Source organism: Camelus dromedarius, chromosome 13, assembly GCF_036321535.1.
Source record: "Camelus dromedarius isolate mCamDro1 chromosome 13, mCamDro1.pat, whole genome shotgun sequence".
Classification (NCBI taxonomy): domain Eukaryota; kingdom Metazoa; phylum Chordata; class Mammalia; order Artiodactyla; family Camelidae; genus Camelus; species Camelus dromedarius.
The window spans coordinates 70444706-70568401 of record NC_087448.1 but is presented as its reverse complement, the minus strand read 5'-3'; the positions used below and the strand labels follow the sequence as shown (position 1 = coordinate 70568401).

The 123696-nt window shown below is 43.9% G+C and overlaps 2 protein-coding genes and 1 long non-coding RNA gene across 6 annotated transcripts; 1 reads left to right on the top strand and 2 right to left on the bottom strand.

Moving 5' to 3' along the window:
- Positions 1-9237: 9237 nt before the first annotated feature.
- Positions 9238-11888, bottom strand: LOC116147103 (uncharacterized). Its single transcript, XR_010383531.1, has 3 exons — positions 11563-11888; positions 10514-10624; positions 9238-9457 (listed from the first exon to the last, which is right to left on the bottom strand). It is a non-coding gene; the product is annotated as an uncharacterized LOC116147103 (long non-coding RNA).
- Positions 11889-23030: 11142 nt separating this feature from the next.
- ZMYM2 (zinc finger MYM-type containing 2) lies at positions 23031-91635 on the top strand. 4 transcript variants are annotated; one of them, XM_010988723.3, is made up of 25 exons: positions 23031-23099; positions 43632-44124; positions 44386-44479; positions 48160-48445; positions 49810-49975; positions 50829-51041; positions 55967-56038; positions 61393-61543; positions 61999-62114; positions 64742-64858; positions 66933-67083; positions 69282-69454; positions 74906-75071; positions 75743-75777; positions 78749-78878; positions 79546-79661; positions 80636-80807; positions 81828-81953; positions 82740-82834; positions 83651-83819; positions 84041-84192; positions 88340-88454; positions 89036-89287; positions 89580-89700; positions 90976-91635. In XM_010988723.3, the coding sequence occupies exons 2-25, from the start codon at positions 43642-43644 to the stop codon at positions 91166-91168; spliced, it is 3864 nt and encodes a 1287-aa protein (XP_010987025.2). In that variant the 5' UTR covers positions 23031-23099; positions 43632-43641; the 3' UTR covers positions 91169-91635. The 4 variants fall into 4 exon arrangements, 3 of the variants coding, with proteins under 3 accessions (XP_010987025.2, XP_031321549.1, XP_031321550.1); XM_031465689.2 differs by having other exon boundaries at positions 43632-44479; XR_010383719.1 differs by lacking the exon at positions 90976-91635 and having other exon boundaries at positions 43632-44479; positions 89202-89287.
- Positions 91636-114437: 22802 nt separating this feature from the next.
- On the bottom strand, positions 114438-116767 carry GJA3 (gap junction protein alpha 3). Its single transcript, XM_010988724.3, has one exon. The coding sequence runs from the start codon at positions 116765-116767 to the stop codon at positions 115478-115480; it is 1290 nt and encodes a 429-aa protein (XP_010987026.2). The 3' UTR covers positions 114438-115477.
- Between the last annotated feature and the right edge of the window lie 6929 nt (positions 116768-123696).

The following is a 123696-nucleotide window of genomic DNA, read 5'->3' as shown; positions in this document are numbered from 1 at the left end:
ACTCCTAGAAGAAAACGTAGGGGAAAAACTTCATGGTGTTGGATTTGGCGATGGTTTCTTGGATGTGACACCAAAGGCACAAGCAACAGAGGAAAAATAGCCAAACTGGCAGGGAAAGAACTGACAGGACGAAGAGGCAACGTGCATAATGAGAGGAAGCATTGGCAAACCAGGTACCCGATACAGGGTTGACACACAGAATATACTGACTCCTCTAACACAGTGTATGCTTCACAGTTGTTAAGAGGGTAGGTCTCAGGTTAAGTGTTCTTAATGTAATAAAATAAAATTGGAAATCTCATGCAACATTGTTGGGAATGTAAAACTGCAGCCACCATGGAAAACAGCAAGAAGGATCTTCAAAAAATTTAAAATGTTACTAGCATATGACGCTGCAATCTCACTTCAGGATGTAAACACAGCAGCACTGTTCACAATAGCCAAGAGATGGAGACAACATAAAGGTCCTCCAGTGGCTGAAAGGAGAAACAGAAATATTGAACTGCACATACAGATGGTGAGACATCATTCACGTTCAGAGAAGGGAATCCTTCTCATTCTGCGGTATGGGTGACTTGACATTCTGCTCAGTGGCATAAGCACATCACAAAAGACAAACATTGCATGATTCCGAGGCGCCTAGAGTGGTCAGACCTTAGAAACAGAAAGTCGACTCGTGGTTGTCAGACCCGGGGGAGAGGGAAAAGGGAAATTTCTCAATAGACATCGTTCCAGTTTTGCAAGATGAAAAAGTTCTAGAGGTCCTTGCAGAACAGTGTTATTGACTTTTCACCACATAAAACAGAAAAAGAATCCAACTTCACTCTTTCTCACGTGGGTGTCCAGTTTTGCCATCATCACTTGTCCTCTCCCCATTGAACAGACTTGGCATCCGTCTGGAAAATCACTTGACCGTATAGGAAACTGAACCCAGCGGCATATTAAAAGGATTATACACTGTGACCAATTGTGATTTATTCCTGAAATGAAGGAAGTTCCAATATACAAAACTTGAAGACACTGTATGAACAGAACCAAGGGGAAGAAATACATGATCATCTCAAATGATGCAGGAAAAGCATCTGACAAAATTAACACCTTTGCATGACAAACACACAAAATATACTAAAAATAGAAGGTAACTATCTCAGCATAATGAAATCCATGTAGAAAAATCAACCAGCAGTGAAAAATTTAAAGTTTTTCCCCTAAGAGCAAATATAAGATGAGGAGTCTGTTTTCCCCCTGCTTTTGCTTAACACAGGATTGGAAGCTCTACCCAGAACAATTAGGCAAGAAAAAGATATAAAAGGCATTCAAATTGGTTAAAAAAAAAAAAAAAGAAGAAGAAGTAAAACAATCTCTGTTCACAGACTCTTACATGAAGTAAGCCGTAAAGATTCCATGACAGGGGCAGGGATTGAAGGGATATTAAAGCTAATTTAGTAAATTTCAAGATACAAAATTAGGACACAAAAATCAGTTGCATTTCTATACACTAACTATGAACAATCTGAAAAGAAAATTAAGAAATCAATTCTACATACAATAGCAGCAAAAATGATAAAATACTTAGGCATAAATTTAACCATGGAGGTGAAAGACATTTACACTGACAATGACAAAAACATTGCTGAAAAAATTACAGAAGATACAAACAAATGGAAAGATATCCCGTGTTCATGGATTGAAAGATGTTTTCATCTTCCAGTCTTTTCAACAAATGGTGGTGGCAAAACTGGATATTCACATGCAAAAGAATGAAATTGGATCCTTTTATACCTAACACCATATACAAAATTTGATTCCAAGAGGATCTAAGACCTAAATGTAAGAGATAAAATTAAAAATCTGTTAGAAAGAATCATAGGGCTAAATCATCATGACCTTGAATTTGGCAATGGTTTCTTTTATATAACACCAAAGACACAGGCAACAAAAGAAAATACAGAAAAATCAAACTTCATAAAAAGCTAAACTTCTGCACATCAAAGGACACCATCAACAGAGAACAGGGCAACCCACAGAGGGGAGAGAGTGTTTGCTCATCACGCTTCTGACTAAGGGTTATAATCCACAAGATAGAGAGAGCTAAAATTCAACAACAAAGAAACAGCCTAATTTAAAAATGGGTGAAGGACTTGAATAGACTTTTCTTATAGAGAAGATGTACAAGTAGCCAAAAAGCACGTGGAAGATGCTCAGCGTCACTAGTGATTAGGGAAATGCACATGAAAACCACAGTGAGATACCACGTTTCACACCTATTAAGAAAACTAGAAAATATGTGAACATTAAACATCACACTCTTTTTTTTCCCCAAACACCACACTCTTTAAGAGTCAAAGAGTCAAAGGAGTAATCACAAGGGAAATTAGAATATATATTGAGACAGGTAAAAATAAACACCCAACACACCAAAACTACAGCAAAAGCAGCCCTAGAAGGAAAATTTATAGCTATCAATGCTTACATTAAAAATGAACAAAGGTCTAACCCAGGAATCCCACTCCTGGGCATATATCCAGAAGGAACCCTACTTCAAAAAGACACCTGCACCCAATGCTCATAGCAGCACTATTTACAACAGCCAAGACATGGAAACAGCCTAAATGTCCATCCACAGATGACTGGATAAAGAAGATGTGGTATATTTATACAATGGTATACTATTCAGCCATAAAAACCGACTACATAACGCCATTTGCAGCAACTGGAGATGTTCCTGGAGAATGTCATTCTAAGCGAAGCAAGCCAGAAAGAGAAAGAAAAATACCATATGAGATCACTTATATGTGGACTCTAAAAAAGAAAAAAGAGGACATTAATGAACTCATCTACAAAACAGAAACAGACCTGCAGACGTAGTAAACAATCTTTTTGAAAAAGAATATGAAAACAAATATACGTATGTATATGCATGACTGGGATGCTGTACACCAGAAGTTGACACACTGTAACTGACTATAATTCAATTAAAAAAAATAGAAAGAAACCACATACACACACACACACACACACACAAAAGCTGAACCATGAAGAAACAGAAAACCTGATTAACCTCCTAATAGAGTGATTGACTTCAGTAATCAAAAACCTTGCAATAAGGAAAAGCCCAGGGCCAGACATCTTTACTGGTGAATTCTACCAAACAGTTAAAGAAGAGCTAAAGTTATCCGAAAGAATTGAAGGGGAGCAAACACTTCTTAATCCATTGTATGAGGCTACCACAACCTGATACCAAAGCCAGACAAAGACGCAGAAGAGAAAACTAAAGGCCAATATCCTTTATAAATATTGATGCAAAAATACCCCACACAGTACTAGCAAACTGAATTCAGATTTTAAAATTGTAAATCTTTAAAATCAATTGAAAGAATGAAAAGAAAAAAGCACTTCATTATCTCAATGATGCAGAAAAAGAATTTAACAAAATTCATCATCTCTTGATGATAGCAGTACTGAATAAAGTAAGAATAGCAGGAAACTACATCAATATAATAAGAAGCGTTTATGAAAACCCACAGCTGGCGTCACACTCAGTGGTTAAGACTCAAAACTTTCCAAAAAAAAAAAAAAAAGACTCAAAACTTTTCCTCCTCTCAAATCAGGAACAAGGCTTATAAAGCGACTCAGGAAAGTGGTAGGACACAAAATCACAATAAAACAAGATCAGTTACATTTCCATACACTAATAATGGCCCATCAAAAAGGGAAATTAAGCCACATTTACAGGTGCATCCCAACGAGCACAGTGCTAAGGAGCTAGGAATCAACCTCCCCAAGGAGACGGAGCAAGTGAAGCAACGAGCGATGAGAACTGAGTAGCGCTGCTGGGAGAAGTCAGAGAAGATACAAATAAATGGGAAGATATCCTCTGTTCAATGGAAGACTCAATATTGTTAAGATGACAACACAATCCAAAGTGACCTGCAGGCTCAATGCAATCTCCATCAAAATCCCAACAACAATTTTGCAGAAACAGAAAAATCCATCCAAAAATTCATACAGAATCTCAAGGGACCTCAAACAGCCAAAATCATGTTGGGAAAGAACAAAGCTGGAGGGTGCACACGCCTTCATTTCAAAACTCACTGTAAACTTTAGCAATTAAAACTGCAGTAGCTGCATAAAGACAGAACGTACACAAATGGAATAAAACCAGAGCCCAGAAAGAGACCCTTGCCAGTGCTGTCAAATGGTTTACAAAGCTGCCGAGACTGTCCTGGTAATATTTTAACAAAATTGTGTGACTTAAAATTCTTCCCAGGTCAGCTTTAGTGGCCAGGGAAGCCAGCAGCCAGGGCTGGTTCCCCACCTTAAGCATGATGTGCACTTTCTGATCCCCAAATGCTATCACCTCTGTGTCCCTTTTGAGACACTCCTGGTGAACGAGACGCCAGCTTACCTCACCTTGTCAGGCGTTGCAGTGTCTCTGCACAGTCATTAAAATGACCTCACGGGAGGGAATGACATCTCAGCTGTTAAGTGAAATTCCTTCTACATCAAGTTTCTTGGCCCCTGGCCCCTAAGTCACATTGCTTCCAGCCCAGCCATAAACAGTGGCTGCCAGACTGAGTTTTTCCTTCCCAGGTCCCTGGGTCAGAGGCTGGAAGATTGCTGGGCAATCTGCAGCAGTTTTCCTGACGTAGGAGATAGAGTCAGTCATCCCAGGAAGGGTGATCAAATAGTGCACAAGTCCATCTGTTCTCGAGTTCCTTTTCATCGAAATAAAAAGTGATTATCAGCAAACACCAATTAGCTGTGTGAACTGCAAGGGTCTTAACCTCTCTGTAACCCTGTTCAGCTTCTACGTCGGTCATCAGAAAACATTATGAGGAAAGTTTCAAGAGATTCTTTAAAATTCTAAGCATGATTTGTACCTGTCAGATGGAATGAGGGCCTCTCTGGCCAGCAACGGTGAAGGCTTTGAAAGTCTTAGTCTCTTCTGCGCCTTTGAGTTAGTTCTCAAAGCTCGACACGTGAAGGATGTAACACAGGACTTCTCGGTAATACTGCTCTCTAAAGAGCGAACTCTATCGTGGGGATAGACTTCTCCAGAATTAAAGGGTCATGTCACATTTAACTTTTCCTGTAGAATAACCTCATCACATGTATCTTAGAACATTTAGAGCTTTTGGTATATAAAATATTTGTCTGCTCATTTAATCATGGGTTGTACTATTAAGAAATTTATTTTTGCAAGTGAGTGATTTGCTAAGTCAGGAAGAGGCATGCGTTTTTTTCAAAAGAACAGAAAAAAATGTAAGAAGCATTGACGAATAGTCGGTCACTGAGAGAGGTTTCCCTCAGTTTCTTTCCTAGTATCTACTAATTGTTGTAATTTCATAGATTTACTAAAATACTCTAAATGAACTGGTAAATGTTCTATTAGAAAGCAAACAGTGATTCTGGATTTTGGTTTTCACAGGATACAGATTACAGATGAAGTGATTTAGAATCTGATATTCGTTCAAAGAATATTAGCATTGTCATGATTTTCTAAATGGAATGATTTTTCAACTGGGTCTTTTAATAAGCTGTTATATTTTCATTTAGTATATAGTTTCAGTAAGATGAAATATAATTAAACTTTTCAGAAAAACAACCTCCCAAAAATGAAATAATATGTTGTTACAAATGACTGTCCACTGGAAAAAAATGCACAACCTAAAAGCTGAGAATTATGTTTTATCTGGTGGACAAAATGAAGACTTAAGCTTGGGAGACAGCCTCTAGGATAGCTCTGAGGGTCTGTTCCAAAGAGGTAAGGGAGGAGCCAGGATATGTAGGAATTTCTGCAAACAAAAACAAAAAACAGGTCGTTGGTCACAGACATAGAAAATAAACTTATAGTTACCAGGAGGGAAAGGTGTAGGGGTGGAGGGATAAATTTGGAGTTGGGGATTTGCAGATACAAACTACTATATATAAAATAGATAAACAACAAGGTCCTACCATATAGTACAGGGAACTATACTCAATACCTTGTAATAACCTACAATGAAAAAGAATATGAAAAGGAACATATGTATATGTATAACTGAATCATTATGCTGTACACCAGAAATTCACACAATACTGTAAACACCACTATACTTCAATTAAAAAAAAAAGTTAGTGGAGCCAATTAAGAAGCCAAAAACCAAAAAACCCAAAACAAACAAACAGAAAAAACAGGTAGTGGAAAGATCAAAAGATTATTGTTAATTAAAGAAAATCCAGACAACTCAAATTAATGAATTTAGCACTCTTCTATGTATGGGGAGATGCGAGAGTCTGGGCTCACTGAAATCAATCCTTTGATCTGCACTTTAACTGTCCAGGGCCAGGATCCTGAGTCCCCTGGGCAGGGTGGGGCGCACCGTGCAGGAGGGGCCTCTGGGGTGCCTGAGGGCTTGGTTGGCACCACATCCTTTGTTTACTGACGTGGCAGGAGGCAATCTTTGTCCACATGACCTAAGTTAATAATCCACTTTAACAAAAGAAAAAAAATCCATTTGGGTTAGCTTTAAAAAGTTTTCTCATAAATACTTCATTTCATAGATAAAATCTAACACCCATGTGAATTTTTAAAATTTAGCCTGGGTATCTGTTTCTGTAGATTAGGGTCCTAAAGCTAGACCGCGAGATCACAGTACACGCAGATTTTAACTCTAACAGACCCTTGTATCCACCTACTAACTCGTACTCCAGCTGTTAGTGTGTGAGACTAACTTTTCTCATACTTCTTAGCAGCACTGTTGTTAATGGTTTTTTGTTGTTATTTAAGAAGCAAAAAACTGTTAAGAAATGAAAAACTGTAATTTTTGTTTCAGAATGCTTACTGCAGCTGAATTTGTGATAGTAGAAAAGTGAAAATACCCTATGCATTTATCACCATACAAATAATTAGAAATTAGGGAATATACTTGTTGTGCAATGTCTAGTTAGACGTGGAACAGAATGAGGTGGAACTACACACAGTTTCTTTCCCCCAAACTGACACAGCCCCTCCTGCACCAGGACAGGACTAAGTATTTCATGTAACCAACGCTTGTTTCCCGTTGCAGTTGCATGTGCTAAGTACTGTAATTACGCCTATCTCTAATTTTTAAATTTTTCATTAAAGTATAGTCAGTTTACAATGTTGTGTCAATTTCTGGCGTACAGCACAATGTTTGACTCATACGTATACATACATACCTTCCTTTTCATATTCTTTTTCATTATAGGTTGCTACAAAATACTGAATAGAGTTCCCTGTGCTCTACAGTAGAAACTTGCTATTTATCTATTTTATATATAGTAGTTAGTATCTGCAAATATCGAAGTCCCAATTTATCCATTCACCCCTCTCCCCCCCATAACTATGAGTTTGTTTTCTACATTATACCTGTCTTATGTTAAAACAAAATTCAACTAAGTGTATCTGGAGAGTTAATTGGTTTTATTCAACGATTCCTGAACTAGGCAGCGTTCCATCTGGTAGATAGAACGGTCCCCTAAGGAGCTGTAGAAAATGGAAGGTTTTTATAAGCAGGAGGGTGGAGCAAGGCAGTCATTAGCAAAAGAAGAGAAAGGGTTATTTTGGGCCAGGACATCATCTTTTGGGGGGAAAAGTACTGGGCAAGCGTTTTATCATGCAAATTACCTCTCCTTCCGGGGGGAGGGGCAGGAGGTGATGGAGAGGAACCAAGGGACATTACTTCACTGGTGCCAACCAGAAAATTCCACACTGGGTGATTAAGATCCCATCTCTGGAGAAGGCTGAAACTGCAGTTAGGTCCGGGATTAAACCTAGGTTTGGTATCAGGGGCCTGTGGTTCTACCCCGTTAACAGCTGTAAGAGAAGGAACGGAGGCAGTGCAGCAGAACAATACTGTAGACGGAGAAGCAGCAACTAAGAAGGAATAGGGGCACCTACTTGGGCTGATCTGGAACGTTTATAACATTGTTAATTGGAAAGCCAATGTGAGATGATAAATAACTCCATTTTCTATTTTAAGAATAGAAATGTTTATGTAAACATATCTGTGTAAGCATAGAATCAAGTATAGACTAATATTCCATTAATGGTGTGGACTTGAAAGATTTATGAGGAGGGTTCCCAATGGTGTCTTAATACCTACCTTACCTAATTTTAAAAGAGAAAAAAGAGGAAGAAGGAAGAGAAGGAAGCAGCATAGAGAAATGAAATAGACTTCATCCTTAATCGTGAGCCAAAACTGAGGACTAGATTGTGGATGAAGCAGCGTTTTTCTTCCACTGAGTGATGGAGATTATTAATCTACTCAGAACTTGGAAGCAATTCAAAGCAGTCTTTCCCTTAGCTCATTTAAACAAAATTGCTACGTTTTCTCCAGTCTTGCTGTTTACTACTTGACCTGATCTTTACTGCGTTACAGTAGTAACTACCACACCAACTTCCTCTGCATCCTCTACTTGCAATACCCACTAGCCTCCAGATTTTTTTCTGAAAACAACAAAAATTTTGTTTCTTAAGGCAATTAATTCCAAACAACTCTAACATCTTCACTCAGCTTTTCTGTAAGAGAGGCCCACTATACTATACTTCAAATGGCTTGGGGCCTTTTACTTGGTTTCAATTCGATTATTCTAGGTAGTACCAGACATTTTCTCAGTGTATTTTGGGATTAAAATGCGTATTTTTCTACCAAAATGTTTTCTACCAAAATTTATTTCCACCGCAAACTCTAGGATAGGACTATGTTAGGGAAATTCTTAAGAACTATGTAGTCGAACAAATTAGTCACCACATATTCTGCGTCTATAGTCACGCCCTGCAGGCATATAAACAGAAACCACCCGTCGCTCCTGTCCCGCCGCCGGCAGTAAGGAGAGAGCTGCAGACCACTGATCCTTCCCCTGCGTTACAGCATCCTCTTTGCTGTAGCAAATCGTGAAGCAGTTCTGGGGAAGAGGAGAGAGAAAGGGCAGGGAGCCTGGACAAAGGAAGCAGTGTTTCCACTGGACCTTCAAACAATGGTCTTCAAACTTTTTTTGCTCACATACTTTCTAGGAAGATTTTGATGAACTGTAAACCTATTTACATGTATAAAGTGACAGCTAACATAGTTCCTGTGTAGTGCAAATACAATACATACCTTAAAAATAAAAATCTTAAATCACTTTTATTAATGTATTCAATGGTGTCTAAATATTGTATGGTTTTGACAATCACCATCATTCTTTTAAAAAATACATGAAATAGAAATTCTTCAGTAGCAGGAAATTCTACATGATTCCTTTTTCACATTTGAACTTCATGTCCTTTCTACTTCCCTCATAGAATCTTACTCTGCTGTACTATTATACTTAAAAGTCTTCTATCCATCTAAAATTAAAATAAGTAAATCCACCTGAAAAATTTAAATAAAGGAGGAGGGATAGTTCAAATGGTAGAGCGCATACTTAGCATGCATGAGGTCCTGGGTTCAATCCCCAGTAGCTCCACCTAAAAAAATAAACAAATAAAAATTAAAAATAAATAAATAAACCGAATTACCTCCCCCCAAAAGTCTCTAATAGTCATCCTACCACACTACTCTGCAACAAAAATATGTAAATAAGTTAAAATTTTTAACTTAAAAATGTCTAGGCCCATAAAGCCAAGTGCTAAACATTTTTTATCAATGAAACACAAATTAATTGTTAACAAATTAATTGATTAAACCAACACAAAGAATTACACACTTCAATTCATAATTTATGAAAAGTAGAACTTTATAGTAATATCTTACTTAGTGGTATAGAAAGGAACTTTTAAATAGCTTATGAATCCTAAGATGAATATTTTTTGCTGGAATGGACCAGATTCTATTTCCCCCTCTTTCATGGATTCCCTCTCTCCTTTTTCAGCTTCAGGGATGTACATGATGAGAAAAGTGGTTAAAACAGGAGTTTTGCTTGAATGCTGTCTCTCAATTATTTTGAACTCTTTGGGAATTAGTTACTGAGAAATCTGTATTTGTTTCCTGGGGTTGCTATAAGAAAGTACTGCAAACTGGGTGGCTTAAAATAACAGATTTTTTTCTCACTTTTGGAGGCTAGAAGCCTGAAATCAAGTTGTTGGCTGAGCCAGGCTCTCTGCGAGCTCTAGGGAACGTTTCTTTGCCTCTTAAGGCATCAATCCAGTCAAATGGTTGTCTTCTTGCTGTGCGTCTTCAGGGTGTCTTTTTCCTGTGTGTGCTTGCCTTAGTGTCCAAATTTCCCCTTTGGATACAGAGACCAGACTTACTGGATCAGGGCTCACCCTCATGACCTCTTTTTAACTTTATTAAAAAGACCCTATTTCCAAAAAACCTCACGTTTAAGGTACTGGGGGTTAGGAGTTCAACATATTATTTTGGGGGAACAGAATTCAACGCATAACATCATCTACTATAAAAAATTATTTTAAAGACATATCAGCTGACATCTTAATTGGGTCTTCCTTCAATTTTGTTGGAAATAAAGAACTTAATATAAGTTGCTACCCAGTCATGAGTCGTTCATTTCCATTAAAACTTACACCAGTATTTCCAGTTGTCCTTTGATGGGCGTCATGCCTGCATTTTGATTTGAGTGAAGGGTGGGTGTGAAGGAAGAGTTGGAGCCTATGGAATTCTCAGGCAGGTCAATTCTAGGAAAGAGTACAGTTGAATTTGAGGGTCTGGAAACAGATCACTCTAAAACTTTTCTTGCCTAGTTCCCCTTGGGAAGTGGCTGTGAACCCCAGGGGTTATATACCCAAGTGTGAAGTTTTCTGACTTAAAGATGAAATAGTTCACCTTTCATCTGAGTGGAAGGCAAGTTTTCACTAGTTTGAGGAAATAGCACAGAGGCAGGGTCCCTTGGAAGTGTGCAGAATGATTGGGGGAGTGTGTAGAGTCCAGGTGCCAGGTGTGTGGGCAGTTGGAGAGGAACCAAAGTGGGTGACACTGGACTGGCAGGCAAAATTATGAAAACTGCGAAGTACTTGTGGCCACAGAAAGAACTTTGGATTTTACATCGTTTAGGAAGCCTTGGAAGACTCAGATCTTTCTTTGCTACATCTCTTTTGATGCCTATATAGAAGGACCCTTTAAAGTACAGGGACAGTAACTTAGCAATCAAAAAATTACCCTTTTCTTGGGGTAAAATATTTCAAATTAAATTAAATTTCATTTTACTTTTCATTCAGATCAACGACCCAGGGCCCTGATGTGGTTTTATTTGACACCACTTCGTCTGAATACAAACAGCCAGGAAAGAAGAAAGTCACATCCCTGTGAGGGCGGGGTGGGGTGGTGGTCGCTGGGGACCCCAACCCTCAACCCACAGCGGGAAAGGTGTGCAGCAGGGGAAGTGGCACCAAGGACGACACAGTGCATGACCCGGCGGCCAGAGGGCGGGACCCGCAGGTCTGCAGGCGCCTCAGGTTCTCAGTGGTGGGGTGCTGTGCAGGCCCCTAAGACCGGGATGACTCAGGGGAAGAAAGTGGACCCAGGAGCCTGCTTCTGTCCTTCACATCCTCTGCTTCCTTGGCCAGCATTCCTTGCTCACAGCATCTGGAGAGAGCACAGGGCAGAGGAGACCTACCGTGGCCACCAAGCAGGGGGAGAAGAGAAGAGTCCCAGAAGGGGACAGAGGGTCCTGTGGTCCACAGTGGGACGTACGGGAGGGCTCCCAGGAGAAGACGCAATCCTCCGAGTGGTCGTGGTCGCTGTAGAAGAGGTGCTGAGACAGCAGACCGCTCGCCCCCAGGCCGATTCCAAATGCAACCTTTAGGTACCAGGTCAAGTTTCCAGCCCTCAGTGAGGCTCGGACGAGGTCTTCGCCCCTCCTCGTGCCCTGGGGCTGGTCTAGAGCAGAATTCCGTCCAGACTCCCACTGGTTCCAGAGGACTGCGGCCAACCCCCCAGACAACCGACCGGGAAGGATCCTAGAGCCAGCAAAACACCCTCATCGCTTCCACTTCTCTCCGGGGGCAGGCTGGACCCGGATGCGCCGTCCTGAGGGGGCTCGCGCCCCTCACTCCCGGGGCGGCGGGGCCCGGGAGCGGCGGCTTTGGGGCGGGATGGGAGCATCCTGCACACGGGGGAGGGGGTGGGAGCGCACGGGCTCTGTCTCCCCGCCGGGGAGCGCGCAGCCCTCCCCCGGGACCCTTAAAACCACCCGCACGCGCACCGCGCTGCTGGGAGTTCGGCCGCTGTCACCACCCGGGCCGGAGCCCGGACCCTGCGCGGACCTCGTCACCCCGCATAGGGCGCAGCGCCTCCCGGGCGCAGACTCGACCCCGCACCGTGCGCAGTGGGGCGCTTCCCGAGGACTCCCTTCCCCGGGGGCTCCCTTCCCTGGGGCGGCTTCCTCCGGGCCAGGGTCTGCAGAGCCGGGGCGCGGGAAGCCGAGCCCCTCCCCACCAGCGCGCGGCGGCTGAGGCTCCGGCCCGCAGACCTCGGACCCGCTTCCCGGACTCGCGGCCCAGTCCGGCCACCACCCGCGGGCTCTTTCTGAAACGGGCTCCTTCCGCGGCAGCTGGCCGGCCCCGGGGACGCGGCTTCCCCGCAGGGCCGGCCCCGTCCCGGGCGCCCGCCTCGCTGGTCTCCTGCTGCCTCCCCTGCGTCTGCCCCCGTATGCGTGGCGGGTCTCCTCTTTCTCCGTGTCTCCCGGGGGCCCCTCGGTCCCTCTTCCGCGGACGGAGGCATCCGGACCTCTCCGCGCGCGGCCGCCGCGGGGCCTGCGGGTGGGGCTGCACGTTCGGGGCAGGGGCGCGGGGGTCCTTCTGGGAGGCGACTGGAGGCGGGTCTCCTCTGTCCGCGCAGAGGTCTTCCTGAACCTGGGCGGCCGGGCGCTTTTCATACCTGGGCGGCTTGGCAATTACACACACACACACACACACACACAACTCCCAGCTGCCCACTGCCCAGGTACATGTATACATATATAGATACATACATATATATATACACACACACGTGTATATATAGATAGGCAGCTTGAGGATTGTATAAACCTGAACAGCCACGTTAACTGAAAGGCACAAGACCTTTCAGAAAAAAACTCTTCAAGGTTACGGCTAATATTATAAAGAACTATTGTGGTATTACATGAAAATAATTAAATTAGAAAAATGAAACTTGGACAGCTTTGACATTAGTAACAAATAACAGTCATTTATTCGTATTCAGAAGCATTAATGTGTTCCTAACAACTGCTTTTCCAAGTTAGTGGTAAAAAAGTGTTCATAAGTAAAACATTCAATAATGTTTTATTTATAAAATCGTAGACTCTATTTCTTTGAAAAGTTCAGTCAATTCAAATTAGGTTTAGTTTATTATTCTATTTAGGATGCCTCCTATCAGCTGCCCTTTAAAACATTTTTTCTTGGAGGGGGGAGGGAGGTAGTCAGGTTTGTTTGCTTCTTTGGTGGAGGCGTTGAGGTTGAAGCTGGGGCTTTGTGCATGCTGAGCACACACTCCCACTGAGCCACACCTTCCCCATGCCAAGACGTGCTGCCCTTCTTGATAGATAGCCTCTATTTTTTGTGAATCTTCTCATCTTTTCTTGAACAAAATTGCCCAGATTTGCTAATACTTTAATATCAGCAAATTCTGTGTCTAAATTTTAAACTAGCTTCTAAATCTTAGAAACAACAGTGGGTGTGTGTTTTGCGCACCACACCCACCCAGCGTTGAATCCAGCCTTCTCTGCCTCCATCACTGAGGCTTCCAGCATCAGTTCCTGCTCAGACCACTCAACGGCTTCCCAAATTCTGCTCTGGCTGCTCTCTAGCCATTCTGCACAAAGTGGCCAGGGTTATTTGCATAACATTTACATCGTATTGTATCACTTTTTTGCTTAAAACCCCTGTTTCTGGCTTCTCCATGCACTAGAATAAAATTCACGCTCCTTAGCATGGCCTACAAAATCCTGCTTGAACTGCTCTTGTCACGTGCTGTGTCCTCATCTGGTGTCATTCTTCTGATGGAGTACGCACCACCCTAGTGATCTGATTTTTAGGATGGGTTTAATTCTTGCTTTTCCTGCTGTCTAGAACAATGTTTTCCCTGTCATTCCGGTGGTTGCTCGTGTGGCAGGACTCAATGCTCGTGTTTCTTGCTCAGAAAGGTCTTCCATGATCATTATCATTGGTCTCCGTCGATATTTTCTCTAAAGAAGCTCTGTTCCTTTCTGTCTTCGTGGATTCCCTGTTTGTTGGTCTTTCTAGTCTAGTCTAGGCTGTATTTCCAGTGAGGGTAGGGATTACATCTGTCTTATTCTCTGCTGTATCCCTAGCACTTAGCATAATATCTGGCATAACTTAGACACTCAATTAATATTTGTGGAATGAATGAATGCCAAAGAACTTGAAAGTTCCACACTATACTAGTAACAATGACTAATTTTTGTTACCATCCTTAAGCATTAGTTGATAAAACTTTTTGGTTTTGTTGGAGGAGGAGGTAATTATGTTTATTTCTTTATTTTTAGAGGAGGTACTGGGGATTGAACCCAGGACCTCAGGACCTCATGCATGCTAAGCATGTACTCTACCACTTGAGCCATCCCCTCCCCACTAAAACTTTTTGGTTTTATCAAGCTTGATGACTCAAGCTTTTATTACACTTCTTTTTTCTTTATTACATTTGAAGAATGATGATTGAATCCCAAATTAGTTTCTTATCAGCATAGATATGGTTTCTCAAAAGCATTTGCCACAAACTGTTTTATATCACATCACACGTGAAAAATAAGTAGGTACAGAGGGAAAGAAAAGCTCAAGTCTTTTTGTAGCTGCATAGTAGTCTTCACTGTATGTATGTCATCTCAAAATCTTTTTGCCTGTCTGACCACAGCAAAACGGAGATGACAATCCTATTCTCAATGACAGTTTCATTCTTCTAGGTGTCATCAGTTTTTTTCCTGAATTTCTTCTTCACTTCTATGCCACATAAGAAAGAAATTAGCAAGACATAGTCCTTATGGGTGATATAAATATTTTGAAAACATCCTGCGGAAAAATACTGGTATGTCAAAATGTTAACAGTGTAAGACAGTGAGATACCACTGCACACCGGTTAGAATTGGGAAAATCCAAAACACTGACCACACCAAATGCTGGTGATGATGTGGAAAACAGGAAACCTCATTCATTACCAGTGGAAATGCAAAAGTCTGCTCTGAAGACGGTTTGGCCATTTCTTATAGAACTACACATACTCATACCATAAGATCCATCAACCATGCTCCTTGGTATTTATTTAAATGGGTGGAAAACATGTCCACACAAAAATCTGAACTTGGATGTTTATAGCAGCTTTATTCATAATTGCCAAAACTTGGAGGCAACCAAGATGTGTTTCATTGGGAGAATGCATAAGTAAACTGTGGTGCATCCAGACAATGGGATATTACTCAGCACCAAAAAGAAGGGAGCTATCCAGCCAGAAAAGACATGGAGGAATGTGAAATCCTACTGCTAAGTGAAGGAAGTTAGTCTGAGAAGGCTGTATACTGTATGGTTCCAGCTATATGACATTTTGGAAAATATAAGACTATGGACACAGTGAAAAGGTCCATGATTGGCATGAGTTATGGGGCTGTGGAGTGAAATAGGAGGGGCACGGAGGATTTTTAGGGCAGTAAAATTATCCTTATGATGCTATAATGGGGGATACATGTCATTATGCATTTGTTAAGACCCATAGAATGTACCACACCAAGAGTGAACCCATGTAACCTATGGACTTTGAGTGAGTATGTTGTGTCAATGTGCGGCCATCCACTGTAACAGATGTCCCATCTTGTGGATAACGTGCTGATGGGGGAGGCTCTGCATGTGTGGGGGCAGGGGGAACATGGGAACTCTTTGTACTTTCTGCTTGATTTTGCTGTGAATCTAAAACTGCTAAACAAAAAAGTTCTGTTAAAAAAATGTTAACAAGAGTCATCTTTGGGTGCTAGAATTATATGTAATTTTTCTTCTTTTGCACTTTTCAGGTTTTCCAAGTTTTGTTGTTGTTGTTTGTTTTTTGTTTTTGTCTCAGTGTATTTATTACCTACAGAAGCAGGAAAAATGTTTTAAAAAATAAGTATGCTAACTTCAAAACTGTTAGACTTGCTTAATTTTAGTTTTTAATCTCTTAGAGATTAGCTATCTAGTATAGAAACTCAAAAAATAATAGTTGATAATGTAAGGGACCCTTAAAGTTATTTTAAATAATTATTTTCAGCTTATGATTTTATAAAAATCATAGAATCTCATTGCTGGAAAGGGCCTCCATAATCATCAAACATAATTTTCTCTTTCAAAATTCCCTTCTATTTTCCTGGCAGGACCTCTAAAGCTTAGAAGGCACTGGCCGGGCAATGCTGCCTGAGAGATAAAATGAGAAACAGGACCAGCCCTTGCACTCCAGCCCCAACCAGGTAAGGAGGAGGGTGGGGCGTTCTCTGTTAAGAACATAGTGGTAGACATATTGCATTATTTAATTTAAAAAAGCCACAGGGACTGAAAGGAGGGCAATGTTCATTAAAAATCTGGAAAAGTGAGAAGGGCTGGTGGAGGAACTGGGATCCCAAGGGGTGAGAAGACCATGTGAAGAGAGGTGTGGACATTCCTTGAAGGCCATATTTGGTACAATTCCCTCATTTTACTGAAAGAGAGACAGAGGCTCAGGAAGGCCGGGGGCCGCAGAGCTCGCAAATGGTGGTGCCAGCACTTCAGATCATCGCACTGCTTGTCCAGAGACTTGTTCATCAACTGCATTTCACTCTCATTAAATGTAAAGCGTTTTGTTAGGACGAAATAAGTATTTCATATATTTAGGATGAATGGCAACTTAAATCTCTATTTAAAATTTTTTTTATTTGCATGCTTGTTTATAAAATATTAGAATAATGTGTCAATTTCTGGTGTACAGCATAATGTTTCAGTCATACATATAGATACATATATTCATATTCATATTCTTAAGTCTCTATTTTAAAATGAGTTTTTCAACCGATAGTTCATTCCGGATTACTGTCAGTATTCAATATCATCTATTGTTTTGCTTTCTCTAGAATAGTGTTTTTCAAACCACAGTTTGTAAGCCATATAATCAATTTGGTGTGCTGGAACCAATTTTTTTAAAGGAAGAAAACAATATAGAGTAGACTTAAATAGACTAGAATAGAAAATATTAAAATCTATCTAAGGTAGTAAGTGAAATAATTCTTCTATGGAACTTTTGCTTCAGTTATGTAATTATGTGTAAATGTGGATTTGCACTAGGTCTCCATATATAATTTAAATTCTAGTGATCGTCATGGTAAAAAAAAATTAATAAGCCTTAGCCAAAACAATCAGACAAGAAAAGTAAATAAAAGGAATCCACATCAGAAAGGAAGAAGTAAAACTGTCACTGTTTGCAGATGACATGATACTATACATAGAAAATCCTAAAGATGATGCTAAAAACTGCTAGAGTTCATCAATGAATTTGGTAAAGTTTCAGGATATAAGATTAATATACAGAGAGCTGTTGCATTTCTATACACCAATAATGAATGAACTATCAGAAAGAGAAGTTAAGGAAACAGTCCCATTTACCATCACATCAGAAAAAAAAAAAAAAGAAAAAACTATCTAGGAATAAACTTACCTAAGGAGGTAAAAGACCTGTATTTGAAAAACTGTAAGACACTGATGAAAGATGTTGAAGATGACCAAGATGGAAAAATACACTGTTTTTGTGGATTGGAAAAATTAATGTCATTAAAATGGCCATACTACCCAAGGCAATCTACAGATTCAATACAATTCCTATCAAAATACCAATGGCATTTTTCACAGAATCAGAAAAATTTGTATGGAAACACAAAAGACCCCAAAATAGGCAAAATAACCTTGAGAAAGAAGAACAGAGCTGGAGGAATCACACTTCCTGACTTCAGACTATACTACAGAGCTACTGTAATCAAAACAGTATGGAACTGGCACAAAGACAGACACATAGATCAGTGGAACAGAATAGAGAGTCCAGAAATAAACTCACACACTATGAACAATTAATCTAGGACAAAGGAGGCAAGAATATACAATGGAGAAAAGACATTCTCTTCAATAAGTGGTGCTAGGAAAACTGGATGGCTATATGTTAAAGAATGAAATTAGTACATTTTCTCACATCCCCCAAAATAAACTCAAAATGGATTAAAGACCTAAATGTAAGATGGAAACCATAAAACTCCCAGAAGAAAACATAATCAGAACAGTCTTTGACATAAAAGTAGCAATAGTCTTTTGGATCTGTCTCCTAAGGCAAAGAAAACAGAAGCAAAAATAAACAAATTGGACCTAATTAAACTTAAAAGCTTTTGCACAGCAGAGGAAACCACTGACAAAATGAAAAACCTTCTGAATGGGAGAAAATATTTGCAAATGATATGTCTGTTATGGGGTTATTATCCAAACTATATAGACAGCTCATACAATTCAATATCAGAACAAAACAACCCAATCAAAAAATGCGCAGATGCCCTGAATAGACATTTTTCCAAAGAAGACATATGGATGACCAACAGGTACATGAAAAGATGCTTAACATTGCTAGCCATCAGAGAAACAAAAATCAAAACCACAATGAGCTATCATTTCACACCTGCCAGAATGGCTATCATGTGGAGAAAAGGAAACTTGTATGCTGTTGGTGGGAATGTAAACTGGTGTAGCTGCTATGGAAAACACTATGGAGGTTCCTCAAAAAATGAAAAATAGAACTATCATATGATCCAGCAATTCCACTCCTGGGTATATATCCAAAGGAAATGAAAAGATTAATTTGAAAAGATAAATACACCCCAATGTTCATAGCAACATTATTTAAAATATCCAAGATGTGGAAGCAACCTAAATGTTCATCAATAGATGAATGTTATTGATAAAGAATATGAGATATATAGGTATATACACACACAATGGAATACTACTCAGCCATAAAAATCATGAAATCTTGTCATTTGTAACAAAATGGATGGACCTGGCGCGTATCAGCTTAGTGAAAAAAGTCAGACAGAGAAAGACAAATACCACATTAATACTCATATGGAATCTAAAAAATAAAACAAACTAGTGAATATAACGAAAGAGAAACAGATTCACAGATAAAGAGCACGAATTAGTGGGGTGAGGGAAGGGGGAGGAGCAAGATGAAGTAGGGGATTAAGAGACAAACTACAAGGCATCAAATAAATAAGATACAAGGATGTATTGTACAGCACAGGGAATATAGCCAATATTTCATAACAACTATAACTGGAATATAATCTTTAAAAATTGTGAATCACTTTGTTGTGCACCTGAAACTTACATAATATTGTACATTAACTATACCTCCATGACAACAAAAAGTTCATAAGTCACTGCTCTGGAAGATTTATTTTGTGCTATGTTTAAAATGTTCTAAGATGATATGTGTAAGAGTTAAATTTTAAGAACTATGATAAGACAATCCTGAAGAGGCACCATGATGAGTTGGTTAAGGTTGTTGACTCTGGAGCCAAGAGTCCTAGGGCTGCGAGTCCCTCTCCACCACTAGGCAGCCGTGTGACCTTCGGTAAGTTTCTTAACCTTTCTTTGCCTCAATTTCTGCTTCTGTAAAAGCAGAACAAGTTACTAACTTCTTCATAGAGTTGTCAATAGGATGAGCTATCATTCACATCAAACACAGAACATTTCCTGCCACTATAAGCACCATACAAGCAGTTTATTACATAAAATTGCACAATTGGCTCGTATTTTAATTTTCAATACTTTATCTTTTCTCCACAATGGCAGAACACCATTAAGATTTTTGATTGAGGTAGTATGCTATCAACCATCACTCAGTATAAGCAAGTTAATGAAAGTCAACTCAACTAACATTCTACCTGATACCATGTAGGTAACCCAGTGAACATTTTCATGGACAAATGGATTTGAATGAATACAAAATGTGAATATTATACATTACAGTAATTATTATTTTTGTTGCTAATTAATTATAAAACAGCGATAATGTCAGATAATTAGTAGCAGTATAGAGAGCTTCTGCAAATTGAACAGCCTGCAGCAACCCAATCTATCATTTGAGTCTATGACAGAGCTTATTTGGAAGAATCTCTACTTAAGCTTTCTCACTATAAACTCAGTCAACAGAAGCGATTGCAATGGTACCTGGTAACAGAAAAGGATAGTGTATGTTTTCACGGAGTTATAACAGTGTTGCTCTGCTTTTGGTAATAGAGGACGTTTCTGTTGTGAAGGCAGTGACATCAAAAATGTCAGTGTAAAACAGTACTGTGTAACACATATAAACTCTTACATTTCATTGAAAACCGAAAAGTTTTACAGTTATTAAATAAAATGCCGAAAAGTGATACCATTTTGAGAAAGAGGGTTGAAACACATGTTGGATATCCTTCAATTGAAATAAAGAGCAGTATATTTATTGCACTTAGCCCTACGTAGAAGGATTACTTGATTTTTTTATTCATGATGAGTCTTCATTTGTAGTGAAGTACGCTGTTAGTGGTGTCTATAAAATCAGTCTTTGCTGAGACCTACATGGGTAATTAACTTCATTAAAAGCTTCGTGTTCTTCATCACCCTGTTGAACTTTACAGTGTAACATCACCCGTCTATTTACTAGTAGGCAGTCGTTTTAGATAATCGTGAAATAGGGGTCCAGCTCCTCTACCCAATTACTCCCCAACCGCACCGGCCGCAGTCCCACCGACCGCCGCCAGGGCGAGGCCGAGGCCCGGGCCTCCGCGCTCGCCTCCTGACGTGAACCCTCGGACCCCGCACCGCCGGGGGACGTGCGCCCGAGACGTAGGTGTAGACGGCGAACAAAAGAGGAGCCCGCGGCCGAGGTGGCTCCGCGGTCGGAGCTCGCCCGGCCTGGCCCGGCCCACCCGCCGCAGGGCAGGCCCGGGACCTCCGTCCGCCCAGTGGACCGGGGAGGCCGGGAGGCGGCGGCCGCGCCGAGGGGCGGACCCGGCGCGGGGCGGCCCAGCCCTTCCGACAGGCGGGCGCCCGACTCGGGGCGCCCGCAGCCGCCTCCATCTTGGCTGGCGGAGGCGGGGAGCGGCGTCTGGCCCCGGCCCCGTCGCGCCGGCCCGTCCCGGGGTGCGGGCGCCGGCGGCGGGCGCCGTCCCCGCGGCCGGGCGGCGGGGCCCAGCCCGGGCTTCCCGGGACGAGGTGGAAGGGCCCCCAGGTCCCCCCGCGGCCCCGACAAAATGGAGGACGTCGTCTCCTCCCGCAGCCATGACGGGAGTGGGGGACGCCTCCCCACGGGGCTGAGTGAGGGGAAGCGCTGCTGGCCCTCGGAGCCCTCGGGCCCTCCCCGCCGCCCGCCTGCGGGCCTCCGGGCCTCCGCTCCCGTCCCCGCCGGCCGTGCCCGCCCGCCCCTCACGGGGCTCCCAGACACTGGGCAGGGAGGGCGTTGGGGACATCGAGGCCGCGGCGCTCCTCGGGCGGCGTCGCTCGCAGCCGCTGCGGCGGCCAGGCGCCTAGGCCAGGGCAGGGGGAGGCGGCCCGGCTCAGGCCCTCGGGCTTCGTGGCCCCAAGAGTCCCCAACCCCAGGGGCCAAGCCGCGGCCGGTGCGGCGGACACGGGAGTCGGCGGCCCGACCCTGACGGGCCGGGGTGGGGGTGGGGGTAGCGGTGGCGGTGGCGGGGGTGGAATGGAGGTTCGGGGGCGTGGCCTGCGCCTGACGGACAGGGACCGGGCCCACCCCCTGGAGGGGGGTCCTGAAGGAAGGCGGACGCAGCCAATGGGCGTACCCGAAGCGGCCGTCCCTCCCTCCCCGCCCGCCAGTGAGGGCGCGGTGGGCAGGGCCTGCCGGGCCGGGCCGCGCCGCCGCGGCCGCCGCCTCCGCCTCCTCACCAGCGCTAAAGCCGGGACTGGACCGAGCGGAGTTGCGCGTGTTGCCGAAGGGGGGTGGGCCGGGGGCGGGGAGGTTCGTTCCGCGGAGCCGCAGCCAGAACCGGGTGAGGCTTGTCCCCGCTGTCTCTCCAGCTCAGGGCCGCCGACAGTGGGGGTGGCCGGGAGCGGCGCAGCCTCCGGAGGCGGAGGCGGAGGCGGAGGCGCCGGGAGGCGGAGATGGGTGAGGGCGGCCTCCGGAGCCTCCCACCGACCCAGGACGAGCGCCCCGCGGCGCGGCCGCCGTCGCCGCTGCTGCCGCGTCGGGGCCTCGGGCTGCTTGCGGCTCCGCTCATGTCCCAGGCGCCTTGGCGGGCGGCCCGCGGGCTGCGGGAGTGCGGGTGCGGCCGCGAGGGCCGGGTGAGGCGGGCGGCGGCGGCGGGGGTCGCGCGGGGCCGGCGGGGGCGGGTGCCGGCGGCGGGGGTCGCGGGTGGGGGTGGGGCGGGTGGGGGAGGGGCGCCTCTATGGGCGCTCGCGGCGGCGCTCGCACCCTCCTGGCCGCGGCGCGAGGTCCCCAAGTTTTGGGGCTAGGGCGCGGGCCCCCTGCGCCGGGTCCCCTCCTCGGCCGCCTGGCCCAGCGCGCGCGCGGTCCGGGCTCCGCACGTATTGTTTGGCTGGGTCTCTAATGGCGGACGGGGAGGCAGCGCTGCCGGTCGCCGACTGCGGGGGGGCAGGTCTCGGGCCCCCGGGCAAGTGCTCGGGGCAAATGCAAGGGGTTTCCGCCCGGCGGCGACGCGAGCCTCCCCTCGAACCCGAGTGGGCCCTGGCGCGGCGGGGTCGACGCTGGGTGGGCCTATTCGGGGGAACAGGATTCCCCGCTGGCGTCGAGGCTGCGCTCGCCCTTCCCCCTCTCCCTCCGGGAGAAAGCTTGCTGCCCTCCGCCTCCTCCCTCCAGGTTTTGCCTTTCACGTGGGTTTGGTCCCAAATAAATATTTCACGCCGTCTTGCTCCACTTCACGTAGGAGGGGGTTGTTGGTCACGGCCTGGGGGGGCAGTAATCGAAGGGCCGAACCTCCTTGACCTCTTATTCCCTTCTCTGCCTCCTCTTGGTGGAAAGGGCTTGGTTCTCCCACCTGGTTAGATGTTCTTGATCCATTTTTCATTTTTCCTCTTATCCCAGGACCAGGAATCGTCTTCAGCCCTACCTGGTACATCTTGGGCAGAAAGTGAGGAGGAAAACACCCCCATTGTGAGTCCTTGGCCCCTGATGTGCTGCTCTTCGGGGACGTTGTCAGGTTGTAGGGCCTCAGCCCGGGGACCAGCGTCTCCGTCGCTTTGCGGGAGGAGCTCCCTGGGGTGGCAGCTGCCCCCGGGCGCAGCCCGGTGATGGCTGTGAGGCAGCTGGGAGTGGGTACCGCTGTTTGCACCGCTGCAGACATCGCTCCTGCTGCAGTTCCAGCCTCAGCAACCAGACGACGGGCCCTGCAGCTGCTCACGTTACCGGGGAGGGGTGGGCGAAGGAGGGCATATGGCGGGTGCCCCCTAGAGGCCCCGAGTGGGAACGGAAGCCATTCCTTTCTAACGCTGGGTGCGACCATCTTTAACACTTTATTCCTTTGCAATGCATAATTGATTGAAGGAGTTGGGGACATAGGAAGACGTATTTAACGCTTGTGTCTGACTTAAAACACAGATTTTGTCTCGGAGTTCTCGAGTCGGTAGATCTCTTTCATGTGCTTGCCTAAGAAGGGGCATGAAATCTGCTCCTCCAGTACTTTTTAAAACCAGTATGCTGATCACACCAGTCTGCTGCTCTTGTTACTTAGCCCCCATCTTCTGTGATGCTGACCCTTCACTTTAGTTATTGAACGTGTTAGCTGGGAGTTACTGTTTAATGCTGGCATTTTGTTGGTTTTAAGGTGGTTTTGTGCCAGACAGTAAGATAAACATTGAGTCAAATTTTCCATCCATTGAAATTAGTTACAAAATATCAGTGAAGCTAGCATTCTGGACACATTGTATCTTTGGAGCCCACTGACAGTGATATTTGTAACTTGTAGATCTCTGTCAGAAGTGAGACGAGTAAAGTAGCTTATCCTTAAATATTAAGTCCCAGACGGGTCCAGAGTTACTTGATGATGCATATATGCTGACTACTGATGGTGAAGGATGGTAGGAGGATGGCTATTGGACAAACAGCATTTTAGGCAAGTGCCACGCACTTTCATGTGTTGTTTCCTTTAATGTTGGCAAATACCCTACAGGGTAATAAAAAAAAAAAAAAAAGCTGTATTGAGCCCTTACTGTATACCAGCACAGTAAACAAGTTAATTGTGGAAACTTCCAGATTTATGAAGGAGAATAGTATATTAAATCTCTGTGTAACTATCATTTACATTCTGTGATTATCAACATGTCTAAGCTAATTTTTAACATGCATTAAGTAATTTAATCCTCACCGAAACCCAGTGTTTTATTTCCTAATTTGTAGAAGATGAAACAGATGCATGGGCAGAGACCCAGGTAGTAGTAGTTGGTAAAGTAAGGGTTTGGACTTAAGCAGTTTGAAACAGGCCTGAGTTGAGCAACTGTGCTGTCCTGTTTTAAAGTATGTAATATGCTTGTTATACAAATTTAGAAAGTGAAACCGTGAAAAAAAATTGAAAGTTAGAATCTTCTTCACCTATGTTCTTTTCCAGAGGGTAAACAAATATAAAATGTTTGACTCTTACTGGGTACCTTTAAAAAAAAATAATGGCACTATAGTTACCAGTAAAAATTAAACTGCCTTTAAACTAACAGGGTTTATATGAATCAGAAATAGTATATTCTCTCTTTTCAATGTGTCTGTGTACAATTTAGAGTTTGTAATTGTTTCCTAAATTAACTTGAATAAATATAACTTTTGTAATGATTTGAAAGCTCTTTTCAGGCATTGGATCAGATAGATTGGAGCAAGGATTAGATCTTTCAACTAGAGGGGCACTGTCTATTTTATCACCACTTCTTTTCACACAAGATTTACCTTTCTCAAGTTTTTTCCTTTGTTATTAATTGTGATGTTGATGGGAGAAGGTTGATAATTGGTTATCTTTAGTTTGGGGAGGAGGACATAAAAATATATAGTCAGGACTTTCCTGTAACCTCAAGGCATGTAGACTAATGAAAGCCATGGTTCTTTCAAATACAGTTGACCCTTGAACAACATGGGTTTGAACTGTGCAGGTCCACTTGTACCTGGATTTTTTCAGTAGTAAATACACCATTACATGATCTGCAGGCGGTTGGGTCTACGGATACAGAGGAACCCAGTACAAGGAAGGACCAACTATAATAAGTTATACACGGCTTTTCAGCTGTGCAGAGCCTTGGCTCCCCTAACTTCCCAAGTGTTTGGTTGATATGGTTCTTGTTTTACTTAATGATTCAGCTCAGAATTAAAAATTAAAAACATCAGCTAATGGTGCTTTAATTTGCCAGACAGTAAGATGAAAATAACCTGACAGTTGTTAATTGAGCTTGATTATACTTAACTTTATTGTGCACTTAATGTGATTAGGTGCTTTTAGATGTACTTATGAAGTATTTTGACATTTAAAAATACTTCATATATTTATGGCACTTTCTTTAATGCATCTTTAAGAGTATATGTTCCTCCTGCCTGCCTTTTAAACAGTTCAGGGAAGGGTACAGAGTGGTTACTACTTTTCCATGTTCTACTTTTATGTAATCCAGTGGGTTGGACTTTCATTCCTCATGTGGGGAGACAACCCTGGATCACTCAGATTTCACACAGATGCTGACATATGAGTGGTACATACTTTGTGTGGGTGTGGACCCTTGACATGCCATCTTTGTACAACAATGTTCATATTCTTAAAACTGTTTATTGTATATTGCCCTTGTTTGAGGTACAAAACTGCCTAAACTTAATGCATTTGTGATGAAGTGAATCTTTACCTGTAATCAGTGCCATGGTATTACTGTGATGGGCAGAACAGGTCTGAGTGCTGGAGCTCCTTGTCAAAAGGTGTGGTTTAATTAAGAAATTTTACATTTTTATTCTTCCTAAGCATTCTTATCTGTCTGTGCCCCCATTTAACAATATTATTCATCTATTTCATATTCAACTTGTGTGTGTGTTGTTTTTTGTTTTGGACAATGCAAGGTGAGTCCAAACCCAAGTGTTTTCTCCCATTGGATTCTCTAATAGTATTTTATGTGGGGCATTTTGGAAGTTTGGAAGCAAGTACACAGATTGTTTTGACTCCATGCATTTTCCATTTTTTGATTTCAGTTGGTTAATTTTCCTCTGTTTCTGTCAAAGCATAGAACTGAACAAGATTTTTAAGCTGTTCAGATGTAAACATTCTTACGGACGGCTTCAATATGTAAGACCTATAAAGTTGTCAGAAGAGTTGCTGTTGGATAAATTCATAATTTTGAACTGTGGGGCTCTGGGTTAACAACTATGATTTATTTTTATTTTTTGTTTTACTTGTTTACCAGGAAGAAAATAGTTTTACATAGTTGGAGTTGCAAGTTTTGTATCTGCAACCTGTTTTTTTTTTTTGAACAAGTCACTTTGTAACTTTAGGTTTCTGTTATTAAAATAGTAACTAGAAGAGAATTATGAAGGCCGGCACCAAACACTTGGTAATAAGATAAGCTGGCCATCTTAAGTGTGTTAAAAGTTGGATTACAACATATTTTGAGCATATCTGCTGTTTTGTTGCGTATTTTCAAATGTATTATTTTTTTGGATCAGGTTTTATACATTTGAAGCACTTTGTAACTGCAGAATAAATTTTTGTGAACTAAGTCTAATGTAGCATTAAAATGTGTAGAAAGATTTGCAAAATCACTTGATCACGTGATTAATTTGGGATTTGTTTATTTCTATTTTATTTTTAATTTCGTAGCAGTCCATTGAAAATTAGAAGTAATAAAATTTAAGAGAAATTTAAGGTCTAAGTTAAAAGAAGAGTATGACTGGTGGGGGTTTTATTTTTATCGATTTAGTCAATGTCCCATAAGTATTAATGTTTACTACTTCAAGAAATGATTTAAGAGTAAACTTTGGATATTAGGATAAATAGGGAGTGAATATTTAATAGGCCTGGCCCAAAAATTACTTCTACATATTTTGTTATTACATGTTATCTTGTTTTCATTTATCTATCTTGCAGTTATTAAGTTATTAGAGAATTTCAGCCATTCTCTTTAGTGTCAGCAGGCTGCCAAAGATCAGATTTCTCTTCTCCAGAGGGTTCTACATTTTTTTCTCTCGTGTTCCTAGTGATTTGAAGGTTAAATTTGTTTTTGTGAATTTACAGTACTTTATCCTTAAATTGTTAAATATTTTAGTATGATTTTTGATACTGTAATTTTAAGTTAAATTTACTAGGAATAGAATTAATTGTTGCAACCTCATTAAAAATTTTGGGAAGGATCTGTTATAATTCTAGCAATAAGCTTATTTCTTTGTAACCATACATTTTGACTGAATAAGAAAAATACTTAAATTTTTAAGTAAATATTTTAAGTGAAATGATGCACAGAGATTTCAGTCAGAAGAGTTTATAAAATATGATTAATAAAATGAGACAAGTTCTTCAGTGGTTTTACTTTATAGCAATGCCATGTGTATGTTACTTTTTCCGTAGTAGCCTAGATTCCTTGTCTGGACTTAGTATTGTAAGAATTTAAGCTGAAATTATGGTTTTGTAACTTAAAAACATTAAAGACACTTTCTCTTAAAATAATGGACAAGTTTCTTAATCATTTATTTCAAAGAGACATGTCTTTTGCCCAGGAAGAGTAGTATTTCTTGTATTACTGAGCTGGACCAGACTGAAAATGTAGTTCAGGGTAGTAAGGGCACAGTGGAAATCATCTGTTCAACAGATTGTATATTGTAACACCCACTATATATCAAGTGGTCATAAAAGATGTGTTCTCTTAATGCTGGCTAGCAGTTTCTTTGGGTCCAACGATTATCAGATTAATGAGTTTTGTTTACAGTTCTATAGAAGTGAAGAAATGTTAGGGTGGAAGTGAAAATTTAGGTTAAATGAAATTTTTATCTTATCCTTTTGTTTTAGATTTATTTGTATTTGTATTTTTTTTCTTTAAAGCATGTAATTGTAAGTATTTTAGTTTAAGTATTTACTTTATCTGGCCCTAAAGTGGTATCTGAATTCTATCTTTGCTTCTATGTTTGTTTTTGAAGTAGTGAAAAATTTCCCTTTGTCTTAGTCATATAAAATCATTACTGTAAAATTAAACTTGTTTCAGCTTTACAACTTCCATTACTATGAATATTGTCTCACTTTCTATGTTTATTTTTATATGTCTGTTTTAATACTGTATCATCCTGTTTCTCACTCAAGTAAGTTTTAACTCCTGCCTCAGAAGTCATTCCATTCTGTATCTCTGAACAATTTTAGTTGTTTATCAAAGCTTGTGTTCAGGTGGGTCTTTGTCCTCTGTGACAGACTCCTGACTTCTGTTATCTTTGTCAGCTTTACTTATGTATCACATTTTCCATCCTTGATGTCCTTGCCCAGCCATTTTCATCCTATCTTTCGCCTGGACTTGTTCATTTGCCTTTCCTAACTCCTTTCACATTTAAAAAAAATTAGCACAAGTATGTGGGATAGCATCCTGTGTTCTAAGTCTGATTCTGCTGTACTTATGTGAGGCATATTCAGATTTTACTGAACTTTTGACTTTGGTGAGATCACGGAATGTGGGTGTGGTTCTAGTGGTATGTTGGACCCTTACATGGGAAGGGGACTAGTGGGACTTAATTTTGCAGTTTTTCTGCCTAAAAATCTAAATTCCGTTTTTGTTAAGTAACAAAAATGCTAGGGGATTTGCAGTGTGACATGAGTTTGTAGTCAGATAGTTTGGGGTTCAAGTCTGCCCTTCTCGTGAAGGAACTCTTGAGGTGATGAAGGTGTTTTAAAACTAGATTGTGGTGATGACTGCACAAGCGTATAAGTTTACTAAAAATCATCAGATTTCACTTAGTTTATTTTATGTAAAGTATGCTTCAGTAAAACTGTAAAAAACCAGTTTTACTCTACCATTGACCAATTTGTGATCTCTGGTAAGTCATTTAACCTCTGAGCCGTAGTTTCCTGAAAGGACAAATTAACATAGTAATGCATGAGTGCTATGAGACATGAATAAAGAACTGGCCAGGAATAGGTGCTCAGTTAAATTGGCTGCAATTTTCAGTCTGTCTTATGGACCAAACCTTGTGGGTTTGTTGCCACTGCTAGTGCAGCACACTCGCCGACTGCTCCTCTGATGGTAGAGAAGGGTGGTACCTGCCTCTTTGCTGCCTTCTCTTGGGTGCTCCTGCGTTCGCCAGCGTGCTCCAGAGCCTATGCCTTCCGCAGACTGCCTGTTCCCGTACTTTTTCACAAGAAATTCATTGATTGGCGCTCTGAACACTACACCACGTCTGTTTGAGGTCACTGGTGACTTAATTTTCAAATCTTTAGGTGTCTCTTTTTTGTCTTAATTCTGTAACGTTTGAAATTTATTATATTCCTTGAAACTCTCTTGCCTTCTGTGACTTTGAACTCAGCATGAGCTTATACTTCTGACAGTCTCCTTCACTTCCCCTCATGGACTCTCAAATATTGAGACCTTTAGTGTCCTTTCTTCCTCAGGTACTCAGCGCTCCTGTTTTGTTTCGTGCTTTGACCTCAGTCCATCGTGTTGCAAAATGGCAGTTATACTTGTAAGACAATTTCATCTCCCTCTCTCCTCCAGTCTGCAGCCAGGTGAATTTTCCATAAAGCCCAGGCTGATCACATCACTCACTTTGCAAAATCTTCAGCAATTCTTTGGCATGTGAAACAGAATACAAGCTTACAAAGTAAGCCGGGGCTTTAACACTCTTAAAAAAGAACTCAGTTAGGAAATGTATTATGTGTGATTTCTTTTAGGTAGGTTCTCAGAGTTCAGTTTGGTGAGACAATCATGTAAATGAGTAAATATAAACAACGAAGCATAATAGGCAGCATACAGAAATGAGTAGCTGTGTGGACATCAGAAAGGACAGTTCTTAGTATTTTGATTATAAAAGTAAAACATGCCCTTACAATCAAGTCTTTGTAAGTACATGGCATAGAAAATGTAAGTTCCCCTATAATCCTATTTCTTTTTTTTAACATTTTTTATTGATTTATAATCATTTTACAATGTTGTGTCAAATTCGAGTGTTCAGCACAACTTTTCAGTTATATACGTGAACATATATATATTCATTGTCACATCTTTTTCTCTGTGAGCTACCACAAGATTTTGTGTATATGTCCCTGTGCTATACAGTATAATCTTGTTTATCTATTCTACAATTTTGAAATCCTGTCTACCCCTTCCCACCCTCCGCAATGCTATTTCTTTCAATGCTTGCATTTTAAAATATATTCTTGTGATTTTTTTCCCTGCTCATTTTGCATGTGTACTATTACCAACGGTGGATATTTTTGATAATTCCTTCCCTATCTTTATGTTGCAAAAGTCTTCAGCTAATTAATGCTTGAATTCTGCTGTCGGTGTATTAGACCAGTTCACAAGTCTCAGTTCTGTGTGAATAGAGGGTTAGTGTACTCTAGTGAAAGGCACGTGGACTTCAGGTGCAAACTCTGGTTTTGCTCTCAGCCTTGGGAAAGCTGCCTGTTACACAGCATCTTTAACTCGTCTGCAAAAATGGAGTGTTAATATATTTAAGATATCTATTATATGGTACACTTCAAGGTAGTTGTGATGAGTATGGTACCAAGTACACCTTTTATGATAGTTGTTATTGTGTTGAAATTCAGAGATGAAGAAGTAGAACTCAAGTCATGAAAGGATTGAATTTTTATAAATGAAGTAGGGCTTACTGTGTGCCTCAGAGCTTTAAATACTTACTAGATAATTTTAAAAATAAAAACTACATTGAATTGTAAATGATAGAATTATTTGCTTGCTTTCTGACATTTGTCTATTAGAGGAAAGTGCAGGTTTTCCTTGGTGTATTCCATGTTCTTTCTGTATTCCTTTGATTTTTCAGATCAATCAGTAAAAACCTGAAAAACATATCTCTGGGAAAAAAATGCTGGTAAAAATTGTCATGAGTTTCCAGTCTTATGAAATAGAGGCAAGTAATTTTTCTTTACTAATAATCTGTCTTGGAGAAGTAAATTATTTACCTGAAGTCTGCCCTTTTTGATCTGTGGTCTTATTTGCTTATTGATCCAAGTGTTGTTGTTTCTTTAGGTTAGATGAGGTGTACTCTATTTAATGTTTAAAATTTGTTATAAAAAACCATCATTACACTAGGTCATAGATTTGGAATTCCAAGTGTCATAAGAATAAATGAATGTTTGTTTCCTAATTAACATATGTGGTTGAAGTTTCTTGTGGTGCCTTAGTTTTTGAACTATGTTTGGAGAAGAAAATGTGGGTTTATTTAGCTTCTTTGGTAAACGGTTGACAAATGACAGATAAAGTAACCTTTTTTTAGGGACTAAGATCAGGCCATGTTACTAATGTAGGTTATTTTTATCTTTCTCGTTTCATCTTTTGAGGAAATTACTCTAATTTCCTGTCTTATAATGGGGAAACTGAGGCTCCAGGGTGGAGTGATTATGCTTTGGCATACAGGAATGGAGGGAGGGGTAGAGCTAGGATTCAATTGGGGGAATTGGTGGGAGGCATAGCAGCAGAAAACCCACCCCAAAACCTAGAAAAGTTAATTGGTTTTTCCCTTTATTAGAGAAAAGTATTCATTCAGTAAATTTTATTGGCCAGGCACTATGTTAAGTTCAGAAGATATAGTCACAGGTAACAAGAACATAGATCTTTGCCCCACAGGGCAGTCTGTCTGGTGGGGGATAGAGATTTCAAGTCAACATAATTCCAAACTGGATAAGCACCGTAGGGGAGATAAGGATGGTGCTGTGAGAGTGTAACAAGGGAGACGCAGTTTAGACCAGGGGCGGGTGAGGGAGGTGTCTGACAGAAAGGTCTTGGGGAGCGATATGTAAACTGACTGGAAGTTTGGAGGAGAACTTTTTAGGCAGGGGAAGAGTGTACAAAGGGTCCCGAAACAAGGAGGATCTTGGGCCATTTCACAAATTAAGGGCTTAGTTGAGCAGAAGCTTAATGAGCAAGGTAGGGAAGAGTGGTGCTGAAATTGAGCCTGCCCGTGTAGGCAGGGGTCAAAGGAGGCAAGAGTCTTACAGGTTGAGGGGAAGTGCACTGGAAAGCCATGGAAGGAGCCATTGGTGTAGTCTGATTTAATTTTTAAAAACATCTTTAGATAGTCTGGGGAATATAGCAGGTGACGTCTGTAATCCAAGAGAAATGATGGTGAAATTTCTAGGGCTAGAGGGGTATCAGACAAGATGGATCAAAGTGGACAGTTTCAAGATCTATTCTGGAAGTAGGATATGAACTGGGGATGGCATGGCTGTCAGAGAGGTAAGGAGAAGAAATTAAGACTTCCCGATTTCGATTGGTGTATGTAGTAGCTAGACACACAAATGCCCCAAATGGCAAAGACTGGGCGAGGTGCAGGTGCAAAGGGAAAAATCAAGTTCAGTAACTCGATGTAGGACGAAGGCAGTTTGGGGCTTTGGAACATCTGGATTGAGATGAATTAAGACATCTAGGGCACTGAGGTATTACTGTAAATTGTGACAGTGGGTGAGATCACCAAAGAAAGTTAAAATGACTTGAAAGTACCTTGCAGTTAAATTTTGGTCCTATGGGAAAGAATACATAATTCTTCACCCCTAGAAATTCTTTGCCCTAGAGATAACCCGAATGAATTAATTGATTTACTCATTTGTTTATTAGTTCAAGGGGACTTTTGTTTAGACTGTCAGAGTCTTTGAATGGATCTTTAGTGTCTTAATTAAATGATCCCTATCAGCTTCTAAAGCCACAGAGCATTGGTTTATGTGTTGGCTATCTGATAAAAGCTGGTTAAAGAAGGATTTTGTGGCTAGACTGTAAGCAGCATGAGGTCATAATCTGTCTTATGTTCATCCGTCATTGGCCTCCTGGTTCCCTTCCTCACTTCCGCAGGGTGATTAGTACTGTCACCAGTTGAGTGTGTATTACTTTCTGTCCTTTCTGTGCACGTACTGACCTGTAAGAATAATAAAGTACATTTGTACAAGCATTTTAAAAACATGTATACTGTCTTTGTGCAGCTTGCTTTTGTCACTTACTGATGTCTTAGGTATCTCTCTGAATTGGTATGTAAAGATCTGTCTCTTTAAACTGTGTGTGATACCCCATGACATGGATTTAACAGTTTAGATATTCTACTGATGACATTTAGTCCGTTTGGAATTTTTTGTTACATATAGTGCTGCATGAAATATATGTGTAGTAGTCTCTTGGAGTTCATGTGTGTGTTCTCTGGGGGAGATTTTGGAGAATAGGAATTACTGAGTCAGTATATGTACATTATATACTGCAATAGGTAGTGCCAGATAGCCTTCCACTGGACCACTGTACTGACTGCATCCCCACGAGTTTCTCCACATTCTTGCCAACACTAGGTATTACCAAATAGGTGAAGTTTTGTCAGTTTATGTTCTTTCTAAAATATGGCTATCAATTCTTTACCATATCTGTTTTATAAATATTTATGGCATGTATAATATTTTTCTTTTCATTTTGCATATTTTTATATCTTATGGTGTTTCTTTGCTGTGTAACCTTTTTATAATGTAGTGGGAAAGATCTATTTCACTATTACAAGAAGTAGGAATAACTATGACAAATACGCAAGACTTTTATGAAGGAAATTTTATACCATACGATATATAAGAAAACCAGAATGGATTTACGTGTATCTGGATAGGAAGACTTCAATAGTGTAAAAAAATTAATTTTTTTGTCTCCAAATTAATCTTCTAAATTCAATGAAATCCTAACCAAATCCCAGAGTAGATACATGTAGTATCAATTTTTTTTTATGTAGTATCAAATTTAAAATGTAAAAAAGGGTAAATGAAGAAAGACTCTTCTTCCCCTGACCTGTCCACACAGCTCTCTTGGCTGGAAGCAAACCGCTGCTGTCGCTTTCCTGGATGTTTAGAGCTATTCTGTGCATGTGTGTGCGTGCACAGTGCGTGTGTTTACCCACTGTTATGTACCTTGTCTGTACTTAATTTGTTTGTACGTACTTATACAAGAGGTGGTTCATATTAGTATGCAGGTGCATTTGGAGCTGCTTCATTGTTTCCAGGACTGCCTAGTGTTTTACTTACGTCTATATCATCATTCATTTTATCAGTTGTCTTTTGAGAGACATTAAGGATGTTTCAGTCTTTTAACTTTACAATGAATATTCTACATTTTGTTCTTAAAAACATGAGATAATAGAGCTGTAGGAAGAATGCCTAGAAGTGGAATTGCTTGGTCAAGGATTTTTTGAGTTGCCTTCCGTAGAAGTTGTACCAGTTTACACTGATTTACAATATGAGACTGCACAGTTAAACCTTTTGATTTTTGTCATTGTGTTAAGAGAAAATTGTTGGCCCTTTAGAGTTTAAACATGGATTTCTCTTAAATATTTCATATATTTAAGAGTCATTTGTCTTGTGAACTTTTGTCTCAAGATTCCATATGGATTTTACGATGAGTTTTTCTTTCTGCAAAAAAAAAAAATTGGGTTTTGATAGGTATTGCATGGGATCTGTAGATTGCATTAGGGGAAGTATTATCATCTTAACAATGGTAATCTCCCAGTCCATGGACGTAGGATAACTCTACACTTGTGTCTTTAATTTCTTTCAGCAATGTTTTGCGGTTTTCATTGTACAAGTCTTTCAACATCTTTGGTTGAATTTCTTTCTGTGTATTTTTTCTTTTTGATATTACTGTAAATGGAAACATTTTCCCCTTTTTTGATTGTTGATTATTAATGAGTGTACACGCACATCTCAGTGATACTGGGGGTTTGGGTCCAGTCACTGCAGTAAAGTGAATAGGGTAATACAGTGAGTCACTAGATTTTTTTGATTTCCCAGTGCGTATAAAAGTTATGTTTACACTATACTGTGTGCAGTAGCATCGTATCTTAATTAAAATATACAAAACAAAAAATAATTACAGTAGTAACATCAAAGATCACTGATCACAAATCACCATTAACAAATGTAATAATAATGAGAAAATTGAAATCTGGCAAAAAGTACCAAAGTGTGACATAGAGACATTAAGTGAGCAAATGCAGTTAGAAAATAGCACCAAAAACTTGCTTGACACAGGGTTGCCCAACCTTCAATTTCTAAAACCCTCAACATCTGAGAAGCACAGTGAAATGTGATATGCCCGTATAGAAATGCATCTGAGTTTTGCATATTAATTTTGTGTTCTGCAACTCTGCTTATGTGTTTTCTATGTATAAGATCATGTCATCTACAGAGATAAATTTGCTTATTCCTTTTCCTCTTTGGATGCCTTTTATTCTTTTTCTTGTCTGGTTCTCTGTGTTTGGACTAAAGTGAAAGTGGGGGTCTGGGTGTTGTTCTCAGCCTCAGAGAAGAAGTGTCTTACCTTTCACCACTGAGTGTGGTTGTAGCTGTGGGCTTTTCTGTGTATAGCCTTTATCATATTGCAAAAGTTTCCTTCTCTTTTTAGTTTATTGTTTTTATCATGAAAGAGTGCTGTATTTTGTCAACTTTTTTTTTTTTGGCCTCAATTGAGGTGATCAGGTTTTCTTTTTCCTTCATTGTGTTCATGTGGCATATTACTTTGATTTTCTTAGTTGAACTACCCTTGTATTCTGGGATAAATCCCACTTGGTAATGATATTTAATCCTTTTTATATGCTCTTGAATTTGATTTGCTACTATTTTGTTCAGGATTTTTACATCTATATTCCTAAGGAATATTGGCCTGTAGTTTTCTTGTAATGACTTTGTGTGGATTTGGTATCAGGGTAATGTTGGCCTCATAGATTGACTTAGGAAATGTTCCTTCCTTTTCAATTTTTTGGGGACAAATTTGAGAAGGATCAGTGTTAATTTTACTTTTAATGTTTGGTAGAATTCACCTGTGAACCTGTCTGGTCCTGGTGTTTTTGCTGGGAGATTTTTGATTATTGATTCAGTCTCTTTGCAGTTATAATTCTATTCAGATTTAATGTTTTTCCTTCTTTAAAATTTATTTTTAGGGTTTGTTTTTTTTTTTGAGGGTGGAGGTAATTAGATTTATTTATTTTATTTATTTTAGTGGAGGTACTGGGGATTGAAACCAGGACCTCGTGTATGCTGAGCACACACTACCGCTGAGCTATACCCTCCCCTCCCCCGTATTTCTTTTTTTCGGTTTTGGTAGTTTGTGTCAGTAATTCGTCCATTTTATCTTGGTTATCTTGTAGGCATATAATTGCTCATAGTATTCTCTTACAATTCATTTATTTCTGTAAAATCAGTAATGATGTCTTATTTTCATTTCTGACTTTAATAATTTGAGATTTTTTTCCTTGTCAGTCTAGCTAAAGATGTTAATTTTTTCAAGTAACCACCTATTTTGTTTTTTACTCTGATTTTCTGTTCTCTGTTTATCTTTGCGCTAATTTTTGTTCATTATTTCTGCTAGCTTTGCTCTTTTTCTAGTTTCTTAAGGTGTTTATTTGAGATATTTTTAATGTAGGCATGTTAATAGCATTGTTTCTTACCAAGCCCAGCTTTCACTGTGTTCCGTAAGTTTTGATGTGCTTTGTTTGTGTTTTCCTTTGTTTCAAAGTATTTCTTCATTTCCCTTGTGGTTTCTTGTTTGACCCATTGGTTGTTGAAGTATTAATTTCTACCTATTCGTGATATTCCGTTTTTTGCTTGATATTTATTTCTAGTTCCATTCCTTTGTGATTAGAAAAGGCACTGTATCATTCTGATTAAGACTTGTTTTGTGGCTGTCCTAGGGCCTATTCTGGAGAATGTTCCATGTGCACTTTAGAAGAATGTGTACTCTGCTGTTGCTGGGTTGAATGCTGTGTATGTGTGTGGTAGGTCTAGTTGATCTAGTGTTGTTCGAGTTTGGCTCTGTGGTTGTTCTTTCCATCATTGAAAGGAGCATATTGACGTCTCCAGCTATTATCATGGAACTCTGTTTCTCCCTTTAATTCTTCCAATTTTTGTGTCATGCATTTGGGGCTATGTTGTTAGTTGTGGATATGATTACAATTGTTATAATTTGGCTGGAATGAATCTTTTATCAATATATAGTGTCCTCCTTTGTTTCCTGTAAGCTTTTTTGACTTACAGTTTATTTTGTCCAATATAGCACATCTACTCCTGTTATCTTTTGGTTATTATGTGCATGGAGTGTCTTTTCTATCCTACTTTCAGTCTCTTTGTGTCTCTATCTAAGGTGAGTCTCTGTGAGGCAGCAGGTAGATGGATCATGTTTTTTTTAATCCAACCTGCTAATCTGTCTTTTAATAATTTAGTCTATTTTCACTTAAGGTAATTATTAATAAGGAAGGATCTACCCCTACCATTTTGTGGTTTGTTTTCTGTATAGCTTACAATTTTCCCCCCATTTCTTCCATGACTGCCTTCTTTTGTGTTTTTTCCTAGTGTACCATTTTGATTCCCTTCTTTCTTCTCCTATATAAAGTTATTTTTATAATGGTTATTTTGAAGATTAACTCATCATCTTAAAATTGCAGCAACTTATTACAGATAATGCCAACTTCATTTGAACATAAGTGAATGCTCTAGTGTTGGACATCTCTGTCCTCTATATTAGGTGTGGCTCAGGTAACACCTTTATACATGTGTGCTCATTAACATATATCGATAATTATTTTATGCACTTGACTGCAATATCTGCTTTATTGTGGTGGTCTGGAACCAAACCCACAGTATCTCTGAGATCTGCCTATAGTAGTTTTTCAGGTAATTTTTTGAGTCTTTGCGGTAAAGATGAATACAATTTGCATATAATGATAATTTTCCTTATTTCAAATTCTTGTATCTCCTTATTTATTTTTCATGTCATTGCATTGGGTGGTACTTCCCAAACTGTGCTGTGTAACTGTATATACGGTGTATATACACTTGATCTTAGCCAAAAGGCCGAGAAGTGATATATATGGTGTATATATATTTATAAATCCATCTATTCCTATTAAGAATTTTTATTCTTAAAATTTTAAATTTGTCACATTGCCTCAGAACTATTACCAGTGCCATGAAAATACATTGAATAACGCGCTTGCTGTGGAGAAGAATTTGCCTCAACTCTCTTTGTGCCCCTTATTGATAAGCTCTTGGTCTTACCAGTGAGAAAATTATGTTTTTCTTGAGTCAGTTTGAAATGCTTTCTTTGTGATTTTCTTTGAAGGTTCATAAGCTTTTCTCAGCAACTACTGATACTTTCTTGCTATGAATATCAACATTGTTTTTTTTAACTACCACCTTTTTTTTCATGAGAACATCAGGTATTGTGTTAATTGATTCTCCCTGAATCAAAATAAAGACCAAATAAAACAAAATATTTGTAATTTATAATGATTGTCTTAGTCCACAAGTACCATAGACAACAGACATTCATTTCTCACAATTCTGGAGGCTGGGAAGTCCAAGATCAAGGCTCCAGCAGATGTGGCGTCTGGTGAGGGCTGCCTGGTTCGTAGACAGACCGCCGTCTTCTGCCAGGTCTTCATGTGGTGAAGGGGAGTGAGCATCCCGAGCCTGTTCAGTGGGGCTCCACCTTCATGAATCATCACCTTTTAAAGGCTCTGCCTCCTTATACCGTCTCCCTGGAGGTCAGGATTTCATCATACGAGTTTGGAGGGCGGGAGAGGGGTAGCACACAAACATTGGACCATAACAATGATGGAGCATCACAAGGAAGCTTAAAAATGAATTAGGAACTTACCGAAATCGTGGGGAACAGGCAAAAATTGCCTGGTAACTGTTCGGAGTTAACAGTGTGTTAATTGATTCTCAAATCCAGTTCTCTAAATTCTAAGAAAAACCCTTGGAACTATTTTTATACCATTTATTCTAGGGAAAATTGACACTTAGAGAAGTGGAGTTATTTGCTTGGTGTTAAATAGCTAATTAGAATTGACTTAATGTAGAAAATGTCTAAAAGGGATAGATTTTATTTGGATAATGTTGAAGTGATCAACTTTAATCAGATTGTCTTTTCTTTAGAGGACTAGATAAGTGCTTGGTGGTTGAAATATAGTCTCAGTGACATATACAAGTGACCAGATTTATTTATAGTCTAGGACTTGAAAATTACTGTTACAGTTGAGCAACTATTCTGTTTTGAGAAGTGGATTTCTGCAGAGAACTGTGTAGTAAGGAGAGTGGTCCCTGAACCGTTACCTATGAGAACGAATGGGCCCAGCAGCCACCAGAGGGCACTGTGGACCCAGTCCTAGCATTTGGTCCCAGGAAGCGCAGTTTTCTGTTCAGGTGTGCCAGACTAGGAGAGGGTCCAGAGGGCCACACATTTCATGACTTCGGTAGATCTATGCCACCTTCCTCTGAAAATTGTTAGGCTGAGGAGGATACTTCCTGCCTGGTGGCAAGTAAATGTTAACTGCAAGTTCAACTCCATTGGTGTTTTAACTCTTACTTTAGCCTGGCACTTTGGGCGTGGTATTTCTTCCTTTTGATACATGTGTATTTTGAATATCAGTTTGGTTACTGTTTTGTTGAGTGGCTGTGGCTTTTTTTGTTGTTGTTAGTAGGAGCTGTGCTACATTATTTTACCTGATACTTAATCACATGTTACAGGAGTTTAAATATTCAAACCCTGACCTCTACCACTCTGTGGCTACAGTCTTGGGCAGCTTACTTTTGAGGACTGTTTGTTTGTTTGTTTTTAATCTGTATCAGGGAGATAATTATTTTACTTCCAGGGGTTGCTTTAATGTTTAACTATCATGAATATCTGACTCACTGTAAGCATTAAATAAATGTTAACTATTCCTGGATGACTATACCTGTATTTTAAAGGAGAATGTAATTGAATTAGTTATAAACATATTGATCAGTGATACTCAGCTTATTTCAACTTCAAAAATTTTTTTTCATGTTTACTTAAAATTAAATGAAGGCCTTACATGAATGTTTCCCACAGCATAAGTTTTTATTTTACCATAAAGAGATCTTCCTTATTGAGGAGTTGTTTTAGGGTAATGGTGTTTATATTTTAATTTTTGAAAATATATTTAAAATGTCTTAGAGTATGTAATGGTAATTTGTAGTTCTTTTGGGTAAGGCAGATAGTCATTCTTTAAGGTCTTAAATGGAATGACTCATTTTCTTTGAAGCAGATACAAATATATCTTTTGCTGTTTCCCAATATTGGCATGTTCTCCATCCTGACAGACACAGCTTTGGTTTAAGAGGAGTGAAGAGGGTTTTGGAGCCGAGCTTTGCATATAGCGTTTGAAAACTGATGTGGTTTTGGAACCTTGGGTGCTTTTAATTAATGTCTGAGCTACTGTATTTTCTTAACTGAAGTATAGTTGATTTACAATATTGTGTAAGTTCCAATTGTACAATGTAGTGATTCACAATTTTTAAAGGTTATACTCTATAGTTATTATAAAATATTGGCTGTATTCCTCGTGCTGAGGTGCCATTTTATTACAGAAAATGTTAATATTTATTTAACTCAAAAGATTTATTGTTACAGTTAAGTGAAAATAAAACTTTTCCTATGGAATACTGTGTACGTTATTGAAAACATTTCATTTCTGTTGCTACACTGAAGGAGATATGGTGCCCTTTGGACACTAGAACTTGGTATAACTAGGGTGCTTAATGGTCCGAGGATATAAAATAAGGGGTTAGATTGTATACCTTGCCAATTAAATAATGATGTCACATAAAAATAACTGTAGTTAAAGTGGACATACTGCTTTTTGCCTTCTATCCTTTCTGCAGATATTTGTGACAGTTGAGTTTGTATTCTGTACCAAGGTGCTGCTGTAGGCTCTAGATTTTCAACAGGAAGACAGATTGCTCACGACCTATACAGTGTTTCATAAAGAAGCTGGTATATCCCCATTTAGTGTCTGTGAAAAGTCCTTATGCTGCGTCCCTTGTGTCTGGGGACTGAGAGCCCCTCCCTTCTAACTGGTGCTCTGTCATGTCTGTTACTGGTTCCCTGGAACTCTTCCCGGGTTAGTGCTGTGTCTGAGGTCCAGCTTGTTGGCCACCTGCTCCCTGCACCCCTGCTCCTGCTGGTAGACTCCTGGTATGTGTGAGCCTTCTAGAGGGCTTTTCCCCATGAATTGACATAAAAATACATGTACTTTAGTCAAAACATAATTGTGTATATATGAGTTTGGGGTAATGTATGGCATTGTAGTAATACTCTGTTCTGTAACTTTTTTTCAGTCAACAGTTTATCTTGTAGATCTTTACCTCCCCTCCCCCCATCAAGTTGTTTTTGATTTTGCTTTTTTATTTAACAGAGGTGCTGGGGACTGAACCCTGTGCCTCCTGGATGCTGAGCACCCACTCCACCCCTGAGCCCTACTTCCCCCTTGTAGATCTTCTCCTATCAGCAAGTCACTTTAAAGAGAAACCCTAATCCGTTCACTTTTCTATCTCCCATGACGACCCGTTTCAGCTACCACCATCTCGCTGGTGGATCAGTGGCCTTCTGGTTAGTTTCTTGGCTTCCAGCCTTGCCCGCGTATAATTTCCCACATTGTGGCCAGAGTGATCAATTCAAAACACGAGTGAGAGTATGTATCTCCCCTCACACTGCACTTCCCATCTGCCTTGTTCCAGCCACACTGGCCTTTCTTCTGTTACTTGAATTTCCATCCTCACTTCCTTTAGGCCTTTGCAGGCATTGCCCTTACTCCAGTTTCCCCACACTTCAGATCTCAGTGTAAATGCCACCTGCTCAAAGAGGTCTTCTCTGACACCAGAGTAGTTAACTCTTCACTTTGTTATTACTGTCTTTTAAAAGTTTAATTTAGCTTTAAAAATAAATGAGGAAATCATGTTCAGAAATTAAGAAAATGCAACAGCATATACAGTGAACAGTTTTCCACCCCCGTCACCCATCTGCCAAAGTGATAATTATTTTTATTAGTGTCTTCCTCAGCTTTCCAGAGGCTCTTGTAGCAATGTAAGCAAATGACAGTATGTATCAAGTAAGTGTTCTTAAACAGGTCTTTTTTTTTTTTTTTTAACTGGGCTAAGTGGCCTTATTAAGAAAGAGGATTACAAAGGACTTAAGAGTTGGGATTGGGGCCCTCCAACCAGCCTTTAATAACCACCATCGTCTCCTCACCTTCTGTGAGGATGCAGTGTATAAACCACTCCAGATTCACGTCTGTCCATCTGCAAGCTCACCTGCAGTTTGTGCTCACCCTTCGTTCCCCACCCTAGTTGTTTTGTTCCCTGTTTAGCCTCTGAGGTTGGGTGATGGATGTTCAGGAATACCTTCCACCGGTTCCCGTGACCTCATCCTCTCCACCTGCTCAGTAACTTCTTTTCTTTCTTTTCTACCTTTTTACTGTTAACTCCCTGCTGCCTCTTTGGCTTCAGTGCTGCCTAGCATATATGGTAGGTGCGCAGAACATACTAGTCAAGTGGGGTAGAGTCGTGAAGTTTGGACTGTCAAATTATGAAGACCTGGGAGTGAATCCTGGCTGTGTGACTTGGTTGATTAGCGTCTCTAAGCCTCAATTTCATAATCATTAAATTGGGACAAACACTATAACTCTCAGGGTTGTTCTGAAGATGTAACCAAGGAGTGGATATTTTCCTATGACTGTTGTGACAAATTACCATGAACTTGGTTTAAAACACCAGGAATTTTTTCTCTCCCAGTTCTAGAGGTCACAAGAAGTCAGGGGCCCTGGGCTCCACCCCAGGGTTGGCAGGGCCAAGCTTGCTCTGGAGGCTCTAGGGGAGAATTTGTCCTGCGTCTTCCAAGGTCTGGTGCTGCCAACAGTCCGACGCTGCCAGGCGCCTCTGTGCTCACATGTCTGTAACCCTCCCTGTGCTTCTGAGGAGGGCACTTACAAGTGCATGCAGGGCCCACCCAAGTGATCTCATTTTTAGATCCTTAACCATACTCATCTCTGCAAGGACCCTTTTCCCATGTTAGGTCACGCTCACAGGTTCCGGGGAATAGGTTGGATCTCATAGGGGCTATTATTCACCCTGGTGTGTGGAAGTAAAGGACACAGCAGAGTACCTGGCAGATAGGAATTGGTCCAGGTAGACTTCAGGTGCTCAGAAGGATTTAGTCATAGAGCCACCTGGGAGCCAGGGAATATGAGAACAGTTAAGTAGATGGGAAAAACAATCAGAAATTAGAGATTAGACTATGTCATTTTATTTCATGCAGTGGATGAATGGGATAAATGTGTAGAGAAGAGATTTTTATTAGATCTTGGCAGTTTTTTCTTCATGTGTGTGGAATGGTTTATATGTGTTTTCAGTGTTAAAGTTTACAGGATAAACTGGTGGAAGGGAGGTGGTGGAGTGGGAATGTACTGCATGTTATTACTGAAAATTGGATAATTACCTTTCTTTTTATACTGCAAGAAGTTCACATGAAACCTGTATGAAATGATCAGTGAATAAGAGATCACAGAATAGATATCAAAATTTTGCTGGATGGTAGATAAAGAATCATTCTCATTTGGAGTAAAATAGAAAGAAAAAGTACCTTTAAAAAATTCTTCAAATTAGAATAACATAAAAGCCATATACTGACATTTGCAACCTTTCTTCTTTCTCCTTGACAGGTTCTTTGGCATGGACGCAGGTTCAGTGGGAGGATTAGACTTGACTGATCAGACTCCTGTTTTATTAGGCAGCACGGCCATGGCAACCAGTCTCACGAATGCAGGAAACTCATTTAGCGGTCCGCCTAATCCTTTAGTTCCTAGATCCAGTAAATTCCAGAACTCATCCGTGGAAGACGATGATGATGTTGTTTTTATCGAACCTGTACAACCTCCCCCGCCTCCTGCACCTGCTGATCAGAGAACCGTGACATTTACATCATCAAAAAATGAAGAGCTGCAAGGAAATGATTCCAAAGTTCTGCCTTCCTCAAAAGAATTGGCTTCTCAGAAGGGAAGTGTAAGCGAGACAATTGTCATTGATGATGAAGAGGACGTGGAAACAAACCAAGGGCAAGAGAAAAACTCCAATTTTATTGAACGGAGACCTTCTGAGACTAAAAACAGAACCAATGATGTGGATTTCTCCACTTCCAGTTTTTCAAGAAGTAAGGTAAATGCAGGAATGGGTAGTAGTGGTATCACCACAGAACCAGACTCTGAAATTCAGATTGCTAATGTTACCACCTTAGAGACAGGTGTAAGCGCTGTGAATGACGGCCAATTAGACAGTACTGATGGGCGAGACATGAACTTAATGATTACACATGTAACGTCACTGCAGAATGCCAGCTTGGGAGATGTCTCTAACGGACTGCAGTCAAGTAATTTTGGTGTTAATATACAAACATACACCCCATCTTTAACTTCACAGACCAAGACTGCAGTAGGACCTTTTAATCCTGGTAGAGTGAATGTGGCAGGAGACGTATTTCAGAACGGAGAGTCTGCAACTCATCATAACCCTGGTAAGCAGTGAGAGACCTTCTGCTCCATGTAGAGGAGTTTAAGCTGGCTGATTCTTTTTCCTATTGGGGTAATTGGTGCTACGTTGGTTAATTTATTCCCGTAAGATATGTTAATGCTACTGACTTTGAAGGGTGAAATTTTAACTAGTAAGAGATGTAAAACTATGTATATAGTATTTCTCTGTAGATGATTAGAATATTAATGAAAGAAATTAATGTCTAAAGGAATTTTTTAAATGCTCTTTATGTTCACCACACTAAAATCAAACAATTTGGCATCTTTGTCATGTACTTACCTTATGCTAGTCTATTGATAATAGTATTGTTTAATTTTGACTGTGTATCTGACTTTAATTTTTATTTATTAGCACTTTATTTTTTTTTATATTTGAAGATTGGTAAATTTCTTGACTGAACATTTTTTCTGCTGGTACGTTTGCTCTTTGAAAACATAATAGGGAAGTTATAGGAACTCTGTTGGGGGAGATTAGAGCTCAGGGGTAGAGCATTTGCTTAGCAGGCACGAGGTCCTGGGTTCTGTCCCCAGTCCCGCTACTAAATAAGTAAGTAGGTACACCCCCCAGCTCTGGCTTTCTCGCAGCCACGTGTCTATTCCCCCACCCTCTCCTATGCCCTCTCTGTCCTCCTCGTCCTTCAGGCCCAGCAACTTGGTCAGTCTAGGGCGTGTAGGGGGCGGGAGGGCACGACTGGAACCAGGTGTGTGGAATGTTCTGTGAAGTGCTAGTCGCTTTCTTTCTTACGATTCTTTTGGCTATGAGAGTAATGTCTAATTGTTAAAGAATGTTTGGAAAATCCATACTCATAAAAGGAGGGAAAAAATCCCTTGTGGTCTTAGTAACGGTAGATTACCACTGTTAATGCTTCGAGTGGTTGTCTTTCAGCCTTTTTCCTTTGTATTTCTTTTTATTTTATTTTATTTTTTATTGAAGTGTAGTTGATTTTTGATCCTTTGTATTCTTAACTTGGTTGAAATGTGTTCTTTATAATTTTGCTTCCTTTTCTTCCCCGTTTAATATTACACTGTATTTTTCTCAAACCATTAAAATTATTTATACACAAAAGTTTTCATCACTGCACAGTGGGTATGAATGTACCGTTGCCTTATTTGGCTTTTACATTGTTTCCCATATTTTACTTTTGTCGGTCTATGATAAACATTTTTTTTTCAAATTTATTTCTTTAGAGTATTTTCCTAGAAGTGAAGTTAGTAGGCCGAAGGATATCACTACCCCCACCTCTCCAAAGATTTTTGGTTTAACATGTTTTTGGTTTATAGTAATTTTGAAGGAAATATTTCTAATTACTCAATTTGGAAAATTCCTTCCAGGGCCCCTTCCCCTTGTATGTGTTTGTATATATTTGTTGATAGGTCATTATACGTGTATGTGTGAATTTGTATGAGCAGTTTTAAGTTGTGGAAATATGTTGTTATACTGCCTTTCAGGAAGTTCTTACCAATTTATATTACTCTCAGCTGTGTATTAAAGTGTCTTTCATTGTAACCTGCTGGCTCACATAAAAGACATGAAAGTACCCAAATTAGCTTTCAAAATAGCTGTTTTGTCTTTCTTGCAATTATAAACATGTTAAAAACATAAGAGAATTAAAAAGAAAATAGCATTCAATCTTACTGTTGAGAATGGTGCATTTAATTCTCACCTGAGGTCATAATAAAGGTATAGTTTTGCAAACTCACCCCTCTTCCTGCTCCTTTAAATATCTAACAGTAGATCTTGAACTTTTAACCATATCAAGAGTATATGTTTGATTTTGTTAATTCTCTACTTAGTTTATGTCCAGTTTTACTTAAATAACTCCTAAGAATATTCTTAAGCATGTGTCTCGGGGTATTTAATTCTGGAGGAATTGCTGGGTCAAAGCACATTCGTTACAAGAGTTGTGTTTCTGTTCATGTGAAGTCTTACCCAGGGAAACTAGACAGAGACACATGTTGCTCTTAAATTTATGGATTAGCTCTTGTGTTTGTGTGCTGTTTCTATCTCTAGTAGGGAATTGTAAAATCTTGGCTATTTATACTGGCTCTCGGACTAGTTGTGACTTGGGCTAGTTAACCTACTCTCCCCTAACGTCCCTTGTATAAAATAGAGTGTGTAGACAGAATGATCAGATCCCTTCCATTCCCGGAAGTATTTTGGTGTTGGAGGAGGAGGTGAAAATTTGAAGGTAGGGGAAATATAAGAGCTGAAGTATTGATGAAAGGAGCCGTTGTATTATTTATACATTACTCTGTATTGTATGTAATACATTGTATTATTTATATGATTTACACAGGACCTAAAAATGAATTAAAAAAAAAAGCCGTAGTTTTTCCTAATAGATGCCCTTAGGTTTAATTAGGTTCCTTTAATATATAGTCAAATGAGAAGCCCTACAAAATGGAAAATCCTAATGAGCCAGTATCTGTGTTGTGAAAGCTCTTCCTCTTAACGTGTGCAAATACAATTTTTGGTCAAAGGTCCTTTATAAGATGGACTTGCCAGTTGTTTCAGTGATTTGCTTTCATCCTGTCCATTAGTAGTTTTACCTCTTATAAACTAGCTGGTTACCTTGATGACTGCAGGATGACAGGGTTCCAGAATGCACTGTTTATTCTGTGTGTAAAGTTTGTGGAATAAGGTAAAACTTGAATTGCACTGTCTGTAGCCCTTGAAGCCATTAGGTTGATGGACTGGGTCAGAACTAGGAAATTGCCTTCTTCAAGGTTTTGGTAGTTAAAGACGCTTCCTCTCACTCTGGATGTATTTCTGCTTCCTGTGGAAGAAATAAACAATTACTTTTCACATGGGAGGATTGCTTTTTTTGTTTGGAAGTTCGAAATTTAAAAAAACTAGAAAGGAAAAGAATTACAAGAGATCCAAGTAGTAGAAATTAGCAGTGGTGGCCTGGAAAGTTTCAAAATAAAAAAATGTGGTATTGGTAGTGTAGGGAGGGGTGTGTAGCACAGTAACCAGCACAGTGAGCTGGAGACCTCACGCCAGTCCTGAAAGAGGCCACTGCGAATCAGAACCGAGGGGGACCGTGCCCTGGGTGTGGCCCCGGGTCTGAGTGTGGGCTGGTGAAGTGGTGTCTGCTGAGGCTGCTGGCGGTGGTAGAGGAAAAGGGTGGCCTTGGTCACTCTGTGCTGGCTTAACATCATCATTTCTGTGTTGCACTCTCATTTCTTTGATGTAATGTTGTATATTTAGAGGTTATGGAATTAAACATGTATATGGAAGAGCTGTTTTGAATATAATCGTTTGTCAACTTTATCAGATCTGTATTATATTTGTCCAAATTTCTGGTTGGTCAAGACTTTGTTACACTTTTATGTTGATTATGTGCTCCCTGCTTAAAGTAATATTCTGTAAGTTCTTCCTGTTTAATAACTAATGGCTAATGTGTTTTAATGCCTCGCATGTGTCAGTCACTGTGGTTTGTTACATGTAGCATCTCATTTAATGTTGCCATTTCTGCGTAGAGGAGTTAGACAGGGTGTAAGTTCAGAGCCGGAACAGCAACTGGCCATTGTAGCTCCGCAGTTTGGGACTTCACCTCTCCGTTGCACTGCACAGAGTGGGAAATGAAACCTGTTCTCTGATGTCAGTGTCAGCATCTACAAGTACCTGTTTCATGACCCTGTCTTGTGTTCTCTTTTTAAGATTCTTGGATCTCCCAGTCAGCATCATTTCCCCGTAATCAGAAACAGCCGGGGGTGGATTCTTTATCACCAGTGGCCTCGCTTCCTAAACAGATTTTCCAGCCTTCTGCCCAACAGCAACCCACTAAACCAGTTAAAGTCACTTGTGCAAACTGCAAAAAGCCTTTACAGAAGGGACAGACAGCTTATCAGCGCAAAGGATCAGCTCACCTCTTCTGTTCCACCACCTGCCTCTCTTCCTTCTCTCACAAGCCTGCTCCAAAGAAACTTTGTGTTATGTGTAAAAAGTAAGGATTACCTTTCAACAGATTTCCCATATAGGTGAATATTGGTAGTATAAAGTTTGAGGAAATTTGTCTTAGAGGTGAATTACTATGTTTTAAAAACTGGTAAGCTAGTTGTTTGAATCTTAAAGCCAAACTCATATTTGTAATGGCTTTGGAGGGTACTCTGTCAAGCCCAGGTAGCTTAGGATCGAAAGCCTTACTATTTGGATAGGCTTTGGGGTTGACTTAGATACCAGGCCCTTGTAATTAATTTTATCTGTAATCTGCATTAGACTACTTGAATTTATTAATTATAGGAATTTAGTTCTAGCTAGATAAAATTGTTCAGCAATTTATATATGACTAGTTCTGTATTAAAATAAGATAATAATAAGATAAATAATAATTAGGTCAAATTTTGTACTATCTTCATAGTAAGACTACTAAAAATCAGCAAATCTTTGGATTTTTCTCTGTATTTTTTTGTTTTGAACAGTAAGTCATTTGAATACTCACTGTTTCAAGACTCAGAAGATACCAGTGTTTTTTTTTTTTGACAGCCTTGGAGAGACAGGGTCCTCTCCTCTGCCATTTTTTAGGTCTGACTTCACTAGTTAAAAATAAGTTGAATATGGTGTATTATGTGCAGATCAGACAGGTGGGTTTCTGTGCCATCTCTCGGAGGAGCCCAAGTTTTTGTCGGTATTTTTAGATCTTAGAACTTTGGAAAAGGCTGAGTGCCCTGATGGATTTATAATTCAAATATCGGAACACTTATTATACAGGGTTTTAATTGCTTTACAGTAGTGGACTTGCATACTGCAGTGTAAAACCTGGAAATTCAGCATTAAAGGAAAACTTCACAGGTCATCAGAGCTGTTGTTTATGAACATTTCTGCTTGCAGCTGAGAGCTGTATAGAAAGGGAGGTGGGGTTATTTGGGGTTTGGGGATGTATTTAAGTTCGCTTACCCTCTTTAGAAGAATGCCATGTTCCTGTGATCTAGATACTTCATGCTTTTACTTACCCTTGGGAGGGAAATTGAATAGGTATTACAAACGTGTATCTCAGTAAATTAGGCCTTGACGTTAAACTCCACAAATGGTAACAGCCTTTTAAAAAAGTGTTTCTAATAGCTGATAGCTTTGTTAAGGAGTTTGAAGATAAACTGAGGAGTGGCAGGGATTTACTAGTATTGCTTCTCAGTCTTTGTTCATATTTTATTGCCAGGAGTTTTTAAATAGCAAAAATGATTTAATGAATCTGAAAATGGTGGTTGAGTCCCAGGACTCAATCTATGGAAATTAAAAATGACAGCTATTACTCTTGTATTCGATTTCTTTTAAAGTAGAGCTTTGCTTTAAGTTGTTCCATGTGTTTTTCAGAGATATAACTACAATGAAAGGAACCATTGTTGCTCAAGTGGATTCAAGTGAGTCCTTCCAGGAATTCTGTAGCACGTCTTGTTTGTCTCTCTATGAAGACAAGCAGAACCCCACTAAAGGAGCTCTGAATAAATCAAGGTGTACAATTTGCGGTAAACTAACAGAGGTTTGTGTTCTTGTGTTCTGTCGCTTAGTTCTAACTCATGGGAATGTTTTTAACTTTAACAGTTCTGACAGTTTCTCTGGTGTGTTTCCCATCGTGAGGGCATGTCTGTCTTATGAATATCCCATTCTGCAATCCCATTCTCCCATAGGGGGAATGATTCACAAAAAAATTAGAATATAGTATCAACTGACATTTTCTCTGAGGTTGGGAACACTCACAGACAAAACCATAGTGTTTAAATAGGCTGACTACTCAAGAAAGACAACAGGCTTGCTTAAGAAGTAGAACATGTGGAGGGGATATTTTTGGTAACTTCACAGTATTAATATGACACACGTTCTGCATTTAATTAAAAGAAACTTGTATATGTACCTCATTTGAATTATTTGCAATACTGGCTCTCTCCTCCCTGTTCTAGAGCAGTGTGCTTTATGTTTCCTTTTGGATTTGCCTCAAGATGTCCAGTCTGTTTGAGAAGTTTTATACTAATACTGCTCACACTGGGTTGTTTCCTGTCATTTTTAGATCCCTCTAGAGAATTTTGTGTGATGACCCTGGTGGTTCCCCCCCAACTCTCACCATACATATATTTCTTGTGTGTATAAAAAAAGTTCAAAGAATAATGAAATGTACTTTGTCTTTCATTTTCCCCAAATAAGCCTTCCACAGAAAAACTGAGGCATTTTCTTTCTGTTGGAGCACCTTGTTACTTAGCTACATGTCATGTATTAATTTGTTTAAAAATTTTTTTAAATTGAAGTATACCTGGTGTATAATGTGTTAATTTCTGTACAGCATAGTGATTCAGTTATACATATGTATGTTTTCAAAATTTTACTTGTTTTTCTTTTAGATACGCCATGAAGTTAGCTTTAAAAATATGACTCATAAGCTGTGCAGTGACCACTGCTTTAATAGATACAGGATGGCCAATGGTCTGATAATGAATTGCTGTGAGCAGTGTGGGGAGTACTTGCCCAGCAAAGGTGCTGGGAACAACGTCTTGGTCATTGATGGTCAGCAGAAGAGATTTTGCTGTCAAAGTTGTGTCAGTGAATACAAGCAGGTACTTCATGATCTAATCAAACCACCCTTTGAATGTGTTTTTAAGTTGCTGTAATAGTTTTACTCCAACAGCATTTATTAACCAGCTTTATATTTGGATCTCATTCAGTTCCATTATTGTCTTCACATCTTAGAGATGACCTATCGCAGATGCATACTGAAATATATGTAGCTTATTGGAAGTCAGCTTGTGATTTTACATAGAAGGGCAAATGCTTACCAGAATAATTGCTTTTTTGAATCTTTTTTTGGGTGCTGCAGAGGGGTCATAAATACGATTTTTTAGATAGCGCATAGCTTAGGAATGATTCTTACTTCATTTAAAGGTTAATTTGCAATTTAAGGTTTTCTGATTTAGTTTATTTCTGAATATATGTGTATGGTTTCAGAGTCAGAGAAATCTGGCTCCCGTTTCTTCTCTTGGTTCTTGCTCATCCTTTATATGTACCAATTTTTAATTCTTACCGTTTAGTTTTCTGTTCTTTCTGAAAAATGAAAGAAATAATTCATTCTCAGTTTTTTGTTTTTTTTTTTTTCCTATGCAGAAGGCAGACTGTTTGAATTGTTCCTTCATCACCTCACAGTGTGTCTTGGAATCATTCTCTTATTCTTATTCTTTTTATGGCTGCATGAGTTAAATTTTCAGGAATTTTGTGAGCTGGTTATTAAAAACACCCACTGTTAAACATTAAATTATAGAGACTTCTAGGTAAATTACGTTTGTACTAGTCTGCTAGGGCTGCTACAGCAAAATACCTGAGGGGCTCAGACAGCAAGAATTTATTGCCTCAGTTCTGGAACCTGGAAGTACAAGATCAAGATGCCTTTCTGGGTTGGTTTCTGGTGAGGCTGCTCTTCCAGGCTTATAGGCAGCTGCCTTTGTGCTGTGTCCTCACAGTCTTTCCTCTGTCCTCAAAAGGGGGTCGGGGTGGAGGAGTGTGTGCATGTGTTTTCTGGTATCTCTTCCTCTTCTTAAAAGAATGTCATTCCCATCTGGTTAGGACCTAACCTGTAGGACTTCATTTAACCTTAACTGCATCCCTAAAGGCCCTATTCCAAATATAGTCTGATTGGGGGTTAGGGCTTCCACATATGAATTTTTTAGGGGAGAGGAGGGTGATGCAACAATATTGAAAACAAAGGAAAAATACTCAGAGTGCTAAATGATAAGTTTTATCACTTCCGAATTATTTTATTACATTTTAGTATTATCTGTGCTCTTAAGGTTACTTATATTACTGTATTTGTGTGGTGGAAATATTACATATAGTGGTGTGCCCCTGTGCCTCTGTTCCCAGTTTCATGTTCAGGTCTATGTCTGTTCTTGTGCCAATACCATGCTGTTTTGATTAGTGTAGCTCTGTAGTATTATCTGATGTTTAGGAGGGTTATGCCTCCAGCTTTGCTCTTTTTCTTCAGTATTGCTTTGGCAATTCTGGGTCTTTTGTGATTCCATGTAAATTTTAGGATTATTTATTCTATTTCTGTGGAAAATGTCATGGGTAATTTGACAGATTGCATTAAATCTGTAAATTGCCTTGGGCAGTATAGCCATTTTAACGATACTGATTCTTCCAATCCAAGAGCATGGGATGTCTTTCCATTTCTTTAAGTTAATTTCCTTAATCAGTGTTTTGTATATAGTTCTCTGTGTATGAGTCTTTCACCTCCTTGGTCAGATTTACTTCTAATTTTTTTGTTGTTTGTTTTGGATACAATTTTAAAAGACATTGTTTCTTTACTTTCCTTTTCTAATACTTCATTGTTAGTGTAAAGAAATGTCACTGATTTCTGTACGTTAATCTTGTATCCTGCTGCCTTGCTGAATTCTTTCATCAGCTCTAGTAGTTTTTGTGTGGAGCTTTTAGGGTTTTCTGTATGTAGTATCATGTCATCCACATATGACGACAGTTTTACCTCTTCTCTTCCAATTTGGATCCCTTTAATTTCTTTTTCTTGTCTGATTACTGTGGCTAGGACTTCCAATATTATTTTGAATAGAAGTGGTGAGTTTGGGCATCCTTGTCTTGTTCCAGATTTTAGTGAGAACGCTTTCAGCTTTTCACTGTTGAGTATTATGCTGGCTGTGGGTTTGTCATAAATAGCTTTTATTATATCGAGATGTGTTCCCTCTGTACCCACTTTGGTGAGTTTTTATCATAAATGGGTGCTGAATTTTATCAAATGCTTTTTCTGCATCTGTTGAGATGATGTGATTTTTATCCTTTCTCTTGACGTGGTGTATTATGTTGATAGATTTGCGTATATTGAACTATCTTTGTGTTACTGGGATGAATCCAACTTGATCATGGTGTATGATCTTTTTTATGTGTTGTTGGATTCTGTTTGCTAATATTTTGTTGAGGATTTTTGCATCTATGTTCATCAGTGATATTGGCCTATAGCTTTCTTTTTTGGTGGTGTCTTTCTCTTGTTTTGGTATCAGGGTGATGGTGGCTTCATAGAATGAGTTTGGGAGTATTCCCTCCTCTTCAGTCTTTCGGAAGAGTTTGAGAAGGATCAGTATGAGCTCTTTGTATGTTTGGTAGAATTCCCCAGTGAAGCCATCTGGTCCTGGACTTTTGTTTGCAGGGAGGTTTTTTTATTGCTGATACTCTTACTTCGTTTCTGGTGATCAGTCTGTTCAAGTGGTCTGTTTCTTGTTGGTTCAGTCTTGGTGGACTGTATGTTTCCAGAAACTTGTCCATTTCATCTAGGTTGTCCAGTTTGTTTCCATATAGTTTTTCATCGTGTTTTCTCTATTTATTTATTTTTATGTGATGTCTATTTTCTGCTCCAGGGTCCCATCCAGGATACTATGTCATATTCAGCAGTCACGTCATCTTAGGCTTCTCTCGGCTGTGATGTTTTCCAGACTTTTCTTATTTTTGATGAGCTTAACAGTTTTAGGAGCCAGGTGTATTGTGAGAGGCTCCTCTGCTTTCAGCACTGGACAGTCTGGGCTCTGGGTTTATGAGGGAGATCAGAGGTGTTGGCCTTTTGCATTTTGCTGTTTTTATCACATGACAAGGGTGCCTCTCTCAACAGGACTTGAAATTGTTGAAGTTTACACTGATCACCTTGCTGAAGTGGTGATAGTCAGGACTCCCTTCTGGAAAGTTAACTCCTCTCCCCTCCCCAACCCATTTCCAGGTTTACTCTTTGGAAGGAAGTCACTCTCCTTTAGGGTGCAGTATGTAGACAGTTGGAAGTATTCCAACTGCGCAAGAAATCTGGACAAGAAATTTGCCCCTGTCTGACATTTTTTGGGGGGGAGCAGGGTAGAGGTGACTAGGTCTACTTACTTACTTATTTTTTAGAGAAGGTATCAGGGATTGAACCCAGGACTTCGTGCATGCTAAGCATGTGCTCTACCACTTGAGCTATACCCACCCCCTGACATTTCTTAACTGATTCATTCGTTTATTAATGCCTGTATGGACTCGTGGGTATTTATTTTGTATTTTGGGTTATGATTCCACACGGTTTGTTTTGTTGCTCAAGTTTTTCCAGGTTTGTCAGTTGGAAGCACTTTCACTTGGTTCCTGTGTTCTTTTGAAATAGTCTTTTTTTTTTTAAATTTTTGTTACTAGTTGTTTTCAGTCCTAGGATTTTTGTTTGGATCTTCTGTTTCTTTGATGAGAATTTCTGTTTTTTCATTGTTGTGTTTTTATTCCTGGTGGAAGCATTTTTGTCATGGCTGCTTTAAAAGTCTTTGCCAGATAATTCTAGTGTCTTTGCATTTGAGTTGTCTTCCTGGATTTTGGTGAGACAGGCGATGCTTCCTTTTCAGGGAAGCCTGGACCCTTGGGGCGTTCTGCCTGGGTCTGACTTACCCTGCTGAAGCTGGCTTTCCTTGACCCAGCTGGGGTCGGGGTGGGGGGTAAGCGTGGGAGTCTGGCTGCCCTGGGCCTGGGCTGGTCCTGCCTGGAGTAGCAGGAGCACCTTCTGCCCCCCGCACAGCCTCCACTGATGCCAGAATGATTTCACAGGCTGGTTGCAAGATAGTGCTTTTCATCTTTCTTTTTAAAAAACTGTCTCAGTTTTATAACTTTACAATTCTCATAATGTATGTTCATAATTTTAAGTAACTATGTGGGAATCTGTGCATGCACTGTTACCGATGAAGGGACAGAGTCGGACATGTTGGACACCCTGCACACATGCTCTAGTGAGTGTCATTTTTTCCCGGGAACAGCAGTTCCTACAGTGACCTTTTCTCGTCCCCGCCCTCCCCTGCCCTTTGACCTTTTGTCTCTAGCATTTCACCTTGGCTGTCATTTTTGTACTCACGTCCCCCCAGCCCAGGCAGTTTCTGGCATGTGCTGATACAGGTAGTTAGTAACCTGGACCCTGGCAGTGGAGACTGTCCAGTGCTCACCACGGGTCTTTCAGTAGTTCCCGTTTTCTTGCCTAGTATTTTGACTTTCATGGAAAGGAGGATGCTTTCTGCAAGGAGTAAAGACAGAAATTTGTTAAATACGCTTTAAAAAGAGGTTCCGACACAACCCATTTGCATATGAAGAAAATGCAAAATCTCTAAATTAATTTAGAATGCTGTGAGATTTCTTTCTAAGTATTATTAACAGGCTTTCATGAGATCTTAGAATACACGTGTCACGTAAGAGAAATAAGTGATTTCTTTCAAGGTCTGCTTAGAGGTGAGTCCCATGTAAGGGTCTATATTTTAATTCCTTATTTAGTTATTACATTGTTTGTCACCAAATGTTTTTTTTTTGATAGGATAATTAAAATTATGTAATAATTGGCACTGGGGATCAAATAGGCATTTTTGAAAGCTGGAATGAGTTTGCTTGTCACAGAACAGGTAGTTAAGAATCGACTGTAACAGATTGCTTGTTGACCTTTCAATCCAGCAGCCTTTCTTTATATCTTTTTATGAAGTCTTTAAAAATCTTTCTTTAGGTAGGTAGCCACCCAAGCTTCCTGAAGGAGGTTCGAGATCACATGCAGGACACTGTGCTGATGCAGCCCGAGGTAAGCAGGAGCCCAGCTGGGGCTGCGGCCTGCTGGCTTCACTCACCACTACTTACGGCCTCCATTGTCTCTGAGAAATTGTGTGCATTCTGAAGGGTGTTAACATTCATGAACTTAAAATATGTCAGATGGTGATCGTTTTCTTACTTTATCTCTTAGGATGGACAGACTTTCTTATTTCACCAAATTTTACGTGTGTTTTCTTGTGATATGGCCGTTGGCCATTTGCTTTTAGGATTGTTTCCAAAACTTATTTTAAAATACCAGATTTTTAATGCATAGTACCTTGACCACAGTGGGCATTTAATTACAGGATATAAAAGTCCCTCTCTTGTGCCTACCTGAGAGATTTTTTAGAAAACCCTTTTTCAAAAAGTTTCTGTGTCTATATTCCCAGTAAGCCACATGAATAAATTAGTACATGGATAAGAAATACATACAATTAAGAATAATTGTAACTATATTACAGTGTTCAGAAGAAGGAATTTTATGTTAATGTAATACTCTTCATATTATTATGTATTATTTGATAAATCCATAGATGTTATTCAAGTCTTATCCATTAATGTCCCTTATAACAACTTGGAAAAAAATTATCCCGTGTCTAGCATCCAATCCAGGATTACAAGCCAGTATTTAAAAAAATTTTTTTTGTCCCCCCCCTTCTTCTGAGACCCTAGTTCCTGATACATTAGACTTCCTGCTCCTGTCCCTTGATCATGGTGGCCCTGTTTTTATTGAGGTTTTTAAAGTCTTCTTTTCCTTCTTGCTTCATTTTGGGGTGTTTCTGTCTTTAATTTTATTGATCTTTTCTAATTCACTGTTAATTTTCATCCCAGACTTCATATTTGTCACCTCGAAAAGTAGTTCCATCTGCGTCTGTTTTACGTCTTTTACTCCTGACCTCCTTATGTTCATATTTTCCTCTAGAGATTTCTTGGATATATCAGCATATTTATCATAGTAGCTCTTTTAGCATCGTTACCTACTATTTCCCTCTCTGTCCTTTTTATATCTGTCTGCAGCTGAATTTTTAAATTTCTGTAAGATGTTGTACAGTCAGCCTTCCCTAACCACAGGTTCCCCATCCACAGATTCAACCATACAGGAATCTAAAATATTTGGGGTAAAAATTTTCAGAAAGTTCCAAAAAGCACAACTTGAATTTGCTGCACACTGCCGGCTGTTCACATTGCATCCACACTGGACTAGGATTGTAAGTGAGCACGGGCGTGCATATCTTAGAGATGTGCAGAGGCTGCTTCAAGCACTACACATTTTACATGAGGGACTGTTCTGTGGGTTTTGGTGTCCAGAGTGGGGGTGGGGTCATGGAGCCAATTCCTTGCAGATTGGTTATGTGTTGTGCGTGTTTAAAAGCTATTGTTTCATATGTGAGTTTTCCAGGTGTTAAAAGGTGGAGGTTAAATCTAGTTTCTGTTACTCTGTCCCGGCTGGGGGCAGCAGTCCTGTCTGTTTTAATCTACTCTGTCTCTGTCTTTCACGACCTTGACATTTTTGAGTACCGTGGGGCCTTTGGTAGAGTGCCCCTTGATTTAAGCTTGTCTGCTGTGTCTCAGGATCACACCGAGGTATGTTCCAGGGGTGACTCCCTGTAAGTGAAACGGCGCCGCCTTAGTGCCTCCCTACAGGAGGTGCGTGACGTGCGTGTCCCATTACTGTACGCTAGCTTGGCTCACTTGGTTAAGAGGGTGTCTGGTTCATTTTTCCAGGTACAATTATTGTTTTTCCCTCTGTATTTAAGTTTTTTGGGAAGGGATATGTAAGTACCATGTTGCTCAGTACAATTTTCACTCACTATTTGTAGCACCTGTAGTCAGTCAGAAAAGTTTTAAAAATTACAGAAGTAGTTTATGTGGAGGGGGGAGAAAAAATTGTGAACTAAAACAGTGAAGAAAAGTAAACCATGATGGTATGTAAATTTTTTGGATCTTTATTTGTCTGCACAAACATCTTGTAACAAAGAGAATTTCAGGGCCTTATTGAACAAATGAAGAATAAGTTTTATTTGAATGTATCTCTTAGTCTTCACTTAGTGTATACACTAGTATAACACCATGTCGGTGTTTCACCACTACTTCCTTCTGGGGGGTTCTTCACTGTTTTTGTCCTTTGGATCCCCTTAGTAACGTGGATCCTAGACTGATTCTCAGAATGTTGTTAAATGCGTAAAGTAAAATATCTATGATTATGCCTAGAACCAATTATTCAAAATACAGTTACCAAAATATTTTTTAAAAATTTAAAATTAATACATATGTACTTTATTAATGTGTTAAGTAATAAGAGAGTGGTTAATAACTATAATGTTTTTTTCTAGTAATCTTGGACATAAATAATATATTGAGCTATCTGCTAGTATAATACAAAGCTGGGGATTTTAACTTAGACAGAGTCACAGGTTCTGCTAAAACTACTGTGCTTCGTTGCCTCTCATCGGAACAGAAGAGAATGCTCCATCTCAGGGCGATGCTGTTGAGTATGAAGGCCATGCCCATGCCGTGCTGTGGGCCAGGCCGAGTTCGGCAGTGCCGGCTGTGGCGGGAGCTGGTTCTATGCAGCCACGCTTGGGCTCTCACTTCCTAGATTAGATTTGCAGCAGCAAGTAAATTGGGCCTTTGTCTCCTGAGCACCTACTCGTGCTGTCCACGTGCTTGGCTACTAATGTACTAAATAATATGTTTTATTACATGTAAGAGGGAAAATCAGGGAGCAGTTTTAAAATCATGTGATGGTTAATTTTGATGTTGAATTGGTTAGCATTAAAATTTAGGGCATCTTTTATAAATGAGTAGACTAAAAATTAGCCAGTTTGCCATAAACTCCCCATTATTTTTACCCTTTACCTCACCAGTATCGTTTCAATCAGTTCTGCCTCATACTTTTTTTGTTTTTACTGAATTTATAAATCATTTTATTTTCCCCCATGCCTGAATGGGGAATATAATAATTGTGAATTTGTTCCACTTACTTTCATTCTTTAAATTACTCAATTCATATTTATAAGGATGTGTGAAATTTAGACAAAATTACTTACATAAGATTGAGAAAACATAGCATGACAGTACATTTCTTTTCTTTCTTTACTCCTTTCTTTTTTTTTTTTCTTTTCTTTTGGCTAATGTTCTTCCATTAAATGGATCCTTTTGTTTTCGAAGTAATGGTAGTTGTGAAAGTGGCCTTGTTAAAGTATTTTCAGTATTAATGATTCTGTCTTTCCAATAGTACTTTCTCATTCTCTTCAGGTAAAACTTTGTCAGTGTGGACCAGTTGCTTAGCTTCTTTGTTTACTTGACCCAGTTCAACTGGTCTACTTTTTATTGGTATGTCTTAAAACTTACTAGTTACTTAACCATTCTGGCAATAAAATCATTGTCAACTTGAAGGATGTATCTAATAAGTTTAAAAAAAAATTAGTTGAAGGTTAGAATGGTTGGTTGAACTTCATTTATACTGGTAAAGTAATTCTTCATAAGTGATGCTACGTGGAGGTCTCACACATCCACCTGCTGAGAGCTGCTGTATTTTATTCTCTCTAATCTGTGTTACAGTGGCAGGTGTCTTGGTATTTTAGTATTACTAATTTGTACTGTGCTGCTAGATTTTAAACATTCTTTTATTTTCCACTGTTGATGTGTTTTCTTTGATCCTTGTTCTGATATAAAATTTAAATTGTTATATCAGGCCCCAGGAGAACATTCTGAACAAAAACCGGCACTCTCCTCTATTGTCTTTGCAACATTGGGAGAGTCATAATTAGACTTAAATAGGCTTGCAATTCTTTCCTTGTGAGCATTCTTTTGCTGTTGATAAGTTTTTATTTTTATTTTTTTGAGCCTAGCAGAGATTGAAGAACTTTCCTCAAGTTAAAGGAAACTTAAGGCTTTCTTTAGGTGGTATTTTGTGAGCAGGAGACAGGCCGCACAGGCTGTTTCCCTGGTACCACAGTGACTGACGCGCGCTCCTGGCATGTAAATTTACAGCTCTTTTCCCGCACCCTTTCTGTTTATTGTATGCTGAGAAAGATTTTTCTTTTTTTGATGTTGATACTAGTTTTTGGCTAATGTTTTTATCTTCCATTTATTTATTTTTTCAAATCCCATGGCCTTTATGAAATTTATCCATACAGTTTACCATTTTTTTGTTATTTTGGCTTGATTGTCATCTTCCCTGACATCTGTTACTCATCCTTCCATGGGACATTTTGAGTCCTTCCTGAATCATCACACTGTGCTAGGTGGTGTTGGGTGTGCAGGTGAGTAAAATAACCTAAACATTGTGTGGAAGGATGGATACAGCAGCCCCTCCGTATCTGTGGGGACTGGTTCTGGGACCCCCGAGGACACCAAAGTCCATGGATGCGCGAGTCCCTTCTGTAAAGTGACCTCACTTGTGAATACAGAGGACTCACTGGACGGTTGACTTTGCAGCATGATGTGTGGTGTTTGATTTAACTGATGGTGATAGTTCTGGACCCACTCAGAAAAGAAATCAAATACAAGTTGCACTTAAAGGCTTGCCTTGCCTTCTGTTTGATTTCCGATTGTGACTGTCAAGTTAACTTCTAAATACAAACACATCAGTTCACTTGAGTTTCAGTTTTGTGAGACCATGTTTTAGTGGTGCTGCATTTGTGCAGTGATTTCCTGTGGCCTTTCCCTCAGGTGTCTTACCTCATTCTTTGAGTTACACCGAGGTCGGCAGTGTTCACCTCTGGCACAGTTGACCTTAGCTATTGACTAAGTATTAACTTTAATAGCCAGATACCATTCTGAGTTAGGTTTTTTTTTTTAATTAATAAAAATTTAAAGGTTTTTATATTTTATTTTGGTTGAGTGAGGTTTCAAATGTAGTAGAAAGGTGGTAAATCAGTTTTAAGTATCAAAGTGCTTGGAACAATAGCTCAGTGGAAAAAATATTTAACATCTTCAAATTATTCCTCTGAAGGACTGTAGTCATTTGATTAAGACAACATTTTTTAGGTTCATTTAATTTCTTCTGTCAGATGATGAAGTCTGCCATCATTGTGAAACAAAAACACTGTGCCTTTCTTAGGTTTTCAGTTTCTATTTACATGTAGGCATTCTGTGTAAATAATTAATAGAGAAAGCCACTATTTTTGAAGGAGACTTAGCTTAGATCATACTTCTGTTTGGCCCTAATACAGCTGTACTGCAGTTAACAGTGTGAATCTAGATGAAGACTTCAGACTCACTGAACCTGGTTACAGATAAACAATTGTCTTATAGAGAGAAAGGGTGTAATGAGAAATACAGAAATTTCTTTCTAGTTAAATTGTTTTCTCAATTTTCTTTTTATGTTTCAAATTTTAGAAATACGGAAAACTGACCACCTGTACTGGTTGTCGAACACAGTGCAGGTTTTTTGACATGACCCAGTGCATAGGTCCTAACGGATACATGGAGCCATATTGTTCAACTGCTTGCATGAACAGTCACAAGACAAAATATGCAAAATCACAAAGTAAGTTTCAGGTGTTTGGAAAAATCAGAAAACTTTAATAATAGTAATTTCTTAACTACTCTTCTGTGACTTTATTTTTATACTTGTTTTTAACTGCATGAACTATATATTTTTATTACCACACTAAACTTTCTTACTGCAAACTTTTTTAATGGTTTTAAGCATTTCTTTTAACTTAAATTATTGGTAAGGTTCTGACCACGTCTTTGTTCTTCACTAAAATTGTTTTTTATTTCCAAACATTGTCTAAAACAGATTGTTTCATGTATCTGTGTATGTTTTAGAGACATAGTATCAGACTTTTTATGACAGTATTCTTTAAGGTGAAGATAATCTCAGATTAATAAAATAAAAGTTTATGGAAGGTTTCACTAAAAATTATTCTCAGAGGCCAATTAAGATTTTTTAAAAACTTTGTTTTATAAAAAATCAGATATGTACCTTTTCTCTCCTAGGTTTGGGAATTATTTGCCATTTTTGTAAGCGAAACTCTTTACCTCAGTATCAAGCCACAATGCCTGATGGAAAACTGTATAACTTTTGCAATTCCAGTTGTGTGGCTAAATTTCAGGTTTGTTACTTGTTTTGCCTAAGTCCTGGTACCAATAAAATACGTATGGAAAATAATGTAATATTCTTTGTTTAATTTGCTAATTTCTACATATTTTGTTGAGGGTCAGATTGGAGGGTGGAGAATTCAGAGTCACAATAGACAAAAGCCTCACCAGGCCTCTGCTTAGCAAGGACCCTCGAATTGACTTCTTAACTGTGACTTATGACACAGACTTCGAAGGAAAGTAGATTTTCTTGTCGGCCTTTAAACAAGGGTCAGGGTCTAAGAGGAGGGGGAGGAGGAGGACCAGGATCACCTGGAGCGTCTCAGGGGCAAAGCCAGGAGGAAAGGCCGGAGTGGGGGGGGGGGCTGCTTTGAACTAAGTTCACTGGAGGAGGGCGGGCCTGGAGTGGTGGATTCTCATTGGCTGATGGCCGAGCTGCAGAGATTTCTCATTGGTTGGGTTGTTGCCAGGTAAGGGGAAAATCTTCCCTCTCCGGCTGGGTGTGTTCCGTGAACTGCCCAGGGCTCTATGTTGAAGGAAGTTTTTCTTCACTGATTTTCTCCTCTGGGTGCCTTGTGTGCTTAGTAGATGGTTTGAGTGACATGTGACATGTGACTTAGGGGGAGTTCCGTTTTATGCGGAGGAAGGGCGGAGGTGTATTTAGCCAGGAAGTGATCAGCTACACTTTGTCTTATCACCTTGCAAATACGCCCCGTGGACGAGGTTGGACTCGTTTGGTTGCCCTGGTTTTAACAGAGACCAGACTAGCTTCAGGGAGACATTTTTGCTTTGGTCCATGTAGAGAAGAACTCTCTGACATAGTTCTTCAGAATTGGAGTTTGGATAGTCTCAGAGGACAGTTAGGGTTAGGGTTAGGAAGTGTGCAAATGAAGCTGGTTGACCACTAGGAAGGAGTGGTTCAGAGGGGATTCAGTGTGAGTCAAGTGGTATGAGTAGGTTTACCTGATGCGTGTGGTATTTCAGGGTGTTACTCACGGGTGCTAACCAGTGGTACAGCCGTGCTTTATGAGTTAGTTCATCCAGCAGTTCCGAGTTCCGGGCACTCTACTCTGGTTAATTTATTTAAACTGAAAAATGCAATCTCTTAAGTATATTGCAGTAGATAGTATAATAGTAGTTAGTATTTAAATTGAGGTGGTTTTGAATTCAGACAGGTGAATGTGTCTTTGTTAATAGTTACATCCTTGACAGAGCTTACCTAATAAACCACATTTAAGACTACACTTTTATTTTGGAAGTTGAGGTAATGGCCATGGATATATTCACAGAGTGGTAAACATTACTTTTGACTTGTTGGCTTACCTAAAATAGAAATTAGAGAATAAGAATTAATTAGGTTAGAGGACAGTGTCTTTGGCATGATATTTGTGGATTTTTAACTTCTTTTATTCCTTTTTGATGTTGGGTAACCTGAAATGTTAATTTAAAATGTTTTAACTGCTTTTCATTTAATTCAAACTTACATTACCCATGATTTGATAAGAGCATTTGTGTATATACATTGTATATTTTAAAGGAACAATAAATTTAGACTCTTGTTTCTGAGAGTTGCATCCAAGATGAGCCTGCAGGGCATTTTCATCACTCTGTGACTCTGCAGAAAAGTAACATAAGATGACAAATAGAAAAGCAGCATTGCTTAATTTATCTTAAAGCAAACCGTGGATCTTGAACTTTGTCTTCATTAGATGTTTTTCCACTTCAGAGTAAGATAAAAGGATAGTATTTAATTTGTTTTGAAAGGATAATTTAATGGACTTAAATTTTTTAGAAATACTAAGGGTAGTGTTGCTTGGTTTTATTTTAAAAATATATTCACCTGATAGTTATGGTCTTAAATCTGCATGTTTTCTTTTCACAAATATTAATTGTGCAATGCATGCAGAAGCTTTAAAGTGATAAAAAGTTTTTTTCCTCTGCCTACTGCCACCTTGAAAACCATTTTATTAACTATTTTATAGATTCAGAAGATTATATGCAGTATAGATTAATGAATGATCATGAAATATCAGCATACTCACCACTTAGGTGAGAAAGTAGAACAAAACTTTTAAAGCCCATGTATGGTTATAAAAGTGAAATAAAACTAAAATAAATTCCTGGTATCAGTACTAGTCTGTAAATCTTTTCCCCCCAACTTTGTATAAGAAATAATTAAGTAAAAAAATATAAAAAGGCTGCTTTCACGGATGGGCTTGGAATGAAAATGATGGCATTACTGCAGTTGGAAGAAATCATTAGTGAATGAGCTATTGGAGACAGAGTTAGAAGCTGGGTTCTTTTCTTGTTTATTTACTAGTTCAGAACTTGGTGAACTAACCTCCCTGTTTTTGCTTATAGTTTCTTAAAGAAAAAATCATATTGAACATTATGATCTTTTTCCTTTTCCATATTATTTTAAATCGTAATAATCATGTGATTAAAAAATGAACCTCGGTTTATAAACTAACTTAGTACGCTAGGAGTTTTAAAGGCAGAATTCAGAAATGTAATCTTATATGTTGAGGAAATAACAATGTAAGCCAGATATGTATTTCTGGACATAGTTGATATTTGATGGGAATCACAAATAAAAGTCCTAAAGCCCACATCAGACTCTGTGTTTTGTTCTTTGTTTTAGGCTCTCAGCGTGCAGTCCTCTCCAAATGGCCAGTTTGTAGCGCCCAGTGATATTCAGTTGAAATGCAACTATTGCAAAAATTCCTTTTGTTCAAAACCAGAAATCCTGGAATGGGAGGCAAGTCCTGCTTGGCTGTGCATGTCTTGTAGTGCTAAGATGAAAGCCTGGTGTGTAACATGGGCTTCCATTCGAGAGTTTGTTTCTTACTGGATAATGATTTGTTTTTCAGATTTTGTAATGATTGGATTATTTGCTTTTTTTATGTTGGAGTGGCACCAACAAGGGATCTGGGTTTTTTTTAGGTCATACAAAAGATTACTGAAGTCATGTTCAGTGTGTATTATGTCCATAACAGTGTACAGAATGCCATGTGGTTTAGCTGCATGCCTGGATCGTCTGTTTGTACAGTATCGTGCCCACCTGTCTTCCCACCCTGCGTCTTTATAATGTCTGTGAACCACAGTATCTGCTGTTGCCTTATAGTTACCATGTAATCATTTAACGTTTTATAGTTGTTCTAATAAAAGACTCCCAGTGTACATTTTCCCTTCCTCATCATTCTTGCCTTCACTAGTTTATTAATTTACTTTGCCATAGCTTTTTGCTGTTAGCCAAAACTCTGATCATTAATGTTTGTTTCAATAAGGGGGCAGTGATGGGTGGAGGGAGGGAATGAGAGTGGGGTAGGATGGCCCTGGCTGGACGCTGGTTCTTGAGCAGTGTTCACCCTTAGCCATTCTTTCTTTCCCCCTTTTTGAGGGTCTGGAGCGTGCAGCTGAATGGTGGACAAGGCGTAGTGCTAACAGCCACTGCTCTTGAGCCAAACTTCTGAGTGGCTGGTGGCAAGTCACTCAGGATCTGAGTCTTAGGCAGAAGGTGCTATCCAGACTGGATTTACGTGATTGCTAAAGTACCGTGGAAATCTGGAATTTTATTATTTAGTCCCTAGAGAATTGTTTTGTTTTGTTATTTTGCTTGGTGCCATCTCAAGAACATTTAAACTGGTCATTCTTAGAGACCGTTGTTGCCACCCAGCGAGGATTGTCAGTTGACTGTTACCCTCTTTAAATCACGGCAGGGAGGATGCTGAAGGCCCAGTAAGAGGGAGCAGAGCAGCGGTGGAGAGTGAGGAAGGAAGGTGGAAAGTGAGCACGTAGTGCCTTCTGGGGGACCAGGACCCTGCAAAGACCGGGCTCTGGTGATCTGGGTGAAGCAGGGTCCTCTCCACCCACTCCACTCTGGCCCTGCCCCGCTTTTGTGGCCTTGGTGTGTCACTTTATTTACGTGGAGGTGTTGTGGTGGAGTGAGCTAAAGCTCTGTCGACCTGGTGGGAGTCCCTCAGGGGCTTCTGGCTGCTCGTTCCTCGGTTGGCAGTTGTGGCTCCTTGGTTGCTGTTTCCTCTTATAAGTTAACGTCCCCTGTGGGCGCCTCTCCACTGATCCCCATGGTTGCCTTACTGCTCGGGTTGCTAACGAGACTTTCACCTTCCCTCTTGGCCTTCAGGTAGCTCTGCTGAGTGTTAGGTGGGCGATTTAGACCTCGTCCGTGTCCTCCATGATAGGAGAGGAAGGTCCACCATGAAGGTTTAATGGACTCTGATGTTTGAAAAGCATCTTTGGCTGCTGTGGGTTTGGGGAAGGAGAAATAACTAATCACTAACCTTACTCTGGTCTGCGGAGCCAGCGCAGTCTCAGCAGCGCCCGAGTGGTGGCCCCAGGCTGCATGCTTGCCCCGTGGTGGGTCTGTTACCGGGTCTGTTACCTTCAAGCTGTGACAGGAAGGTGACTGAGCCTGCTTGACGACATTTGACAGAGTATTTCTTTTTGAGTACAACTGCTATTATTGTCACAACTCATCTTTCTCTAGCTTACCCATGTTGTATCTTCCATCCTCCTCCTCCCACCTCCCCAGTTCTGTAGCAGCACCAGGCTGCCGTCTTGCTTTAGTGCCACTGGTACTTTCCCTGAGTAATTTTACGTAGTGATGTTGAATTTTGTGGAGCGATGTCTAAATACAGCAGTGAACTAGTTCAGCTAGGTGTCTGTGGCCTATAGGAAATGTATCCCAAGGATTATAACATTAAATAGGTAACTGATTTAACTTTGTTTCTGTAAAAGTGGCTTGTTTATTTCTTAAACTTGTTCTTGAGGTGGTTGTCATGTACTTACCAAGGTTCCCATTGTGCATTTAGAACAAAGTGCATCAGTTCTGCAGCAAAACTTGCTCAGATGACTATAAGAAGCTGCATTGCATAGTTACGTATTGCGAATACTGTCAAGAGGAGAAGACTCTTCATGAAACAGTAAATTTCTCTGGCGTTAAGAGACCTTTCTGTAGTGAAGGCAAGTGTACATACAGTGTTGTTCATAACTTTTATTAATATTTAATGTTCTTTTTTTGCCAAGATATTTTCAAAATATGTAACTACATATGTTCAGAGTGACTATAATTTTAGCATAGCTGAACAAAAAAATTGAGCTCACTTTTTTACTGACTTGTTTTATTACTTTGCATATATTTGTAGACCTCTGAGCCTGAGGGTGTTTCATCTCTTAAGAATTTGGTGACCTGTTTTTCCATTCCCAGAAAGTTTTGAGAATAAAATAAAAGCAGTATCACACATGTCCTTCCTAAACATACAAGCTGGCTTTCCAGGTGGATTAGAATTGGTTTCCATTGGCCCCCATTCCCTGCCCCCCTTACTGCCTGCTCTGCAGAGATGTCAGTGTCCCAGCAGGGGAGTCACAGGTGGCCTCACTGCACTGAGCAAGTACCGTCGGGGCTTCCGCTCGGGATGCCCGGGAGATGCTGGCTCTGCCGTGGCACATTCCAGGCCTGCCTTTCCTCACGTGTGTGCCTGCTGCTCGGTGCCGGGCAGCAGACGGCAGAAACCAGTCCGCGTCTCATTCTCGGTCTCCAGAGGCGGGAAGCAGGCTTGTGGGTTTGGGTTTGGGGCTCTTCTTGTTTTCAATTTCCCCACATGTCATGCTCTCGCTCTGCGTGGCCCCTGCCTTCTGTTCTTTCTGCCCAGACCCTGGACTCGCAGCCCTTCTATCTGCTGTCCTCTTCTGTTATTTTCTAGTTGGTTTTTTTTTTTTTTCTTCTTCCAGGATCCACTTTTTCTATAGGTTTCTACTGCTAGTTAGGGGCAAGAAAAAGGTTGGAAGTCCTAAATGCCAGCAGTAGGGACTGGCAGCAACACCACAGGATCATTAGTCTGTTCACACTTCGTGCATTTCACACACAAGGCATGTGTGCAGGAGGGTGCTGCCTGGAGCAGGCCTCCTGGTCACGTAGGGTCAGTAACTGTGTTTACTGATAGAGTGCAGCTGCAGTGAAAAGTGACACAGTGTTTCATTGAAAAGATTGATTCTGAATTCATTTACCTCTTTTTACACCTGAATTTTTGTGCAGTGACAGCCTTAAGTGATTTGTAAGTCTGAACATACTTGTGTTGATGGCTAACATACATGTCAATGATCTTGTACCATTTGGATTACATGGATTTTATTAAAATGAAAGACAAGTAGGAGATAAATAATTGACATTGAAGAAGTTAATTTTCAAGGAGAGACTTAATGGCTTTAGTTGGGCAATCAAAGGATGTGTATCCTTTTCCTATTTAATCTGTTTTGTGCTTTCTCTGACTGCACCTACTTCTCTGCTGGAACCCATCAGAAATGGCAAAACATGTAATACCTGGCACCACCATTAAAATCTAGTTAGAAAGATAAAGCTAATAAGGTGAACTATTACACGTTTTAAATTGGAGTTCAGAATAACAAAAGCCACGGGGACAGAAGATAAGCAACTGCTGAGTAAATTCCGTAGGAAACAGCCGCAGTCCTTTCCTCCTTAGAGAGTGGGTAGGGTTTCAGTAGGCGCGTGAGGGAAGGTCGCTCTTAGTGCACGGCCTGAGTAGATGTACGAAGACTCTTCATCCTTAGAGAGCCATCAAAAGGAGTAAGATTTATATGTAAAAGCACTTACCATGCATTTACATAGTAGGTGAAGGAAGTGTTTTATTGAAGGAAGAGGGTAACAAAATGTTCTCTCTGAATAAGTCATTAAGCCAGTTCCCTGCAGGTCCTCTAGAGTGACAGAGACAGGTAAGGCTAGGAAATGTGGCTCACGTGCCTACTTAGTTGAATGTATCTTTAGGTTTACTCAGTGCCTCTCCATAGTCTACATGCTTCATTTTTCTAAAATGCCTATTTGGTATGTGTTTATGATACTGAAGATCATATTTAAATAGAACAAATGAAACAGCTCTGAGACATTACTAGACTTGCAGGTCTTAGAACATTAATTATTTGAACTCACATGATATCTACTATTCCACCTTCCGTTCCAGTTTTTATAGGCTGGTGTTGATTGCAGTAGATTTCACAGTTTTAATCAGGAGAAAAAGAGGAATTTATACGTAAATTTATAGATGCTTTCTAAAGCCAATTATCTATTTGATCTATAAGCTTTCTTACCTCAAAAATTAAATTTTTGACGTGTTTTTGTTTTAATATTAAAACCTTGTATTTTTCAGGCTGCAAACTATTGTACAAACAGGATTTTGCAAGACGTTTAGGACTGAGATGTGTTACTTGCAACTATTGCTCTCAGCTGTGTAAGAAGGGGGCAACGAAGGAGCTGGACGGCGTGGTGAGGGACTTCTGCAGCGAGGACTGCTGTAGGAGGTTTCAGGACTGGTACTACAAGGCAAGTAGTGCAGGACTTGCTTACAGCAGTGCGGGGCCAGTCTTTGACAAAGTACAAGCGTGGCAGCCTGTTAATCGCATAAGTGTGCACACGTTAGGCCTAGCCTAGATTGTACATGTGATTAAATATTTGTCATTCCAGTTTGTTTTTTATACCTTGAAGTAGTATTTTTGCTTGTTTTATAACTTAGGTACCAGTCCAAACTAGGATATTTCCAGCAGTGTAGTTTAACAAAATGGGTTATTTATCTAAAATTTGTGTCTTTATTTCACTAAACAAATATTTTTGATGAGAGTACTTTATCAGTTTTGAACCCTGGCAGATAATCATTCTGGATTCTTGGAATGCATTTTTAAATACTTGGATTTTTTTTTCCCTTTTTAATTGTGAATCTTTGGAGAGTTTCAAATTGAAAGGACACAATATGAATAGAGACCAAACACATTTACTTTGAAATTGTAAATAAGTGTATGTGTCTTAGTAAACTCTACTTCTAAAAAAGTAGGAGACCCCCTATGGTCCATCGTATTGGTTTCGGCCCACATTTAGGCTTTGTTTAGTCAAGATACTACCCAAGAAAAAGCATCTTTCATTACTCAATAGAAAACCATCTCAGTGCTGAAGCTTCGTTGTGGACACGGTCCTAAAACATGAGAGGAGGGGTATCAACTGTAACCTCAAAGTGGTGAAGTGCTGCCAAAGAAGCAGCACGATGGCTGAAATATGTAGAATATTGTTTAAGTTCACTTAATGAAAGTGACTAGTGTTAAAATGATACTACTTAAGAGAATCATGGGAATTCTTGGTGTAGTTCTTGAATATCTACAGCTCAACATAGTAACAAACATTGTTTACATAAAAAGAGGTGGAAGATACTTTCTGGGCTGTCATAGGCTAGGATTTTGCTGCACTTTTAAAGTTACTTCATTATTTTACTGTTTATATTTTAAGCCTTAAGATTAAAAGTAAGGTTTATATTTAGAAACACACAGGACGGACATAACAACAGCCCCACCAAGCGTCCCTTTCAGTCTAAACCAGCACCTTTTTCTGTTTAGACAGATGAGAAGTCTCTCAGAAATCTGACTTTAATGGCTCTAAATGCTCAGTTTTAGCTCAGTGCACACACAAATGCACCCTTTTCTCCACTGTTTAGGAGGTTTTAATGTTTGAAAATCGGTTTTGGATAATTTCAAAACTGTGAAGATATTTAGTGGCTAAAAATAATAAAATTGCATTTTATTCTTACTATCTGCCATCTTTTTCATCATTTATTTTACAGTTTGAGACAGAGGATTTCCCTGTCATTTTTTATTTTATAAATTTCTGCCTAATTGTATAATTGTTAATACAAAACTTTAATTTTTTCCAAATAATCTTTTTTGGAGGATGCTGTTTTTTGTTACATAGCACATGAAATGTATTTCTCTGACATCTTTGAATGTATTTTTCTGTTTTCTTTTATATCACTTATAATTAAAATAGAATTTTTTCTTTTTTGGGAAGCGAAGAAGTTGTTTGGCAAAAGACCAGATTGTTCTAGATGTAGCCATTTGTTCCATTTCCTATTTAAAGGATAATTGTATCTAATGTATTTTTATATGTTCAGTGATGAAATTTCAACAAGGCAGTGCATTTCAGAAAGTGTTAGTTAAATACAGCAGCGTCATGACACGCTGTGTAATCTGAGGGGTAAAGTCACCCACCGGAACTTGTAAAGCAAGGACGGTGGTGGTTTTTAAATAGAGTCATAGGATCACCACCTTTGAGATGTCTCCTGATCCGTGGTTCGCCCTCTGGAGGGAGCCAGTGCTGTGGTCAGAGATTCATCTTGTTCTGTGAGTCTGTCCACTTGAGTAGTGTTTTCTGCACTTTTCAGGGTCTCCTCACAGCATCTTGAAAATGTGTTAAATTGAGTCCCAACCAAATACTGATGTGTTTGACCTTCTTTTCCCTTCTACTTTTTAAATTTAAGAACTCACAGTTTTAAATTTTAATTCCTAAAAAAATGCGACCCAGCTTTTATTAGGGAAATAATCTGTGAGGAGTGCCTTGTCAAGGGGAGCAGAGACATGAGAGCCTGGCTGCCCACGCGGAGCGCCTCTCCTCTCTCTGTGCTTCAGTTTGAGACTGCTTAGAGCATCAGTAACTTACATTTATGTATTTGATAGTATATTTTTAAAATTTCTGCCTATGTTTGTTTAACTTGACGTTTTGAATGTTCTGTGTTTTCTGGTCTGTATAATAGTTTGGTTTTGGATTTAAAATAGAGGTTTATTTAACCACTGTCTCTTCTAAGTTAGAATACAAAATCCATTGAAATCATGCAACCAAAAAATGCTGAGAATAAAATTAATGTTTTTTTCCTTCTCCCAGATAACTCTTTAGAAGGAAGTAGGTTTTACTTTTCCTCAAAGTAGATGTTTCCAGGCATAATGTGAAACCAGGTGGGAGGGTAGTTCTTTTGATTTCTATAAGTTTCAGATTTTATTTTTTTATTTTAATTTTTTGTTGAGGGGGGAGGTAATTAGGTTTGTTCATTTGTTTATTTTTAGAGGAGGTGCTGGGGATTGAACCCAGAACCTTATGCATGCTAAGCATGCGCTTTGCCACTTGAGCTATACCTTCCCCCTTCTATAAGTTTAAAATATTTGGAGAGAAAAAATTTAGTATGGTAATGGAGTAATAGGTTGGTGTTTGATATATAGTGAAGATAATTAAAAAACCCACTGCAGAATTAGGTCTGATTGGTGAAATGGGAACAAGTGAATGGAAGGTTACAAGGACGTGTGTGTCAACCAGAGGTGAGAGTGAAGCTGCCCAGGAAACGTAAGGGGTCATCCCTGTAGGTTGGTGACCTCTCGTCAGTTTTGAAGGGGAGGCGCCTGCATTAGCTGAGAGGTTGGATTAAGTTTTTGAATTCAGAGCTTAGTTAGTACCTGCCTTGTATTTAGATTGTTTGAATCAGTAACTGTTTTTCCCCCCTTAAAATAACACACAATCCTTGATTTTCCACAGTGACAGGAAAACCACGAAGTGGATGGTGATGCAGTCTTTGTTAAACCAGAAACAAGTCACCCTTGAGGTCTTTACTGTAGAAGTGCTAAGGGTTCCTGAGTTCTCTCGGGACGGAGGGGGTGGGGGACGGGGGGATGGTGGTGACAGTGTTGTAAGGGTTGGTGGTCCCTGACGATGTTTTCAACTTAGCCCACTTCTGAACACTACTAGGAAAGAACAAACCGATAATGAGAGGTTCAGAAGCTCTCAAGTGCTGGTTATGGCAGCAAACTTGGAATTAGTGTTGAATTCTGTTACTGTACTTTGGCCTGAAAAAATACATACGTATTTTGTTTCCATTTGCAAATTAGCATTGATCTTGCCCCTTTTTTCTTTGGGTAGAGAGAAATCATCTAAATTTGTTTTGAACTTCCTAGAAGAAAGGAGCTTCAAGTATTATTACTGCAAATTCCAAATGTCTGTAATTACAAAATAATGAAGTGATTTTATTGTTCAAATTCTTTGGGTGGAATGTGCTTGGGTTTTGGTCTTCTAAATTATTGTGTAAATGGAAATATTACCATATACAAAGAGTCAGCTTAGTAGTTTGTATAGAAATCGCATACAGGTTGATTTTGGGTTTAGATGTTACATTGAGAGAACCTTGTTGCGGTGTTTTGCCCGTTTGGATTTTTATTCGCTAGTTATTCATTTAGCTCATTTTGTGTTTCCATTGTCTCTCTAATGTGGTGCACTAAATAAAGTCCAGGTTTCGACTTGGATTGTCTGCTTTGAATCCTGCCTCTGCATTTTCAGTATTTGACCATAAGTCACTTTTGTGAAGCAGTTACTTTTCGTGTGGACCTTACTTCCCAGTCCTGTTGTGGGGAGCAAGGCCCCTCTTGTGCTCAGATCAGTGAGCACAGTGTGAAGCTCCCTTCCTTCCCTTGTGCTGTGGCTTTTCTTTGAATATAAAGTATAAAGAGGGGGGAAACCTGGAAAACTGGAGCACTTCAGTGATTATTTTAAAGAACAGTCTTTGCTGGTGAGAGTTTTACATTGAGACTCTTTTTTTTTTTTTTTAATTAAGCTAGGATCTGATTGACGGTAGGTGCTAATATTATTGGGGTTACCAGGTTCTATCACCAGCGGTATAACATTTAAGCAAACAGGAGATATGTTCTTGGCATCACTTAATAGTCATAATTTATACTGCAAATCTTCATTCATTTAACATTTATTCAGCAGGAGAAATACCTGATCTGGAGAAATAAAGAGCCCGTGTTCTAACCTTGGGGTATGTTTGTTATATAAGACCTGTTTACCAGCGCAGTTCTTTGCTAATGTCCCGGGAGTTTGACTGAGTGTTGACTCACAGAACTCCTGTTGAGACCTAAAGTGAGAGATTTCAAAGCCCATAGTATAAACTCTAGATTATTTAGAGTAATGGGGAAAAGGTACAGCTATGATTGTTATGAACTTTCAAATATTTAGTATTTATTGCATTATTAAAACTTCTAAGTTGATGATTAAACCAAAGGGTAATTTAAAAAGTTATAGTAATTTATTTGTACTGTAACTAGATAAAAAACTTGATTATGAAAAGATCTATATTTGAAATTAATCATACCTTTCGATCCACTCATTGATCAGGATGTTAAGAAATAGTGAAAATGGGCAAAATCTAGAAAAAATGAGATCTCTAAAGATTCTGTCCCTAGATTATTCACCATCGTAAAGTATAATTTTTTATGTATGAATTTTAGTTGGTTTTATTTGGTGTTTAACTCATAGACCAGTTGGGGCTGATTGTTTTCCTTGAAATAGTTCAAATTTGTCTTAAAGCAGAATTGTTTTTTTTGATTCATTAAACATTGAGTGTTTTAAAACATGAACTTTTAAGTTCTTATTAAAATTAAATCAGTGTGTTTGTTAAAGCTTTTCAAATTTATTACATTAAACTGCTGAGAAACAACATCCACGATTTTCTCAGCATAGGAGCTGGCTTCAAATTTTTCTGGTCTTTACCCTCCTATGAATTGGTCTGTTACGAGCTCGTGAATCTGGGAGGTCTGTTCACTGGTCAGAGATTTTCAGTGCAGTTCGATGTAGGAGTCTCAGCTGGACCAGTGCAGAGGCTCGCAGAGCTGTAGGATGCGCTGTTCCAGTGGGGTCTCCCACATGCACGTTTGTTTGCTGGGCTTTGTAATGCTGGTCTTTGACTCCCGGAAAGTAATGAAAGGGGTTTTGACAGTTAGGTAAGATGCTACTTTTCTCCACTCTTGTGGGTTTCACTGTGTATTTATGATTTATATTATAATTTTATTTTTTCTTTATCAGACCTTGTTTTGTCACTTTTGGCAATAATCACTGAGGCTTGTAAAAATCTTTCAAAGTGCACGTCTGGCTTTGTAACCCTTGTGACTGGGCTCTGTGGTCCCTCCTCCCCTCCAGGCCGCGAGGTGCGACTGCTGCAAGTCTCAGGGGGCGCTCCGGGAGCGGGTGCAGTGGCGCGGGGAGATGAAGCACTTCTGCGACCAGCACTGCCTGCTGCGCTTCTACTGCCAGCAGAACGAGCCCAACATGGCCACGCAGAAGGGGCCCGAGAACTTGCACTACGGTACGGGGGGCGGGGCCGGGGGACCCCTGCGGTCTCTGCCTTCGGCGGTGGTGGCGATCTCAGTGGTTGGGTCTGCAGGTGGCTGAGCTATGTCCACAGTTTCCTTGGGTGGGGGTGCCTTGCGTGGTGTTTCTGTGGGTGTGCTGCTTTTTATTAAATTCTTTTTTGTTTTTTTCTTTTCATTTTTATTTATTTTTCTTAATTTAATTTAATTTAATTTCTTATTTTATTCTCTTAAAAATGTAATGCTAATCGAAAAAGTAGAGTATAGTTGGGGGTAGAGAGAAGCTAAACAGAATTATGACGAAAGTTGTAAAAAGTTCCTTTGTGTATCTTATGTCACATGCAGTTTTAAATGAAAACCGTTTTTAGCAAAGTGTGCTGCGGGCAGGCGAGTGGGGAGAGACAGCAAGCTCTTTAGAAACTGTGACTTCCTAGAGAAATCTAAGAATATAGTGTTGCCACCGGGAATGCATGCCTTCTGGGGCTCAGCATAGGGAAGGGTTAATTCCACCTATTCAGCGGGTATGTCAGCTCTCACAGTTCATATTCTTCACTTAAATATTTTCTTCAGTAACTTTTAAAAATCAGTAAAATGTAATGAGAAACAGGGATGTAGAAAATTCTGAAGAAAGTAATATTTGTCTTACTTTAAATTTGTTTGTTTCTAGATCAGGGTTGTCAGACGTCCCGATCCAAAATGACAGTAAGTATTGCTCAAGTGAAGTGCTGAATGTGGCTGTCGTCACGTGGGGGGCAGAAAGCTGTTAGTCCAGCTTGATCTGCTGTGATGAGGGGAGGCTTTGACCTTCCTCTGTTGAGATGGTCGTGAGTTTCGCATTCAGCTGAGCTCCCGGTGTTCAGACAAATCCTTTCCTACCTGCTGAGGAGTGGCAGAGGGAATGAACTGTGGCCTTGACCCACGTCGGGCGAGAGGGACACAGAAACACTTTGCTGCAGCAGCAGCGGTGGTGGCTGCGTCTGGCCTTGGCAGCTGTGACAGAGCTTCCGAGTGGTTGAGCAGAATGCCCCGTGGATGGGGGAAGTGGGAGGAGGAGCAATGAGCCAGGTGTGTGTGTTTGGAAAAACTACCCTTGGGGCCCAGCTAGGAGAGCCCGTGGTGGAATCTGAGGGGCGAGGGCAGGGGCAGGCCAGCAGTGGTTTTGTGCAGATACTCCTCAGTAGGGACTGAAGGTCTGTGCTGGGACCAGAACTTGTGCGTTTTTAACTTTGAAAAGTATTTCCATAATGTTTCCTTCTGGGCTGTTCTTTTAGTTTTTTTCTGCTTTTTCTTTCTTTTGGTGAAATACATCCATTCTGCTTTTATGTTAGCATTTAAAGACGCTCGTGGCTTGGAAGTAGCCATTCATGTGTGGCAGTAGGAGCAGTGCTGTGCCGCACCTGGAGCAGGGCCCGCCCTCTCTGCTGGTCTGCAGGTGACCATGGTCACGTAAAGTGACATCCCTGTCCCCAGGAGCCCCTGTGGGAATCTGCGTTGGCGTCACAGTGAGTCTCTGGGCTAGTTTTGTCCTGGTAGAAAAGAGAAAAATCAGTGGTTCTTGGCTCTGGCTAGATACTGGAATCACTTGGGGAGTTTTCAGAACCTTCAGATGGGTTCCAACTCAGAAATTCCGTACTTTTGAGAAGTTTTTCAGGTGATAGTAATATGTAAGCACAGTTCAGAATCACGGATGAGGCTGAAAGATTGCTGTTTGATATCACTCCATTCAGTTTTTGCTTTTGATGTTAATAGTTGGGCAGAATTCTACAAAAATAAGCGTGCTTTTTCCTTGGCTGTCTCCCCCATTTGTTCCCCCCGTGGAAGTAAAGTTTTTAAGTCAGACAACTGAGGAGTATTCAGCTGAACCGTCTCGAGTCTGGTAGCAGGCATGCTGATCCCTGCTGTGGGGCAGGAAGATGGTCCCTCTCGACACCCCCCACCAGCACCTAGGCCACCTCCTCTGACGGCGGGAGGACCGAGGGGCTAAGTCAGTGCCCTGCAGCCCTGTCCTCTTGTCATAGAAGCTCCCTCCATCTTCTCCTAAGTTCGGGGAGTCTTTTAGTTCCTCACCCGTAAGCTTCAAAGGCTGCGTGCTCAGCTGCGTGGCTTTGGGTCACTCTCCTGACTGTTGTTTGTGAGCCTTTCCCTTGTTTGTAGCATGGAGGTGAGGGTGGCACCGCACAGGCACCACCACAGGCAGTACTGAACCCACCTCCACAGGCAGGGCGCCTGGTGGTTAGAACTGGGTCGGATGAGTCCAGACTTCAGAACCTACAGCTCCCAGGTTGTGCGACTTCTGAGCCTGTCTCCTCATCTGCAGAATGAGAGTGAAGAAAGGCCTGCCGCCTCCTGTGGGGTGTGAGGGTTAAATAACTCATGTCCGAGGCGTGTCATGTTGGTGTTTGCCTCAGGTCTTAGTCCGCGTGAGCCGCTGTGACAGGACACCGTAAACGAGACAGCCTACAAGCCCCACGGTTCTGAGGCCGGGCTCTGCTGTCAGGGCTCCAGCAGATCCGATGTCTTCCTCGTTCACACGCTTGTGCTGGAAACAAGTGTCCTTTTCACAATCTAATTAATGCCAGTTGTCGTGTTTGTGTACTTTTTGTTGGTGATTTTGCTATTTAAAGTGTCCCCAAGCATAATCAAAATGCCATTTGTTGTGCTAAGCACCAAAGGCTGACGGAGCCTGGCGGGAACACTGCTAGGTGAGCTTCGTCCAGTGGGCTGGGGTCCGTGCTCGTGTGGCTGCTTCCAGAAAGAGGACGGGAAACGCATCATGTGTAGAGCTGAGGGTGTGTCTGTAGTGCACAGTGGAGTTGGTGGCGTCGTGACCACAAGCGTGGTTCATGGGCTTATGTCTGATTAAACAAAGCAGGATTGGGTGGGTGTGACACCCTCCTTCCCTGGGGCTGTGCCACAGCACCGCCTCTGGAGCAAAGTGTCTGTGGGGACTGTGTGGCCTTAACTGCCCAGATAACTTTGCCTGTGCCCTTTCCCGTGTCTGCAGGTAGGGTGGAGAGCTCCCAGGTGTAGCCTGCCAGCCCCAGGACGGGGGTGTGTGTATGTGAGTGTGTGTGTGAGTATGTGTTGCACGTGGTGCAGTGGTGAGCGTGATGAGGCGGCCAAGACTGTGTCTGTGGGAGAAGTTTCTGAAATTGCAGTTACTGGGATGTAGGAAACACAACTCAAAGTTTGATAATAGTTTTGGTAATTCTTTTCATCATTTTTCTTATCTTTGCAAATTTAGTGCCAGGTAAAAGCAGTTTTTCCAGTAGAGGGAGCTAGAGTATCAGAAAGCCATAGTAATTGCAGGAACTTTTTCCTTTACAGATAAATTTTAAAAAGCCAAATTATTTTCAGAATTCAGTTTAACTGCCTTGCTATTTTATTTAAAAGTGAGACTTTTTACTTTTTTAAAAGAATATGCTGATGGTATCTTTGAAAGACACACCTGTGCAGAAGGAATGATTATAACCGCTTTGCCTGTGGCTGGGATAGATTTGTGTTCATCTCCCAGATCACGTCTGTGGCTGACATGTTACAACTCGTGTGTTTTGAGTATATTCTTCCACTTTTGTGTGTTCCCTTCGCTGGACCTAGAAACAAGATACTCACTAACACCAGAAAGTCACACAAATTAAAGGAAAATTAAGTGTTTCTCTTTGCTTCTCTGTAGGGCTCAGCACCTCCGCCTTCTCCGACCCCCAACAAGGAGATGAAGAACAAAGCGGTTCTGTGCAAGCCTTTAACCATGACCAAGGCCACTTACTGCAAACCCCACATGCAGAGCAAGTCCTGTCAGACGGGTAATTGCCCTCGCTGAGTGGGATCCCTGCTTTTCTCAAATCATAGGCTACAGAATAGAGGTTTTTGGTCACTGTCGTTTTTCTGTTCATTTTGCTTATCCAGTTTTAGACATTGCCTTGAGAATACAGCATATCTTTTAAAATCATTAGTGAAGATCAATCTCTAATAAAGGCCCACAATACAAGTTAGTTCACCAGAGGTAAAACGCTGTGTCAGAAATTTTGTGGAGCTGAGACCCACTAGAGTTAAAGTGCTCCCTCAGAGAAATCCAGCTCCCGGAGTGCGGTCTATAACATAACTGTTCCGTTGCCGTGTCAGAATGAGATGAAATTACTCAAATATGTATTTTCATCAACTTTAAATGTTAGCTGTATTCTAATCGTTTGATTAAATAAAACTTTTTGTGGCGGGAAATCTGGTAGGCTGTTTTTAAAGGACGTTTTCTTTCTATTTAAAGAAAAAGGTCTTAATTCTGCTTGTGCTCTCTGCAAGTTAGAAGAGCTGCTTCAGTCACTTTTGTTGTTTTTAGCTTAACCGCATTGTGTGACACCTGAACTTCTCTGACTCGGGTCCCGAGGCCCTCAGTTTCTCGTGACCACACCCAGACTGAACCCTGTGAGCAGGTGCTGCTCGCTGACGCCGCCTCGGGCCCTTTTATGCTTTCAGACGGCGGCTGGAGGGCAGAGCGCGTGCCGGTGCCGGTGCCGGTGCCTGTGTATGTGCCGGTGCCCATGCACATGTACAGCCAGAGCGTGCCCGTGCCTACCACGCTCCCCGTTCCCGTAAGTCAGCCCTCAGCTCCCCCACAAGCGGTCAGCGGGTGCCGGGGGTGGGGCGGTGTGGGTGCAGTCACTACCTGGGGGGCTGGCCGAACGGAGGTGCCTTGCCTTCTGCTCAGTTAACTTAGGGCTGGCGGAGCGTCTGCCGGAGGCTGCCTTGTGTTTAACCAGGTACGTGCTCTTCCTTGAGTCTGAAGTTTAGCAGAGTCTGTGTCACTTTACACGTGCCGTGGGTCATTTTAGGAAGAAAGATTTGTGAACTGTGAGGTGTAAAACGGAAACACGGAATAGAGTTTCATGTAAAGCATCACCATCTGCAGTGCTTGGGGCGCTGCATCAGGGCTTGGCCGCTGTAACCCCCTGGCGGACAGAAACACCTCAGTAAGCACTTGGATTTTGATTTCAAAAAGTGGCTGCTTAAATTGTTCCAGACTCTGGGTGCAGGCAGAGAAGCTGCCTGCAGGGCTGTCTTCTGAGCATGTTTACCCACCAGCACGAGGGCCTCTAGCCTCACGCAGCTACTGGGCCGTGGGCAGCGTGTGGAGCATGCTCATTGAATTTCCAAGACTTGGTGTGGAAAAAAATAAGATCTCATTGTAGATCTCATTTTAATATTGATTATATGTTGAAATTATAATATTTTGAATGTATCAAGTTAAATAAAATGTATTACTAAAATTGAAAAAAAAGCTGCAATTTTGGCACTTTCTTTGTCACAGCTGACATCTCAATTTTTGCTCGTTTTTTGGGGGCAAGTAATTAGGTTCACTTATTTATTTATGTTTTTTGATGGAGGTGCTAGAGATTGAACCCAGGACGTTGTGCATTCTAAGCACGCTGTCTGCCACTGAGCTATACCCTCTCCCGACATCTCAGTTTTGATGTGTGTTCTTTCCAAGCAGTATATAAAGTAGATCATTAATTTGCAGAAATACCTTTTAACGTGTGAACCTAACAGTTAGCTTTTGGTTACTTAGGTGCCAGTTCCCGTGTTTCTGCCCGCCCCCTTGGACAGCAGTGAGAAGATCCCTGCAGCAGCGGAGGAGCTAAAAAGCAAAGTTTCTTCAGAGCCTCTCGATACAGAGCTGCTCACGGTGACAGACGTGATGACCGAGGATGAGGGGGGAGCGGAGGGCGCCGACGTCAACAGTGAGCTCGCTCTGTCCCACTCGTGAACCGTGTCGTGCTGGAGCAGGGTTGTGGCTGTCCCAGCCTGTCCGGGTACCCCCCCCCCCGCCCCCGCCCCACCTGGCGTAGGAGCAACACAGGCGGGCTTCCGACTCAGACCCGCCGCACATAGCCGTGCCCGGTTCAGGCAGAGTCTGTACAGTCCCCGTGTGAATTGTGGGCGGGGTCAGACGCAGAACTCAGTTTTCTGGGCCTTTGTAACTATCTGAAGCCCCGTCTGGACCAGGGCCTGTCCTGACTCCTGCTGGGACAGCGCTGGCCAGGGGCTGCAGCAGGACCCGGGTTCAGTCTCTGCCTCTGTCCTCCAGGGACACCCAGAGTCTTTTGGCTTCCTGACCCTCATCCAGAGTGCAGCACGGGCCTGTGCGTTCCCTGTGTCTGTGTGGCCAGGTCTGGGGTGGGAGGTGATGTTCATGCGCTGCAGCCAGCAGGATGTTAACACAAAGCCCTCCTGGGAAGTGTTTTGTCCAACCTTGGTATCCTGTGTGTCTATTTCCCACCTCCACCCTCGACTTGGAAAGATGCTTTTCTCACTGTGGGTTGTGATAGAGAAATGCTTAAAGAACTGATCAGAACATTAGGATGTAGTTGCAAATAAGCGTGAATTGAATGATGTGGAAAATCTAGGTTACAGTTCGAAAAGAAGGTTGAAAATCTCAGTTATCCACCCTCATTAGTTTATTTTTGACTAGATTGCTTTTAGGAATACTCTAGAGTTGTTTTACTGTGAAAGCATAGTGAATGAGGGGCAGCCGCAAACTCGCAGGATTAAAGGCTTTATGTATTCATGAGCGTCGAGTAGCAGTACAATTAATAGTAGTGCACAGTTCAGCGTAGCTGCGTGCCTTTGTTCCTTTGGTGACATGTTAATATAAATATTCTTGTTTTGCATTTACAATTAAATGGCCTTTGCTAGATTAAATATGGGTACTGTTGGAGTTTTCTGTTCTGATTTCTAATGACACTGCGGGTTGGTTACAGGTGTGATTATGGAGACAGACGTAATCAGTTCAGACCTCGTGAAGAGCTCTGACCCAGAGACACAGTGCCACGTGCCCGACGTTCCATACGAGCCAGACCTGGATATTGAAATAGATTTCCCCAGAGGTACAGAAACACTGTTCACTCTTTCAGTGTGAGCATGGCTCTGGAAGTTAGTTACGGAGTCGTAACCTTGGGTGTGGTCGTTAACAATCTAATGTTCGTGTCTTGCCTTCATTGGTCTTCCTTGTCTTTCCTTTTTCACTCAAAAGTCAGCACTTAACTTCTGAATGAAGCATATGATTGAACTGGAAGGACTTAAAAAGAATGTCTCAGAGTAAAAAGAAACTTCCTCAAAGTAATTTGTTGTAGGAACTTTTGAAGATAAAGGATAAAGAAGTGCTGGTGTCTTTTTTAAAACTTACATAAAATAATGTTAGTATATTTCTTAAAACTTTTTTGAAAATTAAGTTAACCTTCAAAGGGAAAAAATATTTTCAGGTCTTTTGTTGTAAAAGAAATGTGTTCTGTTTTTCATTATTTACTTTCTTAACCTATTGACAGCTAATAAGCATATTGAATAGAATATAAAGCATTTACTTTGGAAAAGATTTCATAGATTGAAAAATTTGTACTGAGACCATGTAGATCTTATCACTGAATTTCAGGTTTTAGTAATTTTTCTATCACACATTTCCATGAGAATTCCGTATTGATGATCATTATATGTATTTAAGAATCTGAGCAGACTTCATCAGAGCTGACAGGCCACGTCAGTTGCAGAAAACTGTCCTTTCCCTGCCATGCACGGGCTGCCCTGGGCGCGGTGCCTGTCCGCGTTCAGTGGCTGTGTTGACAGAATGCAGGCCGTGCCGTTACCTTGAGGTAAAGTCCTTCTGATTCCATTGTCAGCTGCAGAGGAGCTTGATGTGGAAAATGAGTTTTTATTGCCACCTGTATTTGGAGAAGAGTATGAGGAGCAGCCTAGACCTCGATCTAAAAAAAAGGTATTGGAACACAACACACCCTTGCCTTCACGTCGCGCCTGTGTGTGAGCAGAGGGTAAAGATGCGTGAGCTTCGGTTGTGCCTGAGAGCATGGGAAGATATTTTGTTTTCCTGGTAGAGGTTTTATTGTTTCATTGGAGTGATAAAAATACCTTCGATTTAGTTGTAATTTCATAGAAGAGTGATTATTATTGCCACTTAGTTTTTATTTTTAATTTTATCCTGATAAAAGGTTGACATAGTTGCTAAATAAGTAAATTCAGCTCTCTGACAGGAATTCAGGCTGTGTTCTAGGCAACTGATCTATGGTTGGACGTAGTTTCTTAGCTACGGCACCAAAAGCACAAGAACAAAAGGAAAAAATAAATGAATTGGATGACACCAGAATTTAAAATTTTTGTACAGCAAATAATGCCATTAAGAAAGTGGAAAGGAGTTGAGAAGTCATTCCTGCTAAGGTGCAGTCATCAGGAAGGTCTTCAGTTTCTCTCAGATTGATATGTAGAACCCTGCTGTGTCTGATTATTAGTTTGTTATTTATGTCTTATTTTTATTTTCTCATCATCAGTGACTCTCAACTCACAGCAGAAGTTAATACGATTTTGTTGTACAAAGTAGTTTACGCAGAAATACGTCATTCCTGGAGAGAGGTTTCAAAAATGTAGGTAGTTATTCTCAGGTTCAGAAATACCAGTCGAGTCGAAGCACACAAATGTATTTCTCCTTAATTTGCATTTGTTGAGAGACGGCTTATGTCAAGTCATGAAATAATAGAGGCTTAGGAAAGTTTTTGCAATGGTGTTTTCTCACTAATAGGGAGCCAAGAGAAAAGCGGTGTCAGGATACCAGTCTCATGATGATAGTTCTGACAACTCAGAGTGCAGCTTTCCTTTCAAATACACGTATGGTGTCAACGCATGGAAACACTGGGTCAAGACCAGGCACCTGGATGAAGATCTTCTGGTATTAGATGAGCTAAAATCTTGTAAGTGTTCTGATTTTGTTTCCCCTATGTCCTATTTAAAGTCAAGATTTTTGTTATCAACTACTTTTAATTTTAAAAAACGTGAATATAGCTTAAAACATTTTATGTATAAATGTGGCTTTTGTTTTACTTTTAAATCTTTATATAGAATATATTGATTTCAGAAAGTTTCTCAGTCTTAAGACAGCAAATAATGATTATTTTAAATGTTATTTTTTTAGCTAAATCAGTAAAGTTAAAAGAGGACCTCCTCTCTCACACCACTGCTGAACTTGACTATGGGTTGGCCCATTTTGTCAATGAGATCCGACGGCCCAATGGAGAAAATTATGCACCTGACAGCATCTACTACCTTTGCCTTGGGATTCAGGAGGTGAGTGATCTCATGGCTACTTCTGAGAGAAAGGTGGTTGTGGTAGTTCTTGGAGAGAAAAATGTTTTGCTTCAAAAATAAGGACAGGTCTTACCAAGAAGGACTAAAGTAATCTGTTTGAAAATACTAGGGTATAAAGGATTTTCTTAGCTACTTTGTATTTGGGTGTTTCTGCTGTAATGTGCTATGTTCTTAAAAATCTTCAAGTTCTCCAAAACTGTGTACCAGAACCAAAAAGAACTTATGTGAGAAACGGTGACAGGCCACTCAAAATTCCGGCATCTTTTGTAGCAGGACTAGCTTTTTGTGTATTTGTTTCTGTCTCTCTATTTATACATGTATATGTATTATAAAACATACACATCATATCCAGGTTGATAAACTTGTAAACAGGTAAAATGTCTTCCCTCTGCAAAGAGTAGGTCTGTTTCATTATACACTTCTGAGGTGTTTCTAACTTGCTGCGTAGTGTAACTACTCATTAGTTCTTTGGAATCGTCTTATAAAAGAGATCATTCTTTCTAGGGGTTTTAGGTAAACTTCAACCACATGTCTGTGAATCTTGAATGAACCTGTTTTCCATAAAAAGCATGAAGACCTGATGTAGATAATGGCTTCTAGTTTTGAACAAATTGTACAGGTTGGAGCCCAGAGGTCAGAAAAGATTTTATATCCTTTGTATTTTTAAATGTGGTAAATTAGAGAAGATCTTTTTATGCAGAGTTTTGTTTATAGGCCTAAAATTAAATGTTACACTGCTAATAGGTGGTAGATACTGAAATAAGTTAGTGAAGAAAACTAAAATTGTCTTAATTTGTATTTTACTTACGTTGTCTTCAGGACAGATATTTGCCTAAGACTCAGCAGGGGAGGGGCAGCGTGCCACGCGGCTGTAAGCTGTGTGTGCAGTGGCAGAACATTTACATACTAGAGCCGCAAATGGCTGCTAGGCATTTGAAAGCTAACTGGATTGCATAATGCGTGGTTATAAATTACGTCTTTAAATAGGTTCTTTTTTCCAATTTTTTTTATTGTGGTAAAATACATACAACATAAAGTTTGCCATCTTAACTAATTGTAAGTTCTGTGGTGTTAAGTTTGTTCATAATCTTGTGCCAACACCACCACCGTCGGTCTTCATGACTCTCTTCCTCTTGCATTAAACACTCACTCATCCTCCCTGCCCCACTGCTGGCGCCCCCCAGGCACTGCCTGTGCCTGAGTTTGCTCTTCCAGGACCTCGCCGAAGTGTTTCCTTTTGTGACGGGCTTATTACTGCACTCAGCACAGCGTGCTGAAGGCCAGACAAGCTGTAGCGCATGTCAGAATTCCCCTCCTTTCTTCGGTAGGCTCTTTGTGTACTGAAAAATGCTTCCTCAAAATTTTTTTTACTACTGAACAGTACATTTAAAAATGGTCAATATGGTAAATTTTATGTTCTGTGGATTTTTACCACAATTGGAAAGACTCATAATTGGACAAATTTTCACAGACTTGATTTAATTTTTGTAAAAGGCTGTCTAGTATTTATAAGCAGCTTTCAACATAACCCTCAAGCGTGGTGTAAACATAAGAAAGTACACTTTCCACAAGTCACTACAGTTGTTACTGGGAGGGCGTGTGCAGCAGCAGAAGCTGTTCTGGAAGAATGCGCTTATTTTTTGTCTGTCCACTTACTGATTTTGTTCACATCTGACAATAAAAACAAGATCCTGTGGAAGAAGGATGACTTCCTAGCTGTGTGTGCAGAGTGTGTGCAGAGCAGTTCTGTGTGTGCAGAGTGTGTTGGGAGGATGGAGTAGTGAGCTGGGTGTGGAGGGGTGTTGAGGATGGTTGTCATCCTGGAGTCTCACTCCATGTGGAAGGCCCCCTCCCTCCCTCCCAGAGTAGCCGGGCTCTTTCCTTGGGGTTACTTAAGGGAAGATGGTTGTTTAAGGCATTCACATAGTAGGGAAGCATGTGAGGAAGAAGGAAGGGAAATTCTGTGAGACCTATGGCCGTGTGGTTCTCGTGTCTCTCGCCCAGCTGGGTTAGCCAGGAGCGTGTACCTCGATGTGTTTTCATGAACAGAGCAGAATAAAGCACAGGGAGCCATGTTACACACCTGGTGTCTGTCTGTCCTTCCCTCTGATTCCCGGTCTGTGCGTCGGCCCCCTCCAGGGCAGCTGGGACCGACCTCACATTCACACTGCCCTGAACCTCGCCGTTCCAGCAGGGCGAGTGTGCCCTTTGCTCGGTGAAGTTTTGCTGTTACAAACAGTGTGCACCTCCCTCCCCTCCCCAGATCTTACATGATTGTCACCCTCTTATCTGCAGGGACCCCACCCCCGGCCCCCCATTGGGTGCCCAAAACCTGTGTGTACCATGTCTTTCCCTCCACACGTGTACCTGTGATAAAGTTTTGGTTTGTAAATTAGGCACAGGAAGAGATCAACACAGTAACTAACGATGATCTAGAATAATTGTAATAATACACTGTGGTAAAGGTTACATGAATGTGGTGTCTCTAAAAACTCGCCCTGCACACGTTTAATGCCTTTTCCGTCCTCACTAAGCATTTACACGCACTGTAGCTGGAACTTTTGCAGTTCACGGTGTGACAGCGGAACTAGCCTGACTGCGCGGTCCCCTGGCTTCTTAGCACCCTTGGCGACATGCTGGTTTCTCTCCTCGCTAAGCCCAGAACTCTTACCTTTTCACTTAAGGAAGCACTTTGCGTCCTGCCTGGTGTATCTGAGTCGCCAACTTCACTCCTTGTGCTTTGGGGACCGTAAGTAAAATTCGGGTCACTTGAGCACAAGCCCCGCGGCACCTCGGTGAACCTGATGACCTACACGGCTGCTCAGTGCCTGGCAGGAGGGACGCCCTGGACCACGGGAGGATCCTGTCCCTCCTGGCGGGACGGAGCAGGTCCGAGCGAGGTCTCATCAGCTACTCAGAAGGGCGTGCAGTTTAAAATGTGTCAGGGGTTTATTTCTGGGATTTTCTATTTAATATTTTTGGCCCTTGGTTGACAGTGGGAATCTGAAACCATGGATTTTGGGGGTGGGGGCACTGCACTTTTTTCTCTTTTTGCTTTTAGTCTTTTTCTGCTTTCTCTTGAATTATTTTTCTGTGATTCCGTTTATCTCCACTATTGGTTTATTATTTATTCCTCTTGAATTTTCAGTGGTTGCCATAGGCTTGTCGATGTAAGTCTTCAGCTGATTGGTACCTGCCTTCACATGTCCCCCACCCCGCAGGTCCCCCATCTCTGTGCTCTCGCCGTGTCACTTACATGTTGTGTCACGTTTCCCCCCTGCAGGTCCCCCGTCTCTGTGCTCTCACCGTGTCACACGTTATGTCACATGTCCCCCTTCAGGTCCCCCGTCTCTGTGCTCTCGCCGTGTCACATGTTATGTCACGTGTCCCCCTTCAGGTCCCCCGTTTCTGTGCTCTCGCCGTGTCACATGTTATGTCACGCGTCCCCCTTCAGGTCCCCCGTCTCTGTGCTCTCGCTATGTCACATGTTATGTCACGTGTCCCCCTTCAGGTCCCCCCGTCTCTGTGCTCTCGCCATGTCACTTACATGTTTTTGTCTGTAAACCCCTTGGGCACGGACTCTGCATACTTTGGTGTTTAAGTCATTCTTTCATCACCGTCACTGTCAAGGTTTGTCATAGTAAGTTGTCAGATTCAGGAAAGTGCCCTGACTCGCAGAACGGGGAGCAGGGGAACAGCATGAAACCGCATAGGCCACACAGGGGCCTTCCTGCCGGGCGGCGCTGCCGCCCGGCCCACCGTCGTCCCGGGTCATCACGCTGACTCTGAAGTCCTGTGTCGTCTCCTCTGTGCCTCACGTGAGCGCTGGGGCCAGATATTCTGTTTTTATCCAACAGACTGAAGATTGTCATCTGGTTCTTACATTCTGAGTTCTTTGGCATGTACTTCAGCTTTGAGCTTTTTAAGCAACCGATTAATTGGTAACTTATGTTTCTTTGATTTCTAGATACGTAAATAAAGCCAATAATCTCTCATATTTTATTATGCCAATAAATACTGAGACATAAGACATTTGTTTATTCTTTTCTTTAGGAAATACAGAGTATACATAATATATATAAATAGCTGGTTTTCCTTCAAGAAATTTTTTTTTCTTTTTTTTTAGTACTTGTGTGGTAGTAATCGAAAAGACAACATATTTATTGATCCAGGATACCAGACATTTGAGCAAGAATTGAATAAAATACTCCGAAGTTGGCAGCCAAGCATACTTCCAGATGGTAATGCTCTTTTAAATGAAAGTGTTGCTAACTTACTGTTGGGATTTTAATTTTTACAGAGAGTATATTAAAAATAAACAGGAAAGAACTTAAGTTAGCGTATTTTTCAGAGTACTTATTCACGAATGCCTCAGTTCGTCTTCCGTGAAGTTAGAAATGAATGTGGTTGATCGCTAGTGTTTACGAAGAACTTTGTAATGAACGTGTCCCACTTTCCCTGGAGGAAGAAGCTGGATGCTTATTTCTTAAGCGCCCCAGTGGGAATTCTGTAGATTTCTCTAGGAAACCTCTGTTCCAGATGTATAAGAAACTGGTTTGTGAATGGCAGTCACCGATTTTTTTTCAGGAAGCCTCCTGCCCGTCGTGGGGAGCGCAGACCCCGAGCCCCGAGTGCTGGCTTGGTCGGCTGTGTCCCCGCCTCTGTGTCAGCACAGGGCCGCGGGTGGTTGTGAAGGTCACTCCAGGCTACCTGGAGTGGGTGGAGGATTAGAATAGCTTTGTTCTTGAACTGACTTTATTTCTAGGTGACTGAATGAAACTTGCTTGCTGTAATTCTTTAAAACTATTTCTTTCTATTTAAGGGTCAATCTTTTCTCGAGTTGAAGAAGATTATCTGTGGAGGATAAAACAACTAGGCTCCCACTCTCCAGTAGCTCTTCTGAACACCCTCTTCTACTTTAACACTAAATATTTTGGCCTGAAAACAGTGGAACAACACTTAAGACTTTCCTTTGGCACTGTGTTTAGGCATTGGAAAAAAAACCCCGTAACAATGGAAAATAAGGCATGTCTTCGATACCAGGTGTCTTCCTTGTGTGGAGCAGATAATGAAGGTAGGCTAGCAGGCCTTCACTCTGGGATTGTCCGGCAGGGCTAGCCACACGTTGCCTTACTAAAGACCACCTGGGTCACTTGTTAGGAACCTAAGGACTGTCGTTTTCATAAAATAAAACATCTTGTGTCATCTTAAAATTAGGAATTACCAGAAGCCACAGCTTAGAACTCTGAAGGACACCTGGTCCTTCTCTCTGAGGTACAGATCCGAGGAGTCAGTAGAGTGAGTGAATGCTGTCATGTTTCTTCAAGATTGGGCTTAGAAAGTTTATGTAATTTCTGTTTCTTAAGATAAAATCACTACTGGAAAAAGAAAACATGAAGATGATGAGCCAGTCTTTGAACAAATTGAAAACACAGCCAACCCTTCCAGATGTCCTGTGAAGATGTTCGAGCGCTACCTGTCCAAAAGGTGAGTGCTGACGACACTTCGCTTTTAAATGCTGTGAGTTAGTTGCCTTGAATTCACTACCAAGAGATGGCATTTTCTCCACTGATGTTTTTTTCTAGATTTCTCTCTCTCCTCACCTGTACCTAAGTCCGTTCACCGACAACTTTCTTTGCCCCATTGTTATAAAACACCCAGCTGATGCTTCATATTTTAAGATTCAAGCATATGTTAAGAAATCGCTCCTCACTAACGATGAAATCATTAGTGAAACCACTACTGTTGTAGAGGGTCACTAAGTATTTTAGGCTTTTTGGGCCGTGGAGGGTCTGTTGTGGCCGGTCCTGCGGTGGCAGGTGGAGAGTGAGTGCTTGGGACCGGCTCACCTGAGGCAGACCAGGTGGACGGGCGGTGGGGCCAAGTCCCTAGATGGAGAGGAGACAGCCCTTCAGAACGTCTGAGGGCAGGAGCACCTGGAGCTGTCCTTCTTCCTGTCTGATACCAACAGACATTTAGAAACTTTAAGCCGATGAAATTTTTAGAGACCTACGTTATTCTGCGCTTGCTTGCTGACTTAGTGTGCACCGTCTAATTTTTGAAAGGTAGGTATGGGCTCAGGATGTGTTTTCTTGCATAAAGGGCTTCCTCAGTTGTTTTTGTAAGTCACCCCCCGGTTAGCTCTCAGGACCGCAGGAACAGTAGTGTCACCCTAGGTGGTTGTCCTTGGCGGTCAGTGTCCCCGTGCCAGTCTGGGCAGCCTTGTTGCCTGCAGCAGCACCTGAGTCTTCAGTGGTGGCGACTGTTGGTTGGTTGGAAATGCCTCTCTCAGTATAGAGTGTTATTTTGAAACAGAAGTTTCTTTTGTGCAATGCTGTTCAGTACTCTGATTTTATACAGTGCTATCGTATTTCATCTATGCTAAGGAGTATTTTTTACACTGTACGCCTCTGAAGCTGGGATGCAGGTCACAGCTGGTGCATCTAATTAATTACAGATACAGTTGGCAGTGCCTTGTTTCATGGCAATATTAAAACAGTGATTAAAAATAATGTTTCTATTGATGGTGCCTTGGATTCAGTGAAACACCGAATTTAAAATATGGTGGGAAAATAAACTTTTATTGTAGAAATTAACTTTCAGAATGTAGCAGTGATAGAAAATTGAATGTAGGTAAAGAGGCATGTGGTCTGACCACACAGTGTGGTTGGTAGTAGCAAGACTGTTCCTGAAAGGGAAAAAGAAAGTTGTGGGGAATTTTGTGTCTATACTATGAAATTGACTTTCTCCTTTCTCCCAAAGTCCACAGAATCTTAATCAGAGAATGGATGTTTTTTATTTGCAACCAGAATGCTCTAGTTCTGCAGATAGCCCTGTCTGGTACACATCTGCGTCACTGGACCGAAACACCTTGGAAAACATGCTCGTACGGGTTCTTTTAGTAAAAGATATTTATGATAAAGACAATTATGAACTGGACGAAGACACAGACTAAAAAAGGAACGTTTCAGAAGCAATCGGGATAAAACAGCATTAGGTAGTCATGCTGCTAGGTCTTCATTATGGAAACATTTCAAGTTTACTCCTTCTGTTTTGAGTTTTGTAGCATTGCACCCACACTGGGTACTACCGTGTAAATAATCTGTGAGTGGGAGCTGCCCCATTATTCTGTGTAGTGGTTTTAGGACACTTACAAATACATTCAGATTCTTTTTTTTTATTATTATTTATTGATTAGGTATGTTTGTAACTTTTTACATTGCAAAACATGAATGAGAATGTGCCATGTATAATTTTTCTTGTAGTAAGGAACATCCATCTTGCACAACTCTGCTGTTGCAAAGCTCCCTGGGAGGGGCTCTTCTCCTGGACTCCTGACCAGGGGTTGTGTGTGGGGAGCGCTACTAAACCTGAGAACCTGCAGTGTCTTTCGGAATTTTTAAAATAAACTGTAAACTACTAGGCTGGGATTTTTGTTCTGTTTTTGGGGGGGTTTGTTTGTTTTGCTTTACACTTTAGTTACTGAAGCCTTACAAGGTTCTGTAGAGAGATACCATCTTCTGTACCAAAAATAGATGAGAGAATGCTGTCAACGTTGGTGTACTTACTGTGAATCTCTACTGGGAAAGAGCTCTTTGTTCCCCTTATTAAAACCTTAGTGTCCTTTTCTCATTTGTGGCTTTCTGCATCACCCCAGACAGTAGTAATTACGTTATATTTATATATATGTATGTGTGCATATATGTATACATATGTATGTATATATATGAAGAATGATGTTGAAAACATGATCATGGAGACGTTTTCCTTGTAAAAATGTCTGATGAAAGTATAAAATTCTGTTTTCTCTGTCAGCCATAGGTATTCAAAATCCCCTTTGTTATGGAAGTTTGTTTTTTCTCTCCCCTTTCAAGGACACAGATCATTTGCAATATCTGGTGGGACTCTGAAACCTTACCAGTTCCTGAGAGTTCTTGTGCCTGCCCTCAGGTAGGACTGAGGCACACACTGGGTGAGATTACGTTTAAAAATGCCACTCTGCAAGCAGTTACAGTAAGACAGCATCTGCTTTACTGTGAAGATCACCAGTGTAGCGGCTGGTACTTTAGGTGGCTGGAGGACAAGGAAACAAACTGATGGATAACGTGTATCTCAGAGGAACTTAGTCGGATGTTAAGATTGTTTGGCTTTTGCATTTTAATTACTTCTTATAGAAGGTTGCATTAAAAACTTTGTATTTCTGCATAGCAATTTATCCGCTCAGACCTTTTCTTTTAGGACAAGGAAGTTTACTCAAAATCTCTAAAGACCGAGAAAGTGCTAGCCGCAGTTGTGAAGAAACCCTTTGGCTGACTTCACAGAGCATGTGTGTGGTCATGTTGTCTTGTTTCCGGTTCCCAGGTCAGCAGAGTGACGTTGTGTTTGTAAACTGCTGGAGGGAAGCTGGGCCTTTTCCTCGGTGGTTACATAGTGTCCGCACAGCCCGGAGGCATTTCTCTTCCTTGGGATAAATGTTAGCATTCGGAAGGAATCTTTTCAGTCACAGTTTGGAAAATTTCATGAGTGTAATCACTGTGTAAGCAATAATTATCAGAAATATCTTGGGCAGAAAATTATTTTATAATGTTCTAACTTGTTTTATAAGTTTGACTAGCATTCTGTCCCTTCATTGATTTTCTGTCAGTTTGTTAATCAAACTGACAGTAGCAAATGTGATACTGCTCAGACTGCTTATGGTCTGTTTAACGACGTGGGTGACATTTAAACTGTATGATACAGAAATTTCCTTGCACCTACCTTTTCTCCAGAACTGCTACTTTAGGCACTTTCCCTATAAACACGTATTATTGATTAAAAGGTGGTTAATCCTAACCATCTTTTATTCTTCAAACTGGTGCTGTATTCCATCAAGAGCAATAAAGTTTTTCCCAAATATCACTTAATGTGTATTTTACCAAATACCATGTTTCTGCGTGGCCCCACCGTCAGTAGCACCATATCTTGCTATTTATGTTTCCTTTATTTTGGCTTTTCTGAACTGGAATGTCTGCACAGTACGGTGTTGACACAAGGATTTAGAGCTCTTGTCTTGGTCTTGATTGCAATTCGAGGATTAACTTGACTCTCAGGGGGAAAAGAAAAGTAATACTATTTTATGAGAAAATTTTCTTGGTCTAGAATACATTTCATAGTTTGTGTGGTCATAGCTGACTGCTGAGAAAAGGACAGTGAAACGATAGTTTCTTTCTGGTTCTTAGTGATTTCTGATTACAGCGTCCTGTAAATATGACATCATTGCCTTCACAGGTCTATTGGATTTGCTATATTTTTCTGTTCTGAAGAAGATTTTACCATTTAAAATGAATCAATGAAAAAGGTTTTGTCCACATTGAGAAAAGTGAATTTCCCATGCAAAATTGAGTCCTCATTAACACGTTTTTTAAGATTTTTAACTGTATTAGGTAATGTAAGATATTAAAGGATTTTTCTAGGCAAGAAACTCAGCTCTTCTTTTGGCCATAAAAATACTTGTTTAATTTGTAGTTCATATTTTTCTCTTGTTACACAGGGTTGTCACACAGTGTGTTAAACAGACTAAGATGGGAAGAGGGTGCATGTTGTTCTGTGCATGCAAACTTTGGTCCCTTTTTCTGATGAATATCCCTTTGTCCTGGCTGACGATGGTTTGGGGTTGGGGTGACTTGTTTATGCATAGTATTGAGGATATAGTAACAGAGAAGTCATAAAATTGTGAAGTTTTGGTTTGTATTACTCTAATGTTGGTCCGTTTAATCTGAGATCTTAAGTATCTTGCAGTCTTAAATCACTAAAAATTTTCACTTTTATTTTGACAGTTATTTCCAGAACGTATGTACGTACATCACTTCTGTTCTCAGTTAGGGCGAGCTCCTTGTTCACCTCAAAACAGTCATAAAAGTGTATATGAAAATATTTCTAAAGAATAAATCTCTTTAAATTTCAGTACTTCTGGACTTTCCCCCTTAATAGAAGCTCAGTGGATCTCAGGCATTCCATTCTGTTGTGTTCTTAGGAGCAGACTGGCTTTAATGCTGTTTTCCAGTGTTAACTGCTTGTCTGTCATTTCTGTGTAAGTCACGCTGGAAAATACCCCTACGAACGAAATCTCGCCGTTTCAGAGCTGACGCCCAGAGCAGGCTGATTGTGTCGGCCTGAGTCTGAGGACAGAGACACTTAGAGTGGTGCCTCTCTTTGTACTTTTTTCCCTTTCCTTAGAGGCTAGCGGGTTACCCAGATATGTTGCTGTGATCCCTTCTTGTAATGAACTGGGCAAGAGAAAGTGGTTCCTAATATCTGGACATTTAATGTCCTAACTCATTACTGAGTTAAACAATCCATGAATTTAGGCCTTTTGGGAAAAAAGAGCCAAAAAGAAGCTAAGATTTAATCTGAAAATAAAGAATGATTAAGAGCAGAACCAGAGGGGCGGCCACAGACCTTACGTGGGCCTACCCCCGGAGGTCACTGCATCGTTGAATGAAGCAGGTGTAAATCCTAACAGCGTGTTTGGACTGTGGTCGGGGGAAAAACAGTTACAGCTCTTCTGGGACTTCGATATCTTGTTTAGATAATGTCTCTGAAGTAAACTCAGCACGTGAGAATTCATCACCATGAAACTTAGAATATATCTTTCAAATTTGTTCTGTGCCAAGGAACTACGGCCAACCATGGTAGGTGGGGAGGAGGAGAAAATAGAAGATTGACAGTAGTGTTCCAAAGGCTACAGTCATGCGGTAAACAAAATACACTTGTAGGGACCTTGAGCTCCTGGGAACTTACAGAGACTGTCTCCATGATAGTTTAAAACTGGCTTGTGGACACTCAGGAAGCCCTGGAATAGGCCACAGAATACCTACACCTGTGATTAAAACGTCGGGTTCCTGTAACTTTACGTTGCTTACGACTTTGTTACTCGTGGTCGGTGGGGCGATTTCTGATTTATCTTAGTGGTTTCATTTGGTTGGTATCTGTCCTCACCTCTGGCTTCCAGACTAACTTACAAGTGTCTAAAAGTAGCACTGAAAGGGGCAGCTGGAACCTCCATTAGAAACGACTCTGAAACATGTTAAAAGGCACTGAACCGAGGTAATTCAGCTTCTAGGTGATGTGGGTCGGATGGAACAGGCAACGTCCAGTCTATTACAGAAATTTAAAAAACCTTCGCCTACTAAAGATTTATTTCATAGCAATTGCTTCTGAAAAAATAGAATCTCAAGTATTGTCCCCCAGCGGGGGAGAGTATACAGCTCAAGTGGCAGAGCTCATGCTGAGCATGCTGGATGGACATCCTGTGTTCAGTCCCCAATAATTCCTCCAAGGACAAGTAAATAAGTAAACCTAATTATGTCCCCCCAAAACAAACGATCAAGTGTTGTCACCTGTGTGCCCCTCATAACCCTGTGAGCAAGACTCTGCTCCCGTCTTGCTCATGTTTCTGTGGTTCTGCACCAGTGCCAGCAGGGGGCAGTAGCGTGCAGCACGAGGCTTCAGCGTCTCTGTTTCTAGGACTGTAAGTGTGCTGCAGTCCTTTATCAGGAGTTCTTGGGGGTTTGGAGTTCAGATTTTTCTTTTTCAAAAATATATGTGCTTGTAGGTTACACAGGTCCCTCAGTGGGGCCTGGCCAGCACCCCAGCAATACTTCCGCAGCAGTAGGTCAGACAGAGTAGCAGGGACGAACCACGTGTGGCTGTAGAAAGCTTTACGTGGTTTAGGTCGGTTTTTGTCACAAGCGTGAAGAGTGAAGTTTTCAGACTAGTTTCAGAGAGGAAAGAGGGGTCGGGTGTCAGAGCAGACGAGGGCAGTGGGCCGGTCCTGCTCTGAAGGAGCACGCTCTTCAATCGCTGTCACCGCCCCGGGCCTCTGCTGTGCCAGCCAGTCTCCCACCCTGGAAAGGCAGAGGCGGGTGCCAACCACTCTTACGATGCAAAGATAGATGTAGATTGGGAGCCAGCGGGGACTGTCTGCCACATTGAAGGTTGTCCAAGGTGACCCGCTGGTCACGTGCTGTGGACCAGCAGGTGAGCTCTGGGTGGTGGGGAGCGGGCCTCCTCCACTGTATCGCAAGCTCCTAGAGAAGTTGCCGGCACCTACCAGGTGTTAAATGTTTGTGGAGTGAATGAATGATTATAAGTACATTCAAATCAAAGACCCTTGAAAAAGATTGGGAAGCACGGCCCAGGGTCCTTAGAGTAACGCCTACTTTGTGCTGTGCCCAGGGTCTGACCTTCCCTGCGTCCCTCCTGTTCATCAGTGCCAAGGGGGTGGGGACGTCTCGATGGTTTTGTAGTCGTGCTTGAAATAGACACACTTAAAAGTCACTTGTGAGGTCTGTTAAGACGCAGGTGTCTGACCTGTCCCCTGGAGATTGATTTGGTAGATTTATTAGAGTGAGTCCCAGAGACCTGCCTTTTTAAGGCCTGGGTTAAAACCCCCAAGACCTGCAGTTAAGAAGTCTGCCTGCAAACATTTTTTAATGAAGTAGAATTGAATGGAATAGAACATAATAGGGGCATTTTTTTCTCATGAAAATTGTTTTATGCTCATATTGAAACATAGCGTGCTTTTCAGTCAGCGTGAAAGTTCCTCCTCCAGGAAACTCACCAAGTGAATCAAACCCTGCGTCTGTGGGAGGATTTGCTGTTCATCGGAGCCTCCCGTTTTGTCTTCAGATGCCACTTTCCTACCTTTGTCTGCATCGAACCCCAGGGACTTGTGAACACAGGCTTTCCATCTTGCCATTAAGTAGGTGGCTGCAGGGGTCGTTGGAGGTGGACCTGTTTCTCTGCCTGTTTACTGAGGTTTGAGGCTTTTTTCCTTCAAGAAGGTGAACAGTTGTTGGGGTACTTTGGGCAACAGCCCGTGAGGTATCGCTGAGTCTGCAGTGTAGACGAGTCAGTGGTGCAGCTCAAACTGAGCTGAGGTCAGGCGGGAGGGCGACCTCCCGGCCCCAGCCCTCCGGGAGCTGCAGCTCTGGTGGGACACGTGTTCAGTGAGCATGGGCCGGGGCGGAGTGGGCAAGGGGCAGCATGGCTCTGGGAGGTGGAGAGCAGGTGGCCGAGGGGCTGGGCCGGGCAGGGCCGTGGACAGGCACCCCGGTGCAGGGGCTCTGACTGCCCGCCCCCCCCCCCATCGTCTCCAAGACCGTGCTCGTGCTCTTCCTCCGTCCTCGCCTCTGACACGCCCCCGTACGTACTTGGGGGTCGGCGGACTTTGAAAGGACCAGAGGGTCAACATCCCAGGTAGCATGGAGGGGAGCACGTCGGGACTCACAAGAGAAAACAAATTTCCACACGTTTCTTACTGACAAAATTCAAAATATAACACTCAAGGACCTCATTTTTCTAATAGCCGGCTACAGGGAGAAGGGTGGAGGAGAAGGCAGAGTGCTTTTTTGAGGAGTGCCCACCTTGCTTGGGGTTCAAGGTTAGTAGTTCACCGTCGTCAGTACTGGTTGCGAGTGTTCCTCTGTCAGGTTGTATGGATTTCTCTGAACATATGTCTTCAGACGTAGGTGCTGCCAAATAGGGCGTCGGTCCACGAGCGCGTGGTTTCGATCAAGCACATCTACCACTTGAGAGGAGTTTGTACAGCTGCTCTTGACGTTCGGTGTTGGCCTGTTAGCCTGCTCTATTGCACATTCATTTCCAACCGAAGGTTAGACGGAATCTCCTCAACCGCACAGTTAAATAAATTTTGAAATACAGAAGTTTTCGTTACACTTGCAGTGATCTTTGAAAACCACTGCTGGAACTGTAGTTTGAACTTGGAAAATATATCTGCTCAAAATGTGTGGGAAGGGGGCTGTTGCTTCTTTAACTTGAGACAGCGTGAGAAGTGATGTTACTTGTGATTCAAGCAACATTTGTTGTTGGAAATTACTGCAGTGTGTTTTGCATATCGGCACTGTTTTGCCGCACAAGTTTAGGGTGACTTTATTAAGGAACATTATCAAGTCTGCAACAAAAGCTGGTTTCCAGAGTTAACCGGTGTTCAATGGTAGTGCCCGAATGCCGTTCTCGTTCAGGAAGACGGTGCCTCGTGACCACAGGGCCGTGGGCTGCGTGGCAGGGCCGGCCGGCTGTGCAGCCTCCTGTCCCGCAAACACGGAGCCCACACGCTTATGTCCACCCTGCCACTGCGGGTCCAGTGCCACGCGGGGGATTTGATGACAAATGGGAAACACCCTCAACAGTTACATCTCAGCGGAGGCCTTTTCTACTCCACACATGTTTTTGCACCATTTGCACCATTTTAAAAACATTATTTGTACCATTACTTACGTCTTTGCAGATTTCACTTTCAGGTTTTACTGAATGAGTGTTTCCTCAACTTCTTAGGAAATACTCTTGCCTGCAGTCACCTGCAGACGACTCACGGAGGCCAATTCTTCAGTCACTTCAAACTTGGCAATAACTCCTTGGAAAGACAGCTGAACAACATGGGGGTAGCAATTTTTTTGACTCATCAAGAGCAAAGAAAAATGCCCTGAAAACACTTAACCTCATTTCTCAGTTTTTGGACGACTCTTCAAGTCTTTGAAGAACTCTTTGCCAAAAGGCCAAGCCTGTTCTCTCTGGGTACCTTTCTCCGGCTGCTGCGGTCAAACTCGATCTAGTTAATCGATAAATTCTCGCTTGGTGAACAAATGAGCCACTTGGAAACTGGCTGCAGCCTCATTCGAGTGTTTTCATTTTGTGAGGAAGTTCTGCTGGAATGGGGCATTCCATTTGGAGTTTCCTAATTTTCTGAGCACTGCAGTCCTGTGAGTTGGAAATGCTGTATTGAGCCCTCAGTCGGGTAGTGTTGGTGCATACGGCTGGGGGCTTGTCAGAGTCACTCGGTCATGCGGTGTGACATGGGGGGCTTACACGGGAAGTGGGTGGGTGCTTGTGTCAACCGTGGGGAGGGCACCGGGAACAGCGTGTTGCCGTGGAGGCACAGCTGTGTTCCAGCAAAACTTTGTGGACACTGACGTTTGAATTTCTTGTCCTGGATTACTTTTGTGTTAATTTCTCAACCATGGAAAAACATAAGAAAACCATCCTTGGGAGTGCCGTGCAGAAGCGGCGCTGAGACTTGCCAGCCTCGCCTGGCTCCTTGGTGCTGATGCAGGGACCCTGGGGCGCACAGGTTCCTCAGCCTGTTGTCTGCCTTTGTGGTCTCCGATTCCTCCTTTCCTGTGTCTCTGAAACTGGAAGGAGGTTTTCGTCCCTGCCTCCTGCCTGACGTGCTGGCAAACCGAGTTTCCCGTGTGCCGCCTTCTGGGCTTCCTCTCACCTCGTGGGCTCCTCTCCTCGGGGTTTGTTGCTATTCCCTCCTTATCCTCTGACTCTGGAAAGGGGGCACCCAGCGCAGTGTTCCCGCCTCCTCTCCTTGATCACAGGGCTTCCTGTGGCCCTAGTGCGGCCCCCACACCGTGGACCCCATCACATGGGGAACAAGTCTCCAGCGCGAGGAATGAGGAAGGGTGGGTCCTTGGGCCTGGTGCCGTAGCGGCATTGACCCAGTTAATCCAAGCACCCCGTGCCCCAGGGGTCCAAACACTTCCTGTAAGAAGGGCCTCTGTGGGTTTGTCTCAAGTTCTTGGGGTTTTTCCAACCCTTTTAAACTAGACAAATCATCCTTAGCTCACAGGCCACGCAGACACAGGCTGTGGGCCAGATCTGGCCTGTGGGTGTTTGCTGACCTCACTGTAAGCGTTAGAGGGAGAGGAGTGGTGTTACCCCATTTTGCAGATGGAGGAACTGAGGTCCAGAGAGACTGAATAACTTGCCCAAGTTCACAGCTAGGAAGTGGTGAAAGGGGTTTCAATAGGAGCTCCGGACTACACTTGAGTGTCTGGAAGGCTAATGTTGAAGGTTCTGACAAAAAGCTAGTGATTCCTGCCCCAGAGTCTCAGGAATTGAAGGAACCAGATATTCCGAAGAGAGGGTGTAGCAGGTTAAGTCTATAAAAGAAGTCATTTTGCCTTTTCCAAAATCCTCTCCCCAGGCGAGGCAGCCTTTCCCCACAACTCTGGGGTCCAGAGGTTTAAGGAAGGGGCGAGAGGCTGGGACGCAGACCCAGGTGTGGCCGAGGCTGGAGGGCTGGAGGGAGAGCCCGGCCTGCGTGCCCACGAGGCTTGAGGCCAGTTGTCTAACCCGTCTGGCAGGAGATGGGGGCCTCCTCTGGGAAATAGACCAGACCCAGACAGGAGGCAGGGGTCCCTCTGAGGCTGAAGCAGTCTGCACGTTTACAGCCCCACCAGGTGTGTCCCTGCTGAGCAAGGACAGACCAGACGTTTGAGGGAAGCGTTAACATGAAAGATGACAGTAAAAATAAAAGGAAGGCGTGAGAAAAAGCCGCAGTGTAGGAAGAAAAGAAAACTTCAAAAAATTGGAAGTGGTACTCAAGAAAAGAAATAAAGAATGTTAGACAAAGACTGAAAAATTAAAATGCAACAAATATCCACTAGAAAGGCTGGAGAGCAAGGTTGAGAACACTTGTATGAAGTCGGGCAAAAAGAAGAAAAAGGGCGAAGTATGAGGAAGAGCAAGAAAACTCGAGGTTCAACCCAGGGCGTAAGCTGTGAAAAGTCCCAGGACGAAGTGCAGGGGGGGAGGGTGAGGTGAGGGGGCAGGTCCCCTGGGCACCCGAAGGACCCAGACTCAGGCCAAACACGTCGTTGGGAAGTTTCAAAAATCCATGAAGGAAAGATTCTACAGAGGGAGGGTTACGTCACAGACCAAAGATAAGGAACGGGAAAGTCACCTGGCTTGGCCACAGCACTGCCTTCAAAGTTATGACAAAAATGGCTTCCAGTTTGGAAATCTATCTTGCCAGCTGTCAGAATTCTCAGAAAGTTTACCTCTTGGTTTCCTTTGTCACAAGGTGACTCTTCCCTCAAAATGTGATGACAGAGGAGGAGAGGAGAGAGAGAATGTGGACCCAGGAAATAGGATGGGACAGCGTCGGGGAGGTGGGGGTTTCCTGGTAGCGCTGGAGCTGGGCCACAAATGTCCCAGCGGAGGACACTGGGGGACCTCACAAGGAGAGGGGGCTTCTTGGGTTTTCTATTGCCAGAACAAGATGGCTAGCAGATGGCTTCCCGGCGAGTGTCACTGGAAACTCAGTGGTGGCATCCGGGTGTCACCACCACCTCTGTCTCCTTGTGGGACCCAGAAGGACACACGGTTCTGTAAGCACTGAACATGTGTATCCGAGTGTGTGCTGCGGTCGTGTTGGGACAGCGGAGGGCGACTCTCCTGGGCTGGGGAGTCGGGAGATGACAGGAAACAAGTGTAAACTCAGGACAGTGCGCTGCAAGTACTTCTGCAAAGGTGGTTGGAACGACCAGAAGAGCGAGCAGGAGTCGGGAGTGCCACGGAGCTGCTGGGGTTTGCCACGTGCCCTCAGTACTGCTTGGCTCTTAAATGATGTAAATAAATTAATTTAATTTCTTCACAATAGCCAGAGGTGGAAACAACCCAAATGTGTCTCAGTAGTTGATGGATGGACAAAATGTTGTGTATACAAATAATCCTGACACAGGAAGCTACAACACAGATGAAACTTGAAGACACTATGCCAGATGCAGAAGGAAAACACGATTCCACCTACACGAAGTACCTAGACTAGGCAGATTCCTAGAGAGGGACAGCAGGATGGGGGCTGCGGGGGCTGCGGGAGGAAGCGCAGGGACTTAGTGTTTGGCAGGGACAGAGCTTCAGTTTGGGAGGGTGATGTAGTTCTGGAGGCGGACGGTGGGAGCGGCTGCACAACAATGTGGATGGGCTTAATGCCACCGAACGTACACCTAAAAATGGGTAAAGTGGAAAATTTAATGTTGTCTTATCAGAATAAGAAAATTTACACTTAATAAAATTGGTGCATTAAAAACATGGGCCTCTGATAGAATGGTAAGTAATTCATGCCTGGTGACGTGAAATACTAACATCTGTGAGTGACAGTCTTTCTCCTGGGAATATCTGGGCGACTTTGTCCTGCTATTTACTGTGCCACCGTTAACTCGCTTCCTTACGCGGTCATGGTTTCACTCCAGAGGAGAACTGGGTGTACCCCGGACCAGGGCTAGCCTGGCACCCGAGCCCGGGGAGGACGCCTCGCAGACGCTTCCGCCGGGGAGCGCCTGAGGACCCGCTGTGTGCGGGGCCTGCTGGGCCCGGGGTGAGCGGAGCAGCGTTTCCTCAGAACGTTGCCCACAGTCTGGGAGGACAGACAGACAGGAGGGGGAAGGCCCGGATGCGTTGCGCGGAGGGGGCGCGGGCGCTGACCTCCGCGCTGCTGCCTCCGCGTCTCGTTCCTGCCGGTGCGCGGATCTGAGCTGCGTGTCTACGCTGTGCTGTTCGTCCTGTTTAGCGGGGACTGCGCTCGCTGCTTGCGCTGGGCCCGCAGCTGGGCTGGAGGCTGTGGGAAGCACCAGCCAGTACGACCCAGGCAGCTTCTGAAGGATCCTCAGTCTCACTGGGGAGATGAGGTTTACCAGCAGAGACTCACCCGAGAGGCCAGGCGGGCGCCGAGAGGGGTTGTGGGGGTGGAGAGGCCTTGGCGCGGCGCAGTGGCTCGTTCTGCCACTGAAGGCAGCAGCTGTACCTGAGAAAGGTGGACGCAACGCAGTGACAGGGTGGGGGTCCGGGATCTGCTGACAGGCCGGGGCGCCGCCCCCACCTCCACCCTGCGCCCAGGCTCAGGACGGGGCCTGCAGACGGCGCGCAGGGGCCCGCAGGTGCAGGGCGGGGGGAGGGGGGCTCCCGGTCCCGCAGGTGCAGCTCGGGGGGGGGGGGGCTCCCGGTCCCGCTGGCTTGGGTGGGTGGGGGTTCCGGTCCCCACAGGCAGACTCTTCCTTACGGGAGGGCGGGCGGGGGCGTCAGGCCTCAGGGTTCGGGTGCCCGGAGCTGCAGCTCGGCCCCCGCTGCGCGTCTCTGGGGAAGCGGGAGGCACCTTCGCGGAGGCCGTGAGCAGGGCTAGGGGCTGGCTCCCTTTTGAAGTAACGTTTTTGAGCGCTGCTCCCTTGTTACTTCACAGAGACGCGAAGCCGGGAGTGGGGTGGGTACACAGGCCTGGAGTAAGGAACAGCCTCTGCAGAGGCCGCGGGGACCTCCAGTCTGCAGCCAGTCCGCAAACCGAGGGGTCCCCTGGGGGCATCCAGGCGAGGTGACCCCTCCCCCTATCTGGCCCTCCCCCCAGACGGCCGACGACAGCGTTTCTTCCCGCCATCCCTGCTCCTCGTTCCGCCAAGTCATTTTCTCGGCCCGGTTCCGCCCGGCGGCGTTTCCGTCCCGCAGGCGGGCGTCCTGACGGCGCGGGCTCTGCAGCCCTGCGTCGGCACACGGTCCTCGAAGGGCGCTGCTGTCACAGGACGTCGCCTCCGCTTGGAAACTCTTCAGTAGAGAAGCTGCACAGTAAAACGGTGCCCTTTCCCCGAACCTGAAGGAAAAGGGTCTGTTTCAGTGCTAGCCGTGGCCCCAGAGCCTGTCTGCGGACACGAGCCCGTTCTCCGGGTGGAAAACGGCGTGCGCGGCCGAAAGTGGCGGGTGGCTCGGGCCGCGACGCGCGTCACACCTGGAAGCCTCGTCTGTGGTCGCTGTGCGTCGCTGTCCCCGGCGGGAGCTTTCCTCCGGGCGACGGGGGATGGGTGGCTGAGTCGCGGGGGAGCTAACACCGAGAAGGAAAGGGGTTCGTTCTGTAACTGACATCCTAACTCTGGCAGATTCCAGAAGCCTTCAAAACCTGGGTGAGTTGTGCTCAAAAGAGTTTTCTGAAATAAGAGGTAATTGTTCAAACCCTCCTCCTCCTCTCCCCTAGTCTGGTGATGTTGACCAGAAGGTTCTCCGGGCTTTTGCGTTAAACCCTGAGACAGTCATGTGGCCAGGCTTCCAGTCAACAGACAACAAAGAGCCACAGCCACACCGTGACCCTGTGTGACTGGGGCTGATGGACGCACATTCTGGTGACCTGGGGGAAACCAGGGACACACAGCAGAGAGAGAGATGGTGATGAGTTCCTTTTGGAGTTAGGATTTTTAAATAACAGCTTTCTGGACAATTCTCATTCTTTCTGGTGAAATATCCTGCTTTAGATTTTAAAAATACTTTGGGTCAGGTTATTTTATAAAAGCAGTAAAGATTATTAAATTGTTACCATAAAGGGGAAACTTTTTAATGCAATAAATACATCTAAAACTTCTTCCTCTGAGCATATCAGTGTTTCCCCCATCTGGTCCTTATCTGTATGTTCACATTATTTGTCTAGAAATACAATTACATGTATGTCCCACCTTTTCATTGCTTGATCACAAGCACTTTTAGGCAGCTCCCTTGAGCTCTGTAACAGATGCAGACTGGGGATGGCTGGGTCTCTGAAGGAGAATGCTGAGGGGAAGAGAGCAAAGGACAGGAATTTGGGGAACCATCACGTTTAAGGAGAAAGGAAGCAGGACAAACTGGGCATGTATGTGGGGGCTGGACACAGGGGCTGGAAGCGGGTCCAGGGTGTTGGATGCTGAGTTAAGAGCACGGACCCGGAGCTTGGGAAGGTAACGCTGGCCCATCTGAGAACTTTTGGTAAAAGGGAGGAAAGAGAAAAAAAGCCCAGCTTCCCTTTTGGGGCTGCCCTGGGAGCAGGCACTGCAACTGTCAGAGGGTGATTCGCGGCAACTCACGTTCCCCCTCTGAAAGGCTCCGGAGGGGTGCACACAGTGAAGGGAGGAGCCCTGCTTCCATCTCCTCCAGCTGCTGGGTCTGTCCACCTGTGCAGAGTTTCCTTCCTTCCAGCCTCGCCCGGACACTGGCCCACACCAGACAACCTAAATCCAAATACCATGTGCCACGCCTAGCGACAGACCGAAAGAATTTCAGGGCTGGGGGGGACCCTGGAGGTGAGTGTCAGGACATGCCAGGGATTGGCACACCAAGGGCCTGCTGGCCACACCCCACACCCGTGTCCCCCAGAGCTGTGGCTGCCTTCAGGCACCAGAGACTAGCTGGCTTGAAAAATCCAAACTATTTCCTCTCCAGTTCTTCACGGCAAGCTTGACGGGCCAGGGACTGTATGCCTGGCCACCGAGCTGGCTGTGCCCTTATTGTGAACAGACGGACCTTTCTCTTTCAACCTGGGCAAATGTGACGCTTTTTGAAAGCACCAGGAGTACTTTGTGGAAGTCAGAGTTTTCCACCAAGTGGCTTGGCTGGGTTCCAGATGGCTTCTATTCATTTAGCAGCCGAGCTGGCCTGGGCACACGGCGTGAAAACAGTCCTCAGACCCGACTTTTGTTTCTGCTCAATCCCTTGTCCTTTGAACCAGCACAATGAAAGTGCTTCAATAAGCAGGCTCAGTAGGCAGACCAGAGAGAAATGTGAAAGCGAGATTACGGGCTGTGAGTAGCGGCTCCTGTGTGCGCTGATGCCCTCGGTCACACGGCGCGAACTAAGTAAGACCGCCTTTATTAGGAACCGGCCGCCTGGCTCTGGGATGCGGAGAATAGATGACAACTGCATTTTAAAATGTTTTGTTTGAGTAAATGAAGCAAAGTCTTTTTGCGGAACAGGGAAGCAAGCTTTAAAATAACTGAAAAGGTTTCCAAACGCCTGTATTTTTGTGTTCGTGAGGGACTGACTTTGGTTACGTGGGTTCCTACGTGGGATGGGAAGTGATGTCCATTTACTAGTTTAGAAGCGTCAGGTCTTTTGTTTTTGGGTCAATGCATAAACGAGAGGCAATCAACTTGGAAAGCAGGTCCCCCGACCCTCCTGAACCAGCTGGAGCGGCATTAGGTGAGGAGACGCCCTCGCACCTGAGTGTCTGTTTTCGTGAGCAGCGTGGCAGGGCCCGTCAGAGTCTGGAGTTCACATCTCTTGACCTGGACCTTCTACTTCTAGGAATTTGTCCTAAGGAAACAGGATGTGGAAAAGGTTTATGTACAACATTGCACTGTTTAAAATAGCCCCAGATTGGAAATGATTTAAATGCCTAACAGTCGGATTCTGCTTAAAAAAATTGTCATGCCTTTTTGTGATGGGATGTCATGAAGCCTTTCCAGCTGTAATTTTGAAGAAAATGTGTTAACCTGGAGAAATGCTCATAGTATATTCAGAAAAAGATATCAGAATAAGAACATAGTATGATCTTAATTTTGTACAAACACACACTTCGAAAATACCTCAAAGGAAATAAATCAAAACGTTAACGAAAGTCACCTCCAGGCGGCGGGGCTTTTACATGCTCCTCCCGCTTTCCTTCGTGCTGTGGTGTTCGTACTTTCAGTTTAACGTGTCTTGGTGATTCTTTTTTCCCTTTGACTTGAGATTTATTGGGCTTTTGAATCTGTGGGCGGGACCCTCGCTCATGCTGGCACACTCAGTTGTGATCTGTCAAGTACTGGCTGCTGTCTCCTCGTTTCCTCTCCTTCTGGGGTTGATCAGACATTCACGAGACCTTCTCTCTCTGTTCATGTCTTTTAACCTCTTTTTCATCCTTTCCGTTTCTCTGACTCTCAGTGCAGCCTTCTGACCATTTCTTCAGTTATATCTTTATTGTTTCTTCAGTTGTGTGTTAAATCTATCCATTGAGACTTCAATTTCAATTATTATTATTTTTTAAACTTTCTGGAACTTCTATTTGGTCATTATTTGTAATTTCTTGTTCTGTGTACGTATTTTTAAAATACGTATAATAACTTGCCTTTTGGTTCTTCAGACAGAGTGAACACAGTTCATTACAGTCCGTGTCTGACATGCCGAAGTCTGAAGTCTTTGTAGGTCTGTTTCTGCCATCTGTTGTTTCTGTTTGTCCTCACTCTCGGAGCCTCGTTTCTTTCTTGCATGTAAGGAGTTTTATCTGTGAGCTGTGCAAGAGTAAGTTTTAAAAAGATTTCTTGCTGCTGAAAGAGACTGTGACTTGTCAGTAGCCCCTCCCTGTCCATCCATGAAGACTCGCACCCTGTTCACAGTAGCCCCAAACTAGAAACCATTTGCACAGTTAATTTGCAATTAAGCCCCAGTGTCAACCTGACTGGGCCGCGCACGCGGGTCTGAGGTGTCTGGGAGGGAGTCACAGTGAGTGCGCAAACTGAGTGGGCAGAGATCGCCCTCCCGGGTGAGGGTGGGCCCCATCCGACAGGTGGAGGCCCAACCAGAACAAAAGAGTTGAGCCTCCTGTGAGTAGGAGGGAGTTCTGCCCAGCAGCCTGCACAGGGACACCACTTTTTCCTTCCTTCAGTCTCCAGCTGAAACCCTGGCTGCTCTGGGGTCTTGAACCCACCGGCCTTCAGGCTGGAATTTATACCGTCGGCTCCCTCGGGCCTCCTGCCGACTGCAGGCCTTGAGGCTGGTCAGCCTCTAAATCATGTGAGGCACTTTCTTATTATACACATGTCCCCCCAGACAGGTCATTACAAGGTGAGTGGACAAATACTGGAATTCTCAGCAATAAAAAGGAGTAAATTGCTGAAACTGTGACAAGGGACATGAACCCTGAAAGCACTGCGTGGAGTGAAAAGACAAGTGCTCGCACTGTGTTTCCATGTGTGCGACATTCTAGAAAAGACCGCTCTGCGGTGTCAGAAGGCTGCCTGGTGCCTGCCCGACACCCAGGGTGAAGAGAACTGACCAGTGGGGGCTGGGGATCCTGGCAGGAGATGGAAGTGTTCTGGTGCTGGTGACACATGTTTGGCACGTGCAGGGCAGACACGGGTCTACCTCAATAAGGCTGATTTTACAGAATGCGTGAGTCAGCCTGGGAAGTGAACACGCTTTTCTGATCCACAGTCCTGGCTGCTCTGGGCTGTGCTGGACAAGCTCAGACGGTCAAGCAGAATCCGAGTTCTCATTCACTTACTCGTTTGTTCCCTGGGTCACTATGAAGTGCCTGCTGTGTGCCGAGTGAGGTGCAGGGGGTAGGCCCCAGCCCACATGAATCGCAGGGGCTAGGGCAGCATCCTCCCCAGGCTCCGGCCCCTCCCAGGCAGGACCGCTCTCCGCCATCCCCGCCAGGTGGCAGGCGAGGTGGGGCAGGGCCGGACCTTGGCCTGGCTCTGGTCCTCCGTGACCCTCGGCCCCATACTCACTTACACGATGCCCAGGGGCCCCGGGTCAGCTTCCCCTCGGGGAAGGCATCCCGGGACAGGCGTTCCGAGCGCGCTCGGACCTCTGAGGCCCTGAGCATAGACAGGCGGGGAGCAGATGATTCCGACTTTAGCAGGATTTGCCCAATGGGTAGATTCCAAAGTGTTAGGATTCTTGTCAGCAGTTTTGTGTTGCATCAGTCTCATAAAGGCAGGAGGGACAGCTTGGTCGTGCAGCCCACACATGGCGGTGATTTTGCTTTTGTAGGTAAGGAGCTGGTTTGTTAGCCATGCTTTCAGTAATGCTGAGATCACCTCCCAGACTTGAGGACTCATTAAAAGAGAAATGCTTGACCACAGAAACAACCATCTGAATGTTGCCCACCACGGCGGCACTTAGAATGCATTTTAAATGGAAACATGTTTTCTTGCTGGGACTCTGGTGTGCAGGAGGCGATGTCCTGGCGGGTGGAGCAGAGGAGCAACCTGCAGCCTTGGGCAGGCGACTGCACCTCCCTGTGCCTGAAAGACGGGAGGATGGAAGCTGCCTCCGGGCTGAGAACAGAGCGCCCCACCAGTTACTCCTGTTCCGCTTTCACTCTAATTCGCAGCTTCTGCCTTTGATGACACTGCTCATGTGGTTGTTGGGAGGATTCAGTGGGGCGATTTATGTCGAGAGTCTGACAGATTCCATAAATCAGTTATTTATTTGGGAAGTTGATGGCCAAGCATGTACTTGTAGAAATAATCAATGTTGGATGATCCTTTTAAACCTGAAGTTCTGAGCTGTTTTCATCTGGATGCGGCCATTTCAGTGTCCCCTGAGCATCCATCTCCCTGCAGCCCCGGGAAGGGAGAGCGTCTGCTGCACGGCCAGAGGAGGGGTGCACCAGCCCGCGGGGACCCCGGCGGTCAGCGGGGACTGAGCCCAGCTCTCCTCCCCAGGCTGGGCCCTCGAGCAGAGGCCTCTCCCTCCACACTCTCTGCGTCCCCAGGCCGGCGGCCTTGCCCGTGTTTGGAGCAAAGTAGAGGGTGAGAGGCAGCCCCGTCCCTTCCTGCAGTGGCTGGTGCCTGGAGGGGGAATGTTCCCTTAGGACCAGCCCGGGGTGGGCACAGGGGCACTAGCTCCCCTCCGAGCACAGGCAGCGGAGGCGGGACTCGCTGTGGGAGGTCAGTCCTACCAGCGGGGTGTCGGGCCTCTGCGCTGGTGATGGAGACCCCCGGCGCAGCTGCCCTGATGGCTGATAGCCCGGAACTAAAGGAGAGCCAGACTGCAGCCAAGCCAAGCAAAAATGTAAAATAACACAGAAAGCTGACTCTGTGAGAAGTAATGTTTTGGCACGGTTTTGGCCCCTACAGAAGTTGAGGCTGCCTGCCTGACCCCTTTCTGGGCCCAGCCTCCCTTTGAGGGGCAGGAGGGAAAGTGTCCCCCAGAGATGTCCACGTCCTGACCCCGCCCGCTTCCGGGTCTCTGTGCCCTGGCTGAGCAGCCCCCCGACCCCTGCAGTTTCCTCCCCTCTGTGTCCCTCACAGCTGACTGTGCACAGAGCAGCAAGGACCTGTCCTCCTTGGCCTAGTGACCACACCCCAAACCCTGGCACCTTACACAGCAGAAGGGACTTTGCAGATGTGACTTTGTTAAGGATCTGGAGTTGGGGAGAGCATCCCGGGTCATCAGGGTGCCCGGTGTCCTTACAAGGGGGCACAGCAGAGGATCTAATAACAGCAGAAGTGGCCACGGAAGCAGACGCTGGTTGGAGCGATGCCATCAGGAGGCAGGAAGGCCGCAGCCCTGGGGGATGGACGAGGGGTGGGCGTTCCCGGCAGACAGGCACCGGCCTTGCCCGCAGCTCTCAGGGAAGATGCTCTCAGACCTCTGGCCTCCAGAAGTCAGGGAGTAAATGTGTTGTTTTAAACCAGCAAGTTTGGGGTGACTTGTTTCAGCGGCCACAGGAAACGAACCACCCCCCCACCCCGGCCACCACCCTTATGTCCTGGGACAGCTGGTCCACAACCGGATGAAATTCAAGTGCGGCCGCACCTTTCACGTCTGCCCTTTTCACCCCTCGGTGAAGAAGCACCTCGCAACTGGCCCCGCCGCTTTGTCAGCGTGGAAGGACCTCAGACCTCCTCTCACTGTAAAATCTGTTTAGAATTGAATATTCGAACTGAAGATTCAGTGCTTTTGTGCTAAGTCTAGGTTTTGTGCTCAATGAGTAAATATAAATGTTATATATACATGTACATATGCACATACTTCCTTTTACATCAACTCTTTGGCATGTAAGTAGTAACCAGTACAGCGAGCCTATTTTGTGGGTGCAGTTTAGTGAATTTGGAAGGTTCATTTAGATGTGTGACCACGCCCCAGTGAAAGTGGAGTGTTTCCATCTCGCCGACACGTTTCCTTACGTTTTTTGTAGTCAATCCTTCTGCAACCCTGACCTCAGCAACCACTAATCTGCCCTCTGTCAGCGTTGTGACATCTTGGTGTATTGGATGTTGAATATGTTTGTAATCTTTAAGAGAATTTGGCCTATTAGAGAGTCTGACAAAACAGTTGTATAATTTCTATAAAATGTATAATGAAATTTAGATTTGTAATTTCAAGTGAAAAAGCTTAAGAGCATTTGACTAAGTCTGTAAAAGATACTGGAACGTACGCAAGAATTTGAAAGTTCCTGTACTTACAATTTTGATTTATTAGATTTTTAAAGAGTGGTTTGAGGTGGTTGTAAGCCTTTTGAGTTAGAGACATAGGTTGCATGGGCTATTCAGACATTTGAAATATTTAAGAAGAAAAATGAATATATTAAATATATAAATGCAGTTCAAAATGTCGAGAAGAATTTAATTAAATTTTTCTGATTTTTTAATAGTTTAGTTGGTTCAACTAATTGAAGGTGATTCTTACTTTATATAAAGTTCACTGGGTTTACACATAGTATAACAATGCTTATAACAAGATTTGTACAATGAACATAAAAGCTAAAGAAAAAAGGTTTTGAATTTGAACTTTAATAATGAAACATCAATTTGAAATTTAAGTAGCTGTGAAGTTCTTTCTGTACATTGAAGTCTCTCTTGCTCATTGAACAAAGCCGAAAATACCCCAAACACACAGAGACACAGTCTCACTTCTTCAGTTCAGTGTCAGGCCCCGTTCACACTTACTGACCGCGCAGGCCTTGGGTCTCCTCCCAGCCCGGGGCCTCCAGACTTCAGAGGGGGATGGGGATGGGGTTGCGGGGGAGGGGCTGCCTCATGATACACCATGGGCTGGGCACCCGGGCAGCTCTGAAAGCTCGCCTGAGGGGACTCTGGGAGAAACCTTCAGACTGATGCTTACTGTTGGATCTTTCTGAAGAGTCCTTCCTCTCCAGACCGCACTGCTTTCCCTCTGAACGTGCTGTTCTCAGTACGGGCTCCATGCACTAACACCCCCACGCCCCCAGGTCCCCCGGGAGTGATGAGGTCTGTCCTCGCGCTGGCATCTTGGAGCGGGAGACGGAGCCCATGTGGAGCGGCCGCCGGCTGCCAGCATCCTCAGCCCACAGCCTCCCTCTGCAGCCGCCGGCCTGAAGGTGCTGGTTTGTTTCTGCTGCCTGTTTTGTCTGCTCGGGCCCTAAGCAGCTTAGGACAAACCTGAAAGAACAGTGAGGGGGATCATGGTCCCCACACACTCATGACAAACCCTGAAAAGCAGGGGGCGCTTTCTGAAGGCTGTCGAGGGCCTTGGGATGAAAGTTCTTAGCTGGGATGTCTGCTCCACCGTGGTGACCCTGTGGCGTGTGTTCGCGTGACCAGCACCCACCCGTCCCCCCCAGACGCTGAGGCCCGGGCGGCGAGACCCTGGGTTCGGGCACCTGTGGCCCCGTGGGCTGGGCCCGCATCGCCCCGCGGCCCGCCTCCTGCTGCCTCACTGTCAGGAAGCATTGCTTCCTCTGAGCTCCTGCCGGAGAATCACCGACTTTCAGGGTTATTTTGCTGTCATTTATTCTGCTCTAACTTTTCAGAGGCAATCAGAAGGAAGGGCGCCGCCTGTATCCGCGGGAGCCTCAGGTCCCATGTTGGGGAACTCCCGCCCGGCGGACGCCCTCGGAGGCCACCTGTCATGCCCGGGGGAGGCAGGAGGGTGCCCCCAGCCCACCCCACCCCTGTCGTGCACGACGGGGCCTGCCGTCCGTGGGGCGCAGGGACCGTGCTGTCGGTCCCTGGAAGGTCTCTCACTCGTTAGCGCCGCGCGTTGGGGGAACAGACAGCCCTTTCCCGGAGGGGAGCCCGTGGCCGAGTCATCCGACCCTCAGAACCAGAGAGGTTCTGGCAGGGGTGGTGAGTTAGGCCCAGTGGCCCCATGTGTGTGGCTCCCGTGTTGGGAGCGGTGGCTACACGTTTGTCCACTCAGTAGTCACATGTTTGATAACTTATTCAATGAAACTACAAGCCATTAAAAACTATTAACCATTTTGTTTTTCCTTAAAAATGTAATGAAAACTCACACAGTGGCTCTGAGAAGACCCGCAGGGAAGCCCTGGTTTCCTGGGGCAGGTTCAGAGCTTGCCGAGCTGACTGTTTTGGGGGCCAGCCCGGGCTGGACGGCTGTTGACCGAGCAAGGCGCAGACAGAGATGCCGGCCCTGGCGTGGCCCCCGCTCCCCTCCCCCCCTAAGGCCCCCTCATTCCCCTGGGAATGCTTTCAGAGTGAGTGATAACCACAGGAAGGGGGGGGGGCAGCCGTGACACGAGAAGGAAACGGAGAGCAGGCTCTGGGGAAGGAGGGGCGTCCTGCTGGCCCCCACATGTGGTCAGGACGTCGAGCCGCAGGCCCTGGTGTGTGTCTGCTTATGCACCTAATTCAGGTCAGTGGACAGCTTTTTGGGGGGGGGGATTTTGTATAGTTATATATTTAATAGTAGTAAGAGGCACGTTAAGATTTACCATCATAACCATTTTCAAGTGTACATCTCAGTGGCATTAAGTAATTCACAGTGTCGTGTAACCGTCACCAGCGTCTACTCCAGAACTGTCTTATCTTGCAAAACTGAAACTTCTCCTGGTTAACACCTCTCACCCCTCCCCCAGCCCCCCGCTTTCTTTTTCTGTGACCTTGGTGGCTCTGGGACCTCCCACCTGCTGAATCACCCAGTATTTGTCCTTCTGTGACAGACGTGTGTCGCTGAGCCCAGGGTCCTCAGGGGTCATCTGTGTAGCCCGTTTCAGGACTCCCTTCCCTTACTTTTTAGGGCTGAATAATAGTCCGTGGTATGTGTAAAACCCTTGTTTTACAGTAAAGGTAAAAGGTGGGAACGTGTGGGCACAAGACAACCTGGCCGCCTGTGGTGACACTCATTTACTCACCCAGAGGCTGTCCTCAGCGAACTCTTTCTCTCCTCGTTCACTCCCACAATGTTATGTCCGTTTCTCAGATGAGAAAACCCATCCAGAAAGTCAGAGAGGTTAGGCCGCTTTCCCGGGGCCCCTGGGCTGGAAAGGGGCAGGGCAGCACGTGGACCCTCGTTGACCCTGAGCCTGGGCCTGGGCTGGGCCCGCCCCTCGGGACTGTCACGGGTGGGGAGAGGGTCCTCCCGCCCTACAGGCCCGTGGGAGTGGTCGGGCATCACCGAGCTGCAGAGGCAGTGCGCTGACCACAGCCTCCCTACCCCTGACTTCCTGGGCCCAGAAGCTGACCACCCAGTCCTGGCTGAGCCGGCCCCGGCGCCACGGTCCCTGGGCCAGCTGCACAGTGAGTCTGCCAGCAGGAGCCAGTCTTTTCATCAGACTGTAAGCGGTCACTCTGCACGGTATAAAACAGTCCACTGTGGAGTATGGCCCCAAATAAATCATCAGGGAGTTAGAATAACTCATAAAAAGCAGTGACTCAAGTGCGACGGTGTGCTGATTAGCGGGAGGAGGCTGACGAGACGCAGTGGAGGGTGCAGTGAAGTGGGAGGGGCCGGGCTGGCATCCCACTGTCCCTCGGTGACCAGGACGCTACAGCCGTGTGTGCAGAACAGAAAACTGAGCCGCCTTCCAGCTGCACCCTTGTCCATAAACAGCCTCCTGGTCAGTGCAGCAGGCGTGTGGGTGCTGAGCAGGGACGAAGGAACCCCAGACGCTGTCTGTCCCGCTTTAGAAAGCAAACAGGCTGCCCGCAAAGGATGGTTAGGAAACTTGAGGAGTTTTATTTTGTTCTGTTAAAAAAAGGTAGGTCGTTGATTCATCTGTATAAATAATTTTTCTGGCAACAGTAGTTAACTTTTAACCTCCCATTCAAAAACTTCACAACTTCAAGTATTTGAAATGCACTTAAGAATTTTCCCCTGCTTTTATTTTATGTAGAACAGTCTCAGAGTAATTAGCCGACTCATAAAGTCAGAGAATTTCTTTCAAATAAAGGTTCAAATCTTTGCTAGTATGTCATGGGACAAATCTGCATTCTCTTGGTCAGTATCCATTTTAATACTATTTTCTTTCTTTTTCTCCTGGAAGATATAAAGTGGGGGAAAATAGTCATGCCTGTACAATCCAGATCAAAGCACAAAGCAGCGTTTTAGAAATAAACACCTCAGGCACAGCTGCCGCACTGGACAGGCTTCCTCGCCACGTAAGCTCGTCTCCATGTCCGCCTCCTGCCCGGCCTCCCGGCAGCAGCGCCTGTGGCTCGGCTGCCCGCTGCGGGTATGCCTCGGGAGGTGGGCTGTTTCCTGTCACTCGACATGACGTCCTGGGCTTCACATGCAATTCCAGAAACTCGGTGACACCCTATGGACTTGCTCTAAATCTTTTTTTAGTGCAGGTTGGCAAATAGCCCAAATGAAATTCAACTCTAAGTTAAAGTATCAAACAGAGATAAGGCTAAGAGCATCTAGACTTCTGGGCTGCCCGAGGCTCTGAGGAGCGCAGGGAGAGGAACCTGGTTGCCCCGAAAGGCCCCTACTCCCCTCTGCAGAACAGTGACCATCCAGACCACAGCACCTGCAGAGGCCGAGGCTCCCTTGGGCTGCTGGGAGAATCTCTGAAGGCCCGCCCTCCCCTCGGATGCGCTCCCCACTTCCTCACAGCCTTAAGAACAGCAAGCACTGACACGCAGACCCGCCTCCCTCTCCAGCACCCTCTCCCAAGTGAGGCTCTCTACCCGCTGGTCTGAACTGCACCTGGGTTTGGTTGCTAAAAGGAAGGTGACTGAGCTGTCAGGAGAGGCCACCACTAGATGGCCAAGTCACTCGGCCTGGCCCGACCGCCGCTGGACTTGCTGGCCTTGCTCGACCGCCCGGGGTCCGCGGGGAGCAGAGGGGGCATATGCAGCTCCACAGCGGTCACCGCTGGCCCCCACTGGCCGTTGCCCGAGCTCTCTGGGACCACAGGCTCTGTGCCTCCTGCTCCGCCCTCCTCGGGGGGCTGCTGGGGGCTGCCCGGAGGGGTCAGGGATGCAGGCGTGGACACCGGCGGGGAGGTCTTCCCGGCAGCCGCCTGCTGCTCAGCCTCCTGGTTGGCCCAGTTCTGCTCGGCTGCTAGCAGGTGATGGTTGCCGTTGTGGAAGCTGGTGGGGTGGCCCTTGCTGGGACTTCCAGGCAGGGCCGCCATCCTGAAGTCGGCTACCGGTGGGGGGGCCTCGGGGTAGCCAGGGGCTGTGGCCTGCCCCAGGGAAGAGGCAGAGTGAGCGTAGTAGGGTGGGAACCCGATGGTGAGGGTGGGTGGGGCAGAGAGGGCAGGCAGAGGGAGGGAGCTCACGCCCCCGGGTTTCGAGGTGCTCCCCCTGGACCCTGGCGTGTCTGGCCTGTAGGGGTTGGTCATGCCCTGTTTCAGCTTCTTCCAGCCCAGGTGGTAGATCTCCAGCATGTTGAGCAGGAGGGACACACAGGCCACAGCCAGCATGAAGATGATGAAGATGGTCTTCTCTGTGGGCCGGGAGATGAAGCAGTCCACCGTGTTGGGGCAGGGCCACCGGTCACAGCGATAAAGCGGCTTCAGCTCAAAGCCGTACAGAAAGTACTGTCCGGCGATGAAGCCCACCTCAAACAGCGTCTTGAAGATGATGTTGAAGACGTAGGTGCGGAGCAGGGCCCCGGCGATGCGGACCTTGCCCCGGTCGTCCCGCACAGGGGGCGGGTCCTTCTGGCCCCGCGCGGCCGACCCCGGAGGTGGGCTGTCCTTCAGCGGCTCCTCCTCCCTCTCCTTCCTCTTCTCCTCCATGCGCACAATGTGCAGCACGTGGCCCAGGTAGATGAGCGTGGGCGTGGACACGAAGATGATCTGCAGCACCCAGAAGCGGATGTGGGAAATGGGGAAGGCCCGGTCGTAGCAGACGTTCTCGCAGCCAGGCTGCTGTGTGTTACAGGTGAAGTCGGACTGCTCGTCCCCCCACACCTCCTCGGCCGCGGCCCCCAGCACCAGGATCCTGAAGATGAACAGCACCGTCAGCCAGACCTTGCCGATGACGGTGGAGTGCTCTTGGGCGTTCTCTAATAGTTTTCCCAGGAAGCTCCAGTCGCCCATTGCTCCAGACTGCTAACCTGCAAGGGAACACGTGCGTTAATAGGCAGGCTCGCCAGGTGGGCTGCAGGGTGCAACCCCGGGGCAGGACCAGGTCCCTGATGGGCTCAGGATACACTTTTGAGGGCAGCTGTGCTCAGGAATGTGTGCGTGCATGGGCAGGTGTACAGGGACAGGTGTGAACGTAGGTGTACATGTACAGGTTGTGTGTGTGACTTTATGTGTGCAGGTACAGGTGTGTGCACGCACGTACACGTGTGCAGGTACAGATGTGCGCATGCAGTGCACGTGCGCAGGTACAGGTGTGTGCACGCATGTGCAGGTGCGGACATACAGGTGGGAGCGTGGACCTCCCCACTAGCGGCGGGAGCAGGTTCAGTGAACGTCGACGGCACCATGCGCTGCTGAGCTGCGGTTCCGCTGTACAAGCGCCGGCCTGAGGGAGACGACCACTTAAACCCCCAGCAAAGACGAGGAAACGAGGACGCCTGTCTGCGGGAACGCGTCCTGCGCGGGTCCCGGGGCTCTCGGGGCCCTCGGGGCCCTGGGTCTGTGCGCGGCCTGGCCCGTCCCTGATCTCGCCTGCCTGTTCACGCGAGATCGGGGCGGCTCTCCCGCACGGCCCCGCTTCCCGCGCGCCCTCCGTCACTGCGCCCCGCGCGCCCTGCTCTGCGGTCCCCGCCTTCCGCGCCTGGCCTGCGCGACGCGGACGGACGGGGGCCGCCTGTGAGGGGCCCGGCGCCCGCGGGGCCCTCGGCCTCAGCGCAGGCAGGCGGGGCGGGGCGGGGGCAGCTCTCGGACCAGGGACCAGGCGGGGCGCGGGGGGGGGGGGGCGGGCCTCCATGTCGCGACGCCTCCAGCAGGCCAGCCGTGTCCGCTCGGGCCCGGTCCTCGCCGCCGTCCCGCGAGCGGCCTGGGCCGCGCACACACACCAGACAAAGCGAACTCTTCTCATACCGTTTTAAAATGTTTGAAAATACTGATTTCTATGAATTGATTCGAAGGCCAAATACAAAACGAAACTTTACTATGATCTCAGGAGATGACGAATTAACCCTCTTGGACTAAACTTCCCGCGCTGTTTCGGTCACTTGAAACCTTCGGAGACGCCCTTCCCGGGGCCTCCCGGCTCCCCCGCCCCGCGACCAGCACCTGGTCTCCCTCCCGTGTCCCCAAAAGGTGAAATGTTTACGTGTGGAGACTTACCGACCATGGAACCGCCCACTCCGCCACGAGGGAAGCCAGGTGCCAGGAGCTCTCTGGGCCACATCTGACTCGCACATGCCCGCAGCCACCCCTCTGGTCTGGGCAGGCACCGCCTCCCGCCCGGGCTCGAGGCCCCGACTGCCGTCTCTGCCCGCCCCCTCCTGCCGGGCTTCAGACGGACCTCTCTCCTTGCGTCCCGGGACAGCACGGCCTCTGGTCGCCTCAAAAAGCCTCCCTGACTACCCTGAGCGCCCCCGGGCTTTCTCTCGGTTCCAGGTTGGAGGCGGCGGCCTTTCCTCCCTGAAGTCCACAGGCGGAGCAGGGGGCACCGTGCACGTCTGGGCCTCACAGGACGGCCGGCGCGGGGACTGGGCAACTCTCCTGCCGCCTTGCTGCTGTGCGGGCGCAGGCCACGCGAACAGGAAGCGGTCAGTGTGCGGCGCTGGGGACGAGGGCCTTGCTGGCGCTTCCACTCGGGGCTGGGGGACAAGTGTCCCGCAGTGTGTGGGGGGCAGCCCCGGAGCACCTGCCCTTTGATTAGGGAGCCAGACGCAGGAAGGGACTGCTGAGAGACACCGGCCACGTCGGCTTCGCGCAGCTACTCAGCGGGAGGAGGGGCGGCCTGCTCAGCCTCTCCCGAGCCCTCGGGTCCAGATGTTGCCAAACACTGAAATATGTTCCTCGAAGTCGCATCACGACCCCTGAGTGCGCCCTGCAGAGGGAGGTCATGCTGCGGACCGGGCCGTGCCCTGGCAGCCGTGAAGGCTCAGTGCGTCCACGACGGCACCAGCGAGCACGTGTCCTGGGAGGGCGACTGTGTCCCCAGACAGGGTGCCCGTCTCCTGCACTGAGCGGCACCGCCATCTGGAGGGCCTCTTGGGAGGGAGCTTTGTGACGTGTGGGTTGCTGTGCGGGATGATGACGGGCCATCCCTACCACTCGGCTCCCAGGACACCACCCCAGGGAACAGTCAGCCCTGGGCAAACGGTGTCGGAGATGTTGTTGTGATGCTGCTGATGACGACTCCTGCACCCCATCCCCCTCCTGCCTGCCTCTGACGTGACCACGACGGGGAACCCTGCTTTCCCGTCTCCCGCTGAGGCCGGCAGTGGCTGAAAGGCAGTTCTGTCCAACGGTGTAAGAAGTCTGCTGGGGAACGCCTGGGGAAACTTTTGTCTCCTAGTAAGAGGGCAGATGTTTCTTGTGCTGCTCCTTTCCCCTTCCTTCCATATTGACTGCAGATGTGATGCCTGGAGCTGAGCAGCCACACTGCGAGCATGTGTCACGAAGTGTGAGGGAAGGACCAGGACAGCCCCAGGGCCCCATCGAGGCCCTGCGGAGCCAACCCACAGCCGGACACACAGGACGGGAGGACCCCGCGTGTTCAAGGCAGGTTTTCTGCTGCTTACAGACAAAATAATTCCTAACTGATATGCTCTTAGATTCTTTATAAAATAAAGCTTTTGGTAACTACTAAATAGAAAGATAAAAAATAACTACTAAGATAAAAAGTATTCGTTGGATTTTGCATGCATTCGTACGTGCAAATAGTAAGAGCAGGGGCAACACAGAGATGTCAGCCTCAGGGCTGCTGGGAGCTGGGCCATTTTCTTTTCTTTTCACATTTTTTGCACTTCCCATTAAAACATATTTATCATAAAAGATTAACGACCATGACTTTGATCTTCCAAAATGCTAGTTTTGGATGAAGTCTGCTGGTTTCCTTTCCCACTGTTCTTTCCTCACCGCCTCTGACCTTAGGTCTCTTAAATCCCGCCCGTAACGAGCACGGAGAGGACAAGTACACGCTGCCTCACCCAGCCGACCCGGGCCATGGCTGCGGACACAGGGCTGCTCCTCCTGCCGCCGTCCCCGCAAAGACCCCGGCGCCCAAGGGCCAGGCCGTTTGTCCCTGGCTGCCGTGGCCGACACTTCCTATGACACTTCACAGCTTTGGTTTTGTTTTGGAAAATGCATGAGTTATGAGTAAAAAAAGTTAACTAGAGGGCTCGGTGTCTGTTGGAAGCCGGCAACGTGGGTCAAGGTGGGACTCAGTCGGGAGCCTCCAAAGCAGAGGTGACGTCCAGTCTCCTTGGCTCATCCAGACGGCGTGGGTCTTAGGCATTGTGTCAACACCGCGGGTCCCTAATGTCACCTAAATCCCACAGCAGCAGCAGTGGGGGACCAGACACACTCAGAGCACAAGTTTTGCTGGGCCAAGGAAATAGAAATGGACGGCAGAAGGACTGTACGCTCCACCGAGGCCAGAGTGGACCATCGTGAGAGCTGCTGGAAAGAGGACATGGTCTGTCTGCACCACTGGGGCGTGGGGCCAGCTCTGGACGGAGCAGAGCTGCACGGAGCTCCAGCCACAGCACCGAGTCGCTCAGACAACTGGCCCAGAGGACAGGAGTGGGCTTCCCAGTACTCGGAGGGGGAACACTGCTCATCTTCATGAGATGCCATGTGGCTGTTTTTCATCTTTATCTCAATGAAAAATGTGATTCTGACACCATTGCAGAACCAACAGGATCTTCTGTCTTCAAGTTTACATGGCTGCTTTCATATCCTTGTGACGGTTATCCCCTTCCGGAGCGACATTTCCCCTTCTGGTCAGCCAGTGGTGATTTACTCGGTGGCAACCTTGTGCCCAACTCTGGGCCACAGGGTCAGTTGGACCCAGTGAGCATGCCTGCCCCTGAAATCTGTGTGGAATCGGGAGCTATGGAGGGAGGCAGAGAGGAGGATGCTCATACTGAACACGCAGGAGGGAGGGCAGACTTGTGCTGGGATCGGGGGGAGAAGGGCGGGCGTCCCAGGGACAGAGCGTCAGCCCCACGCTGGGTGTGGAGCCAGTGTGGCCAGGGGGCCTGGGGGCAGCGGATGGGGGTAGGGGCTAGGGGGTGGGTTGAGGTACTGCCAAGGTTGTTCTGGAAAGAAGGGCCTCAGGAAGGCTGAGCTGGAAGACGGGAGGGCGACGGGACCAGGAAGGACAGAAAGGAGACACGTTTGAGATAAGATGGAGCAGAAGCTGGGGTGGCAGGACTGAGGACCAGTGTTGGGGAGGGCGCCAGCTCGGTCACTGGCGACCCAAAGGGAGACGGAGACCCTGTGCTGTGATTGTGATGAGGCCGAGCAGGGGGACAGGAGAGGGAGACGCGGGAGCAGCTGTGGTGGGGAGGGGGTGTGGCGTGGCCACCTCTCCCCCCGGAAAAGGAGGCTGAGGACAGACCTCGGGGACCCAGCAGAGGGGCCGACACAGCGTGTGTGCAGGTGGGGGGGGTGTGGCCGGAGCCTCGGTGGAGGATGTGGTCAGGCGACACGGGAAGGGCCTGGGACGGAGCCCGGATGAAGCCCAGCCCTGAGTGGACCAGGCCGGGTGGGACGAGCCCTCAGGGAGTTTCTGCTCTGAAAACGTGTTTCATCCTTTAATATTTTATTTTTATGACTGTTTTTCCTTAGTCTTCTGGTAAAGTTCTTTTTTAAAAATTCTAACCTTAGGGGCAGAGTGGTCAGGTGGCTCCTGCAGCTTCCACAGACCAGACCCGGCAGGGCTGGCAGGTGCGGGAGCTGGGAGCGCTGGGAGCGCTGGGAGGAGGGCGCAGGAGGCAGATGCCCGCAGGCTTTGGGCCTGAGTGGGGACCAGGACCAGGACGCCGCCCGCTAGCGCGGAGCTTTGAAGGAGACGGTGACTAACAGCGTGGACACTCTTCCATGCTGGGGGAGGCGGGGGTGAGGGAAGAGGCCCTTTGATCTCACACCAAGGAGCCACCGATGCTTTTCAGGTGCCAGGCAGTGGGAGGCTCCAGACACAAGAACCTGGGCCAGGAGGAGGGGGACGGGACACCTGGGCACATGCAGTAAATGTGGGCCCTGGAGGGGGATGAGGGCAGGGCTGTCAGGACACAGAGGGTGGGGCCCCGCGGGGCGGGGCGGGGCTGGGGAGGAGTCAGACTGCAGCAGCCAGGGCGGGGGTGAGAGGGCAGTGTGGGAGCAGGTTCCCCAGGGTGTGGACAGGACTCTTTTTGTGAGGTCAGAGGAGGCTGCCTTCTCAGGCACAGGTAGGACTTGAGCTTGAGAAGGAAGGTTTGGTCACAAGGGAGCAGAAGGTGAGGGACGGGGGTCCCTGTGCTGGGGCCAGCGGTGGGCCACGTGTGGCCTTCCTGGCCACGGCCGACCTGGCACACGGTGTCCGAGGGCCCTGGGAGGCTGCACTAGCCATGCCCGGGGTGCAGGGAACAGCGGGCTTAGCTGGCTGCCTTTCCAGCCAGCGGAAAGGCTGTTTTCCGTTAGCTCTTTCCTACCTCGCCTGCCCATTTCAAGCTCTCACACTTAAGACAGTAATTTCTCGATGCCCCAAGGCCTAGTCTGTGGTGTGAGGTCCTTATCTCACCTGCTGATAATTCCAGTCTGACTTTTCAAAAAGGGAAGAGAATTCAAAATAAATCTGCCCAAACAGCAAAAGCCCCTTTCCTGTTCACTCTGTCGAGGTGACCCGATGCTTGGCTTTGAACTGCTGAGGGCCAGACGGAAGCCAGGCCTCGCGTTCGTTTACTCGTTTGCTCGTTTGCAGCAACGTAGGGAACGCCCACCACGGCCTGAGCAGGAGGGGGGAAAGGGGAGCCTCCAAAGTGCCATCTTTCTCGGCCTCAGAAGCAAAGGGCTGATCACACTGCCCAGCAGGGCACCGGCGGCACCTGGCACCTGGGGGCACTCATCCTCTGGCTCTGTTCTTCCCACTGGTCTCAACAATTTGGGGCCTTTTACTTTTTCCACATGAAATTCGGGCAGAGCTCGCCAAGTTCCACACAAATCTGAGACACAGTTTTGACTGGGACTGCATGAAATTCACAGATAAATGAAAACAGCCCCTTTCCAGCTGAGCGTCCCCACCAGTAACCACTCCTGCCCCATGGACGGACCGCCGCTCTGGGGCCGTCACAGAGCTGTGGGATACTGTCCCGGAAAGGCTTGGACACATTTTGCTGCTTCTTTCTAGATGCTTTGTAGTTGTTCTGTTACTTGTTCTGAATAGTTTTTCATTTTCACTTCTGGGCATTACTGTTGGTGCCTAGGAACCTGAGTCTATGTGCCGATCTTGTGTCCGGCCACCTCTCAGGAGGCCCCTCCCAGCTGGGACAGTCAGGAGATCCCTTTGAATTTTCTGGGAGAGACATGTGAGCATATCGCCTGCTGTTAAGGACAGACGTGTCTCTTCTACTTCTAATTCAGATCTCTGCTATTTCTTTTTCTTGTCTTCTTACACTGGCCAGGACTTCTGGCCCAGTGTGGACAAGGCGACATCTTTCTTGTTTCTGTCTTAAAATGAATGCTTCTAAAGTTTTATCATTGAGCGTGATGCTTCAGCTTGTATGGGGCTAAGGAAGTTTCTGTCCAGTCTTCGTCTGCTTTTGTTTTCTAGATCATAAACAAGCACTGGATTTAGTGGGGTACTTTTTTTCTGGCATCTACTGTGATTTTTAGATGGTGAAGCACCTCACTGGTCATTTTATTTTTAATATACTATCAAATTAAATTTGCTACAACTTTATTTGGGATTATGTGTTCACACTTAAGACTGGTCTCAACTTTTTTTGTACTATCATTGGATTTTGGAAAGTTGTTTTAGCCTGAAAAATCAAAAATTCTCTATGTAAAAAGCTTGCATAAGAACCTCCCACAAGAGTGGTGTTTGGGACTAATTTTTTTTTTTTTTTGAGGGGGTT

What these genes read in the sequence shown, in the direction of transcription:
- ZMYM2 (XM_031465689.2), top strand. Translation starts at nt 43,642, where the DNA reads ATGGACGCAGGTTCAGTGGGAGGATTAGACTTGACTGATCAGACTCCT. An exon ending in TGCAACTCATCATAACCCTG is followed by an intron (nt 44,480 to 48,159) that starts GTAAGCAGTGAG and finishes TCTCTTTTTAAG; the next exon opens with ATTCTTGGATCTCCCAGTCA. An exon ending in AAAATATGCAAAATCACAAA is followed by an intron (nt 61,544 to 61,998) that starts GTAAGTTTCAGG and finishes TTTCTCTCCTAG; the next exon opens with GTTTGGGAATTATTTGCCAT.
- GJA3 (XM_010988724.3), bottom strand. Translation starts at nt 116,767, where the DNA reads ATGGGCGACTGGAGCTTCCTGGGAAAACTATTAGAGAACGCCCAAGAG.